Source organism: Anas acuta, chromosome 7 (genome assembly GCF_963932015.1).
Source record: "Anas acuta chromosome 7, bAnaAcu1.1, whole genome shotgun sequence".
Lineage (NCBI taxonomy): Eukaryota > Metazoa > Chordata > Aves > Anseriformes > Anatidae > Anas > Anas acuta.
In genome coordinates this window covers 10,713,525-10,846,426 of record NC_088985.1, presented here as the reverse complement: position 1 = coordinate 10,846,426, position 132,902 = coordinate 10,713,525, and the positions used below count along the sequence as shown (strand labels likewise).

General features: G+C 43.4%; 5 protein-coding genes across 8 annotated transcripts in view; 3 read left to right on the top strand and 2 right to left on the bottom strand.

The window, feature by feature from the left end:
• Window positions 1-4,801, top strand: part of GPR15LG (G protein-coupled receptor 15 ligand) — a 6,615-nt gene extending 1,814 nt beyond the window's left edge. The window contains exons 2-3 of the mRNA XM_068687991.1: window positions 633-695; window positions 2,244-4,801. Coding sequence (XP_068544092.1) covers window positions 633-695; window positions 2,244-2,347 — 167 coding nt within the window. The 3' untranslated portion in view covers window positions 2,348-4,801. The remainder of the gene's footprint in view (window positions 1-632; window positions 696-2,243) is intronic.
• A 9,488-nt stretch (window positions 4,802-14,289) lies between these two features.
• On the top strand, window positions 14,290-61,590 carry CDHR1 (cadherin related family member 1). Of its 3 annotated transcripts, none has more exons than XM_068687984.1 (17): window positions 14,290-15,153; window positions 15,900-15,995; window positions 24,042-24,187; window positions 25,045-25,095; window positions 26,434-26,523; window positions 26,929-27,015; window positions 28,673-28,789; window positions 30,444-30,587; window positions 33,112-33,190; window positions 36,006-36,106; window positions 38,630-38,833; window positions 41,727-41,879; window positions 45,082-45,246; window positions 47,380-47,447; window positions 50,061-50,289; window positions 51,225-51,479; window positions 56,865-57,785. In XM_068687984.1, the coding sequence occupies exons 1-17, from the start codon at window positions 15,093-15,095 to the stop codon at window positions 57,075-57,077; spliced, it is 2,259 nt and encodes a 752-aa protein (XP_068544085.1). In that variant the 5' UTR covers window positions 14,290-15,092; the 3' UTR covers window positions 57,078-57,785. The 3 variants fall into 3 exon arrangements, with proteins under 3 accessions (XP_068544085.1, XP_068544084.1, XP_068544083.1); XM_068687982.1 differs by lacking the exon at window positions 56,865-57,785 and adding an exon at window positions 57,792-61,589 and having other exon boundaries at window positions 14,294-15,153; XM_068687983.1 differs by lacking the exons at window positions 26,929-27,015; window positions 56,865-57,785 and adding an exon at window positions 57,792-61,590 and having other exon boundaries at window positions 14,293-15,153.
• A 160-nt stretch (window positions 61,591-61,750) lies between these two features.
• LRIT2 (leucine rich repeat, Ig-like and transmembrane domains 2) lies at window positions 61,751-69,150 on the bottom strand. The gene is made up of 3 exons (XM_068687985.1): window positions 68,714-69,150; window positions 67,606-68,387; window positions 61,751-65,584 (listed from the first exon to the last, which is right to left on the bottom strand). Exons 1-3 carry the CDS (start codon window positions 68,959-68,961, stop codon window positions 64,767-64,769), a joined length of 1,848 nt encoding a protein of 615 aa, XP_068544086.1. The 5' UTR covers window positions 68,962-69,150; the 3' UTR covers window positions 61,751-64,766.
• Window positions 69,151-76,717: 7,567 nt separating this feature from the next.
• LRIT1 (leucine rich repeat, Ig-like and transmembrane domains 1) lies at window positions 76,718-131,586 on the bottom strand. 2 transcript variants are annotated; one of them, XM_068689079.1, is made up of 4 exons: window positions 131,416-131,586; window positions 88,496-88,962; window positions 84,926-85,231; window positions 76,718-79,598 (listed from the first exon to the last, which is right to left on the bottom strand). In XM_068689079.1, exons 1-4 carry the CDS (start codon window positions 131,487-131,489, stop codon window positions 78,613-78,615), a joined length of 1,833 nt encoding a protein of 610 aa, XP_068545180.1. In that variant the 5' UTR covers window positions 131,490-131,586; the 3' UTR covers window positions 76,718-78,612. The 2 variants fall into 2 exon arrangements, with proteins under 2 accessions (XP_068545180.1, XP_068545181.1); XM_068689080.1 differs by lacking the exon at window positions 131,416-131,586 and adding an exon at window positions 91,479-91,684.
• RGR (retinal G protein coupled receptor) lies at window positions 106,279-125,364 on the top strand. The gene is made up of 7 exons (XM_068689330.1): window positions 106,279-106,484; window positions 109,523-109,679; window positions 111,139-111,260; window positions 118,512-118,665; window positions 119,172-119,289; window positions 120,809-120,922; window positions 121,841-125,364. Exons 1-7 carry the CDS (start codon window positions 106,406-106,408, stop codon window positions 121,982-121,984), a joined length of 888 nt encoding a protein of 295 aa, XP_068545431.1. The 5' UTR covers window positions 106,279-106,405; the 3' UTR covers window positions 121,985-125,364.
• Window positions 131,587-132,902: the final 1,316 nt, after the last annotated feature.

The window sequence follows — 132,902 nt, the reverse complement described above, 5'->3', positions numbered from 1 at the left end:
GAGATTTTGTTGAGAATTCAACAGCCTCTGTTCTTCCTGCTCTACCTCTGCTCCAAGCTCACTGCAGTGTCATCTTTGTTCTCCCTATAACGTATCCAGCACTCTGTACCAAGCATTCACGTGTTGAATACAGCAGCTCATGTATTTAGGTCTAGTAGGCAGGGAGTGACTACACGGCTTTGCCTGTCCAAAGCAATTTGTTCTACACTTCTGTGTACCCATATGGATACAGAGATGCTCTTTTTGTTCTCTTGGTAATCTTTTATACTTTCATTAAGCAACATAACTGTAAAAACAGTGCAAAATCTGTTTGTTATGTTAAGACAGCTGGAATTTGCTGCTTATATTGCCAGCTAACATGTAACATTTCAAAGTCTTCACAATGCATCTGGCATATTGTGTCTACTAGTAATGATAGAAGAGAACAAATTAATTCATGTTCTATGCTAGGAACAAGGCTACACATGGGTGTAAAAATTAGTCATGATGATGTTTTCTTTCACAGATCTTTCTGTTCAAGGATTTCAATGGTAAATACAGTAACCAAAATGTCTGGACTCTTAAGCCATTTGGCATGCATGTGTGTTGCATCCTCTGTCTCCATTGGTAATGTATAATTTTTTCACCCTTAGGTCGGAAGGTTAAAAAAGTCTGCTGTTCAAAACTAGCCAAAGTCAACAAAAAGGCAACTAAAGGTAACAATATCTACATTTTAATTGTAGTAATTAAATAATCATTATAGATAAAAATTCCTGTGATGTAACTGATTTTTCTGTACACGTGAGTATGGGAATCTGAAATGCCGCCTTCTGCTGCAAACCCAGTAATACCTCCCTTTACTTGTCCCCTGTTAGACTGTCCTTAGTTCGCTGAGCTCTCAAGCCTGCTTACTGTAACTGCCTCCTGTCCCAAGCTGCAGCCAAACCTTTTTTAGGTCAAGGAATGATGTTTGTTTCCATACAGTGTCCACCTGTCTGTTGCATGCAATTGCTTGTCTGTTACAGATCTGCTTATATGATAATGCTTGATCTGAGTGTGTTTTGATTCTTACTGAGACACAAACATAAAAGCTTAAGCCTAACACAGCAGCTGCCCAAAGTTAAAGGTAGCAGAGTTTTCTTTCATATTCAGTTCTGGACTGGAAATGCACAATGTTGACTTAGTTTGGTATTATTATAGTTACTTCTTCCTCATTGCGGTCTACAGCTTCCTCCCAAGGGGCATGGAGGGGCAGGTGCCGATTTCTTCTCTTTAGTGACCAGTGATAGGACCCACAGGAATGGTCAGGAAGAAGTTCTTCACTGGGAGGGTGGTCACATACTGGAACAGGCTCCCCAGTGTCATGGCAAAGTAGTCACGGCACCAAGCCTGTCGGAGTTTAAGAAGCATTTGGACTGTGCACTTAGTCACATGGTCTGAATTTTTGGGTAGATCAGTGTGGTGCCAGGAGTTGAACTTGATGATCCTTGTGGGTCCCTTTCAATTCAGGATATTCTATGATTATTATTATTAATTATCAGGAGATTTCTGGGTCACTTGTGCTTTCACATTGCTTTCTTTTCTAGGGGAATATGACTTGCTTTACACAGTCTGTAGTCAAGCACACTACCTGCTTTTCAGCATTACTTCACTCTGCTGTCTGTGCTAGGCATATGCCTAGGGGAAGTTGCAAAGCCACTCAAAGGCTGTGTGTGACCGAAGGAAGGGGAATAATTTAACCCTACTGGCTACTTATCTTTGAGGCAACCTCCCTGCTTTCCTAGATCTATGCCCTTCTACCATAAAGAATCACTGTCCCAATAAGCAAATGTTTCAAGCCAGCATTGGCTTGTGGCTTCTCAGGAAAGCAGGTAAGTGTGATGATAGTAAGGGGACAACAGTGTAATACAACTCGGTGTGCAATGTGTTGGCCGTGGGACTTGAGCTCTGGAGTAGTACTGTCTGAAGACATCTGCTTTGTGGAAGCTTCCTGCAAAAGCAGCAGGATTCATACTTCCAGTGATTGTGCTCCCTGTAGAGGAAAAAAAAGGGCTGCAAGTAATGGGTGGTCTCCAGCAATGTAATGAAGAAAAAATATTGCTGTTACATGCCCCACTCCCCTTTTTTCTGCCCCCTCCAGACTGCTGATAATCTAAGCCTGGCCATATATATGGTTCAGCTTCTGGTACTAATGTTTTGTACCATTCTACATACTTCCAATTAAACATCTCTTCCCATTTTCTCTTTCCATCTTTGTTTTACAGGTGTGCCTCCCAAGTTGGCTCCAGTGCAAATAAGGAAACACTGCAAGCCTTGTGCTCAGCCAGACCCTCTGCGGATTCCTGGACCCCTTCCGCGGTTAAAATAAGACTGAGCAGGGTGAAGAAGAGCATCTGCCTGCCAGCACGTCTCACAGTGCTTCACTTGGTTGAGGGTCTTCCTTTTACAGATAGGGCCTGAATGTATGCTATTCTTTTTTTAGCTGGGAGGGGCTTCAGTCAATAATGCTTACTCAGTCCCTCAGGCTCCTTCATCTTGTTAACATTAACCTGCCATCTAAAGAGACAGGTAAAGCTGTCTGGCTGCTACTGGATTTTTTCAGTTGCATGTTCCTCTGTACCAAACAGGGATTTAGCTCCCCAAACAAGATAGATGAGAGCTGGCTGTATCGCTTTGGACTGCATTTTCAGATGGGGAAGGGCTGAAGTTACTGTCTCTAGTTATCAGTATATATATATTTAACCTTTTATATGAATAACTTCTTTTATATAGACAAATGGATTTTCTTTGTAGCTAGGCACATGATGAATTTGTTCCTGCAACATTTGCTCTCAGTGCTTAAAATCCACTTGGAAGTGGATTTCTATCAAGTGAGAATGAACTTATGATTTAGAAAGGGTTGAGAAACTAGATTCCAATAGTTGGGAAGGACCAGAGGACCAGATTCAAGTACAGTGGCAAGCATTTTAATGTCTGGAGTAGGGGAGGGAAAAACATCTGTTCTTTAACTTCCCAGAAGAATGTCATCAGCTGGTTATTAAAAGGCATTCTGGAAAGGTGTAAGGCTAGTCAGATTATTTTTTTTCCTCCTGAAGCCAGAAGGCAATTGTTCTTTCAAGGCACTTGAGTTGTGTGATCATGGCGATAAACAAAATTCACTGGAGTATGAAATTAAACAAATGTTAAGAATAATACCAAAGGGCTGAATAAAAGAGAAAGAGAAATGCTCCCTGCTAATACAATTAGCAGTCACTGGGGTCTTTTCTCAGGTATCTCCTGTCCTTTTCCTGGCTGTCTCCTGCATATGCTGCTATTTCTATGCCCAGGGTGAGTCCTTAAGCCAGAATTAATTGGAGGTTTATGAATTTGGCTTTCCTTCTAATGAATGTGACAAGGTGTGGAAAGCTTTTTCTGCTCTTGGGCAAACAGCACTTTGAAAATAGTAATTTTACTCTCAATACTCAGAGTAATGCTATTTCCCTAAGGTAATTTCCTGTATGATAAAGATGGTCTCAGTGCCCTTTAGTAATCTGGGGGAGTTGAATGGGTATGGTCATATGCCTGTTGTAACCACCTTCAGGTAAATGTGTTACCTGTGGGTCAAATTAATGGGTACTTACTTATGGGCTGTGCTTTCTCATGGTCAGTGTTTCTATTGTACTGAACAATTGAAGCAATTTCTTGGACTCCTACATGCTTGTTATTATTTTATTTTCTTAGTGCTCTTGTGATTAGGTAGATCTGACCCTCATCTTCCTAGTTTTGAGCTGACCATGCACAGCATTTTCATATCAAGACTAAAAAAGATCCTCCAATCCTCACAAGATCTGAGCCAAGAGGTTGGTGAATAAGCTGTTTGATAATTCTGCTGCCGATCTCTGGGCAAACTTTATTTTTGTCTTTTGTAGCTCACAGAAAGTATCTCAGGAACACGAACGATGAGCAGATGTGAAAAGTATTTTGGCTATTAAATGTTTGCATCAGGAGTTTACACAGAGCTGTAAACACACGGCCATATCTTACAAAGCATTACTAAGAGGTACGAGGATTCTGTTCTCTAACATGAGCTTAAGCCCATTTGTTTCATATTTAAAAAATGCTATAAGATTATCTTGGCCCCACATCCTCCAAACAGTCTGCTCCACACTCCGATCCTCCTTCAAGCAAAATGTTCTGACAGCAAAAGCATAAAGTCCCAAAGACCATCAACACTATTACAGAAATACTTTGTCTTTAGAGGGATGCAGGGACATCATCCTATGTACTGGAATATTTTTACTCACCTAGTTTCTCAAACTAGCCTCAAGGTAAGGTTGAGGGCTATTCAAGCTCAAAAGTAAGTTACTTCTGTGAGGTCCTAGTCCTGACTGAACAAACTAAAGCAGGATTCCTCAAGCTATTTCACCACTCATTGTGACTGTTGCCCAAACGGGCTCTTTGCGTGGCCTACAAGTATCGGGAGGTCATGCATCAGCCTCCTGCAGGTGCTTCCTCAGCAAAGTTGGACTTTTATTTCCTGAACCTTTTTCCCTGTGTGGTAGAACAGAGCTACCATCTGATCATGGCTTTGTTTACAGGCCCCTGTTCTTCATCTTGCTTTTCTTTCACTACTATGTATATTTGTTTGGCATTACCAGACGAGAAACATATTACTCAGTGGCTTTTCAAAGTACACAGGCTGTATGCTTACATCAAGTAGTAAATTCAGCTTGCCCAAGCTGACAAATGCATTTGTCTGTATCTTGTGGTTTTCTGTGTTTGTTTGGCTGTCAAGCATGAAAATTGCACAGCCTTCAAGTTCCAATAAAGATATTTTGACATATCTCTGTGCCTGCCAGAATAGATGTTGGATCCTGGTCTGACCTTGTCAACTAAGTGAGCCAGGTGGCCCCTCGCTTTGTTTTGAGATTAATACCCTCAGCTGACACCAAATCAGTCTGTCTTGTATAGTACTGTGACTCTGAATTGTCAGGGCACAGGAGAAATGATCACCCGTGACAGGGGGAATGTGGGGCCGCAGGCAGTTTGTGGGTTTTTCCTTCAAAGTGCATATTAGAAGGTGTAATTTGTACAAATAACATAAAATTTTATGACCCTCAAAAGTGTAATGGGACTATTGCTGTTGGCTCTTCAGCCCTCTAGACTGTCTGGCCCACAACTGCTATAAGGGTCCGGGTGTAGCTGAATTCAGGATTTTAGCTCTGAAGAATTTCTGTTAATCTGAAGTATGGGACACTCACAACTTTTTGTGATTGCATCTGCTAAGGAAAACCAAAATCCTGTATGGACAATGTCACTGCGGATAATAAAGTCATCTGACACATGAAAACAGAGGGATAAACTTTTGCTCTTGCGGGTTTGCATACGCTTATGAAGAAACGCTTGACAGAGCTGAGTGGAAGACTCCTGGTGATTTAAGTGTTCATTGAATGAAATCTGAAAATCTGTTGCTTGATTCAGTTTTGTCCAGCAACTGCGACCTCCAAGGCAGATCTAGCAGTGTTGCCAGATGGTGAATGTAGATTGGATTCTACCTACTTTTGACTGAATTTTACTTAAAGAAGAGTTGGGCTTAAGTTTAGCCATGACTTTCTTCTTCTCAGTTAAGGTGAGAGGAAGACTTTCTTACACATCAGTCTTTTTTTTTCTTTTGCATCAAATGAGCTTTTCCTCATTAGATCTGAGCAGTTGTCTCTGTCACTAACTTCTCTGCAGGACTTGAGCATTTATTTGTTTAAATGCTGGTAGGGAACACAGAGCCCTACTTCAAAATACATTAAATGACATGCACAAGAGTGTTGATTCCAATCAATGTGTGTCTTTGGTTCCCAGTAGCCATTTAGCATGGTAAGACTTATGTTGGGCATTGGGTGGTTGTCTGAGTTGCTTTCAAGTCCACTACAGTCATCATACTTTCCTTTAATCTTAGAGCAGGCCATGAAGAAATTCACCAAAATTGTTTCTGTTCCGAGTCTCTGCTAGAAATAGTGTCTTGGTGTGGTTTGCCATCATTCAGCCCTTCAGTTACTCCTTGTTTATCTGTGTTTCAGAGACGTGGCTATGAATATTTTCAGGTGTTGGGGATTTAATTCCATATTTTCAGGTTGATGGTCCACAAGGGAATGACTAAGGCCAGAGATCTGCTGTAGGATAAGCACCTTACTGTCTCAGTGCCATCTGGTCAGTCTCTGAAAGCGTAATCAGAGAAATCAGGTCACTTCATGCCTGCGAGAGATCCTGAACTGAACATGACTTGTCTGTCTTGTGCAGCCTGGCACACCCACAAAAATCCCTGTAATTACAAGACACTGACAAACCAACAGTTCGGTTTGGCGACAGTCAGACTAACTGCATCGGGCACGCTAAGTTCAAGAGCTGTTTAGTTGCAGCTGGCAGTACAGCACAGATGCTCGCAGGACAGAATTTAGACCTCACAGGAGGCATTTATTATCATACGTATGGAAGTCTATGTGCAGAAAAATGCCTGCTCAACAGATGATTGTGATCAACTGTCTACTACAGGGCACATGTACAACCTTCTAACTATGTTATCACATTTGTGATAAGTGTAGCACGCTCAAAGCAACTAACAGATCTTGGTTAATAAGATCAAACAATAATCCAAATGCTAAACAGCAGTAGGGTTTCCCTCAGCTGACGGACAAGATGACATTTAAGATCTGTCAGTGGCAGAAGAGTGCTTTTCTGCTGATTTCTATGATGTTTGGTCATCAGCACTGATCCCAACCTTAGGATCAAATCCTAGATGCTCTTAGAATCAGACCATCGGCATTCTAAGCTGGAGTGCACTGGAAAATATTGTCTTCGCTAGGCAGGTTGTCAAGACAAAGCTTCCCATTTGTCTTGTTGCAGAGCCCCATGTCATATGGCTAGCTGTGTGGCATGTTCACCGAGTAATGCTAAAACCCATTTGTATCCCAGAATTTTGTCTAAGAGATAGATAGACCTGGGAATAATTTTTTCATGAAAAAATTAAAAGTGAAGTCCATCTGTTTACAGATGCTATCAGAGAAACACAACAGCATGCAGCAGTGTCTGCAAGTCCCTCATTAAAGCATTCCCTTTGTTTTTACTAACTTCAGTTATCAACTTTTCATTACTTGAGAAAAAAAAATGATGACAGTTGTCACTTGCCTCTTATCTTGAAGTTGTTTGAATACACCAAGATTAAACACTTAAGCATCTTCCTTTGTCTTAGTAAGCAGTACTAGTGTATATTTAACTTTTTTCTGTAAAAATCATCAGATGATTGGATGATGAAAGAAAAAATATTTGAGTTGAAGTTATATCTAGCAAAGAAGGATATGTGGTTGATATTAGCCTTTTTTCTGTTCCCAGACATGAGTTTACAGTTTCTGATACCAGGACTTCTTCACTGACTGACCTCAACAACTGGAAAAGCCATCTTTTGTCTCTTTGGGCTGATAGTCACCCACCCGTTCTTTATTTATGTGGGATCTTACTTCAGAATGGTTTTGCTGTCTGAATTTCCTCAAGTTTTTTTCCTCGTGCTGAACTATTATAATTTGACACCGTTAATTTCTGTCCACAAGACCAAAGAACTGCATGTTATCAATAAGATAATATAAAATGGTGCAGCATTGCATTGACTATTTCCAGGCATCATTTTTTGTACCAAAAACAGCTTCTGTTACAGGACTTGAGCATCTCTGTTTCAAGACACCATATGATTGTCTCAAAGTCATGGGATGAGTAGGGATTTTTCTATTATTTAATTTATATTTCAGCCTTCACTGCAATAACTTTGGATCAATGTAATCTCAGTTATCAGATGTGGAAATCTGTTCCCAGATATATTATTTATTCCTCAAATTAACATCTGTTGTTGAGATTGTTGCTATATAGTTCTATTGATTTTACTAATAGGTTGTAAAAAAAAAAAAAAAAAGTGATAACCACAGTGCTTTGAGATAAAGTACTTGAAGGTGTGGGAGGAAAAGGTGAGAGCACAGGGCTTTTAGGTAGAGCTAGTAAGTACGAAGAACCAACCTCTGGCCTCTTGCCAGGGGTAACTGCTTGCTTTGAAAACTCTGAGAACCAATACACTTAGAGGACTACTGACTGTCTAAAATGTCTCCAGCCAAAGGCTAGATAATTACTATAAAGTGTACGTGGAAATGGAGTGATAGTTACGTGAGGTTTTGAGGTAAGGTATATTGCTTCAAAGTTGAGCATTTAGGCCTCTTCTGAAACACACCTTGTTTTCTAATCTTTCAGGTTAAGGACAAGCACAGCTTTGATGCAAGACTCTGGTTGCTCAGATTACTTCTTCTTAGCAATGGCAGGTGAAGGCTGCGGTGCCCCCTGGCCAGCTGGATCTCCCAGACCCTAACAAGGTAGGTACCTCAGCACATGGTACATTTCAAGGGTTGCTGAGTGGTGGGATTCCCCACTGAGTTCAGCGAAGGCACATACCAATGTTCCCACCAGCTGGTCACAGGCAGACCTGTCTACAACCGTGGTGCCACACACTTACCTGAGTAAGATCCAAGCACTGTCCTAGCTGCTGTAGCTGAGGTGCTCTTGCGGTCTAGAAATGTTTCCTAGCCGGGGCTGTAGTTCAGCTGTGGTCTTTGTGTTTGTGCATTTCCTATAGTAAGCAGCAGACTTTGGTTATGCGTGACAATGAAAGAAATATATTTAACTTTCATAAATCCTCTGATTCAGCTAGTCATAGCACTGCCTTGTAAGCAGGGCATCCATACAGCGATGTCCTTGGCATGCACACCAGTCAGAAGATTTATGGAGCAAACATAAGCATTTCCTTGTTCTGCCTTGACAAGTTTTGTTATTTTTCTCAGCCACACTGAGTAAACTATAAAATCTTGATTCATTCATTATTCACACACTAACTGCACAAACTCGGATGTATCTACATTTTTTATAAGCAAAACAATGAACAATTGTAGTTTTTCCACAAATAACTTGGACTGTCTGCTGCTAAATGGCATCCTTCACACAGATCTGTCATGCTCCTTGGCACCATATCTATCAGTGATCGTGCTGCTGAAGTGAATATAGGCTATCTAAATACACCTGGATATTCTAGGGCCTAATTGTTCTTTTTTTATCCTTGTCAAAACAAAATGAGGAGAGTGATAGGAGAGGAAAGGATCATGGTTACTGAATAGTAAATGGATTTTTCAGTGCTCTTTAAGAGCCTCTAAGCTACTAAAATGGCTTAGCAGGAACTTTAGCCATGACAATTGTTCTCCTTTCCCAGTTATCTACAGTGACATTTTTGCAAACATACAAACACCCCTTGGCAGACTGCAGCCAGGAGGAGCCGTATCTGAGATGAAGCTCTGGGAGTGTTGCTTCCTCTTCCTAGGAATTTGCACCCAGTCAATGCCTATAATTCGTGATAAGTTATGCAGGCAAGTGTCTGTGAGATTTTTTCCTAGGGGATGAAAATACAGTCTCCTTATGCCTGCATTTACCTATCCAGGGAGGGGAGAAAGAAGCATTTTGATACCTGTTTGAAAGTCACTGTGGAAATGCTAACACTGCTGGATGTTTTGGTGACTGTTGCTCCCTCTGTTTTCATTCCATTGTATGAAACTGTAGCATGGAATTAACTGCTTGTGATATGCAAAACAGGAGGACTGTCTGATCACACAGAATAGCATTACTGTTTTTAAGACCACTTTGTCCTACGGAGCCCTGGGTACTGCCTGTCCCTAAACCAGTATCTCCTACCTTGGTGTGTTTGCCCAGCTACCTGGTTACCTTTTGTTGGTTCCTGATGCAGTAGAGTGAGTTCTCAAACTTTCTAAAGTTTGTGCCAAGCAGAAATGCTATCAGATGTCCAGTAAGTCCAGAGAATGTTCTATTTAGATGTATGTATAGAGGTTGGCATTTAAAACAGCCCCCCAGAAAGAAAAGATTCTGTTCTGACTCAACGTTATCAGTCAATTTGAGGAGACAGGCAAATCTGTCCTTATTTATAGCTTCTGAAATACTGACCATACAGAACCTCCATAACCTGATCTTGGTCTGTGCGTGCTTGGACAGCACAAGTATTTCCTCCTCCAGGTTCTGGCTTGTAACCTCATTAAGAACACATTGCTGTCAGTTACTGGAACAAGACTTCAAGCTTCCTCCTTCTACCTTTACAGTAGCAGTGAACACAAATAAATGGTTTTACTGCAAGTAGACTTCCAGCTTTGGTTCCTTATAAATACATTTATAGAAAAAAAGCTCTCGCCCTCAGATTAGGTCAGGATTATAAAGTCATTTTCACAGGTGTTAGATTGTGTACCCGCGCTCTTAGACTTGCTGTCCATTTGGAAAATGTGGGAAGTTTCTTGCTATATTTATTACTTTATATGTCAAATGTATATGGGATGTATCAAAATAACCTGAACTTCTTACGGGAAGTGGCTAATTTGTTCTGGCAGCAGGGAGGATTGGATTTTGGTGATCACAGCCAAGCTCTCAAATTACCATGGTCTAAAGCATGTATCTGATTAGATTTAACTACCATAAAGGCAGCACTGCTTGTCTTTTGTTATTCTTACTATGAAACGCTAGTGTGAGTGGCTCAGGTTCCTTTGCTGCAAGATCCCTGTGCGCTTCCCATGGTTTCTTTCAGCAGCCAGACAGAAAACTTGATGCTGTGGCAGGAGAATGCAAAGCTGGTTAATGTGAACTTCTCTGCTGCTGAAAACAGTCATCAGAAATAGTTACCAACTCTTGTTCCTGGATTTCCAGCACCGTCACTTGTACTCTGTAGTAATGCATGTTGGTGAAGAGTGGTGATGCCCCAGTCTAAATTATCTCTGTCCTTTGGGGGTGGATTTTGAGGGGGAGAAACAATGTGGTTTCAACCAAGCAAGACTTTTTAATGTTGTTTTGTGTGTAGTGGGAGCTGCATGTTTAACTTTCTCAGCTACCTGCTTATGAGTTCTCAACCATCCACTATCAGCTCTGCTGAAAGAAAGAGCCCTCACACTACTTGCTCAGGTTCCAGCCAGAGAGAAAAGATCCAAGCAACTCTTACACTTACTTCTCCTTAGCAGTTCTGCTGCTGTTAATACATTTTGAGAACAGCTTGAACAACTCTCGCTCACAGTGCGCTGTGGGACTTGCTAGTGAACTGAGCCTCCAGCGTGCAAGAAATGGCCCAGCTGTGGTTACAGCTGTGTCAAACTCAGGGCTGTTAGGGTGTCAGCATCACCTGTTGTGTGTGTCATAGGCCCACCCTTCTCCACTTCCTTTGCTTTCATAGCTAAGAACCCTCCTATCACATCTGAAGATGTGAAAATAGGGAGAATTTTAAGAAAGGTTTTGAAAATGACTTAGGCTCCATTTGTCTTCTTCACATCTATTTCATCAAGCAATTCTAAGTGAATCACTCTCTGTAAAATGCCTCTAGAAATCACTGATAACTCCCACAGCTCCTTATCGCATCTGATTTAGGGACTGGAAGCCAGAGTGTAATTTGGACTCTTTCTGCACATAATGAAGTTTGTATGAAGTGCGCAGTGCTTTTGTGTTGAATTTATTTACACACATGCACAAAATGCAACATATTCCTTTCCAGGATAACCCGTAATGTTGTATGCAGCCAGCATAGGAGGACAAGCGTAGGAAAAAGAGTAGCTGGAGCATGACTTACATAAAACGTGGACTTCATTACTTAGCAAAACTGTCCAGAGTTTATAACGGGGGTTAACTCAAATGGAGGCAGGCATAAAATCTGAAGACTGTACATAGTTCATATAAAGCAAAGTGAGGCAGCAGATTATAATTTAATCTTTTTTTTTTTAATTTTATTTTATTTTTCTCTCATTCTTAAATTCTGTACGTATGTAAGCATCCAAAAACTGACTGAAAGGCAACTCAGTGAAAACCACACATTGATATGCCAAGCAGGTGCTCCCAGGTTGGCAGCAGTGAGATGATTGCTCTGAGGTGGAAGGGCCACCCACAATACAGAAAGCGTAATTTATCTCCATGCCTGCTCGGTCTTTGCCCTCTGCTCAGGCTGCCAGCACAGGTGGCAGTGATTGCCAGCTGGGTGCTTCTGACCGAGAGATGCACTTGCTCTTTGCCAGCTGCGCGCTGGCCACCTCCTGCACCCAGAGGTCCCACTGAGCTCAGCATTGGTATTGCTGTGTAGTGTGAGGGGTTGTGGTCCTGTGCTGTTTCTTTCCAAGTGAAGGCCATTGGAAGCAGCTGTCCCCAGTGTCCTCAACTGTCTCTTCCCCTGGTCTTCCACACTGGCACCCATGGAGGGCACAACTGTACCCTCCTCTTGTACACTGGATTCTTGAAAGCTCAGAAAGTTAAGAGTGCAGGAGCAGACAGGGGCTTGTATGTGGTTAGTTTTTTTCCTGGATGATTTTAGTAAAAATTCAGGTAGTCCAACAAGTACTTGTAGATACTGATGATCAGTGACCCAAACCCAGAACTTGGGTTCTGAAAATTTTGAACCTTTCTAGATTTATTTGCCTACTGAGAAGTAAACAAACACAACAGCTTGGGAACAGACTGGTTCAGATCAGAGGGGTGCATTTCATTCTTCTGTTTTGATTTTTGCTACTATATGAAATTGAAGGTTTATTCTACATAGAGTGGGATCCTGCCATTCCTACAAACATTATTCTCCTGAAACTCCTTCTGGCACCCTTTCTTCCCAAAGCATAAATTCATCAATATCAGCCTGGTTCCTTGTGCTAGCTTAAAGCGAGAATATTTTCTGACAAGAAAAAAAAAAATATTATCTGATTGTTGCTACCCAACTGTATTATCTGTATGTGTATAAAAACATATTAGCTGAGTTTTCAAATTCAACAGGATTTAAGAGCTCAAACTCATTGAAATTCAGGAGGAACAAGACATTTTGCTTCCTTAGATACAGGCCCTAGAGATTTAGATCCCATGGGGATGCAGCCAGGGGAACGGACAGCTACTAACTTTGGCAAGGGCTCACCATCACTTTTCCTATGAAAATATTGCAGTAAAAGGTGTGTTATCAATTCCAGAATGAGGTGGCAGCTGAGAGGAAGTTTAAGAGATATTTATGTTTCTTTGGGGGCACTGTGCAAGTGTGTTGTTTTTTTATTTTTATCAGTGGTTCAGTATTACTGTTCACAGTGGTGCAGCATGGTTAAATCTGTAACAGGCTTAGATTTGTGTCTTCTTTATGTGTACCCCTTCCCACACGGTTTTCAGCTTTGGGTCACCATATTGTGAATTTAAATACACTGATAATACACATTTGTTTTTCTTAGCTGCCTGCTGCAGGTTGCACTGAGCTTTGCAAACCACTGGTAAAGTCACACATTGGTTTGATGTGGAGATCTTGCAAATGCTGCTGTGTAAGAGTAGCCATACAGAGTCACACAACAGGTCTGATCTTGTAAGAGGGAGTTAGGAAAGGAGCAAGATGACAAAGGCAGAGCAACTGTGGTTTTTTTTTTTGTTGTTTTTTTCCCCACTGGTTTAACTTTCAAGCTTCTGGCAGGCAGCGATTTAGTGCTGTGCTGAGCCAGGATTTGTATCTGGATTGTCGTGGTTGAAGCTCACCGATGTACCTAGCCGCCATCAATCTGTCTAAAATATTCTAGAGCCTTTCTAGGCTTTTGCTCTTTGTGCCATTCTCTGTCAAGTTCAACCATGGATGGTGAGTTCTGTTAATATTTTTCATGAAACTTTAAATTCTGCCTTTCTGGGAGCCTTACAGTTGACATGTTTGGCCAGCACCATAGTTGCACAGAGTTACGTAGGGCACACACAGTCGACATGGCCAAGGGGCTCTGCAGGCATAGGGTTGGCCTCTGACCATCAGAAGGCCCTGGGGGGTCAGCAGCACCATCAGATCCTCCTGCAGTACTCTGCAACAGCAGTGGCTCTGCTGCAGCCCTCCCTGTGGGTACAGGGCTGCCCGGCCACTGGAGCCGGCACCCATCAGGTCAGCAGTTCTCCTGGGTGCAGCCAGCACCAGTGTAAATCCTTCTGATGTGCCAGGAAGAAAGGGTAACTCCTATTACATTGAACAGGACTCCAGTGGAGCACTCTGGTTCATTTCTCAAGTGTTTCTTTCATGAACGCTGTCAATTAAACAAAAAACAAAAAAAAAAAAAAACAGAACCAATCACTCCGATAATGCAGCATTAAAAGGCAAGTGCTTTTCCTCAGGTCAGCAGCTAAACCGCTGTGTAAAGATCCCCCTGCCTGGAGGTATTACCACTGATCGAGTTCCTTTTAAGCAGCCCAAAGCTTTTGCTGTGAACAACTTCCTAGGCTGCGTGTTTCTTTAGCTCTCTAATTTATTGGATGATAAATATGTTTTAAATTAGTGGAGACACCTTTTATGTGCAGAAAACCAAAACAAGGTGGTGCAGAAAAGCTATTGCATGAAGTTTTTTCTGTGAGATGTTTTTGGTGTGTTGGTTAAAAATTGTTTAATGAATATAATAGATATTTTCAGAAACACATGCATTTTGATGAGGCCAGCTTGCAAAAGGAACATTTGACTTCTGCATTTTTAGTATGCAATTTTGTCTGTTTTGTATCTTAAAAAACAGATTAGCTATCATAAATGTGGTTATTTCCTTTAAAATGGTTACAAAGGTGTTTACTCTTTGCTGCTAGTGTTATATTTTCTTTTTCTGTGGTTTCTCACTATTACCAAATCTAAGGTAAAGAGAACCTCTTCTAGCTCTCATAAATAGAAGACTGGCTTAGAGCATTAAAGATAGAGTTCAGAAAGGAAACAACTTTCAGATTTACTTTCTCTCTGACTTTCGCATTTGGACAGCATAAATACAGAGCTAACAGCAGAACCTGTGAGAGTTACACTGATTCCTCCAAATCTTGTCTTAGAAATGAGTCCCACAGCTCCCTGCAAAGTAATTGGTCTAATTAGGTGGTAGGAAGGAGCTTCTTTAAATTCCTCAGAAATTAAGACGTGTCATCCGCTTAACATCTTAGCATCTGTTACTGCCTCTTGCAACATTTCTCCACTACAACAGTCTGAAGGACACTTTCCTGGACCTTTGAGAGAAAAAATAAATAAATAAACCCCTTGAAACAGAGAAGAAATTAGCCCTTTCTTCGGTGGGATGAAGCATGTAAGGCATTTCACCCCCTCCTTATTCCTCAATTTGGTGCACGTGTGCCTGGGTGAGTACAATAATCGCTTTAAATAAAAATATAGGAGGATACGGGCATAACCTTAAATCCTGTAGTGATCCTTACTGATGTGGTCATGTTGTCCTGAAATATTTTCCATGGCAGCTGCTGACCCCTGTGAATTGATACCCTCTGTGCTTATATATTTGTACTTTTATTTCAAACGGGCTGTTTTGAATCTCTTACAGTCAGTCAGTAGACAGACAACTAACATGCTTTTTGTTTTGTTTTGTTTTAAACTTTGCTGTTGTCTGGCAGCAAGTAAGTAACAATTTAATTATGGCTAATTGCTCCTGCAGTAGGCATAATATTAAGGCAGAATGTGTTTAGAATACTGTGTGAAGTACCAAGGCACTGGGAAAGTTTCATGTGTGTAGCATAGGGGAGAGGCATACAGTCATTGCAAGCTGAAAAGGTTAATTTTGCAATGAAATGTCTGGATCTGATTGAGATTTCTTAGAGATCCTGCTACTTGATGTGTTTCTGGTAGTGTTTTTTTATATGCTCTCCTTCTCTTTTTGCTGCTGTGTGAATTTTGGCACAGTAGCATGCAGAAGTCACTTTATGTGAAATATCTGTACAGATCCAATTCAGAAAGTCCACTGCAGCAACTGGATATCGTGTGTGCTCATAGTATTCCCAAAACAGTTCTTGTTTACTGAGAGTCAGTTAACAAAGCTAGATAACTGCCACCAATGAAATGCTTCTCTTTGGCTTCTGTTTTGTTTTGATTGCAGTTCAGGCAAATTATGCCCCCTATTTCTTTGACAATGGAGCCAGAAGCACAAATGGGAACATGGCACTTCTCAGCCTTTCGGAGGACACACCTGTTGGTCAGTATTAAATGAATATGGTTATATTGTGAAACTGGAGCTGTTTGCTCTTTTGATTAGCAAAATACGTTTTGTTGCAGGCACTGTTGTATACTGTGGGTTTGCATATTTTTTTCTCAAGCGTTTAATTGGTCTTAATTTAAAATGATATGTTTGAATTGTAGCTGTAATTTAAAGCATGAAATTTAGCTTCCCTTTTCTTGGTCCATGAATCTATTCACAGCATCAGAGCACAGACCTTTGGGATCTTCTCATCAATTCTGTGAATGTTTATAAGAAAGCATAGTTGCTAATAATTTTATCAGCCTTGATAAAAGCAAACTATACTTTGAAAAGTATCAGAAGCATTATTTTCTTTAAAGTTATCACATTTTTCAGGATTACAGTACAAATGGTAGAAAATGTTTCTACGTGGAGTGAAAATTGCTTTGTCTAAATCTGTTTTTTTAAAAATCACTTATATAGTTTTGTTTTACTGAAAATTAGAAAACTGGTACATTTTTCAACTTTGAATATTTTAAAGCAGGTGTATTTATGCTTTTGTAACAAAAAAAAAAAAAAAAAAAGAAAAAGATGATTTATAATCAACATTTTCCTTGGGGAAAGAACAATTTCCTAACATCTAAAAAAATTTAATATAAAATATATCACAGTGATGAAGACCACCTTTTTTCCAAATGTAGTGCTGAGGTTTTGTGTAGTATTTTCCATGGGTTGTCTGTAGCTGTTGCAGGTAGAGAAAAGTATTTAGCTATTGCAAATTGAGCACCAAAGCACCCATTTATTATCAGCCTTGTGCAAAGAGGAGAGAAATACAGGGAGGGGTGTACCCCCAAACCTCCCCTCCCAGGTCTCAGGCAGGGTGGTGGGGGTGAGGGCCGGATCCAGAGGGCACAGTCTCCCCTGGAAGTCCAACACCAGTGCCTTCGTCATCCTAAACATGACCATGGCACTCATCACTTTGAGAAGTGGCTGCTTGAGGTTTGCTCTAGACCTCTGTTTTGGACCAAGTGGTGTAAATGCCAGCCACAATCCATGCTGGGCATGTTGGGGGGTGAGGAGGGGATGGTTGTGAGGCAGTGACTTCTTTCGCTGTTCAGCCAGAGAGGAGGAGGGGGAGAAAGCAGCACACAGCGTAGAAATGACGCATCTAGGGGCTTAACTTGAGGCGAGCTTGCTTATGATGCAGCAGGGCTTTGCTATAAGCTCAGTCAAGCTCAAGTGGAAACCTAGGCTGAAGGCCGACAGTGTTGTAGTGGCACCTGCAAAAGCCAGAGGCAGACCGAGAGGCTGTGATTAGCGCCCTACCTTTGCCCGGATTCATCCGGAAGCCACACTTGCTCTATCTTAGCAATGAGGACAGCTCTGCTGGGTGCTGGAGCAAGGATGGCCCATGGAATTGCCTGTCTGTTAGTGTAGATAAGGCTGGTAAGGCTGGATACGTGCTGAAACAAAATGGGACCCCTGATCCGGTTTGTTTGGGGTGACGTTTGCCATTGCTGCCCCTCAAACCGCGGGCAGTAGTTTGAGTCACTTGCCTTTTGCCTGCCATCCCCTGGTGTGGTGCCAGCTCGCAGGCACCTACAGAGCATCAGCCTCGCCCTGCCGCTGCTGGGGCCTCCAGCCAGCTGTGTGGAGGTGGGGAGCTGAAGATGGCACAGAGCTGCGGCACAGCCAGAGATGTCCCTCCTAGCAGGTCTGCAGTGCCACAGTCCTGCTCAGGTGACAGCACTCCCCACAGCAGTGGATTGTGTCGGTCATTTTCTAGTGCTGGGACACCGTGCAGCTGGTCCGGGGCTGCAGGTGGGCAAAAGAGGAGCGTGTGCGTGCCTAGATGGCAGAACAGCAGCGTGTTAGTATACGTGCAGCTAGCCTGAGCGGGGTAGGCAAATACACACTGGGCTGCTACCTGTGCTGTGGTAACACAGCAACCAGGCGAGGTGCACAGAGCTCCCCGGGGTGTTTCTGCTTTGGTTGCAGCTGTGGTAAAGCTCAAGCTGCTCCATGTGTCATGCTGCTGGTTCTCATGCTCGCTGGCTTTGGCCAGAGTGTATTTACATTGGCTAGCCTGTACTTCTGGTCTGCTTTATAAATGTACTTTAAAAGACAAGAGAAGCAACTTGTGGATTAAATCTCCAAAGGTGCTACCAGAAGTGTTTTGCTGAGGTGAAGGATCAGGAGTTGCTGAGTTCACACTTTTGCAAAGGACCTAGAGAAGCCTTTGCCAAAGGAAGAAAAGAGCTTGCTTTTGAGGAGTCCCTGTGTGCTGGCTTTGCCGTGCAGCTGCAAGTATCTTTTTTGGCCTGTAGTTCTCAGGGCACCTTGCCTAAAAGCTCTGAGTACTGCAGGATCCTCTCTGCTGAAAGTACTTGGGGAAATGCCCTTGGGACACAGCTACTTGGGGCTTGCTCAACACAAACTGCTGCTACCGGCAGCCCACGTCAGCACAGGCAGTCCTCAGGGATGGTTTGGCAGGGGGCTCCCAGAGCACGGCATGAAGAGTGCTGGCACTTCAGTGCTCTGGTGCCTGCTGGGATTTAGCTTTGCTCCTTGAGAGGGATCTCACGCTGTTGCTCTTCGTCCCTCTGCCTTGTTCTTTCTCTGGAAGGAGGAGAAGGATTCTGGTCTCCCATGTCTGTGCACAGTCCCAAGCATCCGTGCTCCAGCAGTCGTTTTTGAGTCCCGAGCAGGACGATCGGTGACAAAGCAGGGGCATTAAAACCTTTGTAGGTTTGGTTCTGAATGGCTTCACTCAGCATTGGTTTGGGTGCTGCAAAACAGGGTGGGATGGTGTTTGGTCTTCTCTGTGCTTACCTAGAAGCTGGAGCATAGGCAGAAAAAGCTTTCTTGGCTGTGCCTCAGCAGCAGCCAGTGTCTGATGTGAGCAATGCCATCAACAGCGGCTTTAATAAGCCTCCAGGAATTTTATAGGCTGGCGCTGCTGAGATGACAAGCAGTTGGCGGTGCTGTGTGTTAGTTAAGATCCCCAGCATCTGTAGGCAGGGGGCATGCGGTGTTTCAGAGTACCAAAAGGAGATGATGGTTTCTCTGTGTGACTGTAGAAAGAGAAATTGAAGTGATACTGCTGCAAGAACACAGCGAATTCAAGAAAAACACATTTTCATGCTCAAACCATCTTTTACTTGACCTTCATTTCCCCTGTGGTGTTTTGCCTACTTGCACGTAGTTGTGGTCTATCAGGTTACATACATTATGGCATAAGTTATCATAAAGAAAGCAATTGCTGTTTCTGTGTGAAAGCCTGGAATTGCCTGTGCATTTCCAGATCCCATTTAAAGCTGCAGAGCGTGAGACAATGTAAGGAGGGCCGGAACAGCAGCCCCTTCCTGCGGCACATGGAAGAATGGGAGAAGTTAGGATCTGAGGTAGCAGTTGTGGTCTGTGGGACTGTCCCACAGGGCAGGTGGGGTTGTTCAGTGATGAGCTCTTTGCAAAGAGCTCTCTTTGTACATATAAAATGCCGCTAATCGTGGTCTTACAGCATGTGTGAGATGTTATTTCAGGTTGTTTTCCTCATCTTACCTCGTTAATCCTGTAAGCCCTCACAGTGGGACATTGACGAGACTTGCAAAGCAAGGGATTGAAGCATACTCGTAAGGCCTAAGTTCATTACTTTCTCAAAGCCCAAGCATCACGCCTGGAGATTTCTGCATGCCTTTCATGCTTGAATTTCTTTCTGTCTTCCCCCATGCCCCACGTATGCACTCCCTCCCCGTTAAAAGCCGATGTGCAGTGGCACTTTGTGATCAAAGCCCCCGGCTGCCTGCCACCTGACTGACCACCTCATGTTCCTCTGTCCTTCAAGCCTCCCAAGTTGTTCCTGCAGGCTTCTGATCTGGTTTCTTCCATCACTCATGGCTGGCGGTGGAGGCCTGTCTTGTCCTCTCTGGAATCCATCATTCCTCCTTCCAGCTGATGGTTCCCAACCTGGCAAGAGTTCCTGCTATTGCTCCCAAGACTTCTTTCAATGCTCAGAAATCGCCCCCTGGCACTGTGCTGTCTGTGGTTTTGTACTTTGTCCACCACAAACATAGTAGCTGAACCCTGCCCACAATTTATTTCCTGCCCCTGTCACAAAAAAATCTCTGAGTGATAGAATTATCATGCTTCTCTTTTCAGTAACAGTTCTTTGCTGACTACGCAGACATGGACAAATTAGCCCAAGTTGTGTCTTGACATCTAGAGACCCATCATGGCCTCACATTCAGATTACTCCAAAAAGGGTGAATTGCCTGAAGGTGCAAAAATATTCAACTTTTTGAAAAACTAAACCCCACAAATTTTCATTAAGAAAATTAGGAGCTCCCAGAACAAATTTGTTAAATGCAGCCAGCCTCCTACATCACTGTAGCAGAGGTAACTCTACACAAAGTGGCGTGCTTGCTGCTGTACTCCGGTCTCCTCACCACAGGGTCTCAGCTGTGGGGATTCATCTGCTCCCTCCTGGGTTTGTCTCTGTTTTGCCAGCCACCGCAGTGTGCTGGGGACAGGAGGGAGCAGGAGTGGCTGGTAGCAAGTGGGTATGGAGCAGGTTTTTGGGTAGTCTTTGTATTGGTCCATGTCATCCGGGAGCTCTGCTTTCCTTGGGGTGACCTCGCAGTCTGAAACAGGCGTCTGTGGGCTCTGTGGGCTGGTCGTTGCCTCCTCTAGCAGGGAGATAGATGGGCTTTTGGCTGAGATGGGTGGAGAACAGGCGAATAACCCCAGGTGAGATGGTATTCGCCGTGACACTGGGAGCACACGTGTCCTGTCCTGGGAGCATGGCCATGTACATCCCTCCCAGCATCTGTTTAACAGATGTCAGCTGTGGTGGCAAAGGAAGACGGGGAGTGAGCACGAGTCCAAAATGTGCCTGGCCCATTTAACTTGGCAGGGAGGGGATTTGTTTGCAGAGCATTGCATAGTGGAGAGGGAGCGTGTGTCTTCAGTAAGAGGGCAGAAGCAGCCCCAGAGCACACGGACAGAGGCTGGCCATGAATAAATTTGCTAGAAATTAAGGAAAGTGGAGAAATAACGTCAGGGGACAGACATTCATCTTGAGCAGCAGAAGCAGAGAGCAAATCGCTTGTAAGATGGACTAGAAAAATAGGGTGAAAGTCTGGCGTGGCGCCTGGCAAGCAGCTGTAGCAGGGAGCAGCATGCAGCTCCCCGGGACATCCCCGACCCAGCCTGCTGTGCCATTCCCAGGTGCTCAGGGCGTGCAGCACATCCGTGGGGCCCTTACTGCACTCGCCGTGTCCCTGGCTGAAGATTCTTCCATTCCCTTATCTTTCTGACAGGGAACGGCTGTTTACTTGGTGCTCCCTGATAAGATTTTGGCTCGGTGTTTCATTTATTTTCTTTTCAGCAAGTGGAGGCAGCACGCTGAGAGGAGATTTTTAATTGGCTTTAACACTGTGCTGAGAAGCATTCCCGGGGTGTTAATGATATAGAGAGCATTGTGCAGTGAAATTGCAGTTCAGACAAAATTAGGAACTGTAATGAGGTAGAAGAGAAATTTTGATCCACAATCCAATTTGAAAGGCACACAAGTACCCTGTGTTATGAAAAATGAAATATCAGTTTTAGCTAGGAAGCAAACTTGCTCAGAAACCTCAGTAATCTCAGTCTGGATCAATAGCGATGTTTCTCCTCACTTCTAGCAACAGGAAAATTCCTGTTTTTCTCAGAGGAAAATTCCTAGATGGTGCTGGAGAGAAAATTATAAGATTAGAAGAACAAGTCCAGGTTCAGGTGTGTTCACCTGAACTTTCACAGTCCTGCTCTTCTCTAACACGTGCCTGGCCATCTCTGAGGAGCGCTTGGCAGCGGTGGTGGCACGGGGCAGCCCCAGTCCCAGCACTGCACCGTGTGCCTGGTTGTCACCCACAAGCTGTGAACGCCCCCAGCCATGGGTTGTGGTGTCCATCCTGCTTCTCCGCTGGACAGGCAGTGCTGCTCAGCAGCTGCAGGCACCTCCATGTGCTGGAAGCAGGCAGGACAAGTGAAAAAGCAGAGCACAGAAGCAATTAAGAAGTAAAAACTTCTAGTGGCAGAAAAAGGATGAAAAAGGGTTGGTCTGAAAACAGTTGATGCCTGAATTCTTCATTTGGCCCTAGCTGTGGTACTGAGAGAGCTTTTGAAAAACAAGAACAAATGCAATCAATGCTGGGGCTATATCAAGACGTGGGTGTCCTCTTAGGACACTGTTTGAAAACAATCCCAGTTTGTTCCTCTCCTTACCTTTCTTTTTATGTATATAGTTCAGGTGTTACGGTAAGAGAAGTCTCATCATACTGCTCATTGTCTTTCCCTAAAAACAACACCGATGTCCTGTAATTTCCTTCTCTGTTCTGTGGGATAAGTCCACCAAGATCGTGGTAATCATTTTTGCAGTTTTGTAAACCTGTTTTGCAAATCCTGAATATTTGTTGGCTGGCTGAGCCAGCTCATAATAGAGTCTGTTGTATGTGTTCTGCATGCTCGTTGTTTTTTGAACTTCTTTCTCTGTACAAAGTTGCCCAGGTAATTGCCTTAATAATCACCATAAGAGGGGTCACTTGCAAGTGAGCACAGATCCAGCGTGGCTTGGCACAATCTCTTGCTGTGCAGACAACAACAGCTATCTTTTCTAAGTATCAGTGCTGATGTCTGGATCTTGTGTGTCCATTAAGCTTGCCAGTTTGCTGCTTCACGTTTTTCATGTCAAGCAATAAGCAAATGAGGTTGCATTACAAAACTAAAGAAACCTTCAAGAAGCTTGCCTGTCTGCGCATTGGCAGGACTGCAGCCAAAGCTCTAGAGTTAAACATATATGGGGCTGGTCAGTGAAAAACTCCACTGCCACTGCAGTGAGGATATGTGAAAAAGGTTATAACTTCTGCCCATAGAGTTAAAAATCCATCAAACTTAGGGTCAGAGTAGTTAAAACTGGAATCTTCTGGGCTCCCCTTGACAGTGTTCTGCCCTAACTTTGTTAGCTTAGTTAGCAGTGGTCATTCCATCATACTTCTGTGTCCTGTGCAAGAGCAAAAGACAGCACCAACCAGTCATTCACAGTATTTCCAATTTAAAGAACTTTGTTAGAAGCTTGTTAGAACTTTGTTAGCTTGTGTTCTGAACCTCTACAACTTGGATAACTCAGATAAGTTATCCACATTGCGTCAGACTGCTAGGAGGAAAAAGCAAACGACTGTTTTATATATCAGGCTCAGTTAACTGATAATTGTGAAGTGCTTGAAGTTACTTGGGTGAGGATACTAATGCACATTAGAATGACAAACATCTGAGTTTAAAAAAAAATAATGCTAATAAACCCTCAGCATGTTTTGAAAATGTGGGCGTTATAACTCCCCCAGAAAATATCACTTCTGATAAACAAAGTCGCTTTACTGCGAAAACTGGCACCAGCTTCTCAAATACTTAAAAATAGAAATAACATTCTCTCTTTCCCCAGCTTGTGAAGGAAATACATTGATGAATTTAGAGAATTTATTCATTGTTATGTGCATGAGTGGATGTGTTAAGTAGAGAATCTAATGAGAGGGAGCTAATGAGGGGGAGCTAAGCAGGAAGGAAGACTTTTGCATCTAGTTCTGAAAGTGGAAAAGTCAGCAAATGTCCTTGTGTCTCCAGAGCCTGGGCCCTGTTCTGCGTGAGTGCTGCCTTCAGCTCCTGGCTTCCATACCTGCTAGTTTGCAACTTCATTGTTTCCATAGAAAAAGGCGTGTGAGGGCGCTACAACAGCATCACTTCAGGCTATCCTGTGGTGATAGTTAGTCAAGAACTTATCTGTGTCATCACTGTGATGCAGTTGTGCAGGAAAGGGTCCTAACTGAGAAAAACCATCACTGATGAATTCAGTTTAACCATGAGGCTAAAAAGTGGCCGTCAGGACTATTAAACAGTCTATGCACTTGTATTTCCCAGTAAGTGGCTTTGATGCACAGAAGCTTTGCAGGAGGGCTGAGTTCCTAGGGAGCAAATCAACAAAACATTCACTGACTGAACGTTTCCCTGTGGTTACATCACTGATCAATTTTTCAGGTACCCATGTGTATACCCTGAATGGAACCGATCCTGAAGGAGATCCTGTGACATATGGCCTGACCTATGAAGCCGGATCAAGACGCTACTTCTCTGTTGACAGAAATCTTGGAAATGTTACGCTAATTGAGGAACTTGACAGAGAGGTAGAGTACAGCAAGACGTCACCACTTTGTGTATGCGTGGATTTTCCTTATGTTTCCATTGATCAATGGCTGTGAGGGGCAACATCAATTTGCGTCATATGAAACATGTAATTTACTTCGTAATTCTGAGACACGATAATTCACCCATCAGGTTGTTTTCCAGTTGATTTGCACCACTAACACTGCTATCTAACTTGTTGGCAGCTGTGGGCTTTTTTCAGCTTTTGCCAAAAGAGAAGTTTATATTTTATAGTTTATATTTATCTTCCCTCACCCGCACCCCATCGCGTACAGTTCTATAATCCTCAGACAGAATCTGTATTTCTTTAGGACTCTCCTGTCATTAGGAGAAAGTACAGATTTATGAAAGCAGTGTTCCGGGGCGGTTTTCTAGTTACATATAGCCCTTTGGCCCATAACCATGTGGGTTAAAGATGTTCCTAGCAGCAGTAGCCTAAAGGCAACCTTATTCCAGGAACACAGGCATAACCAGCATGTATGCTTTGCAGTGAAGAGTATGCAATACTTAGCAAACCCTTCAAAATACTGCATACTAAGAAGAATTTTAACAAATAATGTTGTTTTAGGTAGTGTTTCTTCAAAAATGACTGATTTTTCACAAGCACTTTATAGAACAATATGAATTCCCAGAGCACCTGTCTCTTGACAGTAGCTCCAGAAAGTCCAAGAAGCCCTTTAGGTGAAGCCCCTGAGGGGTCTCTTTAGTCCCTCTTGTGATGGTTTTGTGGTATCAGTTGTTATTTTCATGTACCTGCTGAGATATGTTTAAATCTGCAGTTCATTTTCCAATAAGGGCAAAACCTTCTCTCTAACAAATGAATTTTATTGGTTTACAGAAAGAAGATGAGATTGAAGTTATTGTCAGTATTTCAGATGGCCTGAGTACAGTAAGTATTTAATTATACTCTAACTTGTCAAACTGTCCGCCCTGCAGTTGTACCTCCTCCCATTAAATTACCTTACAGGGACTATCTCATTTTATCAGAAAACATAATCTCATTAGAGTTTTACCTCCTGTTTCAAGAGCCACTGAACTGCCAGTAACTCGGGTCTCACTCCAGCTCCTTACTCAGCTGTTTGAGGATAATTACAGCGTAGTGTGAGCTGAAAGCTTGACTTAGTGGCCTGCAGAATAACAGCAGCTTCCTACGAAGTTTCACTGTCAGCTCAGTGGGATTCATAACTAAGAAGGAGCTGAAGGCTTTTTGGAGAAATATGTGACATTACAGCAACCTAGTGTTAGACACATGAGAGCTGCCTGTCCCTCCACCCCCACAATGTTTCTCTAGTGTGGCATTAAGAAGATTTGCCTAGGCTAGCTAAGGTGGTGAGGGTTTTCGTCTGCTGCTGAATAAAGCTTTGATCATGTCTAATCATTAAGGGCTTAACTGAGGCATTGCACAAGCATCCAGTCCTAGTTCTACAAATTTCCTTGGCATTTCCAGTTTACAGACATGCTCTAACAGTCAGTATGTTAGTCTGCTGGTAAGAGGACTTGGGCTTCATCGCTAGAGGAGCAACAAAAGTGGGACCCTCTTACTATCCACAGAACTGGATAACTCTAGAGCTTTTTCTCATCTCAATCAAATGAAGTGAGATTACCGCATGCTTGGGAGACACCCACGTCCTACAGGCACAACTACCCCCACAATCTCCGTAAATAGCTAGTAATGGGATCACATCCACCTGCCTGCTTTGTAGACAACTGGGAAGTTCATCAAATATATTTGTGTCCATATTTTTAGAAAAAGAATATGCATTTTCTTCAAGGTAGATTGTTAAATATTAAAAACATGCATTTGTTACATCCAAATTATGCATGCTATTAACCTAATATGATACAAATGAGGCAGTAATTGAATGCCCTGTGCTGTCAGTACCAACCTTATACTGTCTTTTATGTATTCCCATAAAAGTTATCATGGTATCTTGAATGCCATAAAGAAGAAGACTTAAGAAAATCAGCCCTGATCTATAACTTTATGAAGTACTCTAAGACTCCTTATTTAATTTAGAGATATCTGCATGCTCTCCACACAGATATCCACAAAATTCTTCTGGATTTTGTGGTTTTCTGTTTTCTCTTTTATATACTTAGTTTTGGTAGTGCAAAGGCATCCTATTACGAATTTTTCATTGCCTTTGGCTACACTTTAGTAGACAAATGAACAGATTTTGTTGTAAATCAGCTTGACATATAACATGTTCTTCATATTCTACTCCAGGTTTCGGAAAAAGTTAGGATCCTTGTAACAGATGCTAATGATGAGAGCCCGGAGTTCATCAATACACCTTACATAGTCCAAGTCCCAGAGGTTGGTGAAGTTTCTTTGCATACTATATTTCAATAGATTGGAAAGAGGAGCTAGTTTGTTTTCAGTCAAGTAACAAGATCAGCAGGACTAATTGGCATTGTTTTGTTTTGGGATTTGGGCAGGGATTTAGTATTTACTGCAAACTTAGGGAACAAGTTAGCAGATTTCCTGACACCCTTATTACAGAAAGTTTTTCTTGTTTCTTGGTCTTCTCCAGTTTCTTCCATTTTAATCTCTTCCCTCTTTTCTTTCTGCTCTTTGGTTCCTTCATTCATTTATATTCTTTCTACTAGCTCCCTTTTTCTGCCTCTTTGCATGCTCACTTTTCTTTTTTTTTTTTTTTTTTTTTGTAACTCCCCTGATTTTTCACTTCTGTCTGAGTCTGGTGCCTCTTTCTGCTCACAGAACACTCCCTCTGGCAGCAGTATCTTTAAGATCGAGGCAGTGGACAGAGACACTGGTTCTGGGGGAAGTATCACCTACTTCTTGCAGGTAAGGTATTGCCTGTACCTTCAGAAACCATCTCTCTCCTAAGATGCAGAGGATTGAACTGCTAGTAGTGTCTATAGGACCAATTTTGTACTGTGCACCAGAAAACAAGCTTTAACAAATTCGATATTGTCTGGTGAGCAGCCAAGTGCAGTCCAACTGGCAGGGGTTGGTGCTGGGGTTGCCACTGTCACTCTTGTGCTTGCCAGTGGGAATCCTTGCAGCATGGCTCCTGTTTGCCCCTTTGGAGTGACGGGGATAGCAAGTCTAATTTGTAGTCTTGTGTGCACATGGGATTTCAAAAGTATGGAATAGCTTTCTTTGGAAAGCAAAATGCATTGGAAACCCAAATCTGCACTCGGATGTAGCAGACTGGTGCATCACTGTAAAATATTGGGTACTAAGTCTTCTCCCTGAAAAAGCCCAGTGCCTGCTTGAAAGCAGCCTTTCAGGTATCGCCCACTGGTGAGGAACAAAAAGGGCTCTGTATGTAAAGCTGAACTTCTGTGTTACAGACCCCTTGCATGCCAAAATACAACATCTCGCATGATGTTCTTCAACTTCCTTCTTCCTTTAAGCAGCTTCTTCCAGACGAGCTGCAGTTCCCCTTATTCAAGAGACAATAAAATAAAAACCAAAACATAAAACGATTTGTTGCCATGTTTACCTTGGGTACAATACAGAAACGAGTTGGAATATATTTGCATAGCACTAAAGCTGATGTTGTTAAGACCTTGGACCTACTGTGGAAGAACACCTTGTTGAAATCTAGTTTTGATTTCACTGATTATGATCCAATTAAAATGCAATATGTGCAGGATTCAGTTTTACCCAGGGCTTTTTCCAGAAAGCTGATAGACTCTGAAGCCAAGGAACAGCTATTTTAAACTTCTGTGTCTACCTAATATATTTGTATACCAAAAAGCTGGCTAAATATGTGTATTTGTTGAAAAAATGCAGCTATAACTTTTGGCACAATTTATGGGAATTCTCAAGTTGTGCAGAAAAACAAATTCTTCGAAAGTCTGGTGTGGGCAGGTGGTGACGTCCATCAAAAATACAAAGATTATCCAGCAGTAGCAATTGTGTACGGAAACCCAAACGGAGCTGTGTTACTGGATTGTTCCAGTCAGGCAGAAGGAAGGGTGACATTTTTAGTCTCTTTTGGAAATCTGATGTCTTTTAGGTGTTTCTTTTGGAAAATCACTTAAACATTAATCTAAAAGTCCTTGACAATAATCTATGTATGCAACATGCCTGCTTCTCTGAAGCCAGTAGAACTTTGAAATGCAAAGGGATAACACCATTTTTCTTTTTCCTTTTTTTCCCCACATTGTCTCCCCCAACCCACCCTGGTTAGGCCTCTCTACCTCATTGTGTGCAATGAACTGGTAGCCAATTCAAGATTTCACAATGAAATACTAAAAGATTTTTTAAATCTACATTGAAGCTAACTGATTTATTCTGAATAATGAGAGACTCATGGTTGGTTCATGAATTGTTCATAAACACACAGAGGTGAAATTCATCAAATACATTATTCACCCAAACCATATCATTATTCTGGTCTTTTCCCTTAGAAGATGAAATAGAAGATTAATCCCTATGGCAATCTTATTTCCATACCTGTAATCTTCCACTGTTTCTCCTTTTCTTCTAGAACATCCATGCTAATAAGTTTACAATAGACCGTCACAGTGGTGTCCTGCGCATCAAAACAGGGGTCACCCTGGACTATGAGAAATCAAGAACACATTTTGTCATCGTCGTAGCCAAGGTATGAAACTTTTTTCAAAACTAGAGGAGATGAAGGGTTGCATTTGAGAAGGGCAGCTTAGGTCAAATAGAGGGATGGCTTAAACAGTCTCTGAAATAACCGTAACACTGAGGCAGCAGAGTCACTCCATCTGTCACATCTGGCAGTATGATGGGTAACGTGGAGAAGTGAGGGAGGAAAGGTGACCAGCTGAGTAACATCTGGAGACATTTGGTGGTGGGTTTCCCACATTTAGATCAGGCTTCAATGCCAGGGCAATAAGTCCAGCTGCAGAAAGTCACCTGTGTACTTTGAGAGTCACCTAGAAGCAAAAGAGTTGGTGTTTCAGCCCCAGCTTTGAGAAGTCAGCCTCTGTGGGCAAGTGCCTGTGCTTGGACTCCCTCCTATTGTCCAGCACACAGCCCTGCCACAATAAAGGGGCAAACCCCTGGCAGGCAGGCAGTGTGGATCGCTGTCATTAGCCACAGGAAGACAGAGGAGACAGCTGGACCCAGGGCAGCACACAAGTGACTTCTATAGAAATGTCTGTGGATGCTTTTCTTTCACCTCTCTGCTGCCTTGTGGCAGGATCTTATTCGAATCCTGCAAATATTGCTGCACATCCCTTCTTTCCACTATCATTCTCAGCAGTGCTGTGCCTGTGGCACAGCTGAGGATTCATAACAGGCATTAAAAGTTTATGGGATTCTGAAGTAAAGTCTCTCAGGATCCTGTGCAGAGCTGTCACACAGGCAGAGTCACACTGGCGGAAAGAAAATGATTCTGCTGCTACTTACAGTGACTTTGAGTTTCTCATGTTTTATGAAAAATATGGATCATGTTATTTATTTAGGCAAGGTTCATTTGAAGAGAAATAACAAAAATTTGGTCTAAATGCTGCCTTTGGGGCAATGAGGAGGAAAAAAAACTGTCTCTCCCCCAAAAAGTGGAAGTTGCAAAACAGACACAGCAGACATGCTAAACAATTCATACAAGCATGAGTACTGACATCCAGCCAATACTCTGAGATTGTTAAAAGCTTCTGAAACTGTGAGGAATTTTTCTAATTGGCTCTGCTGTATCGATAGCACAGAGTTGATTGCAGTAAAGTCCCCAGACACTTTATACACCGTGGCTCTCTAACAGTTTCTGACTTTGTGCTCCTCCATCCTTTCACTTTAGACTCACACGTAGGAGTCCCTAGGAGACTTTGATCACCTGCATTGTTTAATTTTTCCCTGGAAATGCACTACTTTGCTACCTCACATTGTCTTGAATTTATGGCAAGACTATATGTGGGATGAAAAGCTGTAGATCTTGGTTGCTATTTTTTTGCATCTGTTTCTAGCTGTCCCCTTTCTCTCTCTCTCAAAAAAAGCTGAATTCCTTATCCCATCTGTTGTTGACAACAGATTGTATATAACTGCATATATTGGCACAACCACCTTAATAAAAGAAACTACTTCTGAGACGTTGCAAGATGTCTACTTAATCAGAGAGGAAGCAGGACAAATGGAAAAGAGAAGGGAATAGGAAAGCAGAGATGAGTCTGTGCGTTAAGAGAGAGAAGGGATTCCTGGGACTGTGCTTTTGAAGGCTCGTGAGGAGTGTACAGTGCCATAAACAGATTTGCAGGCATATTCCAGCAGATGTTTGATGATGACATCTCTTCTAGGATGGTGGTGGGAAGCTCAGGGGAGACAACAAAGTGTTTTCAGCCACAACAACGGTTACTGTCAATGTGGAGGATGTTCAGGACACACCTCCCATGTTCATCGGGACTCCCTACTATGGATATGTCTATGAGGATACACTCGCAGTAAGTGCTGGTTTTCACCTGTAGGAGAAGTGAAGTCTTTCACATCTCAGTCAAGGCAGACCCATGCTCTAGGCTGTTTGTACTGTCCCCTTGATGACAGGCAATCCTGACATCCCCATAATGCAGAATACTTTCTGCTCAGTGGTGGCAAAATAGGCAGAAGGGGCCAGGAAGTCCTCCCAGGCCTAAAATCCACCAGATTATGAAGCAAGCAGGGACATACTTAACAGAACCACTTAGGAGATCTCCTAAGACTGCATTTGTTGGCACATATCTGCTGCTGAAGATACTACTTCATATATGCCACAGACAAACCAAGGAGTACAGTGAGCTCCTGCCTGTGTCATCACCTCACCTAATGGCAGGCTTGCTTAAAGGAGAGTATAGAGCTTAGAGTTAATTCATTGTATCCACCATGGTGCCTTCAGCTGTATATTATTGTTGGTGTTGATGATACTTCCAGCTATATATTATTCCAGAAGCTGCAAACTAATGAATTGTCCCTATATCTAAGCAATGGCATGACACTGTATATGGATCAGTTTTTACCCTGATACGTAAGTTTTGATTAAATTTTTTTTTGTACGTAGGATGAGAAGTGGTATCTGCTTGTGAAAATACCCAACCTTAGACTATTGTTGGTGTCTTAGCACCCTGTTCACCTGATCTTCCCTTGAATTTCAGGAAAGATTGTGTCTTTACTTTCTGTCCAGAACTCTGATGTACACTTCAGCCCTTCCATGACTGTTTATTGCAGTTCAGTTCGTAGGCTGTTACATTTCAGCAGCGTAGAGGAGTATTGCTTGTGTATTTTCAAGAAATTCAGAATGAATGATATTATGTATATTGATTTATTCTATGTAGTTGCATATAGATCTTGAAATAACTATCAGGTACATACACGGGAGTTAGTGTTTACCATGGAAACAGGAGTCAATAAATGTTAATTACATCCAGCCTGAGCTCATAATTTACACCATTATGATGTTATAATGACGGAAGCACAAACAGGTCCTTCCCAGTGTGAATTTTGCTATTAGAATGAAATCCACAGAGAGATAAGCTAGCAGATTCCAGTGTTGTTTACACATTTGATGTTAATTTTGTAAACTTGCTGCTTTGCTCCTTGGTGGAGTTGTCAGGATTTACAAGTACTATGTCACTTTCAAAGGGACTGCACTGCATTTTGCCCTATAGGCAGATTTTATTGCAGCTTCCAGCATGAATGATAATAAGTACAGTTTTGTATTTCCAATTGCTCTAACAGAACCTCGCTCTCATCTGAAAAATTCACTCAAGGGTTGTCATCAAAATGTTCCCTGTTGCCATTTGCGATTAACTAACAGTTTCTTCAGTGTTCCTGTTTTTGCAGTCTAAAACAGTAGCACTTGAATTCAGAGGCCTAAATTGTGCAATTCATTGTCAGTTGGGTGAGCACTGCAGCGCTGGCAGTCATCATCCTTTGCAGTTGATAGGAGCAGTCACATGAGCAAATGGTCTCCAGCGTACAAGCTCTGTACGTATGGCCCACGGCCATGTTACTCGCGCAGACAGACAGCGAGGCTTTTAAGGACAGTTAAATCATCATAATTTTCATCACAATTTTATGCCCTAAATGTTCCATGAGGCAAGTTGCTTTGTGATGCCTTGGTTTGCTTTTGCTGCCTGTCTGAACTTGATCGGGTAGTACAAAAATGATCTGATGACTCCTCAGTGGCTGCCTGGGTCTCTGCATGCCATGGGGCGCACAGCAACACCAGGAGCATGTCCAGCAGCTACCAGAGGGCGTCTTGGTAGTGAACCAAAATAAATCTCAGGTCTAAGGTGGGTTACTCCAAATCCTTTGCCCAAGCTTGTGGCTGTGCGGGGTCTGCAGCTGCTGCACACCCATGCCACCAGCACTGCCCCAGCGGTGGGCAGGGGCAGCCCATGGGGAGTGGCACAGTGTGCCTGCCGGTCCTCTGGTGCTCACCTAAAGGGGAACTGGAAAAAGGACAAGAGACTGGATGCAGGGAAACAGGCACGGTATCTTGGCAAGTACATGGCATGCCCTGAGACTGCAGCAAGCCCTGGCCTCCCCGGGGCAGCTGGGACCCGTGTGCTGAAGCTGGATACTCCGCTGTTGGTGCACGCAGTGGCATGGTGCTGGCAGCAAGCTGGAGAGGGCAGGTGGCACAGGGGCTCCACAGGGAACAAGTGGTGGCAGGGTCATCCCCACTTTGTGTGAGGTACCATGTATGGGCTGTAACATCACTGGGAACAAATAAAATCATCAGTGTAGGAATGACACAGAGTTGGTCCAAGGAGTGGCATCCTTCCTGCTCGGCTAAGCGAAGCACTGACTTTTCTAGTTGGGAGCCAGTGGTCCTTGGTGTGTTCCCCGTGCAGCATGAGCAAAAGTACCCACTCTTCCTTCCACACCTTGCTGCATAAAAACTTGCTGAAGTTCGGTTTATTAATACACAGTTGCAATTTCATTGCTTTTTGATCTCAGCACACAAAGTAATTTCCCATTTCTCCCCAGGGCTCTGAGGTCCTCACTGTTGTTGCTCTTGATGGAGACAGAGGAAAGCCTAACAGTATTCGTTACTGCCTCGTGAATGGTGAGTAGACTTGGCTTGTAAGAAATCTGAAGAGGAGTCAAAACTAGATGTGACATTAAATTAGAGGGGGATTGCTAGAGCTTAATAAAGCTGAGACAGACTCATGAAATAGTGTCAGGTATCTCAAACAACTCCAGGGCCCTGTCTACCAGAAAACAAGCTACGATTCACTGAGTTTTAGTACCGGCTTCACGGAACTACGCATGGAGTTGTTAGCATGGCTGATTTGTTAGGCACCAGTAGCCTCCTTGCTGCTTCAAAAAAATGTAAAGGGAGATGCATTCACTGCCACTGAGTATCACCATCATTTAATCTGGGAGACAAGAAAATGCATTGGGAGACCCAGACATGGTATTTAGAGGTATATTTTTATTAATATTGTCATTTAAGTGGCTAAACATTCAAATGTCTGGTTTCTTGGAAGAAATTGTATTTACTAGTGAAGAGAGACTGGCTGACCAGGGCACTAGAAGTAGGTATTATCAAAAGATTAATGCTTTTCATCAGCAATTCGGAGAGTGTCCATAGCATGTCTTTTAATAGCATAAAAAACAGACTTAGCTGAATTGATGACTGGTGAAGTCAACAACTTAGATCAACTAAACTGCAAGCTACAATTTTAATTTTGTTTGGTTCTCTCTTCCTCCAAAGCAGGACTTGCATGACAGCTGGGCACCCTGACTCACAGAAGTGAGAAACCAAAATTTAATGAAAGAAATTTGAGGTTTAATTGAGAGCTATGCAGAAACTTCTTCATTGTGTTATGTGATTTAAAAAGCAAGGTAGAGCGGATGGAGAGGGGTGCAGTTCAGGTTTTTTCTTGATGTAGGAAGGGACCCATGCTAAGGTTCCTTCTCCCCTGATACAAGGAGAAAAGAAAGGCAGAAACACTGAGACAAAAGGTAACAGAAGAGAAAAACAGATGGAAAGCAAGAAAGTAAAAAAGGTGGACAATGAGGAGTAAAAACAAAGAAATGGGACAAAAAGAAGCTAGACAAGGGAGGAAACTGAGGAAGGGAGAGTAAGTGGAGGCAGGTGAACCAGGCAGTGTATGAAAGGAAAATAAGACTATTGAGAAGAAATACTATATTTCCAAAGAAAGTAGAGGACCACCTGCTATGGGAGAAAATAGAATAAAAAGGGTAAGCGATTAGGCAAGAGTGGCAAATGAAGATGGAAGGGGATGACAGACTAGTAGTATGAAATGGAAAAGAGGAAGGGAATATGCTTTTAGTGCATAGAAAGTTATGAAATAGAAAAGAAGAGATTACAGCAGGTGCCTGCCCTTCCACCTCAGACCCTGACCTGAGTCATGACAAGCCATTATTACAATAACTGCAGGCTGACTAACGCCAAATGGGAAATTATTTATTCTTTACAAGCTTTTTTTTTTTTTATCCAAGGAGGGTGAAACCACTTTAGAAAGCACTCTAATCCTCTGAATGTGCTATATGGAGGAACACATAGTGCTACATACTCTTGAGTTACCAATTTCCCTGTGGTACCTAGACAATAACACAAGGTATTGTGGCTTGAAACCACTATTGACTTCAGCTTCTTCTCAGTCAGAATGTTCTTTCCAGGCCAATGTATCTTAATAATTGACCAGAGCATGATTCAATAGCTGTTCATTGTTGTGCCTAGTATACTGTAATGAAGTTGCAGTTATTGCAGGTATTAGCAAAATGGGACACTGTCAGATGGTTTAAAAATTAGCACTGAAATTGAGTTAAAGAAAAAGAAAAATGGCTTGGCTTTCAGATTATTATCCTTTATTTCTGAGCCTCAATCTCCTTTATTTTAAAGGTTTTTCTTTTTCTCCTTTCAATGGTATGCTGTGCCACATTGGCCATTAAGACTAATACCATGAGTAAGGTAGCATGCAAGGGTGCCCGTAGCCCTGTGGCAGAGCAGGGCAGGGCCCCCAAAGCTGGTCGGCCGGTCCCCTTCCTGGGCAACTCCCTGTTTTTGGCTGTGACAGTGAAGTGGGCGCAGACATTGTGATGAGTTGCTGCTGCCTCTTTGCAAGTTCACATTTGCTTCGGTACAAATTCACCAGGTCTAAAGGGATCACAGCCTTGTTCACATTCTTTTCAGAAAGATGAAAATTAGGTTGCAGGGGCCAAAGTCAGCCCACAGCCCTGTTCTGTCTGTGGATCAGACTCAGGCTCAGTGAAAAAAGCCTGAGCTCTACCTGAGGTTCTCCAAAATCCCTTTTAGTTCAGGCCAGCCTTGCAGAAGGCTGAGAGGTGTTTTTTATTATTATCAGCTGAGCATCTAAGGGCAGATGTTTCTCAAGAGACACTGTTTGCAGAAAGAGTGACTGTTTCAGATTGTCAAACTTCTCACCTTAGCTGATATTACTGAGAGAAATATTCTTGTTTCTCAGACTTAACTATGTATGAATTTGCTAATTAAAATGAGGACTGTCTATTTTTGTCTAAACCAGCATATGAAGAAGACAGCCTAACAGAAATGATTACCAAATTTGCATGCCAGGCTGCTGAATCTAGAAGGGAACCAGACCAGGGTGGGCGAAAGGAGAATGAGGGCAGCTGTCCATATGGGTAGGGCTCTGCCAAGCCATTCCTAGGGGAGGAATCCCTTGTTGGCCTCCATCTGTGTTTTCACCACACCATGACCAGGCATCAAAATACTTCATTTTTGAAAGGCAGAGGCAGAGCTACTGATAGGGATGGGGGATGGATACACATGCAAACAAAGGTACGCTTAATGAAGTATATGGCTGATTGATTGTGCTTGTTCAGAAAACAGGAAGAATGGCCTGTAACTAGAGCATCTTGGTTTATTGCAGGAAGCGAAGGTTCCTTTGAGATCAGCAACACAACTGGAGCCATTTCTGTTATAAAAAGCCCAAATCAGCTCAAGAAAGAAGTGTATGAACTAAAAGTTCAGGTATGCTCTGTGGTCACTTGAAGACTGTTGGTCTTAAATGCCCTAAGTAGTCATGATTGTCTAAAATAGCTCAATTTATAGCCCACTTTACCTGTTTTAGGAGCTATATTTGAGCAGACTGCTAGACACTGTAAAACAGAACAAACTGCTTTTGTTCCATAAGATATTTGGTGTCATAAATATCTTCTTTCAAGTGAAGTCGTCTTGTCCTAGTTTCATGTCTGAGCCTAGAGAATCAAAATCCTTTGCGATATGCAAATAACTGTTCTCTGTATTTTCAAATGTTATTGCTGGACTGGGAATTGACGTCTTGTAACTGCTATGTGAAGAGATAGGTAACTGCAAAGTCTGCGATTAGTAATAGGATTGGGGTAGATCACACTGTGTTGTGTCAATAACCACTCCTGAAGCACTGATCAACCATGTACTACTAAATAAGTGCTAACACCCTGATGAGCTGGTGTCAGTGTGACAGTCTTCATTATTTAAGCAGTTTCTAAAGAGCAAAGATTTAAAAATGTAGAGTTAGATTGTGAAGACTCTATCAGTTTTCCTCAAGCAAATGTGTATTAAAATCATGAGAGTTCACCAAGGTAAGGACAATATTGTCTGAAGACAGTTTTAAATATAGCGTGTCCAAGGGCACTTTGCTGGTGGGCTTGAGCAGCTGGCTAACCGTGCAAGATTGTAGGGTTCCTCTCATTGAAGTTACACTGATCCACCACTTCTTCTCCTAATCCCTCTGTTTTACTGAAGTCTGCTGGCACTTCTCAGATTCAGGATTTGTCAGGCCCTTTCAAGCTCTTCCAACCTCCTAATTGTAGCTGTGGCAACCTGGAGCTGGTGCAGGCTATAAAACCTGCCTGTGGGACTGAAAGGATGTTGTATAACCCCGTGGAGGTAGTGACGTGTGCTTCTATTACAAGACTAGCACCCTCGGGTTGCCTATAAAATCACTGAGAAGGGTCAGCTTCTTTAGAAGTCAAGACACGTCAAACCTTGACTCAGACTTCAAAATGCTCCTAGAGAAGCCTTCAATAACCTTGGGAAAATGTGTCTCCTAAGCAAAGTGCCAAATGTTAAAGCAGAGATAAAAATACCTGGCTGGGTAGCAAGCACGAGCCTCTGTTTTGGCTGCATTCAGCAAAATTGCTTGTTTCTCAGCAGTACCTCCAGATTGGTTTGCACACCAGAGAGGATGAGTGGGAGCAGCTGTTATGGAAGGAGAGCAATGGCTGTGTGCCAGGAGGGCAAATTTTGTGGTCACTGAATGAAGCCTGCTGGATCTGCCTGGGCCTGGCTCACCCTGCTACCACCCCTTCCTGGCAGACCCATTTACAGGGATGTTCTCCACTTGCTGTTGGTGCAGTTTCTTGTTCTGACCAGATGCGTAGCAATACAGTCAGCAATACATATGGGAATTTAGGCATAATTTACAAATAAATTTCCCCTAACATCTAGTCAAAGTCGTGTTGCACCTTGGCTATTGCTGTCAGTTCTAACTGCATCTATTTCAAGTTGAGGATCTTCTTCCCTAGCCTCAGAAAGTGGTACAACAATCTTTCAGGTAAATTCAATCTTAGTTGCATGTTGCAGAACTGTAATATCAAATCAGTGAGGATGCTGTTTGTTCATAAATGGGACAACAAATTATGTGATGGAATTTAGCACCACTCTACATATGACATGCTTTAAACAATTGAATTTTACTTCTTCAGAGCAGTTTAGCAGTCTAGCGCCTTTGTTTTTGAGCCCTTTGAATGCAAAAATGTCTGTTAGAGATACCTGCTTTGTTACAAAAACACCAGTCAGAGTTTCTGTGCTGACAGAAGAAATATCTTAGGTTCAACCCAGTGAATTAGACTGTGTGTTGGAATTGTTTAATTTTGATTTCATCGTTCAGTTCAGAAAAATGCTAGCTAAATTTGCTCATCTGTACAAACTCTATCCAACTTAAACTAAGCTCACCTAGGCAGAAAAGCAGAATTGTAAATCAGAGAATAAATCTCAAAAAAAAAAAAAAGTCTGTCATTCTGCTTTTTCAAATTTCCAGCTGCCTAAATGCAGCAAGTACAGTTTTTCCTGTAGTGTTTCAAAGCTGCTGTCCTTCCAGCAATGCAACAATCAAATACCTGTAATGCCCCAGCAAATTTAAAGTTCACCTTCCCTTTCTATTCTGTCAGCACTTCAGGCAAGCAATTATCTTGTCTTTATTAGATTATCTGTCTTTAGAGAGCTGTTTTCATCTAGGGTGAGGTACAGAGCTCACAAAATGAGGAGATTTTTTTCATCAGGATTTTGTTGAGACTGGTATATTACCATAACCTTCTAATCATCATAAACTTCCGTGTGAAATGGACTGAGGTTTCTAGAGAAATGTAAGCCTGTGAATCTGTGCACAAAATCAGTGTGTGTTGGGGTGATTTCTGCATGCAGAACAATATCTGAACGTGGAGCTGAGGAAAACCAGCTGCAGCTAAGAAGGGAATATTCCCTCATCTTTTTTCTCTCTACCTTCTGTAGGCATCCGAAGTCAGTCCAGAAGGTGACATCTCTGTGTATGCTTTTGCCATGGTGACTATAAGGGTGGTTGACCTCAACAATCATCCTCCAACGTTTTACGGAGAAAACGGTCCCCAGAACAGATTTGAACTGACCATGTATGAGCATCCCCCAGAGGGTGAAATCTTGAGGGGACTGAAGATTACAGTCAACGATTCAGACCAGGTAAGCGGAAACTACGTGGTTTTTGAGTTTTCCTGCCCTATTTCCCAAAGACAAGTCAGGGCTGACAGGATTGGCAAATGTCTGGCCCCTTTTTTTGATTTTTAGGACCTCAGCTGTTTCACCTGCATTCCCAGAAAGTTCAGGGTAGACAAAGTATTTTTGGGGTCCGTTACCATAGAGTTTGGAGCCAGAAGCATATTCAGTCTTTCATATCCCATTATGGCAAGGAGCAGGGTGGTCCTAAAGCTGCAGTCCAGCTCTTGGGGCCACTGAAGTTGGGCAGTCCTTATTTTCCTCTGTTGGTTCTGTTCAGCTGTTGTCAGTGTAATGTCCAAGAACATTCCCTGTAGAGATTTACTTAGGGCTCCCAACCACTTTAGTAACTTTAAGTGCAGTTGCTGTCTGTGTCTTCTCTAGCCCCTCTGGAAACAACATGGTCTGTACCCTTACACTGTTTTTATTACAGCATATTATCCTTCTGGCCCTTTTGCTACAACCAGAGTCTGCAGTGCGTACTTTGATAAATCATTCCCACTGGAGTGATATTTTTAGGTAATCTGAAAAATTATGCCAGAGCCAAACTAACTAACCAGATCAAAGGAAAGAAAAGAAGGCTCCATTCATCTCCGCCAGATATCTAGCTGACCTCTGATACCCATAGGTACTATGGTGATGGTTGCTATAGGGATCCCTAAGCTAAATACTGTATGAATGGCATCCATCTGAGTTAGCCTCAGGTTAGGCAGTGACAAGAGAAAGCTTAATGCATCTGAGAACTGTATTGCTATTGGAAAGAGTGCTCTTATATAACTGTGCTCAGTACTGTGCTGTTTTGACTGTATTGTACTCTATCAAACCCACTAGCTTCTTCCCCCTCCCTCCTGCTGCTCTGCAGCAAGCAGATAAATGACTGCTTTCAAAGCAGTGCTACGTCTATCCTGCTATTGTCACAGAGGATGTTGCTGCAGAAGAAAAGAAACAAAACCCATCTCTTCTATTTAGAGACAAAACATATATTTATCATATGTAGGCTGACAAAATATTCAGGGCTGCAAGTTAGGCTACAAAATAAGCAGAAAACATTGCTAAGTACACTATAGATTTCTCAAGAAGCTTCCTAGTACAGTGTAAGACATCACTCCAGCGGGATTGGTTAGCTTTTGTTTTAAGGCATAGAAGGCAATGTTTCTCTTCCGCACAGGAGTTCTATATAGGGAAGAAAATCCAAATCATAATCAGTTTGTCACAGCCACTGTTGCCCCTTTAGGAGGATGGGTTGCGTAGGTGAGAAGGAAGTTATGGGCATAGCCTGTTTCATGCCGAAAGTTCAGTGGAAATGCCATCTTGCAAGAACATCATACAGAAATTTCTCCCTCTACTCTCCTCATCTGACAGACGCAGCTAAGGGCTCGCTGTGTTGTCCCTTCAGTCATTCCCGTGTCCCGCGGCTGTCTGCTATGAGACAGGCAGAGTGGCTTGCTCTGAGCTGATCTGGGGTCAGTGCACATCACTGTCAGAAATCACACAGCTGTTGGAGGGAGGCAGTTCTCTCCCCACCACTGCCACCATCCCAAGTACAGAGGACTTCTTGTGGTCAGATATTCAACTTTCCCCATAGTCCAGCTGTTGTGGCTTTTTTTGCATGCCCGGCTTTACTGCCCAGAAGAGAGCCTGTTGTCCCCTGTGTGGCTGGGGGGGGTTGTGTAGCCAAACCATGCAAACTGCTGTGCTAAGGCACACCGCTGAGCTTAGATCCAAGATCACTCCGGTTTCCTTGTGGGTCCACCACTGAATACTTTTCCTCTTGACATGGTTGCAGCAAGAACTGCTCATAACAAGCCCCTTGGGAATACAGCTGCAAGTTTTCCTGTTTGAAAGTTACTATTAGAAATTCTTCACCTCAAGATTCATGCTAGGGGCAAAACGTGGCACAGCCAGGCACTGAATGTGGCTGGTTGTCACAATGTAATCATGACATTGTTGGAGAAATTGGTGAAGTCAGAGAGCTTGGTACATGGCCTCAGCTCATTTTCCTTCTTCCCCTGTAAGACAGAGATGTGAGAATCCCCACTTCATCTTTTTTCTTCCATGCTCCAGTTAATTTTAAAGAGTTGGGCTGGCACTAGGGCTCCCTGGTCCCAGCTCACACACCAGTAGTGGTAACCTTCTAGATTTTGCTGCTTCCCATTTCCTCTCTGGCTGGGTTTATCTATGTGATGGGATTTGTCTTCTCACCTCACCTGGAGCTATCAGATGTTTGCCACATTTTATTCTGCACAAGCGGGGCTCATTTCTGCTCCCAAGTGCACCAACCTCCAGTAGGTTTGGTGGCTGTAACTCTGGGCTGGCTTTACCCAGTCAGTGCAAACTGTCAGGTACCACCTCTGTTTGGAAATTGCACATCTTCATGGCTCTGCATCATCCCAAGAATGAGTTATTAAAGGTAACAGGTTGGGTTTTTGAGAACTGTCCTGACTCAAGCAGCACAGTTGTCTTTCCTTGGCAGGAACCAGGAGAAGGCAGAGCTTCCTTGCACGTGGTGGTGTCCTGCTCACCTGCACTAGCTGGCAACACGCAGTACAAAGCCCAAGGCTCCTTGCCAAAAAAGTGCCTCTTGTAGCCAGTTCTACTGGAGGGTTTTTCCATTATGACTGGAAGAATAACCAAGCCTGTCAATCTACTTACAGAAAAGCTACGTCTGTTTTGTGACCAGGGCTGGAGGGATTATATAACTAAGCTTCTTAGTGGTCTCTTTCTCAGGGGATGGAGAACAGAGGTCTCTAAGCAGTAAGACTGATGCTAATTTTATACAGCCTGAAGAAACAGAACTAATATAAGCTGTAAGAAATGAATTGTTCACCAAAAACAATGCAGTATCTGCTTTTATTCACAGGGAGCAAATGCTAAATTCAACCTCCGTCTTGTTGGACCTGGTGGCATCTTCCGAGTCGTTCCCCAAACTGTCCTGAATGAGGCTCAGGTTACAATAATAGTGGAAAATTCTGCTGCTATTGACTATGAAAAATTCAAGGTGTTAACCTTCAAGGTACTTCTGCTTTATGTGTCTTCTCTGCCTGTGTATCTGATACGTGTATGATGGCTTACATATCTGATGGGATTTGTCTTCTCAGTCCACCTGGAGCTGTCTGATGCTTTGTCAGTGACATTATATTCCATGTAAAGGACACCCATTTTCCACCCTTGGTTCATCAACTTCCAAAAGGTTTAATGGATGCATCTGGATGCAATTTAGTCCAGTCAGTGCAAACTGTTGACTATTATCTCTGTGAAAATTGTACATGTTGCTGGCTCTGAGTCATTCTAGGCAGAACCCTGAGGGTGTTATTTCTTCTCTTACAATGATAAATTCACAGGGTGAAATCCTAATTTCTCTGGAGCCAGAAATTCACCTGCTTAGTTCTAAGCAATTTTGTTCATGATCATGCTTTTCAATATTGGCTGGCTGAAGGTCCCAGCTGACTGGAAAATTATTTCCCAAAATTGCTCACTCTCTTTGTCAGAGCATATCTATATATATGGCCTTTTGCAGACTGATCTGGGGCTATTGCACCCATGCTCCAAGCCAGCCATACAAGAACCAGCATTCATCTGAAGGCTGGAAACTTGTATTATCACCTTCCCTAATGGATTCATCAGTTCATCAATGAGATAATTAAGTAGTATGGTTTGTGTCAGCTGCCTCTGAACATGAGTATAGATGTTGGGTTCTGTCTGCATCAAATGGTGTAGGCAATCTCTGTAGTCATAAACAAAAAAAGTCAAAACTGTATAGCTGAGTATAAACATGCCAATTTTCATTTTGTACACAAAAAAGGTGTTTTTAGCACAGTTCAGAAGTCAGACTTCCTGGGTTTTGTTCTCACCCTTACCACATAGTTTGTTTTGTGTCCTTACCAAGTCACAGAATCACAGAATATCCCGAGTTGGAAGGGACCCACAAGGAACCCTGTGTCCAACTCTTGGCCCTGCACAGAACCACCCAAAAGTCCTTTCACTGCAGAATGCTTCATGTCTCTTCTTGTAAAGTTGGTTTCTCAGTTTGAACTTCATAGCTTATAGATGCTACAAAAATATGATGCATCATTATCGTATCAAAATGAAAGATTCAGAACGGGCTATAAAATGCTACTGAAACTAATTATAATAAGCACACATTTATTCAGGTTAAACTGCCAAAAGACCAGTAAAGAAGCTACACACGGCCTCCTCATGAATACTAATAGAAATGGAAGTAGTTAATGTGATTGGCCTGAACACTGAAAGAATTAATTACTAGGAAAAAGAATATACATCTTTTTAACTTGAGTAGTTATTGTTTTTTTGGGGGTGGGAAGGGAGGGTGAAATTCCTTCTACAGAAGAAGGACTGTACAGCTTTGCTAAAAATGCAGAGCATTTGTCTAGATTCCAAATGGAGAAGGTGCAGCTGAATGATACGGTAATAATGTATGACAGCAAATACTTTATAGAGACTTCATTGCCTTCTCCATTTCCCTGAAAAGTTCAAATCACTTCCTACCCAGTTTTAGTTGCTAAAATAGTCATTCTAGTTAAACTTTGGGGTGAAACAGGTTCTTATTTCTATTTAACACATATCCTACAGCAACTTTGAGAAGCTATTGTCATTTTTTTTTCCCCTGTAAACAATGGTCCAGCTCCTCTGGTTCATTATTTAACAGTAAAATGTCAGAGAGGGATTAAAGCTGATATGACTGGGAGGTGCCCTAAAGAACTACCTGAGGCAAAGGCTACTTGAGAAAATCTGTCTTCTGTTTAGGGCTGGCTTTTAAATACATTTGGTCAGCATGACCTTCTTCATTTTCAGCTGTCCAAGAGCCAGAGGGGGTTTCCCAAGTTTTGGCAGCTGTGATAATTTGTACCTCTGTGCCCTCCAACCTGGCCCTTTAAAGCTCAAGCCCCTCTGCCAGAGAGGCCAAGTGTTACTGTCCCACTATGCTGGGACTTGTAGCCACAGGCTGACCTGCTCTGGAAGCCAAACCACCTCCCTCCTCCTCCATCAGCACACAGTACGTCCCTCCTCGACAAGGGCCTGGACCTGCTCCTCGCCTTCTTCACTCACATCTCCTGCAGACTGGGACTAGATGAGGCTGCAGTTATTTTCAGTTGCCAAAACCAGATCTATTTTAACGAATCACCTGCCACTTCTAAGATTATACCTGTCTGCTTTTCTGGCAGTTGTATTAATTGTTGCTGTGTAGTCCTCTGAAGAAATAGTTTTCCCCTATTTTTTTCTTTTCTCTGTTTATAATGAACTATATACAGCTGCATAATACATTGCAGAGAAGTAATCTGACAAAAATCCCCCCCCCCCCCCGAGGGAAGGAAGATGTTGTCAGTATGTTGACATAGCTGGACTGTGACTGCTGAAAGGAGAGGGAATTAAAATGAATGTAGAAAACAAAGTGAAAATACTAAGCCCTTGTAAGATACTTTAGCAGGGGTTGATACCAGCAGCAAAGATTTCGCTGTGGATGCTATAGTTTAGTTACAGGTCCACGTGCATGATAAGCAGTCGGACTTTATCTGTGTGCTGTTTTAGAGCTGAGATTGCTCACGAGCAGGTTTGGTGATGTCTGTATGACTAACTTCAAAAATGTAATTTGGTGAAACACCACCCGAAAGTAATTTGGTGAAACACCACCCCGAGACTCCCAAGCACACAAGTTAGCACAGAGATGCAGTAACAAACTCCTCTTTCAGAACAGATGTGATCTGTAGTGATTCCAAGCAATCCTTTGGGCTGAATTCTTCAAGAACTCTGTCACTTTGTGTTTTCAACTGGTATAACCGTAAGGTAGGAAGAGCTCCAGAAGATGGTACTGAGATAGCCTTTTCGCTGCCTACTTAAACTGTTCCCCTCCAAACCCTGTCACCTGTAGGTGACACGAATTTCTCCCAGTCCAGCAGGGAGACTTGAACACAGCATGTGCCTCTCAGCCAGTCAGTGGTGCCACCGCTGGCAGACCTCACACACCACCTGCCTCAGTGGGGAACTGTAACACGGCAGGCAAAGGCTGAGTGCCCTGCGAGTGAGTGGCACAGGATGGGCTCCAACAGCCTTTGTCTCAGGTGCTGCATGAAGCAAGCAGGAGACACCATGGCAGCCCTTCTCTACCATCTGAAGCTCAAGGCTTCCACTCTGAAACTCCTTTAAGAAGTAGTAGTATCAGCTTTGTAGTAATTTTCTGGTTTTGTTTTTCTTCTTAGCTTCTTGCAATAGAGGTGAACACACCAGAGAGATTCAGCTCAACAGCTGACGTAGTGATACGCTTACTGGATACCAATGACAATGTCCCGAAATTCTCCTCTGACTACTACATTGCCAGGATCCCTGAGAACTCCCCAGGAGGCTCAAATGTAGTTGCTATAACTGTAAGTTTATTTATCTGTTAAGAAAATGCTCTCTTTTCTAGCTATTTATGGAGATAGCTCAAATACCTTAAAAACAGTAGACAATGGCACCTCACAAATCTTACCATTCATCTCCAGTTCCTTTCTAGAATAAACAAAACATGTTCCAATAAAATAAAATTGTAGGCAAGCATTCTTCAGAACAACAAATTTTCTTTTTTTTTTCTTTTTTTAATTAAAGGCCATCTGCTTTTAAGACAGATCACATGGTCTGTGAGTACTAAGAAAGCCCCAGTCAAATCAATGTCCAGCAGAAAGCTTCGGTTCTGGCTAAGTGGAATTGGATTTACTGGATTTGCTTGCTTAAGTACGAGTAAAAAGAAAACAAGATGCCTGCTTAGTTAGGTATAAGTCTCCTCCTCCTGGGAGGAATCTGGCTGCTAAATGCATAATTAGACAGTTAATGAAGGCAAGAATATAACACTAAAATGCTTAGAGCTGGGAAAGAAAGATCCCTGTTGAAGTATCTTCTCACTGTGGGAAGAATACGCTTACAGATTTTCCTCTGCTCACATTTCCATAGAAAGAAGCTCAGGGAAAATCAGAGTGTTGCATGGGTCCTGTGCTGGAGAAGCGTTCCCAGCCATTAGATGCAAGCTGTACCCCGTTAGTGCAGCTGCTGGGACTGGAAACATGTCTCATGTCACAAAGCTCCTGGCTACATGGGGATCAGAGGGTGATGCAAGTCACCTTGCAGAGAGAGGCCTTGGAGGTAAGGGTGATGGAGGCAGGTTGCCAGAGATCTCCAGCACAGGCTGTCTGCAAAACACAAAGGAAATGAAATTATCATAATAAAGTGCAAAAGGCAAATATTAGAGCTGGAAGAATGAAAGAAGAAAAGGAACATAAACATTACAAAAATGGTTGTTAGAGGAAACTAATAGGAATGCTGTAGAGAACAGACTCCAAACATCACTGTCTTCACAAGAAGGTGAATTAAAAAATTTCTATGAGGTGGACAGAAAAAAAAAAAAAGAAAGAAATTTACAAAAAGTTTGTAAAAAGCAGTGAAACTAACCATTCTAAGCCAAGGTATATATAGCGTAGCTGAAGTTTCCATGTAAAATTTACTTTCATGTGATAACAACTCAGTGTTTGACCCAGATTCACAAATATACTTCACAAACTGAGATTCTCCGAGTACCCAGAACTACTATTGTGGCAGAAATCCCAGGTGTACAGAATGTTTCGGGAAAAGTTAGGCAGTCCCAACGTAGACTGTGGTCAAAATTATGGGGTGAGAGAAACTTAAAACACTTATCAGCAAGGTTGATAGCCATGCAGGAATCAAAGACATTGTCTTAGTTTTCAAAAGAAGTAACAAATGTTTAATCAGAAAGATGAGTGAGCTAACCACGACCACCAGGAATTTAGATGGCCAGATACAATGGTACAGTATAGCATCTCAGAGCTATCAAAGGAACGGGTTTATGGGAATTACTGTCACCAAATCAGTAGCTTTCCAAATCCTGAGCTAAGACTGGAAGCCAACAAGAATCCTGAACAAAGATATCAACAGTTGTAGCATCTGCATTACTAAAAGTCACACAGGAACAAGAGTGATTATCTTATAAGCAAAGCTAAAATATTATGGATAGTTTTCAGTATTTGTTACATGTTACTTTAAACGGAATTGATTAAAACAGCAGAATATTAAAAAAAAAAAAATCCTCTATGTACAGTAAGTAATTTTGGCCAGGGAATATACAGTAATACTAAACTGATAATTAGGAAGGCTTGAGAGTGGGCAGTTTGTGTCATTGGCATTGGCTCCTTTTCTTTTAAAGGAAAGATGTGTTAAATGTCAATGAATAGAGCCATCTAGTGGCTTTCTCCCTGCTAGAGCCTCTGGGCACCAGCCTGGCCAGGAGACTGGCAACGTCTTAGCAGCTTAATTGGGACACCCAGTGACATTTCTGTGTGTTAGATTTTGCTGTTTTCTAGGTGCATAATTGTCTGTGTGGTTTCCCCCTAAAAATGTTCTGACAAAAGGAGGGAGCTTGGGTTTTTAAGTGACTTGTTTTTCAAAGAAAAACGGCCACACATCTTTTTGCCATTTAGTAAAGGATGACTCTCTTATTTTCTTTTCTTAAGGCTACAGATCCAGATTCAGGACTTTGGGGAGAAGTCAAGTACTCTATCTATGGAACAGGAGCAGATCTGTGAGTAAAAAATAAAATTAAATAACCTTTAAGCAGAGTATTAAAAAGAATTTAAAAGAACAGGCTTGCTCTTGATCTGCTCATTTCCAAGGACGTTTATGCCATGTTCTTTGAGCTTTGTGGGGGAAAAAAAAAAAAAAAAAGAACAAAATAGAAAAAATGTTGATCATTAAACATCTGCTTCATCAACCCATGGAATTTTACCCACAAGCCCCCAAAGAGATATAAGGCAGCTGAAGTACCAGTACACAGGATCTGTTCAATCACCATCTGAAAAATGCTTCTAAGCGAAATGGGAGATTTTGGTCTAGCTGTCAAAAGTCAATTCTGGGAGAAAAAAAATTTCCTTGCTCTTTCACCTACCATTCTATACAGTTGTACAAATAGTTTGGTTTGAACTCTTGCCAAAATAAATCAAAGTCAAGACTTCCAAAGATATAAACTTTAGTTTTCAAGGCCAGTTGCACTGGATGTTCAAAGCATCATATATATGTAAAACTTGCAGCCCTACATCAGGGAAGAAGGGAATCCATTGCTTGTTTGATTTTGTAACAATGCCTGGCTTCTCCTTGCCTTGGGAACAGTGTGGGGGTAAGAAGGTCCCGGTATGTTGTTTTTGCCTACACTGCTTCCATCCCAGCAGTTGCTGCGGTCCATCAGCTGGGGCTCCCAGCCATGCCTAGCACCAGCCATCACAGACATTGCTGCTGGCAGCTGCATCTCCTGGACGTGATGGGGCTGCAGGGCAGAAGTTGGAAATGAATAAGCTGTTCAGGCACTCAGCTCCAGAATCTATTTTTCTCTTTACATTATCCCCTGGAGTTAAAGCTGAACTCCTCTTGTTAGGGTGAAAGCCATTTAGGAGGCACAATCAAAGTCCAAAATCCAAGATGTTAAGGGTGAATTTCTTCTGTAGCCAGAAGGGTACACATAGGGGAGCATTTCCAGGATGGATTATTCTGAGCTGCTCAGTAAGTCTTTAAGCTATCTGCAGACTGCATAGAGGCAAGCAGGCAAAGGTCATGTCATAGAGGCAGACCTCTCTGATTTAAAGTGTAGCTGCTGGTGCAAAGATGCTTGTGAAGGTTGTTGACAAAGGATTAAAGAAGAAAGAAAAAAAAAAGTAGGTGCAACTTTTTTCTGATTGGAGTTGTGAGGATGTTCAGGCTCACTCTTCTTATGCTACTGAATAAGGAAATAAGGGTGCAAAGGCACTTTTCCCCTTCTTAAATACATTTTTTTTTTCTTTTGCTTGTGCCAGGTTGGCATGGCGCTCCAAGGCTGGATTGATTTCTTAAGCATTGAACCTCCAGATATGCTGAACATAGATTTGAGATTTTCAATTAGGAGCATGTTTTTTCATCACAGGGTTGCATCAGTGGAAATGCAGTTGCATTGGCAGAAAGATGAGTTTTACCTGAGTAAGAGGAATAGTGTTAGCTGTTGAAGACACAGCCATTACGTCAGTAATTCTCTATCCAAAGTGACACTGGGAGTGGGGTGCACTGCTACAGTCTCTTCACATCTCACTGCTTCTGTTCTTCCACTAAAATGGCAATGATGAGAGTTCTGTCTGTGTGGTGAGACTGGGTTGGGCACTAAAGAGGCACTCAGCACAGGCACCATCTCCTACCAAGAGTTTGCACAGCTCTTTCCACCTCCAGGTCCTGGCTTTCATCCAGACTTGTATTTGTATTTAACAGAGTAATGCTAACAATTGATGATTCTGGATTACTAAGTGCATGTTTTATAATCACTCTCAATTACGCTCACAGTTGAGATACAGAAAATATTTTGTCATCCTTTAAACTAATTAAAGGAGATATACAAAACCTTTCATTTGTTAAAAACCCTACTGTTTGGAGCCTATGTTGGTAGTCCATTAACAAAAGACACTGCGTTGGTATCTTTGTAAATCTGAGCTTTCGCATGTCACTTTTGATAGTGTCTCAGTAATTACAAATGTGTAGAAGTGAACTTGCTACAGATAAATCTGAACACCCTCTCCATCCCAGTGCCAGTCTGTGGAAAAGTGATTAGTTTTGGAGGACATAATGTGCCCTGCACTTCTGGGGATTTGAGAGCAGCCATTTTTCTTACCCATTCTGAGAAGCAAAGAGTTTAAACATGATATTCAGCAACCTTCCTTTAGCTGTTGAGGAGATATCAATCATTTTTAATTTATTCAGGACATTATCAAATACGTTGTACTTATAAACTGAACAAATAGGCAGTTCCTTAATTTTTTAACATGAAGAAATTATTCTGGAGGAAGGCCATCGAGCTGAGCATTTATTTAGGACAAAGCCTTTAACAGAAAATGCAGCTAAAATGGCTAGTGCACAATGAATAGAAAAACACCAGACGCTGTGGTGTTCACATCACATCTGTGGTTTTCAAGCCTAAAGGAACAAACCAAAGATAGGTAGAGTGAATGATTCAGAAACATCAGCCTGACAGAAGGAAGGTGAAGAATACCAGTCTTTGATCTTTGAGCACAGTATTTCAGTGTTTAGAACCCACCTTTGCCCCAGGCTATTATAAACATATGTTAGGTTACCAAAAAAAAATAATAAATAAACCTCAAAATCTCTCTGTGCTTCTTTTTTTCAGGTTCCTAATCCACCCATCAACAGGTATAATTTACACCCAGCCCTGGGCTGTATTAGATGCTGAAGTGAACTCTAAGTATAATTTCTATGTGAAAGCAGAGGACACAGATGGGAAGTACAGCCTGGCTGAAGTGTTCATCACTGTGCTAGATGTCAATGATCACTCTCCAGAGTTCAATGAAAACATCCAGGAAAAGACGATGATCATCGGGTCACCGGTGAAGATAGAGGTGAGAAACAACACAGCGTGTCACAAAGCAGAGTGCTTTGGAAAAGCCCCAGCTATGCAGTTTATTGCTCAGGGAACACGATGAATGCCTGAAAGTTGGCTTTTCCTGAGGCTTTATTCTGCACATCCATTTGTACGTAAAAAATGGATTAAAGCATGGAATAGTAGTATTTACAGACTGCTGAGAAAGAGAAATAAATTCTATAGGCAGAAGATAAAGTTCCGTTACAGTATTTGAACCATTAGCTGGTGGAGGATTCTGGATTATACAGTGATCATAAGAAGCCCAAGCACGATGAATGAATGAAAGTACAGGGTTTTGAATGCTTAACCTTCCTGCCATGCCATTGTGCTCAACCACAAAACTTCATTCCCTTCACTTTGTAGAACTATATATAGTGATCCAGTGCAGAACAGGAGGTTAAAAAACGTTGCAATAGCAATTTGCAGGCAAAGGAGCAGAACATCCGATGTTACACATATTTGAATGCATATTGTCAAGCCTGATTATGCAACACCCAACACTAGCAGAATAAATACCACAGCAAAAAACTTAAGGCAGCTATAGCTTAGTTAGTGTGGAGCTAATCCCATTGTTCTCTATTAATTTCAACATTTGTCCCCGCTGTTGTGGGAGAAAGTCCCTAGTGATAGGCCGTTTACGGTCTCCAGATAGGTTATGATTCTGCTTTTCATCTTCTTCCCTTTAATCTTGAATAGAAATCATTTATACAAAAAGAACTCTAGCCCTGCTATTTGTCATTAGAAAATGGTGCATAGCTGGTACTAGGAAAGGGGAGTTTGTTTCCAAGACTAAACAAAAACAGTCAGTAAAAATTACCACATGGATGTTGTCAGAAGTGAATGCTCAGAAACTTTTAGTTTTGTCTTCAGGCAAAGCAATAACATCTTTGTTCTTTACGTTTCCCCAACCAGGCTATAGATCAAGATGCAGAAGAACCCAACAACATTGTTGATTATTCCATCATGCAAGCAGACCCAGCCAACGTGTTTGATATAGACCAAAGCACTGGGGAAATCAAGCTGAAATCCTATATCCGTTCTCTGGACATCATCCACAACATTACAAAGAACAAGGACTGTATATGGTCAGTGGTGGTGCAGGCCAAAGACCGAGGCTCCCCTTCCTTCAGTACCACAGCAGTTCTGAAGATCGATATCACAGAGGAGGTAAGCAAATATTTTAGAAAAATCCTAAACAGTGCTGGGATGATTCTTGATCAAGAACAACTATCAGAGTACTTTGGGGCTGACCCAATGTTAAACTCTATCATTAAAAGCATTATCAAAATGCATCTTAAACACACCCACAGGGCATCAACCACCTCTCTAGGAAACCTGTTCCCACATCCAACTGCCCTCTTGGTAAACAAGTTTTTCTAAATGTCTAGTCTGAACCTCTGCTACGCAGCCTTGAGCCATTCACTTGCATCTTCCCAGTAGATACCAGGTAGAAAAGATGAGCACCTCCCTCTCCCCACTTCCCCTCTTCAGGAAGTTATAGAGAGCAATGAGGTCACCCCTCGACCTTCTCTTCTCTAAGTTTAACAAACCCAGTGTCCTCAGCTGCTCCTCGCAGGACATGCCTTGCAGACCTTTAATGATGAGTTTCTTGCATTTTATTGTTGGAGACAGATATGAATTAAGGACTATAGGCTCCCGAGAGTAGAGGTAAATCTCTGATCTTTTGTTTACATTCAGGAGAAAACAATCTTTTTTTTCCCCCTTGCCAAAATTTAATAGAAAGTAACTGGGGCCAGAGTGAACTATATTAGACCTTTTTTTGCAAGTCAAATGAGTGACATAGGAAAAGTGAGCAAACTTTATCAAAGTGCTTTAAGTAAATAGAAATTTGGATGTGAGTTTAATAATTGCAGTATTATTAGCAGACAAAAGACCACCCTAAAAGATAGCAAACATATGTTGAGAGTGTCCTGGTAGTCCAACTTCTTCATCCACCAAAGGACAGGCAGCAATTTACGAGCAGAGCATGCTTGTGTGATTTTTATTTATCGTAACTGCCATGCTATGCCTTTAAGTAGGTACCAGCAGGAAGGAAATGGCCTTTAATGTAGATGAGAAACACATCATTAGCGTGACGGTCTCTGGACCAGATGCGTACTGGGCAAAGATGCAAATCTCTTCCTGCAGACAGCAGCTGGCTTTCTCTCTTTTTTTCTCTTTCTCTCTCTTTTTTTTTTTTTGTTCTTTTTTTTTCTCTTTCTCCAATGGAAACCATAAGTCTTGGTGGGTTTTATGCAACAAATAAGAATCTCTACTCGCAGCCAACAGCAGGAAAGCCCACCCTCACTGCCTGCCTTCCAGGCTCGCCCTGCACCATAAGTGGCTCACAAGGGGCACCAGGTGGCCTCAGGCACTATCCCCAGCTGTTGGCCCCAGAGTGCAGGTGAGATGGAAATGGAGGTTCCCCGTATCCCCCAGCTCTCCCTCCCCTCTCCGGGGTACACAGACGAGCTGTTTACCAATCTGTTAGTGTGTGGGGCTAGGGCTGAGGGGTGTCAAGGAGAGTGGGAGTACCCACACTTCCTCTGCTGGGGGAGTTATGTCCCTGAACCGGGGCTTCCTCCTTCTATGCGGGCTGATGAAGGATATCTAGAAGAAAAAAAAAAAGAGCACCTGGTGCATTGGGATGAAGAGTTTCTTGGATTTCCTTCTAGTGTGTGAAGTAACATAAGCACATGATGAAAAGAAGTTGTCTTCTCCATCTCTCTGCTCCTTTTTGTCCTGGGTGTGCATGAAGTGAGGGAGCTCCTCCTTAATAAAGTGTAAAGGGGAAACAGAAAGGGCTCTGAAGACCTGGATTCTTCTCAGACACAGCTATTCCTTCTTCCCATGCTCTTCTCCCTGCCAAGTCCTAGCACGTATGCTGAAATAGCAAAAGCATCCTCTCTGCACTTGAGTATGTCTCTTCAGCAGGACCTGCAGCACTAATCTCACGTCACGTCCTCTGTAAGCTTCTGCACAATTCTCCACTACTTCTTTCATTGCTTGTAATGATTTGCGTTGTGGTTTTTTTTGTTTGTTTGTTTTACCCAAGAGCATCACACCTCCTTGAAAAAGCACTCAGGTTCCAGCTTCAGTGTGGGTGAGTTACCGTGGTGGTGCAGGAAGCTCTTGCTTGTTCCCAGTGTCCCAGGCACAACAGCCACTGCTAGCAGTCTGTGCAGGAAGCAGTCTCTTGGTAGAGGCACGTTGTGTGCGCTCTTTTTCCCTCCCTCTCTCTGACTGTTAGGAATCTACATGTCATCCTTCGTGCTCCAGCTGCACAAAGTCTCTCTTAGTTAGCTGTTTGGTGGGTATTTATGTATTACTGATTTTGGATAAGGAAGGTATTTTTGAATGCATCCTCCAGAGGTTTCCTGCAGTGTTAATCACACCAAGTAATTAAACAGGCATATTTTCTGATTAACATTTACCACTGCAATTAGCGCGAGGCTGTGCCCTTCGAGATAGATGCCTTGTGGCTAAGTTCAGCAGTATTGCACATCAAAAGGACCTTTTGCTGTTGGAACAATACAGCAATAAAAAATTCCAGAGGCCTTTTAATTTAACCGAGTCTGTTTTTATGGAAATTGGTATTGAATGGCATCTGTTAATCTCCTATCCTTTCTCAACAGAGTAAGAAGCATATGCTGAAAAAGCCATGCTTTTTGCACCCTAATGTCACTCAAAAAATCTATTCCTGCTGCCCGCAATTTTCACTGGTAGCTGATCCCCCAGTCCTGATCCTGAGGGTTGGCCTGATGGGGGATCCCCCTGCCTCCTCGTGACTCCGCTGAGGTCCTGCTAGGATACGGGGGCGTTTATTTACAGCTCTTCACAGCCCAGAGCTTTAGTCCACATTTAGAGAGTATAATCTGTGACACCTTTGGTTCTTAATAGCTTTGGCCACTGATTTAGACTTCTAAATATACCTGATGAGTACATTCCCCTGATTTAAAGGTTCAACAAACTCACAGAAGGTGTATTTCCTTCTCTCTTTTACACACTCTGCAACCATCCCTGCAACAAGGCTAGGTCTAATCTGAGGCAAAACCCAAGAAATGCTAAAAACGTGGAAGTGGGCTCGTCACAACCAGTGGTTCGTTTTACAGATGCACTTGCTGAAGTTGACACAACCTGATTTGTCTATAATCCGTGATAGCTTGGGCTCTTAACAGCTTCGCCTGCTTACTGAGACTTCTAAATATAGCTGAGGAGCCTTAGCTGCTCCCATGCTTAAACAGCTCAGCCACACACTCCTGTTGGGTCCAACTTCGGGACGATGCACTGCCCACTCGTTCTGCATGCTGCAGCCCACGCGCTATGAAAGGCTCTTGAGAAGCTGCCAGGAGGTGTGGATGTCTGCACGCTGCAGGCTGTTGTGGCAGAAGAGTAAAAAGTGAAGGAAGGAAGTCACCCTTTCAGTAGCAAAAGGAGACACGAGCATCTTCTTTGGTAAACTTGGGGTTTTGAGGAGAAAGCCACTGTGGAGGAAGGATGGTGAGAATAAGACCCATGTCACAGAGTCATACCTGTCCTGAAGCTGCACAGTGCTGAGTCCATGAAACCAGCTTCAAAGGCACGTGTCAGTGTTGGAGACCGGCCCCTCAAAAGCTGGCAAGTCCCAGGGGTGCAGAGCCGGGCACCTCGGCACGCTGAGGGACGCTGGCTGAGGAGCTTCCCTGCAGGGGACAGATGGCTGCAAGGCTTCTGCATGAGAAGCCCAGGACCATGCGTGTGTTAAATGATGAATAGCTCATGGTGTGTTTTATTCCAAATGGTTGCTTTAATCTCTTTAATTGCATTCTTGTCCCAGGATTGGACATCCCCTTTCTCAAAGCTGATACACAGCTTAGCTACTTCCAAACTTCTGCCACAGTTCTGAACTGTCTGCCAACCTTTCACTGGTTCTCATTATAGCTGTGAAATCGCAGCAGAAGAACCATCAGAACATTATCTGTTGTGAGCAGTGGTATTTTTAACTCCTCTGATGGCTGTTGTGAAACAGAGCATTTCCTCCGTGTTTAGGCCCAGAAATATGACAGTGTTTCCCATTACAGCTTTAATTTCATTGTGCATCTGCCATTGTTTAATCTGTTCAAGAAAAATCAGCACTTTCCAAAATGCAACGTCCCTCCTAGGGAAAAAATACTGGCTACATAAATTACCAAGCAGCGCTATTTGATGGCCCAGTTCTGACGCACTGCTGGTAACGGTGCAGTGCCTTGGAGGTGCGTTGGTTGTGCAGGGAAGTGCTCAGAGACGAGGTACTTAAACTTCAGTGTCCAAATGCTCCCACACTTTGACTGTAAGAGGGTGCTCAAACCTCTCTCAGACCTGGACTCTGCGTTACCTGACTGGGTCACGGGGATGACACAGGATATCGAAGCTTTTTGGTGACAAATGCACTTACCATAAGCCTGTCTGCAGGACAGCTAAGATGATGACGTTCCAGGCTTGTTTTGCAAATCACTCTTCCCATTTATCCTGCGAATGTCATGCCCACAACAAACAGCAATTTTACCACTGTATGCTTACAAAATGCCGCATGTTTTTATGCAAACATCACTGAGCAGTTCTCATTCAAGGCTTATTCTAGGCCACACTTGTATAGTAGCATCCCAGTAATTAGAACATAGGCTGAACCAGCTAACTATTAATGGGTTTAGCTTCAGTATTAATCATCTCTTCATACCTGGAAGCTCTGAACAAGTGTCAAACTTAGTGAGATGAAGGGCAGTTGAATGAAACTGTGTTCTGAAACTCACCGTATGATCTTCATCAGTTCTCGAACCTGGAACCGTTGTACACTGACAACATGGGACACGTACTTCTGTCTAATCTCATTTATTCAAGATTTGCAAATAGCTAGTCAAATAATTATTACTGATCTATATAGCATCATCTTAAGTATATGTCATCTTTCTCATGTCAGTTCTATATTATGTAGCCGTCTGTGGCACGCTACAGAATAGATCTCGACAACACTCATAAGTGGACTCATTTCAGGTCATGTACTACTTAGCAGGGTTTGTCTGACACTTAATTCATCAGATTTTCACATGAAGTTAAGGTAAGCTAGGATAGAATTTCTGCCATCTGACGGAATTTAAGTACACAATATCTATGTAATGCACAACAGCAAAGCTGATGTTGAATCCAAGCTCTGACAGTCGTGGGCTGCTTTGCTTTTTCTAGCTCAGGTCTGTTGCTCATTGAATAATGGGAAAACTTTGCACAACAACAACAAAAAAGAAAATTGGTCCCTACTGGTAAGGTAAAGTGGTCCATGACTTCCAATAGCATGTATTTGCCCATTTGTCTTTGCCAATAGGAAACATTCAGATTATGGGAACAACGGTCTTGGATAATGTGCCTGAGGTAGGTTGTGAAAATACAGAAGTGAAGACACTCAGCTCCCTTTATTTTCCATGCTATCTGTTCCATAAGCGTCTCACCCTAGCTCCCTAGTTGTATATATAACAGATACTCACCTCTTTCAAATACAACCATGCATGGGTTGACCGTTTCTCTTATTTTTGACATTTCCAGATCAAGTCCAGGGTAAAATCCTATATTTTAGGCCTCAAGAAGCGTCCATGGACGATATTTGGAATTTGCATGAGTGGCGTCCTTTCCACCATTTCTGTAACAATGGTGATCTCCACCATCATATACTGGAAAAGTGTGAAAAGATCCAAGCTCCACCCGCAGGGCAAAATCCGCAAAATTATACGGGGACCTCCGAGACGCACAGTGTGCTAAGCTGCAAAGTGAACTGGTCATTCATTTGTCCTTAATATGCCATATGTAGCTTACGTCACTGCTTATTTTTCTTATTTCTGAAAACAAAGCTCTTTAGCTCTAATCATGTCCCTTACCTCAAAGAGTTTTGTTATGTCTGTAAAAGAGTACTTGAAAACAGAATGCAGCACGTACCTGCTAACTACTCATTTGTACACTGTAATTTTATAAAGCGTAGTTTTCTCATAATCTTTTAAATGCCATTTTCACTAATGGTCCTATAAACTGCATCACCGTATCACCTGCGGCTGTTTTCAAAAGATCATTTTCTACTCATAAACTTCTGTTTGGGTTCAACGCTATTATTCCTAGGAAATTATTTCTGACATATAGTACAACAATACAGCTGCAGATCCCAGAGCCAATTATTTTCTTGCTCAGTTCTTGCAAGTTAAACAAACACTGTGGTGATAAGCAGGAATCTGCCCTAATTTGGCAGTAATACTCCTGTAAGCTTTTGTGTTTGACCACCATCCTTCTCTCAACACTGCAGCGCTTGCCCAGTCTCCTGCTCCAAATTGTGCAAAGCTGGACTGGCTCTTTGACTCTCACTTTTCTTTAGAGACAACTTCCAGTAGTGGCCCCTGCTTGTCACATATTTTGGACAAATGAAATTTCTAGGTCACTGTCTGTCCCACAGAGTAAGTCATGTGTTTTCTTTGTACTCTTTTACAGACTCTTCACAAAGGGCCTATGGCCGCCTTTTTGATGCAAACTAAAGATAACCCCATGAAAGCCTTAGGAGTGCTAGCTGGTGTCATGGGCATCATGGTGCTGATAACTATCATGATCTCTACTGCCATGTTCTGGCGCAATAAGCGCTCCAACAAAATCATGCCGGTAAGAAGGATCATAAAAAAGAGGCAGCCCCAGCCGTCCCGCACGGTCAGGATGGAGTGGCTGAAGTTCAAGAGGCCCAGCAATGCCGCGGAGAAGTTTGTCGTCGAGGATGATGCACAGAGCCTGCAGAACGAGAACAGCAACAACAACGTCCAGGTTGCCCCCGTGCCACCAGCCGCCCCTGTGCCCCCGCCACCTCCTGCCCTGGCTTCCAGCGGGGACGCCCCAGGGTGGCGGGTGCCAACCGTGTCCGGCTCCCTCACCCCCAAGTTCATCAACAAACAGCTGAAGAAGCGAGGTCACAGCAGTGCCCACAACGCCCTGGTGTCAGAGCTCAAAATGAGGTTTGAGAAGAGGAATGCGGCTATCGGTGAGCCCCACATCTAGGCGCTCTCGGCAGCCCCAGAGACTGCGCCTTGTGGCTGTGCGTGGATATATTACGTGCCGTGGTCCTCCCTGTGTCTGTCAGCACCCTGTGAACTGAGAGCAGCTTCTTGCTCCGATAGTCCCCCTCACCTCCTGAAAGTATTACATGCTACGAAGTTGCCCCACCTGTACCAAACGCTGTGGTCCATGCCCAGCTAGGACTGCACTTCCTTTGTGTCGTGTCCCAGTGCTGGTTCCACCCTGCAGCTGTCTGATGGGTGCTCAGTACTATGCCCCTGCGCTAGGCAGTCTCCCCAAGCGACCAGCAGCTCAGCTTGCCCCAGTTTGGGAAGCCCTTAGCTGGAGTCCTGCTCTGCATCAAGGTGCTCTGCAGCCGAGGCGCTGGCAGATGCCACTTCTCGTCTGGTCCAGCACGGGGGTCTGAGGTGTCCGAAAACCCCCCTCAATTCCCAGGCCCAGTGTTGAAGATGCTGGTCTGGCTGTGGCACTAGGGTTGGTGTGCGGGGCTCCTGGAGCAGCGGCACGGCACGCTGGGAGGGAGCTGCATGTAGCTGGTGCCTGCTGCCCTTGGGGCGCGAAGTGCAGGGTAGCAGCTGGCAGAACGATGTGCTGACGGCCTTGGTACCCCTCATCCTGCAGGTAAGCGGGCAGGCTTGGAGAAGTTCTTCATTTTCCTGCCGTTTATGCTGGATTCTGCCGGAGCACATTGGCATGATGCTGCGCTTCGCTTCCACCCTGGACTTGCCTGCTAATCAGGGGAAGGGAGGACCAGCCAGGCCAGGATGCAAGCACAGAAATTCAGTAGCAGCACTCACTCAATACTGCCTCCTTCCGACTCTGCATCCCCTAATGAGAGGCAGGCCAGCAGGAGGACTTGATTAAAGCAGCAGGGAAGATAAGGTAAAGGCGAGAGAAAAATGATAAGTGAAAAATAGAGACAAGTGCTGGAAAGTCACATATGTCGGTCAGGAATGTGTCTGGAAAGATTACTTGTTTTTTTTTTTATGCTGCTAGCAGGAGGTGTCGGGGAATGTATTTCATCACCTCTCCTGGCTTGCTCCAGGGACTGGTGAGTGCAAAAGGAAGTTTCCATAAAATATTCTGGCTTGTCCTAGTAGCATTTTTGACTGAATTATGCAACAGCTAACTGGAAAGGGTGTGGGGAGGATGACAATTTTTTCCTGTTAGGTGACAGTAAAAAGGCACTGAAGGCAGAGCAGATTTTTTTACTGGCCCTCCCCACAGTTTCTCTCTCGTGTTTGTTTCTGAGGAGCTGTTTTTCAGCTGGGCCTGGCTGTTTCCTGTCACCTGGGGAGAAGGCAGCATGCACTGGCCTAGCTGGGGAGCAGCGCCCTATGCCCAAGCCCTGACCCCGTAAGGCAGCTGTGCTGGCTGCCGTGGGTTTGCTGTTGTGGATGGACACCATGAGCATCAGGATGGGGAGCAAACCCTAAGTGACAGGCTGCTGTGTTCATTCGAGGCTGCTTTTTGTCATTTCAGCTGGACCAGCGGACCTGCTCCTCTGGGGCTCCTCTTCCTTCACCCCATTAGCTGGTCTTATTCCCTTCAGCCAGACCAGGGTTTCATCACCTTAGCAGATAGCTGGTTCAATGAGCCATCACCAACAGAGAGAAAAATCCTCTATTTTTTAACTTCCATTTACTCCACCCAGCAGCCAGAGGGTGACCGTGGTTCTTGTCACCCACGGGCTGAGCCAGGAGCTGCAGCTGAGAGGGGCCGCAGGGCCTGGTGCTGCCCCGAGTTTGCTGCATAAGCTGGCACCAGCCCTGGTGGTGCCGGGCTTCGGGCCATGCCCGTGCGCTGGGTCTCCTCGCAGCGCGAGCCACCGGGCCCAGCTCTCCAGGCACGCAGTGCGTCAGGACTCAGCCCCCTCTCTGCGCAGGTCAGGGACTGCGGGCTGCAGAGCAGCAAGGAGCAGCAGTCTGCTGGGTGTGGGGAGCAACACACATAAAATGCACACTTGAACGTTTCTCTGAGGTGGCCCCTTGGTATGGGACTGCACGAGGAGCTGCATGAGGGGCCGTGCAGCTGTAGAGCTGTTGGTAAGGACAGCGCAGTCTGAGGGCCGTGCCCTGAACCAGGCAGAGGCTTCACAGGGAGCAGAGGCAGTGGCAGGGGGGTGATGAGTGCCCAGCATGGAGGGGCGTGGCAGCATGGCAGCCCTTGTTGGTGCCGATGGCTCCTTTTCCACCAGGTCTTTCATTTTCTACACCCTTTTCTCGCCTTCCCTCAGGGCCCGTTGCTTACCCCTGCTGCTGGCTCCCAGGCCGTTGCATTGTGCACTGCGTCCACCTCATCCTCTGGCCCTGAGCCATTTGGAGGGAGGGGACACGCAGCCCTGTCACCGCCGTTCAGCCTCGGTCCCACTCCCACGGCCCCACAGGCTCCTTTCACTGGCTGTGTCTCCTGCAGGCTCTGCAATGTTTCATGGGGCACCAAAGGCTTGTGATCTATTCCCCATACTACTGTTTTCCTGATGTCGTGTTGAAGCCAGTATTCAGTGGTCATTCTCAGATGAGGAAAGCCTGTAAAGACCATTCAATTAAGTGAGATTTAGCAGGAATTACAGGCTTAGTGTTAGAGATTATATTTAAGAGGGAATAAAGTTGTTTTATTACTATGTTGTGAGACTTTTCCAGTTACTTTGTACTTCAACTTCAGAGGGTTTTTTTTATAAATTAAAAAAAAAATTACAAATGATTCTTCTCGTGGTGTATTTTTGCTGGCAGAGATGCCTTTTTGATTGCTTGCTGTGTGACCACTGCCAGGACGGCAGAAATGCCCAGCACCCGACTGTGGCACAGCCCTGGGGCAGGCACGCTACTCACCCAGCAGCAGGTTTTGGTTCGATGCCAGCACTCACCGGACATGCAATAGAGTACTCACATCCTGCGCGTGGTCATCAGAGGTTTTGTTCTTCCCTGGCCATGTCCTCGCTGTGATTCAGCCTCCTTGCTTCTCCCTCCCTGTCGTGTGCAGCCCCGGTCTGCCCCCAGACCATCCCCGCAGCAGCCGCGGTTCCTTGCCGCCTCCGACCGGCTCAGGAAGCTGGAGTGCCCTCCTTCCTGCAGGGCACTGTGAAACGATTCATCATCTGAACCAGGGGCTGAGAAATCAGGCTGCAGTGGTGGGAAATAATCAGCCTGCCTCATTTTTGACTTTCCATGTCTCACTCTTGTTTAGATAGGGAGCCCCACTCATTTACGGTGAGCTTGTGTTAGGACGGTTGTTAGGAAGGTTTTATTTGACTTCTTGTCTTCATTTGCGTAGCAAATGCAAGGTCACGAAGTCAGGTTTTATTTTAAAGTTCTATATTTGTGCATGAAGAGGAAAGGAAGTCTTACCTTGGGGGGGGGGGGGGGGGTTCGACTGCATCAAGCAGAAGTCCCCTCAGCAGCATTGCCAACGCTGGAGCAGCACTTTCAGTGCCTCAGCACCTTGGCTTTAATCACCAGAGTGAGCTTGGCCCCTGAGCTGAAGGCTTCCAGCACGGCAGCGCCGTGTGCCACCACGCCGAGTGCTGGATGAGGAGCGGAGGCACCAGCTCGTCCCGCTGGGTGCTCTCCATCCCCGCAGGGGTTTCTCCAGGCCATGGCTGTCACCCCACTGGGCTGGCTGCTTCTGAAGGGCCACGGGGGCCCTCACTGGGGGAGCACAGGTAAGGAGGGCCTGGAGCTGCCCTTCCCTGCAGTGGTGCCCATTGCTCCTCAGCACTCAGGTTTTTTTGCAAATTCTAACAGTAAAAGAACAAAAATGAAGCAGAGGACATTGCACATTGTGAAAATTGGTTGTGTTTGTTGTGTCACATTAACACTAACACACTAACAAGCCTCTTTACATATAACATCAAAAACATCAACAAAACATGTTTTTTAAAAGCCACGCAGTAAGTTGCAGCAGTTGGAGGTGCTGGGGAAGGAAACAAGGGGGCCTGAGGCTGTGCAGCATGGAAAACACACAACAAAGCATAGCTTTTGTCGCCAAAACACAACTAAAAAGGCAAACTGCCACACAGTAAAGGTTGCGGTAGTCATTATCTCTGGCTATAGCCAAGGTTTCTACTCTGGTTTGGTATTTTTGACAAGGTCTCTAACAACACACATGACAAGGGCTGTGGGTCTGTCAGCCATGTGCTTTGTGCTGAAAAGAACAAGGCCAAAAAGAAAGGGAAAAAAAAAAAAAAAGTATGTTGATCCCCCAAAAGGTAGCTGCTCTACAGTTGCTCTCCTATGCATGTTTGTTGTTTTTTTCTGCCTCTGGCAAGGTGGCGAGCCTTGATGTTGAAGCAGCAGGCTGTGCAGGCAGTGTGCCTGTGTCTGGGGTTAGCGCCTGGCTGGTGGCTCCTCAGCTCCCAAACCCTGGCCCCTGCCCCAGGGATGTGCCCGCTCAGTGCAGCAGCCACTTGTCCCAGTGGCGGGGGTTAGGCTCAGCGTCATGGAATCACAGGATCACTCCAGTTGGGAAAGCCCTCCAAGATCATCTGGTCCAACCATGTCCCTACCACCAGTGTGATGCACTAAACCATGTCCCCAGGCACCACGTCCCACCTTTCCTTGAACACCCCCCAGGGACGGTGACTCCACCACCTCCCTGGGCAACCCGTCCCAGTACCTGACTGCTCTTTCTGAGCAGAAATGTCTCCTCATTGCCAGCCTGAACCTCCCCTGGCACAACTTGAGGCCATTCCCTCTGGTCCTGTCACTGGTTCCCTGTGAGAGGAGGCTGACCCCAAGCGCCCCAGCACCTTACAGGTTCCCTAGGCCTCCAATCTTAGATGGTGGTCATGCGGGGTGTACTTGGTGTGCTGCCTCTGAGAGGAACAATACAGAGTGTGGAGTGGAGTGGGGACACTGTGGCCAGGCTCTGTGACAAGATGGGAACTTGATTGTTCTTGTGCACACTGGAACTGATAAGCTGCACATTTGTTACCCTGGACTAATGGCCTATGTTTTTGACAAAATGCTGTCCTTTTGGTGAATATTGCCCATTATAATACCAAAACACACCTCCATCCCAAAACCTACCTGCCTCCAAGGTGTAACCATGCCTCACATGTTTGCACTTTAAAATTTTCCTAGTCTATAATTTTAAAGCAGAGAGAACATTTTGCACCAATTGTAACCAAGATATGCATGACTAGAGTCACTCAAGCTCCACCTAAAAGATAGAAAATGATATAAATTAGCTTAAGGGAGAGAGAATGTTAGGGAAGATACCATCATGAAGGATACCTTCTGACTTCTGGGATCGGTTGACAGGCTGAGCCTCTCTTCCCCTCCCACCACTGGGATGCCTTTGGGTAAGAGTTGAACACTTGGTTACACCAAAAGTGCCTCCCTGGGAAACTCAGACATCTCTGTAGAGTTGCTTTATACCTTTTAACGCATTTACGGCCAGCCTGAGTTACTTGAACTTTGGTATTTGTATGTGCTTTGCAGACACTGAATTTATCACTGGCAATCCAAAGAACCTGTGTACCTGTTGCTTAATAAATTACACTACTCATTAAATCTAGCTGTGGTAGTTCTCACTGAGCACACGCAAACTCTTGAAGTGTGGCCACGGTAGTTCATGGAACGCAACTAGACTGGGGGTGTCTTACGTTACTCGTGCATCTGACATAGTGATATTCCAGTACCCTGACTGCAACCAGACTTATGATGACTAATTGAGCATCGCTCCCAATTACTTTAACCTTGAACACAACACGTGGCTATGTGGTAAACTAAATTGGTCATCTAAGCTACATATTTTGGACACAGGTAAAAGTCCCTTCCCTCCCTATTACAAAACACATTCCTATCAAAAAACAAATCCACAAAAAACTAACCCATGAAACCCTCCACTGCTGTGACATTACACATCCACATGGCAGCCAACAGAAGTCCAGCACTGCAAACACACCTCCCCATCAACCACATTCCTGGCTGGGAAAGCTAAATAAATATTGTTTTAAAATAAGATGCACATGTACAGGCAGCAGGAAGCACTGACCTTTTGCTGCACATTTCTAATTTGGTTGTTGGGTTTGTTACTTTTGTTAATGCTTGTTTCCTTTCATTTCAGATCGAAGCCATCAAGTAGTGGCTCTAAAACATTTCCTACTACAAAGCAACTACTACAAAGCATTTTGGTGATGTTGTTCTTCAGGTCGATCGAGGGCACCTCAACGTGTGTGTACTGCTCCATGGCAGTGCTGAGGGTGCTGGGGTGCAGCCGCACACCCCAAGGCCCCCAGGCCTGGGGCTTTGGGAGCCCACTGGGTATGCTGGCCGTGCACCCCACCATGCCCCAGGTCTATGACACACGGGGAGTTTCACTGCTCCTTCTCAAAAAAGCCAGCAGGATGGAGACTGTGGATGGAGGCCACGTGCCCGCAGTTGCAGGCAGGCACAGGCCGAGCTAGTAGAGGTCAGCGCTGTTCCTGTGGGGCGGCCGGGCCTTACCAGGCCGCTCGGGCTCCTCGCGGGCTGGGGGCCGCCGGGTGCCGCGGGCACCCTCGGGATGGCAGAGCCCGTCCTGGCTGCCGGCAGGCAGGCTGTCCAGCGTGCTCTCCTTGCTGCCTGCAGCCGGCGGCTGGCCCCCACGGCGGCGGCGGGGCCAGGCAGCAGGGCAGCGTGTCAGGCAGCCAGGACGGGCCTCGGCGGTGCAGGCATACATGCCGGCAGGCACGGCCAGCACCATGGCGCAGACAATGACGACGATGTGGATGAGCTTCTCGCGCTGCTCCAGCTGGCTGACGTCGTTGCCCGTGACAAAGACAACGCACTGGCCCTTGCGAGGCGCCTGGTTGCGGACAGCCACGCAGACCTCGTACTTGGTGGCAGGCAGCAGGTCGGTCACCGAGTAGGTGTTGACGCCAGGGCCAATGTAGATGGCGTCCTTCTGGGCGGTGTCATAGCGGCCCACCAGCAGCGTGTACCAGGTCTCCCCTGGCTCTGCCACCGCTGCTGCCGCGAACCACTCCAGGGTGATGCCGTAGACCGTCTGCTTGGCGATGCGCACCTCCACGTGGGCGCCTGGCTCTGCGGGGGCAGCAGGGGCCCAGCCCGGGATGGGGGCGGAGGCTGGCGGGGTGCCTACGTGGAGGGTGATAGCCACCGAGGCGTTGCCCAAGAAGTTGGCGGCAGTGCAGGTGTAGTTGCCAGCATCTGCTGGCCCTGCTGCTGGGATCAGCAGCTCGGAGCGGACGGTCTCCTCGCTGATGGGCTGGGTGGACACTGTGGGGGAGAGGGGAGCTGAATCAGCGGGCAAGGTGGTCACATTGCAGCCCCAAGACTGTCCCAGAAAGGGGTGAAGGTGAGGGGGCTGAGCAGCATCTGCCTGTCCTGGGGAAAAGGGAGTTGGGGTGTAGGCATGCACCAAGCCCCACAGAGCTCATGGGTGAAGTGTTACCCAGGCCAAGAGGCAATAAAGTAGGTTCATGGACTATACTAAACTAGGAGGAGCCATCGATTCCCTAGAGACGAGAGGCCTTACAGAGTGCTCGATAGCTCGGAGTGCTGGGCAATGACCAACTCTATGAAATTTAACAAAAGCAATTGCCAGATTCTGCACCTGGATCAGTGTCAACCTGGATGTACATACGGTCTGGGGACACAAGTGACTGGCTCAAGGCTGCATCTGGGGAAGGTCAGCTGTTAGGGAAAAGTGCTCCACTGAGGGGATGGTCAAGCCCAGGGAAGTGCTCATGGCCCCAAGCCTGCCAGCGTTCAAGAAGCATTTTGACTATGCCCTTAGATATCTGGTTCAACTCTTAGGTTGCCCTGTGTGGAGTCAGGCAGTAGACTCAATGATCTTCATGGATCCCTTCCAACTCAGGACATTCTATGACTCTAACCTGGAGTGACATTCGCTTTACCTCATAGCTCCTAAATGCCTGGAGACACCCAAATACCTGCCTGGAGGCAGGGCAGGGAGAGAGCCACCCAGGTGCCATCTGCTGTTGGCACATTCAGGCTGTGAGAAAGCAGGGAGAGCCCCTGAGGCACTGAGGTATTTTGGACATATGCTCCAGCCTCTATTGGGCTGGATATTGAAAATTTTCATTCTCAAGAAGCTCTGGAGGAAAAAAAAAAAAAGAAAAAAAAAAAAAAAAGGCACATGGCTGTCAGGAAGTGGGCTGGAAGCAAAATGTAATTTTAATAACCTTATGAAATAGCCAATAACCTTATGAATCTACCCAAGCAGGGCCATGAAAAGGAAAAGCCTGGGCATGCCACGGCCAGAGAAAGATGCACCAGTGCTGCTAAAATGTCGAAATGCAGACCAAGATTAGCAGGCAATGCTATCTTATTTAGATAGCAGGCTTATTAGGAACACACATAATCTGTGTAGTGTCTGTATGTCTTCTTAGCTTTGAATTTACAAAAATAGCAACTTGCCCTGTTGATAGGAGGAAGGGAAAAGTCCTTCTATTATGAGGTCCTCTGTAATGCAGACAAATTACAAATTAACGTGTTGTATGGAGAAAAATGTCATCTAGTTTGCTTATAGAATGTGAGTGGGCATGGACAGGCAATGTAGCTTCAGGGTTTTGTGGTTTGCATGGATATTTCTCAAGAAAACATATGGGAATAGGCTAGAAGAGTGTGTGTGTGCACGCATGTGCATGCATGTGCACATGTCGTGTGTGTGTCCGTTGTTCTTGTCTATCTTGTGTGTGTGTGTCTGTGTCAGTGTGTTGTGTGTCTGTCTGTGTCCGTGTGTGTGTGTGTGTCTGAAAAAATATATAGTATGTATATTTAGCATGTATATAGAGTGTATATGCCTGTCTATATCACACACATATATAAGCAGTGTGCATACATACATAGTATATACTATATATTCTCTATATATGCATGTCTAGATAACTACACATATATACGTGTCTAGATAACTATATATTTAGTATGTGTATGGCTGTGACACTACTGATAGTTCTTACATCACGTATCATGATGAAAGAGCTACTAATAAAAATCCACATATCACAAAATAATTGCATGAAAACGAGGACTTGCTCCCTTCATCTTTGACAGATTTCCTGCATGAAGCAGCTCTTCTCGTGCTGGTCAGACATGCTTAGACACAGTAGGATGATTAAGATTATTTGGATTATTGCAACCACATTGACTGTGATGTTCCAAAGGGGCTGAGAACTGATGTGGTGACTAGATGGCCTGAAGACCTATGTTAGTTGAATAGCAAAATGCAAATTAAGGGAAAAAAAAAAAAAAAAAAAAAAAGCATTGCTTACCATTAAATGCTCTTAAAAGTTTGAGTGCATAGGTCCACCAGACGGCTGGGGAAGGGCTGGCTTGCACAAAGCAGGTCAGGGTGACGTTCAGCCCCACAGGGACTGTCAGGTTGGTGTCAAGGGCTGAGGTTTGTGGCTTCATGCAGCTGTTGAGCTCCACTTCATGGAAAAATTTCCCTGCCCTGAATTTCGGACTTGAACAAGTTAAATAAGAATTCATCAGAATAATAGGTGGGCCAACTGACTTGATAAACTGGACAAATCCCCGCAGGCGACAGTCACAAATCCATGGGTTGCCATGAAGGGCCAGGACAACATTGGAAATAGCTTCTACCTGCCCCTCCGCCCTCTGGCTTCTCTGGTAGATAGGCCAGCTATAGAAGACATCCCTGGATATGACAGTAAGCTGATTTGAGGATAGATCTAAATAGGTCAGGTTGGGCAGATAGCGGAGCGCATGTTCTGGAAGGACGTCCAGCCGGTTGTGCTTCAGATCCAGGATTTTCAAGGCTGGGGTGTCTTGAAATGCTGTCCATGGCACTGAACTTAATTTGTTCCCTTGCAAGCGCAGCTCCTTCAGAGCCGGCAGGTATTCCAGGCTCTTGATATGCATCACTGTGATGTTGTTAAAATTGAGCCAGAGATACTCCAAGGCACTAACGTTTGCAAATGACCTGCGAGGCAATTCTGTTAGGTGAGAATTTTCTATTCTAATTTTTCGTATGTCTTGAGGGATGTTTTCAGGGATCTTCCTCAGCAGTGCAGACATGCAGAGTAAACTCCTAAAGAGGAAAACACAATTCTCCAGGTCACATACCATGTGTATGGCTCACATAAGCAATACATCAATCCTTCAGTTTGGTTTTACACCCATTTTTCCCACAAATACAATTAAGTAAGTATTAAAAATTGCTACATATGCAACTATATATCCCAGGATAATAAAAGAGATCTCATTATATGTTCAAGCTAGTAATATGCAAGTATTAGCAGCAGAATATCATGCGGCCGTCTGTTTGGTTTTGGTCCTCACCACAGCAGCAAATATATATTGGGAATCTCCAAGCTGCTTCATTGATGCTACAGCTAGGGTAACTAGCTTTCTTACCTTCCGAAACTGTCTTGAGAACAAGAGCATCCTGTGACACAAGATGAAAATGAAGTGCTTATCTTGTGGAAGGCCAGAAGAAGAAGAAAAATGTGGCGAATAATAGGGTCCATATTCTCCTTTAAGAAAGCACTGTGCAGGGTTTGCACCAAACATGCCAACAGCCTCCAAGAAGCAAATCCTATTAGCTGTAATCTTCCTTGACGCAGAAATAAATCCTGCTGGGGACCCGACCCTAAAGAAGACATGTAGTATGGTTCACTGTCTGTGTCGAAGTGCTAAAAATCACCCCTGGGACCACTCCTGGCATTTACTGCTCAGCACTGGGGGTTTTGACAGATGCATTTAGTTGTATGTTAATATGAATGAATCTCAACAGGGTCCTGAAGCCAAAACCACTTCTGATTCCAAGTCCACACAAGCAGACTCTTTTTTTTTTTTTTTTTTTACAAAGTCTCACTCAATCTCCTATATTTTAATGGCATTCATCAAGACAGAAAACCACATTAAGGGCCAGACTTCACAGTTGTAATTTGGCAGTGCTTAGTGCTTTATTGTACAATCTGTCAGGCCCCAAAACCTGCCCACAGTTCTTTGCAGGGTTTACTATTAGACATGATGGGTAAGAAACCTACACAACATTAGTCATTCTGTCATGGAAACGTTGCACTAATTTTCCACTGAAACAAATTTTATTTTTTCTCTCTCTTTTTTTTTTTCCCCCCACTGGTATCTCCATTCTTACATGTTAGTAATGAAAACAGCAACCTAGCTATAGCCAGTCTGTGGGCTTCTCTTAGGAATGACTATTTATGACATTCATCTTTATTGTGTAAGTATAAAAACAGTGCTGTTTCAATGTTCTTAGTTCTCAGGGTTCCCTTGTAAGATGTATGCCAATTGCCCTTCAGTAACCCTGAAAAACTCAGTCTAAATAATTTCTTAAGAAGGAATTTAGCGTAACCAGATATATATATATATATATATATATATATATATATATATATATATATATATATATATATATATATATATATATTTTTTTTTTTTTTTTAAATTCGAAAATAGCAGTTTTCCGGTAGAATTTCCAAGCATCACTGTGTTCTCCTGGGGCCATCTAGTGTGCACGGGCTGCATCACAACCCACAAAAGGCAGAGGCCAGTTGTGGAAAAGGGCTTAACCTCAGTGCCAATACCTGTGAAGCTGGGTCACAAGTCAAGATTAGCCTGAACCTACTTAACCTCTAACCTATGGGACCAGGATAGAAAAATATTTATAGCACAACAGCTTAGATCCATACATGGCTTTCAGGGAACATGCACTAGTGCAGCTGCTGTAAGCCTAAAGAAGATATAGGATTGATTCTGCAGCTTTCAAATGAGCAGGCACTTTGAATTCAAGGATAAAAGTGCACAAAATGAACCAGTATAGAAACTGCTGAGGACCGTTGCAGCACTTTTTGGTGGCTTCCAGTTTACAAGTGGTGGGCCATGATTAGTGGGCCTGTTGGGCTGCCATTGCTACCTATGCCTAGCATCTAACCACAAGGCTTATTATTTTTAGTGTGGTGGCTTCTGGGGACATCCCTGAGAGTCTTGGTGAAGCAGCAGCTCTTGCAGTTTGGCACCAGCACAGCTCCCACGTGCATTCCACGGCAGGCAGTACTTACCCCCTTTCAGTGTATCTTAAGCAGCAAAGCGGGATGGAGCTGGCTGGCTAAACTGGGAATGCTCCAGGAGTGACACCAGCAGCAGCGATGAGAGGATCCTATGATTCTATGGCTCTGTAATCTGTCGTTCCCAGCCAGCCCTCAGCCATGGGAGCAGAAGGCCTCAAGGATCCCTGTGTGGGCATGGGCCTCTGGGCAGACAAACTGCACGCACACCTGTGCTTTCAGGCCTCTTCTGTAGTCTTCCATGAAAATATTCCCTAACAGAACAATATTATTATTTTATAATAACAATTTTGTAATTTTACACATTATTATAACTGCTGATAACATTTTAGTAATGACAGCAGTAAAGAAAATACATAGAAAAGAGCTGGGCATCAGGAGCAAACCTAGGGTTTGCCTTTTCTTGTGCCATGAGAGAAAAACTTTCAGATGAAGTACAAGAAAACCAATGTCTTGATGGCATTCAGCACTAGAGGTGATGGGACACCTGCCCATGGTGGGAGAAATGAATGAAGTCTACCCAGGTCGTTGGCTTGTCCAGTCACATTCTCTGGGTGTTTGTGAGGCAATGGAGGTGCTCATTAGTGGGGCTTGTGAGGAAATTGTTCTAAAAAATGCCCATTTCATAATCTACACAAGCACCACCCCTAAGGCAGCTGGGCTGGGGATGGTTTGGTTGTCCTTGATGAGCCATCACCATGTGGTTCAGCTGGAGGGAATCACCACTTGTAAGGCCCAACCTTGCAAAAGCTTTCACTCACAGGGAAGGTCCCTGCTTTGCCACCATCACACTCCTCTGCAGCCTGCAGAGAGGGGCCTGAAGTACATGACAGCCTAGCCATGTCTTCAAAAAAAAAAGTCTTTTATGAAAGAGCAGAGTATTGGTATTTATACACAGAGTAAAAACTATTAGAGGTTTTCTTCCCTATATACATATTTGGCCATAGCACAGGTGCATGGTACTGCCTGATGTCCTGGAATGCAGCAAGTAAAATTTAATCCAGGCTTCTCTGTTAGCAAGAAACACATTAATTTAAATGAGTTTATTAACAGTAAATAACAGGTAACAATTGCAGTTGTTTTCTTGGCCCCATTTTTCCCACAAGAGCTCTATTCCCAGTCCCATCTATCTTCTACAGGGCTGAAAAATGGCCTTTCAAAGAGCGGTGTCTGTCAGTGCCATGGGCCAATGCTCCGGCTGTTTTCTAGCTCATATTTGTTTGCTACTTGAGAGGCTATTTCTCTAAATATTCCCAGACTCCAAGTGTACTTAGAAGATTCAGCATTAAACTGAGAAACTAGTGGTAAATTATATATCAAAATCAGATGTATTGGTGGGTAGAGTACATACTTTCTAGGGCAGAGGGGGGAAGGAAGGGAATATACATATATACGGATATATATGTGTATGTATTCACTCCAAACTGTGTTAGCTGCAGCCTGTATGTTTTATGTTCCCTGCTGGAATGGGATTATGTTGCCTCTTCAATTCAGCCGAGTTTATGTCTGCCTGTAAATTTAATGGTCACTTTTGTGACAGCAGATGTCCACTCAGTTCAGCTGCTTTTTAATATCATGTGGCATCGTGATCGAAGCCAAAATGCAGAACAAGCTGTCTAAAACCCAAGCTGTCAAAATAAATTTCCATAGAGAGATTGTCTGCTAATCTATGGGAAGTAGAGTTTAGGAGACCACACATTGCCAAAGTAAATGCTGAAGGGAAGCCCATTGCATGCTCCCAGCAATGGCAAGGGATTCAAACGCTGTCTTGAAATGGTGGGCACACAGGTCTGTAAGGAATCTAGTCCAGGCTGATGCTTTAGAGTTATAGCCCCTCTGCCAGGGTTATCACAGCTAGAAATTCCTGCTAGGGAGGACATACGAGGTGAAGGCTGCAGTTGGGTATTTCAGATATGGTGCATGTTACTCCAAATGGTAAAGGACTGAAAAAGCAGCTTTCAAAAAGAGGTGAGTGACGTGAAAAGGAAGAGGTAAATAAGACTTTTCCTCCATGATCCTTCAACAGCAACAGCAGCTGTACAAACCTGCAGCTCTTTCCCCAATATTTTCAGTAACCCAACGTCCCCATAAGGGTCCCTCTAGAGCCCCCAGCACATCCCTGACCCTCTCAGGTCCCGCAGACAGCTGGCAATGCAGGCCACCCACCCCCTCACCCTCTGAGGGGAAGGCAGGGCCCAAGCTCTGTCTCAGGGCAGGATCTGAACCAGGGAGCTTAGAGCCAACGCTGTCTTGCAGGGTGCCACCACAGCCTGCAGCCACCCCTCAATGCTGCCAGCCCTGGCCCCTGGGGATACATGGGTGCTGCTCCATGCTCAACCCCTGGTCCCTCTCTCTAGGGTGTACACATTTATTGCTCAGTTCAAACCTTTGTTGGCAGTTTCTAAATTCCCTCTTTTTTAATTTAGACTAATAGGAAAGTAAATTGGGGGAAACCGTTTTGCTCTTTTTTGGGTAACAGTTTGCATCTCCTACTCAGGGACTTAAAAACTGGTGAAGCTCCTGCTAAGCCACATTACTGTAGCCATGAATAAAGATTGACATCCTGAAACTATTTGCAGAATACTTCTGACATAGGGAGACTTTGATGTCACATTTGTCAGGACCTTTTAACCTTTAGATTTTGTTTTATCAATGGAATACTTTCAAAGTCATTTTTCAATGTCAATTCTTTTTTGAAAATATCTTTTAAAATGTTTTTCTGTCCTTGACATTTTGAGATTCTTCTCTATTTTCTACAAGTTTGTAAGTATGCACATGCATGCTTCTATGTATGTATGTCCTAGATTTTTTAATCATTTAAAGACCATTTAGTCTATTTTTTTCTGGGCACACAAAACTAAACATCTAAGTGACCACAGTTAACACACTTACAGGCCTTCCAACATGCTTAAATCATGTTATGGAAATAAGGTATTTGTCAACCTGGACATTATTCTGCATTTGTGGAATTTTTACACATATGTTTCATTCAAAATATTTGCAGAGACTTTATAATTCAGAGCATACCTTATCCTTTTGGCTGGACCTACTCACCAGATAACCTGAACACTTCTGAAGATGTTTTGGAAACTATTTTTAAAAGCCTTAACATCGTTTTTTTTTTACACTTCTTCATGCGCTTCAACTGCTTGCTGTACTCCTTTAAAATCACTTTTGGCACATTATTTTATTTATATTCTGATCACATCCTTTCATTTTGATAGTTGCTTTTCTCAAGATCCTTTTAATAAAAAGAAATAATAATTATTTTTCCAGAACAGTTCAGAGCTATTTGGATCCATTTTTTAAAACACTATTACCTTCTTTTGACACCTTATCTTTTTTTTGTTTGTTTGTTTTTAATTTTACACCAATCTGATTTACAAATTAAGTATCAAAAGAGAAAGAGGAGCTTGTGTCACACAAAATGCCCACAGAGGAGTGTCTCGTACTGCTCTCCAAAGCACTCATCCCAGGCCCTGGCAGCGGCAGCAGACAGCCAGCACAACCTCCTGTTTAGTGCAGGTGTGTCACGTTAAAGGGGTGTAGCTGATTAACCGTTACGGGCCCGGTTGGATTCAGAGTACTGAACCAGTCGGACATTCACCAAAACTGGGGGTCCGTTCGGACATTCACCAAAAACGCAGTAACCACCTGGGGGTCCGCTCAGACATTCACCAAAAACGTATTAACCACCTGGGGGTCCGTTCAGACATTCACCAACAATGCATTAACCGTCTGGGGGTCTGGTTAGATTCAGAACACTGAACTATCACGGATAACCACCCTCACCCTAGTTGCATTAATGAGAGCTATCACAATGCAATCAAGTATGGTTTATTACAGCAACAGATAATCAGGTTCTTTTGGATTGCCGGTGATAGTGACTATCTGCAAAAGCAAGCTAGTATGCATGAAATACACAGGTGTTACAGGTGTTCTAGGTGTGTGTTCTAGGTGTGTGTTCTAGGTGTGGGTTCTAGGTGTGTGTTCTACGTGTGGGTTCTAGGTGCGTGTTCTAGGTGTGGGTTCTAGGTGTGGGTTCTAGGTGCGTGTTCTAGGTGTGGGTTCTAGGTGTGGGTTCTAGGTGTGGGTTCTAGGTGTGGGTTCTAGGTGTGGGTTCTAGGTAGGTGTTACAGGTGTTACAGGTGTTACAGGTGTTACAGGTGCGCAGCCTAGAAATAAACGCGTTAAAAGGATCAAAGACTCTATAGAGATTTATAAGCAAATATTCAGATCTCACCCAAAGGCGTCCCAATGGGGGGGGAAGAGAGGCTCAGCCCGTCGACTGATCCCAGGAGTCAGGAGGTCCTAAGGATGTTGTATGTCCTTGGGATGGTATCTCCCCTGACGATGGTATCTTCCCTAACATCCCCTCTCTCTTGGGCCAATTTATATTATTTTCTGTCTTCTAGGTAGAGCTTGAGTGGCTCTAGTCAAGCATATCTTAGTTATGATTGGTGTAAAGTTTTCCCGTTTCCGTTTAAAGTAATAGGCTCCGAGAAATTCAGAGCGCATGCTCAGTGAGGAGTGGTCGCACCTTGGAGGCGGGTAGCTTTTGGGATGGAGGTGTGTTTTGGTATTATAATGATATTATAATGAGCAAAAAGTACACTAGGGTACAGCATTTGTCAAAACATGACAGGTCTTTGGCTTAGGGTGGCAAAAAGTGCAGCTTTGTGCACAAGAACAATCGAGGCCCCACCTGATTACAGAGCCTAGCCGTGGTGTCTCCACTCCACTCTACGCTCCGTGGTGTTCCTTAGAGCTAGCACACCAAGTTTCCCCAGCGCGATAGCATCTAAGGTTGGGAGCCTAGGGAATGCTCAGATAATGCAGTTATGCCCTACCCTGAAAGCCTCTTCAATGCTGTACCTTTTCCTTAAAAGTGTGAATGTTAGTTTTATTTTCCTAGTTACTTCAGGCATTTACACCACAAGGTGGACAGCAACTTTATTCCTAAGTATTAATGAAGTGGTCCAAAACTAACCCAAAAAGATATTTTAAAATGGTTTAATAGTAAAAGTAGTGAATATTGAACTCCAAGACATTCCTGAATACATTGTTTGTCTTAGTGCCAAAACATTTCAAAAATACCCCAAAAGGCAACAAACAGTTCAAAAGCTGACACAAAGAGATTATTAACAGAGGAAACATTTTCCAAGGAGAAAGAAAACATAACGAAGTGTTAAAAACATATATATATATACACATACATATATCAGTTCTTACAGCACTTCTGTCCAAGGACTGACTTTAACCAAGTGAGAAACTGTTCCCAGGGATGAGTGTTTTCCTTGCTTCAATTCTGAGCCAGCTCCATGCACATCATGACCAGAGCGCGAAGCTTGCCTGCACTAACCCTGCTGACAGGAGGTGCCTAACACCCTGTAGGTTAAAACAACAACAAAATGCAGTGAGGTTTTTATCTGCAATGTTACATGCCTCATACCACTGCAAATCTGGCCCAAAGCTTCAAAATTTGCATTCCATTCATTCAGCAGAAAATCAATTTACCTATAATGGTTTGAAATTTCACATGCAGTTTAGCAAGTATAGGGTTTCTCTTCTGACGGACACCACGGAACACAGGTTTTATACAAACCTATTTCAACCTATTGCCTATCCTGTGTGACTCACCAGTCTGGTACAGAAGGCTTGTTTTGGAGCAGCAGCAGCAGCAGTTGAGCTGTTAAAATATTTTGCCTCACCTTTGAGACACTGAGAATCACCATATGAAATAGAAAAGGAAAATCACATTTATTCTACTTGGGATTGCTATTTTTTCAAAGTGCAAAAAATATCCAGTAGAGTCTAAAACTTAACCCATCCACGGTGAACATCACAGGAAGACCTAGTCTTCCTCCCCTTCCCACAAGCAAAGAGTGGCAGCGCTGACCCAGCCAGTGCCTTTCCCATCGCTGACTTTCAGGCCGTTCTAGAGCAGGTGGGTGCTGCTCCTCGCCAGGACTGGATGTGGCAAATTGACCAGCTTATGCCTCCAGGCAGCTGAAGGGTACATTTCGCTCCCCGTGGGCTCCTGCAAACTTCACTTATGTGGAAGTCCTTGGACAGCAGCTCCACTCCATTCACTGCATGAGAGCTTTAGGACAGCCTTGATTCTTCATTGCTAAATTTTCCATCCAGGCCCACGTCAGGCTGGGCACCTTTTGCTGACTTCTGCACAGCCCAGAGTGCTACTGCTGTGCGTGAGGGCAGGAATCAGGTTCAGTAAAACAACAGTCCTTTCAACTCATACCAAAAACTCCTACTGGAAGAAAATTTTCATTCCACCTTGGGAAGAGAAACTAAAAGCAATCCTAGGAAACACAAATGTATAAATAAATATATGTATGTAAATAAATGTATAAATAGATCTATTACAGACTACCTATTTCATCAGTTAATCTGTTGTGTTAAAATACATCATTTTGCAAAATGCTATTTGTAATCCTAACAATTTCTGCAGTCCAGTGAGAGGAGTAGCATTAATTATTATATACAGGGATTGAAAAAATCTCCCAATACAAGAGAATTTCCTTATCATGAATGTAAGGAGGACAGAGAGAACCAGAAACTATTGTACTGTACTCCCTGTTGCTAGTAGTTATGTTGAGATCAAACAACTTGTTTTTTCCTTCAGGCCAAGTAATCTGACATAACAGATATCATACAGAGTGCCGTTCCAAGTAGTGGATTTTGCTAGTCCGCATTGTATGTACACATGAATGTGAGTGGAGAACCTTCCAACACATTTACAGACATTTCAAAACAATTCAAAAAGACTGAGGCTTTATCAGTTATCATTTCAACTTGGCTGGATCCCTCTTTTTCAACATTTGGCGGAACATCCATCATTTTTTTCATGAGGAATATTTATTATATATAGAAAACCACTATATACGGTATTAAAACCTAAGGGACTGGAGTGGAAAATTATACAGCTGGGAAGTGCTTTGTGATAAGCACACAGATCAAAATTCCTGTATAGTTGCAGAACCTAAAGAACTGATTAGTTCACCCTGGTTAGAAAAGTACATTTAGATAAATATTAGTTTGTGGGTTTGTTTGTTTGTTTCCCAAGGTTCTCAAACATGCAAAAGGCTTGAAACCCAAACATTAGCAGTGAGGCTATGTCGCTGCTGGAAGTACTGCCAAAGTGTGCCCAGCCAGCAGTGCTACCACCCCATCCCACACCCCTGCCCTGTACAGAGCAAGGTATTTTCATAACCAAACCGCAAGTGCCTGGCTGAGCCCTTTGGTCTTCACTGCCAGTTGTGCACAGCCAGTTGTGCACAGCCAACAGCAATGACAGGGCTGCTCTGGGAGCTTTCTGCAGAACCATCTGAAGTAGGTTTTTCAATATGGTTACAAAGCACACAGTTTTTGGGGTAGGCTATTGTATGATTTTTAAGAACTTGGTTTAGTGGGTGATATTGGTGGTGGGGGGATGGTTGGACCAGATGACCTTGGAGATCTTTTCCAACCTTCATGGTTCTATGATTCTATGATACAAAGCATACCAATTGCACTACTAATTGCAACACTGCTAGAAAATGACAGCTAGGCCTGATACTGAAAAACCTGTGTGGTCCTGTTCAAGCACATAATAATAATAATTAGGGCCAAAATGCCATCCCCAAACTTATTCTTGAGTCATATCTCTTTGCACATTTCTCTGAACTGAGAGCATAAAGCTGTTGTTATGGACATACTATAAACGGTTGCTATACACCCACATTTAGCTAATAAGCATCAGATTGCAAAAGGTAAGACTCTCAATCTTAACATTCCTAGATATTTATATTAAAAATATTGAATGCTCTCCTGTTTGTAAACCAAAAGAACCTCAAAAGAGATGAGATTAAAACACTTAACAAATTGCAGAGCAGGTACTATACAAAACCGAGCAGAGTGCGCTCAGCATTGTTGCTTAATGTCCTCACACTCAGTGTGCATGTGTCATTTTATGAAAATAAGAGTGGTTCAGGAGAATGAGTCCATTAGTGCAGAAGCTTTTGATTGAGTACAAAACAGCAAACCCCAAGTGGGGCAAACAACACATTCCTGTAAAGCTTGGGCACCATCTACGTTCTCGCATCCTCCTCTGGAGCATGTCAGAGACACACACATTGACACAACAGCTTGCAGTGTTGGAGCAGAGAGTCATATATAGAGCCACATACTTTCCATCTATCGAGACAATGACCAGCCTAGTTACTGTCAACAAAAGTATTCATTAGGTTGCCCCTCTATCTTTGGTATTGCTTCAGAGTCCACACTGGATCGGGCAGACAGCAGCCTGTTAGATTCATCAGGGGTATGTCTAGTCAAGTATTCTCCTTCCACTCCTTTTGCCTTGGCTCCAGGAGAAAGACTTTCAAAGGTGACATAGGACTCTTGAATTTCCTTGGGTTTCCTCACAAGGCATTTTTTGCAGCGTCTTTTCAGTGCTCCACAGCAGACCACTAGTGTCAGGGGAACGGCAATGACGCACGCCACACTGATGACGACCACATTGATGAGCTTCTGGGTCCCTCCTGCACTAGCAACTTCATCTGTGGAAAATATGATGCATTGCTCCTTCCTGGGGATCAGCCCTTTCACGCAGACACACACAATGTATTTGGTCTTTGGCAGCAGCCCATAAATGGTGACCTTGGTCTTCCCTGGTTCCACATTGATCCGCCGCATGTCTCTCTCTCCAAAGACTGCATAGAGGACACTGAACACTGTTGTGTTCCTTGCCAGAGGTGCCTTCCACACCAGGGTGACACTCTGGTCAGTGTCTCCTATCACTCTGACGGACCTCACAATTCGCTCCGGCTCCTGCTGACCAGTAGGTGGGCTCACCAGCAGGTTTTGGGGGTTGCTATCTTGTGCCCCATCTGGGATGAGGAGGCCCTCTCCAGTGCCTGCTCCATCTCCCAGAGTAGGCATGGTGGAGGTGGTGATAACGTACCTTGCTACAAGCTTGTCGTTGTAGGCAGCTGCCTCCATCCCACTCACCTTCCCACTCCATGCGCCTTTGGCACCAGAGTTGGGGTCGTCCGTGCTTTCTGAGTCTGTGATGATGAGGGATATGAATGCCTCTGTTGCCCCCAGGAAGTTCTTTGCTTTACAGATGTACTCTCCAGAGTCAAGGTAAGAGACTACAGGTAGGCCCAGGATAGACCAGCTCATCCCATCGCTAGAGATCTCTTGGTGCACTGCAAGGAAGGAAAAATGTAAAATAAATAGATGATCGTTAATAGAACTACCAACATGTTTTGTGAAATATTAAGATTCAATTAGCTGAATGTCTGCTTGATCCAGCAGAATCATCATTTATTTTGGCCACCAAATACATTACAAAATCAAGTAATTCCAAGAAAATGACATTAACGCTAAAATTAGTTTATGTCAGGATTTACACTGCTTCAGAGCAAATGGATATGAAGCATTTCATTCTATTTCCTTCCAACTGATGTGTAACTTGAAAACTGAACTGTGAAGTTTCTTATATTAAAAAGTGTTTAAAAGCTCTTATGCAGGTACAATATTTAAAAGAGTGAAGGGAGTGGGCTGTAACATGACCTAAATGCACTCCTCTTGAGTCACAGAAAGTAAAAGCAGTATAGATTTTCTTCTACGATCATATATGGACTAGCCTAGAATATATGAAGCAAAGTCGCTGAAAAATAATATCCCTTTTACAGTAAAATTAGGACAGGTTTTTATATCAAGGCAAACACAAGGAAGTCTCATCACCAAAGTAGACAGCTCCAGTGAGCAATATGTACACAGATGAGTGTTGATTTTCTCATCTGGTTTACCAGGAGGCTAAAACTAAGCATTTTTTTTGCTTTTTTCTATTTATGCAGAAAAAAAAGAGCTAGGAACATGCAGAAGGGTAAAGCACATTCTCCATCATTTAACCGGCCTCCTTAGGATGAGCACGTACTACCTGTCCTTTCCCACTGAAAGGTAAACAAGGGAGATGTCTGAAAGCGACAGGTAAGACAGGACAAAAACCTCTCCCAAGCCCGTGTGGGTCAGGTCCCAGTCTGGCGACCGGGGCATGTTTCAACGGCAATGTAATACAATAACAGCAAAAAGTTACCTTTTCCATTTAATTATTCAGTGTTTGGGAATACTAAAAACCATAAAGCTATTGGTCTTCCTATGGCACTTCCTCACATATGTAGGCTGTGGGCTGTGTCTCACTCCCCTCTATTCAGACCACCACCATTTCAGTGATACTCTAACACTGGCACAGAAGCTGCCATTGCTGAGAAATAATGCATATTTTCAGCCAGCTTTTTACCGAAAGGTGCTACAGTGGCTTAATGGGGCACAAAATACATCATTCTCAGCTGTACCTCAAAGTAAACTCAACATATGCTTTCAGAAAAGCATTCTCTGTTTTGCTTTTTGTTGTGGCTGTCTTTCAAGTGTAGGAAGGATGTTTGCAGCATGATGGGTAGACGTTGTAATTATGAGGAGAGAATCATAGAATCATAGAATATCCTGAGTTGGAAGGGACCCTTAAGGATCATCAAGTCCAACTCTTGACACCGCACAGGTCTACCCAAGTTCAGACCATGTGACTAAGTGCACAGTCCAATCTCTTCTTAAATTCAGTCAGGCTCGGTGCAGTGACCACTTCCCTGGGGAGCCTGTTCCAGTGTGCAACCACTCTCTCTGTGAAGAACTTCCTCCTGATGTCAAGCCTAAACTTCCCCTGCCTCAGCTTAACCCCGTTCCCGCGGGTCCTGTCGCTGATGTTAAGGGAGAAAAGGTCTCCTGCCTCTCGACACCCCCTTACGAGGAAGTTGTAGACTGCGATGAGGTCTCCCCTCAGCCTCCTCTTCTCCAGGCTGAACAGGCCCAGTGCCCTCAGCCGTTCCTCGTACATCTTCCCCTCCAGGCCTTTCACCATCTTCGTAGCCCTCCTCTGGACACTCTCCAACAGTTTCATGTCCTTTTTATACTGTGGTGCCCAGAACTGCACACAGTACTCGAGGTGAGGCCGCACCAGCGCAGAGTAGAGCGGGACAATCACCTCCCTCGACCTACTAGCGATGCCGTGCTTGATGCACCCCAGGACACGGTTGGCCCTCCTGGCTGCCAGGGCACACTGCTGGCTCATATTCAACTTGCTGTCTACCACTACCCCCAGATCCCTCTCTTCTAGGCTGCTCTCCAGCGTCTCATCGCCCAGTCTGTACGTGCAGCCAGGGTTTCCCCGTCGCAGGTGCAGGACCCGGCACTTGCTCTTATTGAACTTCATGCGGTTAGCGATCGCCCAGCTCTCCAGCCTATCCAGATCCCTCTGCAAGGCCTTTCCACCCTCATTCGAGTCCACAACTCCTCCAAGTTTGGTGTCATCGGCAAACTTGCTCAAAATACCTTCTATTCCTACATCCAGATCGTTTATAAAAATATTGAAAAGTACCGGCCCTAAAATGGAGCCTTGAGTGACCCCACTAGTGACCGCCCGCCAGCCTGACGCAGCCCCATTCACCATAACCCTTTGGGCCCTGCCCATTAGCCAATTGCTCACCCATCGTATGATGTTTTTATTTAGCTGTATGGTGGACATTTTGTCCAGTAGGATCCTATGGGAAACCGTGTCAAAAGCCTTGCTGAAGTCCAAAAAAATCACATCAGCTGGTTTCCCTTGGTCCACCATACGGGTGATCTTATCACAAAAGGAAATCAGGTTAGTTAGGCAGGACCTGCCCTTCACAAACCCATGCTGGCTGGGACCAATGACTGCTTTGTCCCCCAGGTGCGCCTCAATACGTTCGAGAACCATCTTCTCCATGATTTTACCAGGCACTGACGTGAGACTGACAGGCCTGTAATTGCTAGGGTCTTCTTCCTGACCCTTCTTGAAAATCGGCACAACATTTGCCAGCTTCCAGTCTACCGGGACCTCTCCAGACTCCCAGGATCGTTGAAAAATAATTGAGAGAGGTTCCGCGATGACGTCCGCCAGCTCTTTCAGCACCCGGGGATGAATCCCATCCGGACCCATGGACTTGTAGGGATCCAGGTGGAGTAGCAAATCCCGCACACGTTCAGGGGCGGTTGGGAGTTTGTCATCCCCACCGTCCCGGTCCTCCAGCTCAGGGCACGCTGGGTCCCGAAGCCCATCATCGGCATTGAAGACAGAGGCAAAGAAGGCGTTAAGCGTCTCTGCTTTGCCTATGTCATCGTCTGTGAGAAGACCTTCCCTATCAAGGAGCGGCCCTATGTATTCTTTAGTTCTCCTTTTTCCATTCACATATCTAAAAAAAACCTTTTTATTTTCTCTCACAGACACAGCCAGCTTCAACTCTAGGTGTGCTTTAGCTACACGAATTTTCTTCCTACAAACACGAACAGCATCCCTGTATTCTTTCCATGTCACCTGGCCCTCCTTCCAGTAGCGAAACACTCTCTGTTTCCGCCTAATCTCCATAAGAATGTTCCTGGTCAGCCACGCCGGCTTCCTGCCGCGCCTGCCTGACTTGCGGTATTTAGGAATTGCCTGGTCTTGTGCTGCTAGGAGGCATCGCTTAAAGAGTGACCAGCACTGGTGGACATCAAGGCCTTCAAGAGCAGCTTCCCAGGGGACCTTGCTGACTAGTTCCCCGAGCAGCCTGAAGTCCGCCTTCCCCATATCTAGGGATGAGGTTTTGGTGGCACTTTTCCTTCTGTCACCGTAAATTTTGAACTCAACCACTTCATGGTCGCTATGACCGAGGCGGCCACCAATCACCACATCTCCCACCAGACCCTCTCTGTTTTCCAGCAACAGGTCAAGGAGGGCGCCTTTCCTAGTTGGCTCCGTTAGCACCTGCACCAAGAAGTTATCATCTAGGTGCTTCATGAACCTCCTGGACTTGCTCGTGTCAGCCGTGTGGCACTCCCAGTTAACGTCAGGCAGGTTGAAGTCCCCCATAAGGACAAGGGGAGTTAATCTCGAGGCCTCTCTTAGTTCTGTAAAGAATAATTTATCGGCGCTATCGTCCTGTCCAGGCGGTCTGTAATAGACTCCCACAACGAGATCCCCTTTATTCGTTCGTCCCTTGATCCTTACCCAGAGGCTCTCAACTTTGCCATCGCCGACCTGAAGTTCCACACAGTCCAGCCCCTGCTTCACATACATCGCCACCCCACCACCTCGCCTACCCTGCCTGTCCCTCCTGAAGAGCCTGTAACCATCTATCGCAACACCCCAGTCACAGGACTCATCCCACCAGGTTTCGCTTATGCCGATGATGTCGTATCAGACATCGTATCAGAGAGGCTCTGATACATCCTGCACATCATGCACAAGAGCAATGACTTGTGAAGATTCCCCCCAAAAAGAATATTTATTACAGGTGGTTCCACTGCTGTGAAAGAAAAATGCTCTCTTCCCTGTTTCTGCTGCAACAAGGAGTCCAGTAGCCTTTTGACATTGAAACCCCACAGTTCCCAATCAGGCCCAGGTGACAGTAGCATTTGGGGGGGATTAGAAGGATAAGGGTTCATGACCTGAGCTAAGACCTCAAAAAGCTAAGGACAACTCCCTTGAATGTAGCAAAAATTTCTTCCCTGAATTCCCCACACTCTAACAGATCAACTCACTTTGCAATTTTGGGTCCAACCATTCTTGTGAATGAAAATCACAGAATCACAGAATTGTAGGGGTGGGAAGGGACCTCAGGAGATCATTGCGTCCTTCAAGAGATCATTGGGTCCAACCCCCAAAATGAAAAAATGAAAATGTGGCTCACAAAGGCAGTAGTTATCCAAAGACTCCCCCCACAAGCAGGGTAAGCACATAAGAGGAAGCTGGTCAGTGTTTCTCTTACAGAACATCTTCCCAAGAGACCTTGTCAATCCATCAGAAATTAATCACTTCTTAGAAGCATGACATTTTTACTGGTGCTGTGTCCTTCAGCAGTTCAGTGGTGTTTTTGTTTTTAATATATCTATGCCTTAATGTTGCTTGTTTGCTACCTTCTTTCTTTGCCACAGAAGATTTGAATCCCTGCTGAATTCATGTCAAATATCTCTCCTCCAGAGATGTTTGCCAACTGATTAATAGTAGCTCATCATTACTCTCAAAAACCCATGAAAGAAGTCAGTGAGAATTCTTTTCAGTGACTGAATAACTAACTAACTTAGGACAGCTTCTTATTACAGCTGGACATATTTCATTTCTTCAGGTCTGACAGATTTGCAGAAAAGCCTCTGAGTAATCTCACCACCTCAATTGTGAAGAAAAACAAACAACAACAACAAAAACTGACATCTAATGCAATAGCATATATTTATCTGATAAGATTTACATCAACATGAAAAATGTTATAGTCTATAGAAAATCACAATGCTATAGTGAATTACACACGTTACTATAGTGAATCTTAATGCTGAACTAATTTATTTTTCAGGTCTTTTATCAGCAGGAAGGAGCTGCTGTCACAGAAGCTTCCATTTGCTGTGCAGCCTGTAGATAAGAAAGGTGCAGGTCTATGTCACTCAATCCACATGGGAGAAAAGCTTAAGCCAAACATACCTGTGCCATTTAGTTGTGCCCCATCAGCCCGCCTCCAGCTGAGCTCAGGAATGGGCACTCCTGTTGTCCCACATCGCAGCAGCACGGTGCTGCCCAGGATGGTCTTTACTTTGGCTACAGATGTATGTACAACAGGGCTTTGACACTTCCTTAGCTCGACTTGGCTGAAGAAGATTCCTGCAAGGCTGCGGGGGGTGAAGCATTTCAGCCTGGGCTCGATGAATGCTATGTTAGGAGACTGGAAATTTAGGAAATGAACCATTTCATACAGACTGCAGTCACACACCCAAGGATTGTCTTGCAAACCTGTCAAAAGAAACCAGAGCACTAAGTCACTCCAACAGCACTTTTTGTTTCTGTTTTTCAGCAGGACAAACCGCGATAGGCTCCTGGTGTGCCCCTTGCACAGCCTGCTTGTGGGAATGCAGGGAGGGTCATACAATAGCTCCCCGTTGCTGTTGGCCAAGGTTGATGCACCCCAGTAGCTGGTCAGTACGGGGTAGAAAATATGGCTTGTCAAGGTATCTCAAAATCTGGAGTCATGGGGATGGGTTCGTTTGGTTTGGTTCCCAGGAAGATACTACGCAATCTCTTCCTTACACAGTTTAGAAAATCCCTCTCACCAGGTATTTTTAAAGTATTAGCCAAATATAGTCAGGCCAAATGTCAGGCCTACAATAGGTGTATAGACACTTATTAGACAATACCTATATTAAGAATATACACATAGGAAGGGGTGGGTGTATTAAAGAACATACTCTTGTTTCAGAGTCTCACAATGTTTCTCTTTTTTGTGCTCTTTCAGTGTGTGCATATTGAACTCAAATTCTAAAATAAAAATAAACCTGTGAAGAATGGTACTGGAAAAGCGAGACTGGAGCTTGGAGCAATGCATATCCACAAAGAGAAGCTGCTGCATTCTGATTAAATCTGTGCGTCAACCTACTTACAAATATTTGCATTTGCCAGTCTCGTGGACAGTTTCTGGCCTCTAATGACTTTAGCTAGCAGCACTGGCACTAGGGATTTTAGACTGCCTGACGCCAGGTATGTGCTTGAAGCCTAAGACAGGAGCACAGTGTCCAGGCCTCCCTCCAAGGGGGCTTCACGCCCTCTTTTCTGCAGGCAGCCCAAGGACAGGGCTGGCAACTGCCTGCAAGTGAGGAGCACTGCTATCTATGTATCCCCTCGATTCCCAGCAAGCAGAAACATCTGCCCACACTACAGAGCCCACTTCTGCTGGCCCCTGGAGCAAAGCAGCAGTAGCCACACAAGCTCTGGCTTTTCAGAAAGACACAAGTTTTGACAAAAGCACAGTGGGTGCAGCACAAGGCTCCAAGAGCACTGAGACTCTGCTTGAATTTGCTAGTCAACAGAAACACTGGGTAGATAAAAACCCCTGACACCTCAAATAGTTTTAAAGATTCTGCTGACAAAAATCTCTTCCTGAGGCCATTGCACACCATCCTCCCCTGGCTTAGAAGGCAGTCTGAAAGTGGTGGGCCTTAGCAGGAGCACACTACTTATAAATGAATAAATTTACATATTAAGGGGATTAAAAAAAAAAAAAAAAAAAAAAGAATTAAAAAGAAGAGTTTGGCTTTGTTATTTTATGGCATTTTTGCTAGCTGTTTACTTCTGACTTCGTGCACTAGATAACAATTTACTCCAGATATTCTGGTGAAATAATTGTTTTAACTTTCTTTGCTGCCACTTTAGTTACTGTGCAGAACTCATCATGGATTAAATAATCAGGAGAGCCATCCATCACAACACTTTACATTATTAACTCTGAGATCTACTTTTCCTCTTTCATAGGCGGCTCACATGGGCAATTCTCACACACAAAACCTTGCAGTCTTGGCACAGACTATCAGCCAGCAAGCTACTGCTGAAACTGCTTTCTCTTGAAGCAGTCTACAAGCAGTCCCTGAAGAGGATTCACAATGATGCAATTTAGATGAAGGAAGGGACTAAGCTGACTCTTTATTATTCATGGATTTTTTTATGCCTCCATGAGAAACAGTCATAAGCAGATCAAAGTGGAAACAGGCAGCTGTGGCCTCCCAATCCAATCCTGCAAAGGACATGTGTTTCATATGGTCCCTGTGGGTGTCAGCTGGATGGGACCTAGGAGGTGCCATGTCTATACATTATCGTACAAAGCTTAGCATTAAACTCATTTGCCCACATGAAATTTTTAGGATTCTGGAACAGGCAACCTGTATGCAGCTGGCTGTGCAAACACTCAGGTTGGCCATGAACATCAAATCATGATCTGTGCTTCCTAACAAAATACTCTTGTCATCCATATTGAATGGAATAATGCTTTTACATGTAACTTGACTCTGAAAAATGAACAAAGAAAAGACTATGATCTAGGCAGTGTCTTGATATGCCACAGATGAAAATGGGCAATCTCAAACAGCCAGCTTTGGCTTAAAGATCTTGATACCACACCTGGCACAACAAAACGGGGAAACACCTGCTTCTTTCCTGACACTAGTCAAATCTTAAACAACATCTGTTCAGGACACTAAAAGATTATTTTTTTTAAGTCCTGTATCTCTTTCCACTGCAGTCTAGTTTTAAAAACTGCACCTCCCCGAAATCTATCCAGAGAACATGATCAGTGGGTACTTTTGGAATGAGAGAAAACGTTTCTGATGAGCTTATCAGCAAGTGCCTGAACTCAGATCCATAGTTGTAGAGGCAGTTCCTGCAGCTGCACACACCCCATGGATCATATGCAGTCAGTGGAACTGGGTCAGCTCATGGCAAATGAAGACAGCAGATGGCAACGACTCTGAACCATCATCATCAACCCGACATGGATTTGAAATAGCATACTATGGCTAAAAGGCTGAGCAGTAATCCCCTGAACTAGTAAATGTACTAAAAACCTCATCTGGGGATACTGCAACTCAGAGGATTCAAGGCAGTCGCCTGTATTACCCTCTGACACAAAAATGCACTATTGCCCTGGAGCCATACTTCTGAGGAGCCCAAAATTGCCACCAAAGAGTGGATTCTTGTTATTTTATACCTGTATTCGGAGGCAGCGCTACATTGGTGGTTTTGGGGAGACTTGGGTTTAATTCTGTGTGAAGAGAGAAAAGAGACTGGAAGGAAGCACACGCTAGGGCAAACTGGCAGTCCTGACCCAGATTTTATGCTCAGCAGTATTCCTTTTTAATTTGGACTTAATAAGCATCCATCTTTTTATTTAATGCTGCATAAAACTGATCAACTCCATACTAGCTGTTACTAGAAAACAGCACATGAATGATGTGGAGCTCTAATCACATTTGTATGCCTGCCAAAAAAAGGCAGTGTTGATAAATAAAAAGTCTTGACAAAGGGTCAGTGGTTTTGTGTTAGAAAGACTCAAGCCAGTAATAAAGTTTAGGGTGTAATAAAGTGACTTTGTTAATGTGTAAATGCATTTTCACACTTTATATAGAGCATTAAATTAGCAGTGTATATGCTGCAGTAACCACAGCAGGTAAAAACGCTATGGTAAGATGTGGAGCTCTTATCATTTTGCTTCCTGCAAAATCAGTCACTTACCTAAGATGATCTTGGAGTTATCGTTGGGGAAGTAAGGAACAGCCTGCAGGTTGGCCCAGGTAGAAATGAGAGCCTGAGGAAGAGTCATCAGTTTATTGCTAGACAGGTCCAGGTATGTAATATTCTTCACATAACGAGCAGCGTCTGGGGGTATTGAGGTAAGTTCATTGTTGTGTAAATCCAGAAGCCTTAGCTGTGGCATGTCAGCCAGGGTTTCCCAGGGGAATGATATTAAGTTATTCCCATCTAGCCTCAGCTCCTGCAAGCGACGGAGACCCTTGAAGGTGATCCTGCTGAGACTGGCCAGGGAGTTATAGGGCATCCAGAGGTACTCCAGGTTGTGGAGCCCATGGAAAGCCTCCCCCGGCACCCTGCGGATGGCTGTCTTTTCTATTCGAAGCTTGGACGTATCTACAGGGATGTTCACGGGGGTGAGAGTCATCTCTGGGTCATTACACAGCACTGTCCTGGTGGGGAAAGAAACACAGATGCATCTTTCTTGTATTTTGAGACATTTGTGAAAGTTTATTACAATACAAGACTTTATCTGCCTTTTTTTTTTCACAAGCTTTATTCTTGTAATTTCTTACTTGCTGCTGATCTCTAAGCCATCGCCACAAGTACATCAGCTTGCAGTAATTCATATGTACACACAGCTTTTGACTGCAGAGATTGCAGCACTCTCCTGGAGTGCTGTGAATCTGATTCTGGCCCATGTAGTGTTCCTGCTTTTTTCTCTTTCCGTTTTTCAAGGGTCCTTATGATAGACAGCAGTGTCAACAGTCATGCACAACAGAGGATGCTAATGTATCTTAAAATACAAGGATCCATAAATTGAACATTAAAAGACATATGAAAAGAAGCCTTCACTGGTGCATAAAGTACGGGATAGGAGGAAGTAACATAGTCTAAATACAGCATAGGATCTCTGCTCATGAAGCGAGGATAAGAAAGTCAACTCACTGGTAATATACTACAGCAAGTTCTGCTTTACTGTGAAACTGGGAGATTTGTAGGGATGGCAAGAGTCACTTCACTGCAAGCATGTACAGTTTATGAGACTGAAATCACAGAAAATTAACTCTTTGGAAAATACTATACTAAAAGCAAGACAGCTTCACGGGTCGTAATCATTCCTTCCCATTTCACATCTCTAGAATGTCCCTGAAAACCCCATTGCAGTCTTCAAAGAAAAAATTGTGACTTTGACTTTGCTAAGATATGGGATTGTGAATAACCATGAGAAATGAAAGGAGACAAAATAGGTGTCTCAGACTGCACTTTAATATGCCTACCAGCAAAAAGAGTAAGGCAAGTTCTTAACAAAACACAAAACCACCTCACAAAAGGTAATAGGTTAGACAGGCATGTCTCACTCCACATGCTAAACAAAATACTTCAAGAAATGTAATGTGATCAGTCAAGTACCATTTTCTTATCACACTGCTTGGCTGATAAATAGAATTTTACAAAGCTGCCAAAACCTGATTGGTTTTGGCTGAAAGTAATTATTCCTCTACTATCAGCAAAAATAAATAACATCCCAGAGTTAAATGGTATTTGAGCCACCAGTTAGAATTATTAATTTATAATCAAAATATCATTGTCATCCAGCACTTTTATTGTGGCATTAAATCCTGCCCAGCCTCAGCTGAAAGCTGAGATTTTGAGAAAGAAAAAAAGACATCCAATAAGAAAAAGCCAGAAATTTTCTTTCAGTAAAATATTGTGTAGGCATGACACGAAGTATTTGATATCAGAGCCACTGTCACAGTATAACGGTGTGCTCTGATGATTCTCAGTGTTCCCAAACTATGTCAGTGAGCACTAAACAATTAATCTATAGGATAATCTCCTTTTATCAGTGAGAAATAGGAATCTTAATTAACAAAAACAAAAAACAAACAAAACAAAAAAGTGACATTATGCTCCTTAAGGGACTAATGAGCATTTGTGTTGTTATGTATCTTACCAAAACACACTGTAGGTTTTTCCAGTCACTGAAAGGAAATTCCATAGGGAACTGTGACATTTACAGAGCAATAATAGTCTCTCCTGCTATCATACTCCCTTTTAACAATCGTAGACTATTTGCGTCTCTACCACGCTTCTTACTGGGAAAGTTTCTGGCATTGAATCTATAACACCATAAAAGAGATAAAAAAGCACATCCATTTCATAGGGATCCAAAATAAAGGGGACAGCCTTTCATTCCTGTACTGTTGTCTTGCCTAGAAAAAATATTTCTTCCAAAGGAGTTATCAAATACTCTGCCACAAAACCTTCTCTACTGTGAACCACACCTTATAAAAATGTAGCCTGTGTTTCATTAAGTCAGATCATTGCTTCATGATTACACTTCAGAAAGATTTTTTAATTACACTCCTCCAGTGAAATCTCTGTATAATGGCGCTGCATTCCAAGCAGGTGCCCTTCTGGTCTTATCTTTTTAACTGAAAGTTTCCGATCTGAGAACAGTCTTATTTTATTTTTATAACTATTATCTACCTTTTGTGTTCACTGTCATCTAGACTTGATCACTTTTCCTAAAATCTTCAACCAAAGGATTTTTAAGTAAATGGAAAGGATTGCAGTTGTTGGTACCCAATATAAACCAAATCTGGTTATACTTTAGAAACAGACCAGCAGAGCAGAATAAAGCCTTACCCAGCATATTCAACATACGGGCAAAAAAAATAAAACGTTGCTTAAATTTTATTTCTTTTTGCTGTTGCACCAGCAGTAATTATGTCGCTTCTGTTCTCACAGAGGAGATGCCCAAACGCTTTCTCTGAAATCAGCTTACTGCGTTTTCAGAAGCTAATCCTCTGCAAATAAAGCTAGAGCGCAAAGCAACTGGAAAAATAATGGACACGAAGTCTGGACACAATATTTTCTTCTCTAAGCATCCTTGCAGAGAAGAAATAAAACCCCCAACAGTCAGAAAGACAGCGGCAACCCCCTGGGGAGAATATTGGCATACCTGGCTTTCGTCCCCTCGCTGAGGCTGTGGAAGGCGCAGCTGCACTGTGATGGGCACGAGCCACCCGCCCGCGGCAGCCCTCCGAGCATTAAGCAGCAGAGCAAACTCACCGCGATCCACATGGCTACCTGTGCATGGGAAGGACACCTGGGCACTAGGCAATGTGCAGGGTTTCGCCTATGGTATCCATTGACTGCTCACATCTTGTTAACTCCCTTTCGTTTTCAGCCGCGCTGTGATCTTCCAGCCCTCGCTGAGTCCATCAGATAAAAAAGGATAGGCAGGGATTAAGGATGGGGACTTGAGTTATTTTCATGAAGGTGCTTATTGCTTCCTGGAACTGTACTGACAGCATTGCTTCCCTCAGGAAGCCCCATCAAACCACACTCCTCAGGAAATCTGTGGCTCTTGCTTGAGAAAAAAGCGAACATAGTTTTTGGGGACCTGCAGAAGTGGTAAGATAACTGCTATCTGACCAGGAATTAGGAATAATGTACTTCCCCACAGTGACTTTGGGAATATTTAAGAACAGTTTCTTGTGCTTATGGAATATAAGCCTCGCATAGAAGAATATTGAAAATATTCTGCAGTGATACTATTCAAAACTTTTATTTTATTTTAAAAAATCTGAGTTTGACCAAACAATTATTGAGCTGTTGGCAACGTGCCTGATGTTAATAAACAATGAATAACCCACATAATTCAGTTCCTATTAGGCCTGCAGGGCTGAGCACAGTGCTCTGACATGCTGACACAGCAACGCCTGGATGAGGGACCATTTTGGGGAATGCCACCCAATGCAGAGCCATGGCACAGCTTCTGGAATAGGAAGATAAACTCAGCACTATCTTAATGACAACCCAGGGTCTGGATATCAAACTACTTTGTCCTGATGGAGATGACCCATGTTTTCAGCAGTCTTCATCTGACTCCAAAAAACCCACTACGTGTGAGAAAAATGGAGCCTAAATATGCAAAAATGTAAAGCTTAAGAGGCTGCTATTTGAGGTAGGAACAGAATTCATCCTAGCAAGGACATCTCACGCTTACAAGGGCTATTATTTTCTGATGAGTGTGAACGTATGTAAATCACTCACACCACAAATGCACAACACTCCCTTAAAAGTAAAAACCTCTGGAGAAACTAATAGCTGATTACTTTCAACCGGATCAGATCACTACTCCCCCTCTTCCCAGTCAGACTGCATAACAGCTTTGGCAGAAAAACTGACCCCTATGTCAGGCACAAAACAGAAAGCACAGGTTAAAAACATAACAGAAGTGAGGAGTGATTAAATGGAGCTGAACAGCTAGCAATAAAGCACTAACCAGACACAGCTCTTTAGAGATGCTTTAGGAAAATGTTTCACTTATAGTTCTGGAGTGCAGGAAAGCCACAGTGCGCAGCGCCATTCCAGGGGAGAGCCCCAGATGCCTCATTCCAGCACAGAACAAGAGCAACTCGACCAAAATCCTGGACCCCATTAAATCAATAGGAGCTCTGCTATCAGATTCTCCCAAAGAAATGGGGGGGTGAGATCAAATGTAGCTGGCTAAGGCAGAAACCACCTGGCAACCCATTGGCCTTTCAGCACCAGCCACTTCCTGCTTTCCCTCCTCTTCTTCACCTAAGGTCAGAGGAGAAAGGGAAAGAAATTACAACCACAAAGATTTTCCCTAAAGATTAGGCTTTCTTGGATCTTAATTATAGTCAAATTGATCAGAAAAAGTGCCCATCACAGATTCTTCTGCCCTCCTAATATAGGTGACTATCTAAATTCAGATTTCCCAGGGCAAGAACTACAGCTCTGCACTTTTTCAAAAGTCTGGTTGTACATACAGCTGCCCTTCTGCAGAGATGCATGGAAGAATCAAATCGCATGAACTGCCAAAAAAACAGGGAGGAAATAGGAACAATCTATCTCAAAATACATTTTATAAGAAGGGAGGGAGGGAGGGAGGGAGGGAGGGAGGGAGGGAGGGAGGGAGAAATTTCAACTGGTAAAGCTTCCACCTGAGAGTGCTATGAGAGACAGATGTGTTTTGAAGATCTGCTGTGGGTGTTACTCCTCAAAACTCAAATCTCCTTGCCAACCACGCAGATCTCTGTGTAGATTTTTTCTAGTCTTCCTAACTTGCAGTCCCACGGAGGAAAAGTAAGGCATTCATGCAACCCAACCTTGTGCAGCCATCTGAGATCCCTAACTAGGCTGACTGGTCCTAGGTAGCTGTAAAGATGGTCAGGATCTTTCAGAGCAAGTGCAACATGGACAACCTGAGCTGCCTGTTGCCGAAGTTGGTCTCTGTTCCCACTGGAAACATAAAATTGAAAGAGCCCGGTTCTTTGGCTAAACTGGCTGCAGAAGGCTACGTGGTATAACTACCCTCAAGTCTCTGCCGCTTCCCCACCGCCACCTGCTCTCCTGCCTGGGCTAAGGATCCGCCTGTGCATGGAGGATAAACTAGCTGAGGTAGCTCCAGCTTGAGAGTTCACCTCCCACATGTCCTTTCCAACGCTGTTCCCTGTTGAAGACCTGTTGATTTGATTTTCCTTTCAAATACAGGAACAGAAGTTACCAGTCAGAAGTGCAGCAACCTGCACATACCTGTTCCAACGTACAAACTGCCCAAAAGTTAACGAGTATGTGAGTGTTACAGCAGCAGAATAAGGCATTGGTCCTAACAGAGATTGCTTACTATGATTTTTGTCGTATTGTTGTTATGCAGAATTCATCCCGTGTTTTTCATTAGAATGAAATTACACTGGCAATTTTTCAATAATTCTGGGTAATGAACTCTCAGAGTTTCAAGGTAATCTAGATGTGGTTTGGGGCTAAATATTAAACAGACATTTTATGGTGCCATAGTTTCACATAAGCTTGTTTCACAAGTAACTCCAATAATTAATTAAGGCTTGTAGAAATCATTTACTAAGAGGATGGCCCAAAAGATTATTTGTCTCCATACTATTTTCACATTCTACATTTATTGTTCTTCAAAGAGATATTCAAGTGTCCCATTATTTATTTCTGAAGAGATAGGAATGTGATGCAGTGCTGCTCTTTAAATACCCATAGTTGTTTTCTCATCAACTTCCATTAGGTCCCATTTCTAGATTTAATGATTTCTCAGTTCCCCTAATGTTCTCCAAGCTCAGACCAAGCTCATTGGTTTTTTTAGTGCACTCATTGGTCAGTGTGCCTTGCTGCCCAGGACTGCCTCAGCTCAATATTTGCAGCATTGACTGAAACATCTCTCTTCCCACTGAAGTTAAATTCTACTTGAAAAAGCAATACCACATAATTAACCTTCTGCCTCTAGTGTCTTCGATGCATCTGACAAAGTGGTTTCCCTCCACTGCAGCTCTGGAATAACAACCTTGTAGATAGTAACCAGTGACTGTATGGTTAAGATTTGATTTCATTAGCCTTAATTTTGCCTCACAAATGAAACACCTTAAATTACAACGAGATACTGGGAGCAGAAGTAAACTTAATTTATAATAAACAAGAGCAAGCAAGAAAGCATGCATTAGCAACTGCTAATGCCATGTACTTTGTCAAGAAAGCTGCTATTTAGGTAACACAACCGACTTGCCTCTGAACAAGAAAGAGAAAGACCTGGTGGTAGGCTGAAAGATTAGTAAAACAAGATAAATAAAAGTGATAATATTAGCATGTTTCTCTCACCTTGGAGTGTATGTGCAGGTATGTCACAGACATGTAGAAAAGGGAGAGAAGAGGACCAGTCAACTAACAACATAGTTCTGTTTTATCACACTTAAGGTCTTCCTCTCCATTTGCTACATTCCCCTATATTCCTTCACTGGCACATGACCACTATGCAAATGATGGGTTACACTTCAAGCCATGGATACAACCTCGTTAGCCTTGATCTGAGTGGTCAAGAGAGTAGGATGGGCCTCACCACAAGGAAACTACAGAAGTTAATCAGGTGAGGCGATGGCTGTTCACTTCCATGGACATGGTTATGCTCTCCAATTGACAGAAATAGTTGTCCTTGCTGCTACTTAGGAAGTAAAGAGTTTCCTCTCTGCTTCAAGCTAAAAATATGGTTTAGAAAAAAAAATGTTCTAAGAAGCAACAGATGTCATTCTGCAAAGGTTTAAGAATTTGTTTTGCATTCACCAGAGAATGGCCAGATCCCCTGCTTAAATTTGTGGTGTCAGTAAATTCAGAGCAAATGGGGTCAAAACCTACTGCCAGTAACAGTCAGAGAAGTTCAGCACATGGCAATCCTTCCTGTCTTTCAAAACTGTATGGGGTGTAATTTAGAGAATAGTTTTGGTTTTGTTCTTAGTAAAATTAATTACCTGATATTACAGTTTACACTTTTTCTCCCCATATAGATTTTCTGAAACCAGAAATGTTTTACCAGTTGATTTTGCTCAGGAGCTCAAGAGCAACACTCAAGTGACAAGCTCAGCATGCTCTACTGAGTTATTCTTTTTTAATATGGCCACTGGACAGAATTTATTTCTTTCCTCCATATACTCAGAGAAAGATAGCATAAAGCAAATAAAACAGCATATTTTATCATAAATGAAAGCCATAAAATACCTTATTATCATGATTTTGTCTGAAAGGTTTTATTAGCAGGCAACACAGGCCAGATGCTAAATCAATTTCATTAGGTAAATGCATCTCCAAGAAGCTTCTGGCAGGGCATATCTTGTAAAGTGGAAAATCCTCCCCACTGATGCAAGTCAAGAGCATGTTAATGCATTACGTCATTCTAAATTGGATCTTGCACTTAATGCCAATGAAGGCAGCTTCTCCAGACGTATAGGACTGAAGTCATTAATAGATCCCTAGGCTTGCTGAAGAAATAAAAGAAACCTAAACGGTTTCCAGCATTGGGCAATAAAAGTCTTCTGATGGTGTTTCTTTTGTGTATGTTTGCCTTGGGTGTTATGGCCAGTACAGAGCAGCAGAAGTGAGCACAGACCTCAAACCCAAGGGGGACATAAACATAGGGGGGGACCTCCCTCATGAAGGCAGCATTTGACCCGTTTCTGTCTGTGCAGAAGCCGCTTCACAAGGCCACATCGCAACCAGCAATGCTCAGTGAAGTGAACTCCAGCAGAAGATGGAGGGACTCACCAAGAAACCTTGCATCTCCCCTTCACTTTGCATCCCCCCTTCACTTTGGGCTCGCACACCTAGGTAGGTCTTGTCATGACATAGATTTACTGTGGTGGGTGCCCCCGTCCCTGTCACACACATTATCTCTGGGAACAGGAAATTGATTCCTTCAAGCCCTCAGTTGCCCGCAAGGCGAGCTTGGCCCTGTGTGGAGGAGGTGATACCTTAAGGGAGGAGAGGGCCAGCCGCCACAGCCATGGCTCTTCTACTCCTCTTCTCCAAAGGCTCCACAGGCACAGGCAAATGCTTCTTGCTTCAGGCATACAGGACCCCAGAGCAAAATTCTCAGGGACAAACTCTCTGTGAACTCATTCGCTGAGGGAGAACTCCAGATGAACTAAATATTTCTTTCTTAAAAGCCCTCTGCAAGGCTGTCTTCAAAGCTACTAGTCTGAGAGCTGATGAGAGAGTGAATGTATTGTCTTGTCCACTAGATGGAAGCTGGAAGATGTTTCCACCCACAAACAAACAGCCAGAAAGTATGTATAATTCTGTATCAGTAAAAGCTTTAGCTACTATAACACACACCCACCTACTGTCAAAAACAACAAACAGAAAAACACCAAATGTGACAACACAACTGAGTTGCACAGTGTGAATCTTTCTGGGGATAGCAGTGTTTCTGATTAGTTTGTTAAGCTCACAGGAAGACCTATGTGTCTCAAAATGAGCATACATGCTATAGGCATCTATTGGCTTTCTGCTATGCCAGCCTTCTTGACTTTACACCTAGCAGCAGGGGAGAGAGAAAAACAGGCAAAGAGAAGTATTGCAGCAAATTCTCCCTCCTGGAATTTATGGTTTACAAAGTGCTGACTCTTTCACATTTATACTGAAACAATGCCCGGGAGCTCCAGCGAGGTGTAGGCACTCTAAGACCAGTATCTGTACTTCTGGTGAAACACGTGACACCAAAATTAAGGAAAGAAAGATACAAACAAATCAAGTATATCATTGTCTGATTGCATGTATATATATAGATATATTTGTATGTATATATGCATACACACAAAAGTATAAACATCTAGACTTAAATCTTCTTTCTAGTTATCATGAACAGAAAAAGCAATAGAAATGCTCTATATAGAATAACCAAAACATAAACCTAGAATGGCATAAGTGTGATGTCTAGCAGCATTATTCTCCCTCACAAAAACCCTACTATTCCTCTTTGAGCTGCAGCAGCCACGTATCATTCCACATTAGTGTGTTTTGATGGCTGGACATACCATAATTGTATTTGACATATGTATCTAAAATAAGTAAATTTTTTTAGGTTTATGTTCCTGGTCCCTCTTCTTTAGCTTGTACATGCATTCCCTAAAATCCAGTAAGGTTCCTGAAGTTTAACAAAATCATCTAACTTTGGACTTCGTATCCTTAGCTGCATGACAGAGGGGGTCATGCAGTAATGTCGCTGACTGCAACAACCTTTTCTGATTTGGATCTTAATAGCATTAGTCTAAGCCCTGCAGAGTCACCTCTGCTTAGGAAACAGTGCCTGTTTTATTTTGCTTCCTCAGGCATGCAAAAAGAATTAAACTTCCTGCACTTTTTATCTGGCTTCTGAATGCAGATGGAGCATAATATGTTTTACACAGCAACCTTCTGCCCTCTTTCCAGTCTGATAAACACCAGCTTTCCTACCCTGATTTACCTGCCTACAGTCTCGAGATTTCACAGGCCAAGTACATGCCCTTGTGGCAGTTCTGGTAAATTTCTTGGAAGCTGCAAGTTGAGTCTTCCACACAAGGACCAAGAAAAATAGAAGAGAAAACAAAAAAAGGAAGAAGAAAACAGAAGAAGGGAAAAAAGGTAGGAGGAAAGGGAAAATAAAAGCTTCTGCCCTGGAGTATTTTATTTTCTTCACATTATTTCTCTCAGAGCAATAAGCTCCACTCAGTCTACTCAATGATGCAAGGTATTTATATATACGCATTTGGTGGGATCGTAACAGGAGAATTTCTCATGTAATTACAGTACAGTACAGATCATTCTTGGACTAAATACTTCATTATATACATTTTTTTTTCAAATACAATCATTTAACTACTTACTACAGCTGTATGAAATAAGAGTGGGAGTCTTTGGATAATAACAGCAGAAAATGAGAGCATGCCCCAGGTAGTGCCTCACTCCCACAACTGTCCCACTGACCCACAGGGGGAGGTACCAGCTCAGAAGGAAAAACACCGCACTTTGGTCTTTCTGATTTCTGTTATGACCCATCCTTCATTTGTTTAAACCCTTGACAATATACAACTGGCCTAATTGTGCTGACCTATCCTTACCAAAACAAGACTGAGAAAGAAAGCTCAGAGATGAGGAAAGCCTACAATGATCAGGAGCTTCCTCTAAGCATTGACTTTCTCAGCCTGACACCAATCACAGATGCAGTACTATTAAATCTGTGCAGATCTGTCTTCAGAAAAAAACTCATTTTACTCTCAAGGATCTTTGCTTGGGCAATTGTCCCTACAGTTGCACTCAGACCAGAAGAAACATGGGGAAGGCTGATGCTCCAAGGACAACAGCAGAAGGTAGTAGTAGTGTGTCAGACTGCAGAAAATACACGATGAGATGAAATTTTAGTTAGGGCTTTCCCTAAGAAATTCGCACAAGAGTGAAGGTACGTGCAAGGTCTTTGAAAGGACCCTGTCCTCCGGGGGCAGTTTAATCATCTGTAATAATGGACATTAAGCTTTTATACCAATATATAGGGGAAAAGATACAAAGTGCCTCTTCCGGTCTTCTTGGTGGTTTACTCCTCAGAGCCTGTATGTTAATATCAACAATTCCAGGCAATTCTACACTATTAAGTAAACACATCCATTAAAGTATTAAAATCAACATTTATGTTTGCTTTAATGCCTTATATAAAGTGTTTGGCAGGTTATTTCATTCTGCTGGAGGCATATAAGCAAAACAATTTGTTCCCATTCTCTCTTGCTCCAACTTGATAGATTACCTGTAAGACACCTATGTTTTTTTTTTTTTTATTTCTCCTGTCTGAAAAGTAATTTCCCAATCAAGGTTTCCTCTTCATGGAGAGATTCAGCCTACTAAAGATTCAGTTCAGGAATTGATTGTCTTTTCCCATAAAAAGATGGAGTAAAAAATCAGGAGTAAAGCAACCAAAAGCTGAATACGAGGGCCTGGAACTATCATTCTGAAATGGCACATTTCAACCAAAAAACAATTCAGCAATGTTCTCACATTAGAGATGACAACAAGAGCACAAATGATCCTGTAAAGGCTATGTCCTCATCATGATTAATGCAGTTTTGTGAGATAATGTAATGTAGTTTTTACATGTCTTGTTCCACTCTATTATAAAAGAGAACTCAACTTGAAGAAATTGCTTATTGGACTGAGCTCAAAGGATTGGATAACAGAAAGTAAAACAATCAGGCAATCTTTTTTTTTTTTTTTATAACATTTATTTTAGGGAAATGTAGTAGAAAACAAGTGTGGTTTACAAATAATTCTATTGATCATCCCTAATGTGCACTAAAAAGTGCACTTAGATAACACAAAAGGCCTTGATACATCCATCATATTTGGTCAGGTTTCTGTAGGAACCTCCAGGAGAAGAAAGAAGCCTAAAGAAGACAGAAGCTGGCAATGACTGAAGTTAACCTCAGGCTTCAAAAGAAGTGGAAAGCCCCAAATCTCTTATGGTTTGGTACAAATGATTGGACTTCTCCTTAAAATAACCTCCTGAAAAGTAGGCACCGATCTGAACCAGCCCTTGGGCCCTCTCAACAGTTAGTGAAGAGGAAGATGTGTCTCCAGAGCACATCTTGTCCTGCCCTGAGACTGGTGATGCTGGGAGCTGCCCATTGCCTTTGGTAACAGTAGAGGAAGCCTAGTTTAGACTAGATGATATGCAGATTCCTCTTTTTTTTTTTTTCTTATGTGGAAGAATTCAGATATGATGAATCCCTCTCATTGTAAAAAGGTCTTATAGAGAAGTCAAGGAAAGCTGTGCAGAATTCAGGCTTAATCTGGGAGAGAATCACAGAATTGTAGGGGTTGGAAGGGACCTCAAGAGATCATCAGGTCCAACTCCCCCCCCCCCCCCCCCCCCCCCCCCCCGCCAAAGCATGTTCCCTAGAAGAATTTAGAAGAATTAGCAGAAATTCTTGGGACATCCCTACAGAGACACGCTGGTAGAAGACTGATAACACAGGCAAGATATACAAGACCACAGTGACAGGAAAAATGAGGTGGTTTTGCCATACATGGCCTAGAAATCCACTTACATACCTGGTCAGTAGCATAAACTCATTGAGGAATGATCCAGACAGATCGTTGTTTTTCCTTTACAAGAGCAACAGTATGCAGGAGGAGAGCTGGTGTGCAAATCCTCTCAATACAACTAAAGCCCTTCTTGAAAGCCGAATTTCTTCTGAGAACTGGGCAGTGATCTTTGAGCTATAATTCCTGAAAGAGTTATTATTCTGCATGCTGCGGGAAGGCCTGAGATCTGCAGGGCAAGCTTAAAAGACGGTGTTAGGTATATCCTATACTGTGTAGGACTGCTTCCTCCTTCAAAGCCCTGAAGTTTGCCACTATTCGGCATGCAGCGATAGTGTATTTCATTATATTGTGAATATGCATATGACCCTAAAATTAGCACACTAACTGAAAACAAAATATATCATTTCTTGGTGCCTAAAATGCGTTTTGAAAGATGGCCAACAGATCAAGGCAACAATTACATATATTTGGTAAGGATCATGATTGTTGTATCCAGCAAAGATTCATAAAGATAGGATGTGATTAACATTTTTGTAACATTATTTTCTAGCCTAAGTGAATACATACATGTATGTTTATCAAATATGTATTCAATTTGCTATGAATTAAGCTACCCATCTCTAGAGAGACAACACAAACCGCAGGAAAGAACGGTGATGCTTTGCAACTCTTCACCAAGGGTGGAAAGGCCTTGCAGAGGGATCTGGATAGGTTGGAGAGCTGGGCGATCGCCAACCGCATGAAGTTCAATAAGAGCAAGTGCCGGGTCCTGCACCTGCGACGGGGAAACCCTGGCTGCACGTACAGACTGGGCGATGAGACGCTGGAGAGCAGCCTAGAAGAGAGGGATCTGGGGGTCGTGGTAGACAACAAGTTGAATATGAGCCGGCAGTGTGCCCTGGCAGCCAGGAGGGCCAACCGTGTCCTGGGGTGCATCAAGCACGGCATCGCTAGTAGGTCAAGGGAGGTGATTGTCCCGCTCTACTCTGCGCTGGTGCGGCCTCACCTCGAGTACTGTGTGCAGTTCTGGGCACCACAGTATAAAAAGGACATGAAACTGTTGGAGAGTGTCCAGAGGAGGGCTACGAAGATGGTGAAAGGCCTGGAGGGGAAGACGTACGAGGAACGGCTGAGGGCACTGGGCCTGTTCAGCCTGGAGAAGAGGAGGCTAAGGGGAGACCTCATCGCAGTCTACAACTTCCTCGTAAGGGGGTGTCGAGAGGCAGGAGACCTTTTCTCCATTAACACCAGTGACAGGACCCGCGGGAATGGAGTTAAGCTGAGGCAGGGGAAGTTTAGGCTTGACATCAGGAGGGGGTTCTTCACAGAGAGAGTGGTTGCACACTGGAACAGGCTCCCCAGGGAAGTGGTCACTGCACCGAGCCTGACTGAATTTAAGAAGAGATTGGACCGTGCACTTAGTCACATGGTCTGAACTTGGGTAGACCTGTGCGGTGTCAAGAGTTGGACTTGATGATCCTTAAGGGTCCCTTCCAACTCAGGATATTCTATGATTCTATGATTCTATGAACTTTCATCCTTCTAATGCCTGAAGTGCAGCAGCGTGCAGGCTCCAGCCACAGCCTGGTCCCAAGAATGGTGCAGAGACCAGGCCATGGCATGGTGCGGTGCACCACATCGCACCACCCAGGGAGCATTGCACCCTTGACATAAGGGAGCTGTATGTTCTTGAATGGATCTTGTCTCAGCACCATGCTGGCTTTCCCCACCGACCCTGGCGCTGCCACAAGCATGGCCACTGTCTCCTGCCTCCACCCCAAGCCTCCTTGGTCATCCCCAGGCTTTCATCACCGCTTCTTTCTCCAAACTGTGCTGCCAAGAAAATTAGATTCTGGGGCATGTTTGTGGGACTGTGTTTGGGAAAAAGGTTGGTACATTGCTGCAGGCAAAGGGCTAACACCTGTAAGCAAACTGCTCTGTGGGCTTATCCCCTGCATCATGCCTCCTGTGGCCAGCACCAAGTGCCTATTTACAGTCTGGGATGTATTCCCAGTCACTGCTTCCAGATCAAAACAAATGTGCAGCAGTTCAACTAGAAGGTCTCCAGACAGCATCCTTTCTGGTTTCCTTCACTTGCTGAGGAGTATTTCCAGTGAGAACCAAGGTTACCCACAACTCTGTGATGCTGAACTGGAGCCCCGTGTGGTGATACTCCGAGCCTGCTTATGCTGAAATGATATATTTATTTAAAATGTGTTTTTCAATATAAGAAGTCAAAGATGATTTGGGTAAACCTGAATCAGAAGAAAGGATTAGGAAGGCAAAGGAATAATAATATGTCAATTTAGTGAAGTTCTTGCTGTGAATATAAAAAAGTATGTCAGTAATCTGCATTGATTGCTTGGAGAAAATTCAGAGTGCATGAGTGCTGTTTTATCTTTGCACTGCACCTTTTTTGTTGTGCTTGTACCAATGCATATTTTACAAAGATTAATATGCTCCTACCAAATCCATAGAGTCTTATGAAATCCATAGGGACATCTGGCAAGAATACATCAGATCTGTTTCTATGTGTTCCTTGCAAAGAGATTAGTAACTAGTGAATTATTCTTAAATGAGAAGGTATAATGAAATGGATGTTTTATTGATGGAGAGAGGAGATTGCTGGGAATTCAAAATGTGAGGCTGTAAGATAACATCGAATTGAATGAAAGACCTTTCCCTGGATTTTGAAACAGCAAGTAGCTATTGAAACAGTGCATAAAATAGAAAGGGATCGTTAAACAACTTCATAATTTAAGGAGCTAATAAATGCCTTTGATAAACCTCATATCTTTTGCATGCTTTCACTGACTTTACTGGAATACATGATGTGAGGTCGTGTCTTACATAAGAAAGAGGGAAAGGAAGTGAATACAGCTTTGTTTAATTCTACTAAACTTATTACATTATTCCCCATTTTCACCTCCTCTTTGCTTGAAGAGAACTGTTTATCGCTAACTGAACTTAGCAGCCATACATCACCCCATACTATCCCAGTGAACTATTAGAAAGGCAGCTTAACTCAACATCAAAATGGCTATTGAGGGTCCGATGCATAAGATTCCTATTTATACCAATTGCACCTGAGTCAGATGCTGAACCACCGCTGGAAAGCTTGCCTGTGACTGATTTGCACTATCTGATTCATCACTGATGAAGTGAACAAAGTTAGTTGTGGAGAATATTTAAGGCACTTAAAGAAAAGCAGCCAACATGTTCACAATACTCACTCTAATAAAGGCCTGCTAAATGCAGAGGGGTTCAGGTAGGAACCTACTTTACTGGAGAAAATAATTTTGTCATGAGCAACAATATACCACAGACTTGAATACACAGCACACAAAGTACCAGCAGCATATCACATTTGCTTGGCAGAGAGGGTGAGGTACAGTGGCAAGCAACCGAAAGCACCTGACAGCCCTCATGAAGGCAGTTCAAACAACACCCGTGTCCTTTATCCCTAGTCTGGAAGAGCTGTGCAGCTTTATGTTGACAACCATTATAATGAGCCATCTATTTTCAAAACCATCACACTAAAAAGATTTACAGCACATTCACAAGATCTAGCACTAATTTTTTGCAAGAATGCACAATGGATCACTATTAAAAACACGGGCTTAAATCAGTCATTTGCCATGCTAGGAAGCAGGGCTGTCACCTTCTTTTTCATCAAGACATGTAGGTGAGTGAAAGACAAACATAACGATGGATTTATGTGGTGCAATGCAATTTTACTCTATTTAAGCCAAACATCTGAATAGCCTAACAAATATCTTGCCCTCCTGAATGCTACTTCAAAATCCAAGAGCATATCCATCAAGGCAATTACGTCCACCAAAAATAGCTGTACGTTGAATAACAGAGATCACAAAACACAGCAAAATGGTTTCATAACCGTCTTGAAGCTCTGATTGCTTCAGATTTTTTGCAGGAAAACTGCAAAAAAATCACTGTACCACTGGCTTCAGCCAAGACCCCTGATTGTAAGCGCACCTCCACTGTGTAGTCAAGAGATCTTTAAAGAAGCCCTGGCCACATCTGGAGCAAATTCTCTCTGCCTGATGTTTCAACCATCCATGAGCCAGGTCAGCACAGTGCAGAACCTGAGCTGGGGAAAGCCACCATCCCTTGTGCCTCAGCTCCCTTTTTGTTCCCATTTCGCAGAAGGATTATGACGATGAAGAAAGTTATGCATCAAAATAGAAACTATCATGCTTGTTAGTCAGGGAGATGGGTAAGTCTGTGGAAAAGCACCAGTTGTTCTGCAGTGAAGAATGAGTGAAGAAAATTAAAGAAGAAAAAGAAAGAATAGAAAGAAGAAACAAATGCACTAAAAAGAATGGAGTAAAGTAACTTTAAATTAATATATATATATATTCAACAGTTATAGTTTTTGCTACTCAAAATGTAGGTTAAAATTTGAGAAGAACAAGTTGCTCACTTTAAATGGACAGGCACTGAAAACGACACAAAGAGTTGTGTCATTTGTTGTGTCATGGTAAAGAAAAAATCCATCTGTTTCACTTAGACTCTGAAAGCAGCTGACTTCCACTCTGCAGTATACAAGCATGCAAATTCCCCAAGAGTTAATCGATCAGTACGACAAGAAACAAAAGGAAAATTGTTGACGCTGCTGGGATATGGTAAAGGCCTGTGCTCCCCACAGATCAGTTGTGTGGGTTGCTTGGGGCAGGGGGACAAGTGTGCTGGCAGGTAAGGACATGGAGTCTGGACAAGCTGCACACACTCCAGAGCCTGCCTACACCAGGGTGCCGATCCTCAAACATCTCCAAAAGGCCAGTAAGGTAATTTCTTCGAGCACTCACCACTGGGCAACTCACACATGTCCTTGTATGTCTGTGACCCAAAAGCAGTCAGTGTTTGCCTTTAGTCAGGCTGTGCCAGTGTTCACCTTAATTTGAGCCTCAGCTACTAAGAGAAGAGATGTTAATGTACAGAATAGTCATTGCCAGAAAAATACGCTGCCCATTTTCTAAAAAAAAGGGGTGAGAGGTCACCTATATGCCTCAGAAATTCACAGTTCATACTTTTCCCCTAATTACCAATTCAATGAGTGCCCCTTTGTTTTTCAGGTCACTCCCCAATTATATATTACATGTTTCTTTCGTTCCACAACCTTTAATTCTTTTTCAGTGTTGCAGAATTAACTGGACAGGCTTCTTAATCTTGTCTCTACAAAGAGCTTGTTGTAATTGCAATGAATGCTTTCATTTTGCTGGTGTCTGAAATACGATTTGCAGGGGAAGGAGGGGTATGGGTTGATGCTAGTCCCATCATTAATGACATTCTTGCAGGGATTGTACTGGTGGGAGTAAAAACCCCAAAGCTTTTATATAATAATGAGCATGTGTCTGCACGTGAGCTACTCCTTTAAGAAGCCTTGGGCTAGTGGAAGAAGAGGGATCCAGGGAAAAGGCAGCCCCACGGCTGTAACAGAGGGCAGAGGTTAAATCTGCTGGCATTTTTATCTCAAGTATGGTCACTGCATACCCTCTCCCTGAAGGCTTCACTGAACTAGAAGTGTTTGCCATCGGCACTGCCCTACTGGTAGAAGGTAAGCTTGGTTTAGGACCTCAGCTAAAAAAAAAAAAGGATTTTTGCCTCTACTATTCCTGGTGTGGCAGCAGTGGGGGGGGGAATTGAAGCAAGCAGCAGCATTTGTGGTATGCTGACCCAGACCTTTGGTGGTTACTGCGGCTACAGCACCAGTTCCTCTGGTGGGCTGCGAGCTGTTGGCAGTGAAGATCTGCTCCGCATCCGGAGCTGCCCTGTGGCAGGGAAGGACTTGCTACTTAGCTTTCTTATAGAGAATTTGGGATGCGAGAATTTGCTGACGACTTTTAAAGGCAATTTCAGCTTCCCCAGGGAAGGATGTTGAAATGACTCATGATCCTTCAATAAAACCAGGCTGCTTGTTTTGTTGGCTGTGATGGCCATTTTATAATCAAAGATGATAGATCCAAAATAGCTTGTTAACTGTTAGCATACATCCAAATTGCATTGCTAGCACTGAAATTAATGGCTGCTGGGTAAAAGTAACAAACAGAAGTACAGGCGCATGAGGTTCAAAAGCTTTCACAGCATTAAGAAATAAAATTTGAGGTAGGAGACAGTATTCATTTAATTTAGCCAGCACAGGCTTTTCTTAATAAGTGCCACTTTGTTGTGAGACAAACAAAATTGGGAATTTGTATGTACTGCGCTAGGGAAGGACATGCTTGTAGCCTGGAATACATCGGTGTCAGTCACTGGCCTCCCTTCTGAGCTGCATCCCAGTCGGGGCCTGGGCCTCATCCCTGTATCCCTGCGCTGCCCAGCTGGGGTGCAGGGATCATGGGGCTGAACAGCAGAGGATTAGGAGCAAGAAGCACTAGCAGAAGGGGGTAAATGCTCACCAGCTCACCCCATGGATTTGGAGCACAGGAGAAGGAAGGATGCTCGCCCTCTCCTTGCAGACGAGCTCAGCTGGGACGCAGCATCACATCTGCCTGCAAAGGAAACCTGCAACAGCTGTGCCAGAAACTCTTCCTTAGAAGAGGGAGAGAGAAGAAGAAGCTTCTACTCCTGGCCCAGGGGCCAGCTGCTGCCTAAACAGAGAGCTCAGGGCTAAACCTGGCCAGCAGCCATCAAGCCATCTGCAGGGCCTGGCGGTTCCCAGTGTGAACTTGCCCTTCAGTACTGAGGAGTGGGAAGCAGCAGAACAAGGACTCTGGCATGTGCTGGTGGAGGCACGCAGCTGGGCTCCTGCTGGGGAACGGCCGGTGCTGGTCCCACAGCCCTGCCGGCCCTCACCTGCCCACCCACGGGCTGGAGGCCCACACCCATTGAAGCCCAGGCACAGTATCTGCTGGCAAGCTTCACTTACAGCTAGGAATGGCCCAGCACATTTACATTTTACTAAGCACTAGGGGCAATCTGACTGCTCGGTATTTTCTGTAGGGTTTTAGGCTGAACATGCCCGGTGGATTGCCACTAATACTTTATCTTTGCTATCTGACTTAGAAGATCAAACCAGATAATTAAAGATTAATTCACCTTCTCAGAGACTCTGAGAGAAAAGCAATGAAGGTCTCCTTTTTTTTTTTTTTTTTTTTTTTTTTCCCCTGCAGCTTGAGTGCAGTTTGCAAAAAAGTGCTGGGGAAGAGGAAAACTTTGCATTCACTTTTACTGACTATAAAAGTGTCAAACATTGGCTGTTTTAAAATTAAAATTCAAAGCTATAAGTTAGTAAGTTCTCTATTTGTACACTCCTGCTAGCCTTTAAGAAAGCAGAGTGTGCTAAAGCCTGAAACTTCAAAAAGAGGGGAAAAGAGAGAAAAAATTAATATAGTAATAACTTTTCAGCTTTACTCTAAATATGGCCACAACATACCTCTCCTAAAGGCCTGACAGCACTGGGGAGAGTTGGCAGCAGTTTTACCCTGCAGGTGGGAGGTAAGCTGGCAGGGAAGGGATGAGAACAGCTGACCTCAAATGGCTCCAAATATTTCTCCTGGAAATATTTTGTTATCTGTTGTGTAATGAAAGACACACATCAGCTGTTACTATGGTTATGCCATCAGCCATTAACGTAATTAAAGTAGGAGCAGAATTTCTGACTATACAAAATTATCCATCTTATGTAACTACAGAATTAAGACAATGAGAGCAAGTAACAACAGTGCTTTACAGAATTAGGGGATATGGATTTTTTCTGCACTACATCATTTCTCCTTCCAAGAAGACCACAAAGAAAAAGACATACTGCCTGTCATCGAACTGAGACTTAGAGATGGGATGTTGAGTCAGAGCCTCATCAGAGCCATAATAATTCAGGTCATCTTGAAAAGGACATCAAAGGACAAAGCTTGAGTTTAAAGCAGTGAAGGATGGGGTTCAGGGTGGCACAGCTCTGAGTGAATAGCTGGGGTTGCTTGAATGCTCCTCTCTGACAACTAGCATTAACTTATTTTTTTAAAATCTATCAGGGACTGCTTTTATAATTAGATTATTCCTTCCCTTTCCATGTATAGTCTATTGACGAAGGGCAGTAATAAGATTGAGCTGGTGTGATTCAAGCTCTGTCTAGGTTAACCTTAGGCAGAAGCCCAAAGGGAGGCAGGCTGACTGTAAGATGGCTGAGGGATTTCTGTGCTTAAACACAAAAGCGTGTTACAACCGATATTAAACACGACCCATTTCTCTCCCATAAACAGGCCCGCAGACATGTGTGCCAGCAGCGTGTGCTGGCTGTGGGTCCCCCTGAAGCTGCCTCTGCAGCTCCCTCGCTCTGACCCAGGGGTCCTTGAACGGAGCCTGGCAGTCAGGTTTCTCCATTAACACAAAATGCAGAAGTACAAATAAAATTAAACCATTTCTGCTCTGCATGAGTGGCCACATCCCTGATGCAGTTTGAAGCATTGGTTTCAGCTGGCACCTATGACTGCTCTCCTGAAAGTCTTCGTAACTTGCGTGCAGACTGTGAGCACCACAGCTATGTTTCCTGTGCATAAGTGTTCACGGTAATTATTGTTCTCATTAAAGAAAACAGCAGCAGCATTGTAGATATTTTCCATTTCCAGCTGAATCATGCCATACACTTTTGTTTTTCAGCCCTGCTTGGTTTCTGTCTGAATGGGTTGACAATTATTTCATTCCGTAAAATCAAAGAGCTCCGAACACCCAGCAATCTGCTGGTTCTCAGCATTGCCCTGGCTGACTGCGGGATTTGCATCAATGCATTCATCGCTGCCTTTTCCAGCTTCCTAAGGTATGCATTTTTTTTTTTTTTTTTCCTAAAGGATACTCAGAAGAACCACAGAAAAGTTTGCAGCTTAGCCATTTAACCAGAGCTTTACCAGTAGTTACAGTAGAAAGTAGTTGACTAATGCAGTAGTTGTACATTTACATGACTAAACCTCCAGACTGACCCCAAATTTATCTGCAAGCCTTTCAGGTTTTTTAATGAACTTTCCCATTAACGCTCTTATCTTAGAAGTTTGTGGAAAAGAAAAATGCAGATCTGTGTGCAGGGAGTTCAATTCAGTTATGACACATTTTATTTTCCACACTTTCTCACGTCAGTCATTTAATTAGAGGGCAGAACCAATATCAAGCATTTCAGTGCGTAATTACAACACACAAATCATAAGCAAACTATTAGAAACATACACCCTATAAACCAGATGATGAATAGTTCCACTTAACTAGCATATTTTTAAACTCTGGAAATACCTTTAATAGAGAACACAAAAACATTTCAAGAATTTTGACAATTTACTTGCCTTTTAATGGATATGAAAACATTTTTGCCAATTAACAAGTCAACAATACACTTCAGTGAGGCCTTATTCAAAGCTGGTTTACCGCGTGTACAGCTTGTTCTCCTTTCAGGCACTTAAGTCACTCTAAAGTTAGTGAAGATGCCTTTCCTGAACTGAAGCTGAAAAGCTGAGGTCAATACATCAAAGTGAGCTTGGTTTTAACCCTTCCAGGCCCTTTTTTAAAAAAATGGGAGCAGAAGTTTCCCAGTCTCCAAAGTCAGCTATCTCCTTTTCAAAGGGACTTGCAGAGGTAATCTCCAAACGAATTATTCCGGTGTTGTGAAGACGTGAGAAAAGAGATTGCTGAAGATTTCCAACTCACTGACAGCTTTATAAGCATAAGAGTCAGGTTAGATGAAGGCAGAGAGAAAAAAAGCTATGAGTGACCAGGATATTGAAGGTACACGCCAGAAGATGCCTGCTATGTGAGACCACCTCGTGTTCCTTTTCATTCTGTGTCTGCAAAAATATGTGGAAGCCTCAGACTTGCTATCTGGAGTGGTTTTAATTGTTGTGAGCTTTTCTTCTGTATCAAGCGGTGAGCACTTACCTTCACATGTTGACCAGTTGGCTACTCCCCCAGGGGCAAATTTTGCAGATATGGATAACTGGATAAAATGTAACTTTCAAATTTAAAACAAATAGCTTTCCAACACATAAATGCAGGGTCATAGTTTCTTCTCCACAGTCAGAGTAAAAATAGCTGTGGTAGTATATCAGGCACTGCAGAAAGATAAATATTGGCAGACACCTAAAACTGACCTCGGTAATGTCCTTCACAACGTTTCTCAGACTTGGAAAGCACGTGCACCAGCTATCAGTTTTCCCCTCTCCACTAACGCAATTTCCAAATATGCCTTTGTTCATTTCTGTAATTTTCTTAACAGGCTGCTTGTTTGTTGACAGGTACTGGCCCTACGGCTCTGACGGCTGTCAAATTCATGGATTCCAGGGCTTCTTGACAGCACTCGCCAGCATTAGCTCCAGTGCTGCCGTTGCCTGGGACCGGTATCATCACTACTGTACAAGTAAGGGTTATCATTTACCTAGCATCCTTACCCACAGCATGTTAGATAGCAGCTTGTTTCGATTTTAGAGAATCCAAACAAGCAGATATTTATTTTCTGTGTATCTTATATGTATGTTTACATTTGCTCTCTCTAGTGTCTAAGATAAATAAACCCTCTCTCCAAGGGACCCGTTCCCATACACGGGGCACTAACCAACCACCTTCAGGAGATACTTGCTCTTCTAGATCACATCCAAATCCTGCCCCTCTTGCCATGCTTTCACCTTTTCCATAAGTAATCAGTAGGGTATCCTAAACAAAATCCAGCATCTCATGCTGAAGGAAAATCTATGCACCTTGGGCCTCCATCCAACATCCTGCTGCGTACCAGCCAGAGCTCTGTGCCAACACATAAGTTACTAATCACAGATAATTTTGGTGTAGCCACAGAGCTGTCCCTGCAGATTCAGCAGCTGGAACAGAGCCCACAGCGAAGCACTTCTACAGAGGAACGAAGGGGCACCCAGAGCGCAGTAGCCCCACTGAGCAACACACAGGCACTTTGGGGCACGAGCTGTTCTGGGGGCTTTGCTATATTCCAGGCCCCCTTGCAGAGGCTGAAACTCAGTACATCCGTTCCTAAGCAAAGAACGAATTACCTGCAAGTTTCAATAACAGTGGCAGAGATATTTTTAAGTACTGATAACAGAAGGTAGATGTTATTTTTCTTCTGTTAGTGAAGGATGTTTTTTGTTTTTCTTAACAATTCAGTTGTTAACTAGCTCTGATGCCCTAGCTGCAGTTAATGGAAATCTAATATTACACTGTGAGGCTGACACAGGAAAATAAATTTGCCTTGTTTTGTGGACTTGTGAAAACATCATTTTGAGTTAGGTGAGAAATAGGGATTTACAGGAATGTCAAATATATGGATTTATGGAGATAGCCAGGCACTGTCTTGTGTCACAGAGCTACCTCCCAACTGTGGCAGTACTGGATTTGCGTAACTTTCATGTAACACAAGTGCAAATTTCTGCTGAATTAGGGTGCTGGGCTGCAACTGGCAGCTTTCACATTTTCTGCTACTGCTTGATCCTTTCCAGAGGACTGAGAAGCCTGGAGCACCCCACCTGACCACACCATTCCTGAAGCCATTGTGTTCCTTTGGCAGTGCTGAAACACAAATGCAGTTCTCCTTTTCTTGTGCTAGTGCACAAGATGCTCAGACTACTTCACAGAATATTTCCTAAATAAAAGTGTAAAAGTTGGCCAGGAAATAAGCTGCTGAGCTGCAGTGCTTCAATACCATTCACCTTTAGTATTCATGCAGCCTTTAAGGCATGGCCTCCATATTTGATTAAAGCAGTGAGTGGTAAAACACACCTAGAACTCACAGCAAACGTGTTTTATCTGATAATCGCAGAGGGCAGAGAGGTTGCCAACTTCTTGTTCTGCAATTTTTGTCAAGAATTCAGCTCAGACAAGGAAATGGCTTTTCTTCATGTCCAGACAAAGGCCCCAAATAACGCAGCCGGTAAACTACATCCATACCAACACCCTTTGGACACTGAAATATGTTTGGAGCTAGAAGAATAGCATCTGTATTGTATAAGAGAGCAAGCCTGAAAAATAAGCATGTCTTTGGAAAGACATTTTACTCTCTGCAACATTGCCTTTAATGCTTTTGTGTCACGCATTCCTCCAGCCAAGAGCAGAGTACATTAAGAGCACAGGCAGACACATCCTGAGGGCACAAACTTCTTCACTTTGCTCAAATTGTTATTTACTGCAGACCAAACATAGCTGCTATTACTGGATGATTTGAACAAAAAAGGCAAAACAAGAACAGGTGGTTTCAAATCTCATGCTCTGTGGCTATTCCAGTAAATCCATCCAGTTCCCAGTTCCAACCGGCACACGCTGGTTGTGAGAAAGATAAAATCACATTGCATAGATCTGATATACCAAGCCTGCAGGCTATACCATCTTCTCGATCCATACATGAAACTCTTGTTGACACTGGTGTGAGCAGCATGCCTGTACAGAAGACACAAAACCTCTTTTCCGGAAAAAACAAAGCTATCAATCTTTTATCTTCATTCTGGGAACTGTTTCTCTTCTCACACTCACTTACATCATCCCTAATGTTTTTATTATGTCCTAAGAGTTTCCAAGAAAGCCTCTGTTGTGGCATTCCTCAGCCTGACACTCAAATATCAAAAATCCGTATTTCTGAGGAAGAATGAGCTGATAAGAATGTGAGAGATTACTATGATGATGAGAAAAAAAAAAAAAAAAAAAAGGACTTTTCAACCATTCTGGATTCTTATAACATAAATCTGCTCACCAATGTCCAGAAATTTAAGCAAGTTTTTTTAATTTGGAAGGTGGTACAATTTGGTGCATTAATTTGGAAGTCAGTGACAGACCATGGGGTCTATAGATAACCACATGCTCATTCATCAGAAACCAGGTTGGTATCAATTGCAACATGGAAGAAAACAATATGACCATCAGATATGAGAGAGAAGTTAGAGTTTCGAGACATTTGGATATGTCCTCTCTCCTCCTAGGCAACAATGCTGGGCAACTCTCTTTGCATCCCCTAAAGGGGGCTTTGGTTTAAAAGGGCTATTTATTAAGTTAAAATATTAGATCCATATAACATATTAAGAAATCTTATTTTAATATCCAACCAGTACAGAGAAAACAGCTAAAAATTGGATGTAATCCCATTTGGGTTCTCTCACACCAAAGTATGTTCATAACCAGAACAGCAGCATCTGCATTTTATAAGACAGGTAGCCTGAAAGCAGGCCCGTCCTTTTTCCAAGTTACTGGTCAAGCAAATAATTTTCTTCTAAAGGACTATGAGATACTACTTTTACAGCAAGGAGGGCTACAAAAATCTCTGAAGATTTAATTAATGTAGGCAATTAAAGGGGAAAAGTCAGGGCAGTCTGAAGGGTTTGAACTTCAGTCATGTCTCTGGTGAAGCCATTTCAGTCCAGCACAGAGTTTGTTTGGCAAGAGAGCAGCAGCTGAGTCAGCAAGTTGGAGGGGGTGGGAAGGATCCCAGGCAGTTTCTTCCTTTCATTGCCACTGCAAATGGTTGCAGTTTTAAAAGGAAAGAAAAGGAAAAAAATCTTGACAATTTTTACATTTGCATTTCAGAATTAGGGGGAAATGGAAAAACTGAAGTGGTTTAAGTCAGTACTTTTTTCAATATTACAAAAGAAAAGACAAGAGGGATTTTGCAGCAGCATGCAATTACAAGAAGTAGGATTGCAGCAGGCTTTTATCTAATTCTGAACATCCAGAGAAATCTAGGTTGTGATAGCAAGTATTCAAAGATTAGCAAACTGTCATTTGCTTCAATTGCAGCTGTCAGCTCTGTTGGATTAGGAGCAAGCCCTTACCTCCTGTCACACTTGCTGCAGCCACCCTGTCACACTTTCTTCATCTAGACTTGCACCTGCATCAGTTTTGCCAGACAAAATGCCAATGTTTATACGGGTCTTGCATTTTCACTGAAGCAGAAGATAACTGCCAAGACTGCTTTATAGTCATGGAGAATCACAGCAAAAAAAAAAAAAAAAAAAAAAAATCCCTTTACTAAGTTATTTTAAAGAGCTTTTTCTAATAATATGCACAAAAGAAGCCATTATGCAGTGCAGCTTGCTTATTCCTACAACAAATGAATACTTGTGAGCAACAGTCCCTGGCGCTTTTTGCAGTGCAGATGAAGCAGATACTGACATCTGTCTCATTTATGACTGATAAATCTTTTCCTTCTAAGACTGTTTCAGATATTTTTGTCTGTGAGAAATTTGCCTGATTTTAAGTGATACATGCCATGCTTGAATTCTGGCACAAGCTGTATTGTTCTGGAATATTTCAGCTATTACAAGGGAATCATTTGCAAGAACAAAGAAAAGGTTTTTTCCCCTCCATCTTAGAAAATCCTGTTGACCTTTTGTTTGAGAAATTCCTTTTGAACATCAGTCTGAAATCTAGTTGAAAGGTAGCCACTGTATCAGAGATGTATTTTTTGCTCTTTCTGTGAAAATCAGCTTAATGTTTGGCCAATTTATAAATCTTCCAAAAATCTAAATTCATAAATGTCCCCACAGACTACAGATGGAGAAATAGTTCATGATTATATCACTAAAGACCGGGCAGAATAATCAAAAGTATTAAGGTTCGACGCTCTATCTAGCACTTTCTAAAATTTAAGCTTTTACCATTACAACTTTAGTAATCTTTTAACAATTCCATTTTGTTTATAAGAGCACTTTCTGTTCCAAAGCAATCTTACAGAAGACATTTAAAACCCCCTGTTAATATTTCTCTGCACGGAAAAGAGAAACTTTCCTCTTGCTTTTCAAGGAGAGAAAGCCAAAGCACAAGAGCGATTAGCCTTAATGGGACCAGACTGCTAGCACTGAGCCCTAATTAAGAATTATATCTTTAAGCATATGCTGAACTCCATATATACACATTTAACTGAATTAGGACCTACATGCCTATTATGCTAAATTTTATCAGGCCACAAAAGGCATTTAAGGTAAAGCAATGGCCTGCTCTGTACAAGAGCAACCAGACTGCTCTCGATGTGCTCTCGCTGCCGGCCCTCTCAGAGGCCATTTTTGCCATGTGAACAGAGTGCAGAAATTTCACCATTCTTGCTCTGAAAGTAGTAGTTCATGAGCTCCCAAGCAAAGCACACTCTAAAAACTTAAAACAATATTGAGGTTGTTTAATTGTATGTCCACACAGTTTTAGCTACCAAGACAGGACACAGCCAGCCAGAGTATGGGTATTTTAAAATATAGAAAAAATAAACACAGAAATCCTCTTTAAAGCCCCTCTTGATAGAAAATATTTAAAAGACATTTCAGAAAGAGACGTCACAACTTTCTTGTTGCCCACATGCACTCTGGCAGGGGGCACTTGGGGCCAGAAGAAAGACATGGCACCCAGAGACTGGGCACCACGACCGATGCCAGAGGTGGCAGGAGCTGGTGGAGCAAGAGCTTCCCCTGTGATTCTGTGCAAGGTGGCAGCGGGGAAGGTAAAATTTCCACCAGGTACCCAGCACACGCATGCATGCAGCAGGATCATTCACCATCTAGCGGTGTAGACACCCCCAAGCTGCCTTAAGTGCACCACCAACACTGTCCAAGCAGCCGAGGGCAAATTTTGTCAGTGCAAAGATCTTTTCCTTCAAAGCAGAGATCCCCAAGGTCCTGCCATGTGGTTAGAGCCCAGAGGCACTGCAGTGCCTCAGTCAGGGCCCATCATATTTTGAGACCTTTGTGATAGTCCACAAAATGAAAGGATGGGGTGCAGAGAGAGCAAAGTTTCTGCTGCAAGATACAATGAAAAATAATTGCCATTAACTTTTTTATAGGACTTCTTGAGGGAAAAAATAATAATAATGTTCTGTTGCTGGTTTTTAAAGAATACCAAGAAGGCCTACCATTTACAAAATCGTATTCCCAACACAATAAAGCTACTTTTGCAATGAACTTGGTTTAAAATAAACATGTTTTAGACCCAGGTTTCACTTTAGCTGCTCTTGATAATGCCTTTAAGAAAGTTGCTAGAACGTGTAAAGCACAAAACAAACCCGAGAGCTCATGTAATAAGCTGCATCCTGATTGAATTTCCAGTTACAACTGTGTAAAGCCAAGCTACGAGAACCATTATGTAGAACACAAATGGAAATGGAACTGAGATCAGTTACACTAGCATGCTTGTTTGAATATACACCTAAGAAGGATGTAGTTCTGAATGAATGCCACATAATGCTACATTGCTTTGTTGGACTGGGAGGTTAAGAATAATTACAAGTTTCTCAAAAGTTTGACTCAAATGTCTAGTCCCCTAAATCAGAAGCTGTTCCTTTTTTAAACGGACGTGATCTGTAATCACATTATGTCAATATTACAAACCATGATTTGACCTTTACAGCCAAAGTGTCTCATCTATGTAGGAATCAAAAGACAGGTATTAATTGTTATTAATCATCAAAAATAATTATAAAAATGCTTAAATGACTAAAAACATCAATAGATTTTTACTAACTACCACATCAAAACAAAGTATTTAATAAAAAGGATTTTATTTTTTTCCTTTCTATTTAAACTGCAACATGTACACCTTTCTTTCTCAGAACTAGTTTTGGAACACTTGCACCAATTTTTCCAAGCTGATCTTTAATGCCATTCAAACCCCTCTTTTCCTTCAAGAACCTCTGGAGTTTATAAGTAGGTTATCAGACCCACTTATATGAGTAAGAACAGAGGTAGAATCACCATTCCTATAAAGGGGCGTTTTCACTAAGACACCTACTTTATCATCCTTCCTTAAAACAAGCAAGGACAGCACAACCCAAAATAGCTGCTGTAGGGTTTGCAGTCCTTCCTGGGGCTGCCGCCTTATGAGGATCACCAGTCCTAAGCACGTGCAGCCCTCTCACCCACGTCCGATCAGGTGGCCGGGCTGATCCCCTGCTTCCGCCTTGCCTCCAGGCCCTCACCTTCCCGAGAAAGGTCAGAGCCGGTCTGAATCTTCCTGGCCTGCTGGCGTGATGCTGCTGTCAAGGGCAGAGAAGAAGATTGCTTCCCAGCCTCCGTGAAAATTGCATCATTACTTCTCTCTAATGGGAAACTTGATTAGAAAGGAGTAGTGGGCAAAGGCACTGTGCTCCTTGCTGGTACAGCTGGCGTCATGGGCTGTTCAACCCAGGCACAATGATGGACGTCAGCCCCGATAACAAAATTATCCGGGCCTTTCTGCATGCAGGCAGCGTGCCTAACAAAATGTCCTGCAGCAGCAGGGAAGCCTGCCTGCCTCCTCCATGAAGAAATACTTCCTGTGTCCAAAGCTTCCAATCTTTCATTTCGTTCATTGACCTATTCCAGTGGTACTTTATGGAACTAGACAAGATGGGCACAAGTGTTCATTTGTATTATGAAATTAGAAAAAAAATTACAGATGCTGAGCTTCTCATTTCCTGTTCCAGGCTAAGCAGTGATCTTAAGGGCAAAGTAATTTCACCAGCAGTATTTTTAGAACAGGATCTGTTGTCAGGTTGAGCATGTACATTCACATATATATCGACAAGCAGCGTTTTTAGAACAGAGTACATTTAATATTCCAGAGGCTGGGACTCTGCCCCGGCCGCACAGAGCCGGGCAGCTTCACCCGGTGCCTTTGTGCCAGGCATGCAGAGCCCCTTCCCAAGCCCTTTTCTCTCCCGCAGGAAGCAAGCTGCAGTGGAGCACGGCCATCTCCATGATGGTGTTCGCCTGGCTCTTTGCTGCCTTCTGGTCCATCATGCCCTTGCTGGGGTGGGGGGAGTATGACTACGAGCCCCTCCGGACCTGCTGCACTCTGGACTACAGCAAAGGGGACAGGTGAGGGCTGGGGCAGGGCCCCCAGGGGGTGGTTTCAGGGCACAGCAGAGCCCAGCTGCCACCCAGCGCCGTGCTGGGACAAGGTGGGCACAACCCGAAGCTGCCTCCTCTCACGTGGCAGCATGCAGGGATGGCCAAAGGCAGCTTCCTCTGTGGGAGAAGCTGGCACTCGGGTATTTGCTACTCCCTTCCTCCTTAGTCATCTATAACCTGCACCTTTGGGGGTTTAGGACTTGCAGCTCTTTTTATGCAGTCCAGCCCTGATGTCTGAGGAGGGGTGCTTGGGTTTGGAAATCAAGCACCTGCTGTGACTTTCTGCAATCCCGTCCATCCCACGTGCAACAGCATGGCCCACCTTCAGCAAATGCTGAACCTAAAGCGTGTTTATAAAATTGGTTTTGGCAATTTTAAAAATATAAGTGAATGAATAAGTAAACAGCAAGTTTATGGACATGCGTTAGGGAGGAATTAACAAAGTTTTTTTCTTCCCTTCTAACCCTCTCCAGAAACTATATCACGTTCCTTTTCGCTCTGTCCATTTTCAATTTCATAATCCCGGGCTTCATCATGCTGACAGCCTATCAGTCCATTCACCAGAAGTTCAAGAAAACTGGTCACCATAAGGTAAGAAAGCTTCCTCAGCCTCTGCAACTGCCTTACTAAAACAGAACTGCATCCAGAGGGGAGAAGGTCCTCAAAAACACAGCTTCATTCCCAGAGGCTTTGGCTCAGCTCCTTCTGGGCTATTTAACTCCTTAGTGGTACTTCGAGTTGGGGGGTAGCACAGTAGGGCATGGGGCCTCCCAGAAAGTTCAAGGAAACCCCATCCTTAGAGATTTCTAGATTTGGCGGGAGACAACCACATCTCTCCTGCCCCAGTGCTGAGAAGAGTCCCCCTTGGAGGAGGCAGTTGGAGTAGTGACCCCAAAGGTTCCCCTCCATCAACAACAGCCCTGTTCTGCTCACAAAATTAACACATGACATACAGAGTACGTGCTAATACCACGCCAATATCTAGAGAAACTCTGCTCAGAAAGGATCATTATTTCCACCTTTGCTACAGGCTCTTAGCTTACGGCTGAGGAAGCCATGCAGAAGGAAACATAGATATGCTTTGTGGGGAGAAGGGCCTTCCTAAACGTGCCACGTTTACACTTGGCTGAGGAAATTCTGAAATCTTTATGAGCTGGAAACAAAGGAACTGCTCTGGCGTGGCAGTTTTATGGGAATGTAATGTGGTGATTATATGAGTTGTTTCTTTAGGTGCAGTCTGGGGTGCTACGCATGGCTGATGGGCACAGCCCAACCCCTGTACTTAGTAAGGACTGTCAGTTCTCACTGGGGACATTATAACAGCAAAGAGACAGGCAGGCAGACTGGTTTGAAGTTGTCTGGAATATACACGTGCCCTCTACATATTTCTCCAACAAATGACAGTTTTCATTATTATAAGTTTATTACCTTTTTATGGGTGAGTTTTTGCAATGGTGTGATTTTTCTTATAATAATGCTGCAGTTGTGCGGCCTAATTACGAGGCAGAATAGTTACGATGCAGAAAATGTAAGGCTGAAAATATCACCTCCGTATTCATCAATATTTGCATGATACTTAGGAACAGCTGGCCAGTAACAGCATGGGTAAGGCCCTAGCATGAAGGGCACAGGAATCCTAATATGACACAGACTCCCTGACATCCATCTGGTGCGCGGTGGCAGTGGCTTCATGTTTGTGTGTCTGCAAGACCCTCTTAAGAAGTCAACAAAACATCATTCATTTTTATCTGTTTATCTGTAAATTTACATGCTGCCCTCCCCCCCCCAGCAGCAATAACTGCTTAGCACTACCCTGATTTAACTGAGCAACCATAAGGTGCTTTGTCACCTCGGCGCAGGAATGCCTAGCCTCCCCCAGTCCCCACCAGGGGCAGGGTTTGGGGGCTGGCTGCACAGACAGCCCTTGGCACGAGGGGACCTGTACTCACACACCTCCTACACTGGCAGCAAAGCAGCCACAATACCACGTGTCCTGCTGGTGATGCTCTCCTGCTGCTGGACACAAGCCCTAGTCTCACAGGGTCTGTCCCAGCCACTTGTTGCAGTGTGTGGTTGTGAAACAAAAGAATGTGTTGCTCTTGTTTTCCAGTTTAACACCGGTTTACCATTGAAGACGCTGGTCATTTGCTGGGGTCCCTATTGCCTTTTATGCTTCTATGCAGCAGTTGAAAATGTGATGTTCATTTCACCAAAGTACCGAATGGTATGTCTATGCCACCCGAGGGAATTCAAATGGCATTCTTCTCACTTTCTTCTCTCCACTCCCAGGAAGCAATACTAACTTGAACACTAATAGTTTCACTTGTTAAAACATGTTACAAGTAGATTGTTTGCACAAAGACTTCAATTAGTCTACCATTTCAAGGCAAAACAACTAAGCACAATGATATAATTGGCATTATGATTAGTGTTTTGATCAAACTACATTTTAGGAAGTTGTTTTTTTTTCCTTCATCAGTCAGAGAACTGTTGCCTACACTTCTTCATGATTTGTAGAAGCTTTTTGTGTTCTTCCCAGAGTCAAATATCAGCTTAAAATTTTTAGTTTTGAAGAGACTTTTTAAAATATAATTCTTTTCTCTCCTAAGGGAAGCTGCAACTGATCATTCTTAAGATTATGGTGCTTCCTTCCCCCCCCCCCCCCCTCCCCCTTTTGTTTCCTCCAAGTATTGACTCTGAGGCTGCCTCTGGGACTCACTAATATCACAAGGGACCTTTCAGCTTTCATTCATCAGTCCCGTTTCAGCTCACTAACCACATTGCTGTACTTCGAATCCCACATAAAACATATTAGCAATACTAGCCCATGTATCCGTCAGGTGTCTATGGCGTACCTTTTACTCCTCCTAAGCACACATGGGTATTCACTCTTGGCTGAAATCTCCTGGTTTCAGGCGATGCTGGCCTAACTTCTCTCTCCCAGAGACTGTCCTTTCCTGGGGCAATGTCCTTCCATTTAGGTTAAGGGGCTCAAATTACCAAAATTACTTTTACCTCTCATCCCTCCAGGGGCAGCATCAGAGAAAGGTATTTGTCTGACAGATGGAAACAGCCTGGGATGAAATCAGCCCATCGGCTCCCCAGTACATTCCCTGTTAATAAAGATCGTGTCTCCTAACAGATCCCTGCCGTTATTGCCAAGACGGTGCCAATGGTGGACGCCTTTGTATATGCCCTGGGCAACGAGAACTACAGAGGAGGAATATGGCAGTTCCTCACAGGACAGAAGATTGAGAAAGCAGAGGTTGATAACAAAGCTAAATAACCCATTACAGCACTAAGCCAAATTGATGCAGGTACATCGCTGAGAGCAACATGGTAGAGGAACCCACGTGCGTTCTGATATGTACATGCCAAGGTGGTTCCACATTGGAAATGCCGTGCATTGGCTACAGCAATGGAAGAAAGCCCCATGGATAACTGCCGAAACCATCACAAGCTGCTTGTCAAACAAGCTGCCTTAAGCCTGTGTTGGTTGCCATCAGTTCATTTTGTATGTCATTGCAAATAAACTGTATGCTGGAAAGCGCTTTTTTTTTCCCCTGATAGAACAGCATAAGAGCTCAGCAAATTAACTGAAGTAGGGTATTCATTTATCCAGTGAAGCCTCCCCAAATCAGTCTGTGCAGTTTGTCCGTATGGTAATGTCTGGATTACTAAAAGATTAAAGGAGTATCCAGAATTACACCACATCTGTTTAAATAGCTCATCCATGTGAACACTGCATTTTCAACGTACCCAAAATGGGTGTTCCCAAATTTCCACAACAAATCTGCCATCCTAATTCCATCAAAACACTTCAGTGGGTATTTTACCCCAATAAAAAATATTAGCTTGGCTCCCATTCAGGTGAATTAGTGTGTGACATTCAGCTTAGTCACACAATAAACTCCATCATATTTTGCAGCTGCTGCTTACCAGGACAATCAACAAGCTCACAGTCCATCATTGAAGCATTCATATTTTTATCAGTCACTGAACAAAAACTAAAGGGAGATCTGGTCTGAGATTCTGTTCTAAAAATGTTCTAGGAATAAAAATTAACGTCACATCTGCTATTAAATTCCCCTGGGCTCTATATGAGTGAGAGCAATCATTGAGTCAGTTGTGACAAAGGAGTCTAAACAATTAAAAAGCCATTTATTTTACAATGATCAGAATTAATATATATTTAAACTACCAATAACGTCCATTTTAAATGTTTGTATTTGCTCATGTTGCTCTCATTGCATACAGGAAGGAAAGCTGTCAGTTGGCATTGCCTGTTACTGCAAGATTTGTCTTAGAACAAACCACTTGCAAAGAATATGTGCATGACAAAATGAGAGATTGTGTATAAAAAAGCCACACCTAATCAATTCTTACATGGCTCATATGGTTCATTTCTGAATACCAACAGTGTAAAAGCTTTTAAAGCTAGCCAAAGAAAAAGCTGATCTGTCCCTGTCATGTTTTCCAACATTTTGGATGGAAAACCAGTTGTGTATGGGTTACAAAAGAGAAGGTGGTGCAATCCCAGACGCTAAAAATCAATGGATAGAAGAAATGTTCCCCTCTTAGCTAAAGATAGGAAATATATGTCATTTTGTTGCAAGTTACTAGCAGGATCCCATTCAGAGATGTGTTTTGGGACTTCTGAGGTTCTGTCTTGTCACAAACTACCTGACAGAGCAGAGAATAGTGTTGTGACAAAATTATTCAGAATAGTCACATCTTAAAATGCAAGTCTTAGCTGACAGCTTAAGCACACATAATATTAAGCAGAGGACAATATTTGTACTGATAAGTGCAAAATAATGCGTACAGGCACAGAAGTTATTTTTAAGTATGTATCTATAGCATCTACAGACAGACTCTGAATCTGTGATTCAGAAAGAAACCATGGGGATGGTTTGGAAAGAGACCTGTACAGGCCTTAAAATCATCAGTTCACTTGTCACTGTGACCCTATTGACAAATCCCAGCAGAACGCTAAGAACTGCCAAAAAGAAATAGGAAACAAAAGAGGACACATCCCCACACCACAGGAAAGCCACTATGCTCAGACTTATTGAATAGGATACAAGGTTTGGGGCATTTTGGTTCGCAGAGGGTATAGAAAAGCTAGAAAAGTGCCCTGGGGATGATCAAACATGAGGAGAAGCTTCTACCTGATGGGTGAGGTGGGGGAGAGGGCTGGCTTAGGAGATGTAGCTGGTGAGGAGCTGACTCCTACCAAAGAGTAGAAGAAAGGAGGTTGTTCACAGATCAGTTATCATATAGATAATCTGACCCTCTCTCACAAAATAAATAAATAAATAAATAAATAAATAAAATAAAATAAAATAAAGTTTCCAGGAACTGGGCACCAAGCCAAAAATCCTCTTCTAGCTCTAATTAGTTCTCAACATTAAAATACCAGCATTAAGCAGAACTGGCTGACAATCACTAACAAGTGCACCAACAAGTGTGGTGTGTTTCTTTCAGGAAAGCGTCTGACAGCAAGCATTGAGAAGCCCAATACATTTTCAGTTAATAATGCAGTTATCCCTACCACAGCCAGCCTTCACCACAGCAGCACTGGCCAGGTGCCCTCTGGCCCTGTGGTCACCCAGATCCTGCCAATAAGTAACCGCTGCCATCCCGAGAAAACCTGTCACAACAAAGTTCCACAGCTCAAGTACCGTGTGCTGATGCATACAAAAATCCCATCATGTTTTCACCAACTGGAGAGCCCCAGATGGCTAGACACAGGATTTATATTATCCTAACCAAAGTACAGCCCAGGGGTCATACAAACCATTCCCATACAAGTATCCAGCCGATCATCCAAAATAATAACAGAAGAACGAAAAAGAAAAGCATGACCCTTGGATGCATTCAGCAACTCAGTTTAAGCTAGAACAAGTAACTTGAATATTATTAATACCAGACCTGTCACTAAGAAATGAGAGTGGCCATAACCCACCCATTTTTAAAAAGAATTAGGTAGCACTTAGGTAGCTACTTAGGTAGCTACCACAGTCCTGTGTTGGGGATAGTTTGGAAATTTTTCCATGATCTCAACAAAAGAGGAAAGCATGCCTCTTCTTAGCATTCAATTATTTGGTTCAGTGTCCAACCACTCTTAACACAGTGGCCTGTAGCGTTACACCCAATATTACCAAACCACCCTTCTATCCCTATTACTGACAGTCTAATTCTGCTAATTTTTCTCCTTTGTGTCAGAGAAGTGAATGTTTTGATACACTAATCAGAAACAGACTTCTAAAGAAGAAACAGAAGGTATTTTTTCCTTCTTACTGCTAGACACAAAACCAGCATAAATTCTTCAGGTTTTCTTTCAGCACAGAAACGCCTCACACTTTAGACAGCATCTCTTGCAGTCCTGTTTTCAAGGCCATTAAACACCCACAACTCCAAATGAAGTAACCGTGTCCTCAACAACACTGCAAATCAAGGTCTTGCTGACTCCACTTTCCTGTGCTGCCCACGCCTACAAACACTCTACAAGTTAATAAAAGGGAGTTGAGGTTTTTGCAGTGCATGTTCTTCATGTGCTCTATATAGGTTCTGATGTGTATTTCCTAGCACCTCTCATACATCTGATTGAGGCATTACAAACAGGTTTAGGAATTGGGTCAGGTGAAGAATTTCCACTGTTCCCAGTCTACCATCATACTACTTTGAATTGCTTTAGCATGAAACAGCAAAGTGAGCTGGTTTTGTCATGTGGAAGAAAAAGCATTGCCAAATCCCTAAGTAGGGATTGAAGGCAGTAACAATTGGTTTGGTTTAACCAGTTGAGATGTGGAGACAAAACATGCAGTGTAAGATTCTTAGGATAAGATGATGGCAAGTGTTACTCACAAGTTTCTGCTCATGTTTCACCCATAGGGATGGCTGAGTGGAGGCTCACACCCCTGCATGTGATACTGAGTCTGCATTTTGGAGTTAAAATCCAAAAATAATTGGTACCATCAGCACTGTATTCATTCTCACAGCTCAAGATGATTCATCAAAAGTTTATAATTGAGGTTCTGTATGAGCTACCATAGACAGGATAACCATAAGTAATCATAAGGTGCTTTTTATTGAACTCAGTAAGAGACAAGTTTGAATGATTATGAATACAATTAAAATTGTACATGCAAGACAAGTTTGTTTTTTATTGTTGGTGTTGTGCTTGTTTTTAACACTTTAACAGCATTGAATTTCCACAGGGAGGATATTTTTTTCCCTGTGCGAGCCATGTATGAAATTTCTCAAAACAGGTTTGGTTCAGAATGTGACATCAGATTGTAGATCTGTCAGCAGAGGACAGCTGGGGCTGACTGAAAGCACTTTGCTTGGCTACAAAATTTCTTTATTTCAGAAGATGCAGGAGAGTTTTGGTTGGTTTTTTGTTTGTTTTAAATAAAAAAGGACTGAAGTAGTGAAAGCAATAGTTCACTTATACTTTAAAGCCAGCAGAGAAAATCATGTATTTGGAAGCAGAGGACAAAGCTTCAAGTCCTAACAGAAGGAGTGCTGTATTTTCAATGTGCTTTAGATCTTAATAGTGAAAACAAACCGTATTTTGGTAGATAACGGTTGGAGGCTCTAACTGCTGCAAAAGCCTGAATTTTCTTGGTGAACAGTGAGATAATTTTTTTCCTTCATGGTGTTCAGTGATTTGTGCCCACTTGCCCCAAGATTTGTACCACTGGACTACACAAGGAGGTGCTACAGCAGCTTTCTTGATTTCTCTCCCTAAAAGAGAGAATGAGCCATCATTCAAACACAGGCAGCTCCACGAGTAGATGAGAGGCTGTTGTGCTGAAGCATCTGCACAAGCATAAGTTTAAGGTTGCTATTAATTACAGATGGGAAAGGAAGTGTTGCTAAAAAAAAAAAAAAAAGAGGGAGATAAAAATCAATGCTTTGATGACAGTATTTGTCAACTCTCTCGCTATTTAGAGTCGGTTCTAACCACAAAGCTAACTGGCACACAATACTTAAGCTTCTGACCCAGCAACACGTTGAGTGGCAACATGTCCTAGATACCTCGTTATATGGCACACGCCAAGCACAGATCAAATGTTGTATTCCCCAGAGAGCAGCTTTCTTCTCATTGGGAAGGTCTCATCTCTCTTGAAATGGCTAACAAAAAATCTTACAGACAAGACAGTGAACCGATTAACTGAGTTATTTACAAAGAGACTCCATGTTGATACACTTGGCACAGATGTACAACACATCCAGTTCCTGGCAGATAGTCCACAGGACTACACATAAGCTTACCCCCAAAAGTGGCATCCACATATGAAGGAAAACTATCTTAGACTATAAAACTGAAAAGAGTATTTTTGCCTCATATCCTGCCTGTCCTTTGGCACCATATTGAGCCACTTCTCTGCGACTTGTTTTCAGTAAGGATTCAAAACCTGAAGTCTGTCTTCTCAGATAAGAAAGAAACCACTGCGATGACCAGAAGAGATAGTTTTATATGGTAACTCACGTGAGAGTGGAGGGATTCAAAACTGTTTGTCATTAGTCTGATGACAGTGAAACATATCTCTTCTAGAAGAGACATCAGGCTGTTATGAACCTCTTCCATTTGCCTACTGACACCATCCATATACACTTTGCAGGAAATAATGCAAGGCTTTGACAACTAGAGAGGTATTTAAAAAAAAAAAAAAAAAAAAGCACGAGCAGTCTGGGATGACGAGGATTTGCCTAGAAGGAAAAACATCTGGATCATGAGGATCATGATCTTTGCTTCCAGGATGAAAATGCAAAGGCTCCCGTGTGCTAACTGAACACTTTGATTTCTCCAAGATACTCGTGAGGATTAGTAAAAGATGAAACTTCTACCTCCTATGGAATCGGCACAGAACATTCTATGGACTAAAAAGTAAGCCACAGACAGATCTTAAAATGCAGTTGGTGGGAAGAGGCCACTGAATGGGCACTTTATTTTTTTTTTTTTTTAAAGCCAGAGAGATTTTTTCTTGATCTTGCTTCTCTATGGTACATGTCACAAGCATCTGTGATGTAGTAAACTAAGAAATTAGCAGGTTATCATCACAGGATGATCTGAGCCACCATAAGTGGTTGTAACCTGACATTGCATTTTCATAAGACCAAGTGTTTGAGATGCAAGAATGGCAGTCAGTTATATTTACACAATGGAAGTCTTCGCTTTGAAAAACAGAGCTCAGAAATGGATTTAGGGGTCATTATAGATAATCGCCTAAATGTAAGCTGTCTGGGCAATGTTGTAACAAAAAAGGACTAATGAGATTCTTGAGTATGGGGGTGGGGGAGTATGAAGCAGAAATAATGAAGGATTCCACCATATTTGAGTAGCACTGCCAACCCCCCTGCTAGGTTACTGAATCCTATCCTGGTGTCTGCATTTTAAAGAGGATTTGAAGACACCGGACAGAGTTCAAATGAGTGTCACAAGTGAATTCTCTGGCTTTAACAGAAAAACCCAAGAATTCTGACACGAGGGGCGAGGAGCGCCACATATGCAGTTCATTGAGGCAAAAGTATAGGTATACCTTGATCATACTGTCTAAGTGATTGCACTCTGGGAAGATGCATGAGGATCTTTCCAATCCTGCTGACAAAGATTCAATAAGTAAAAGTTGAAGCTAGACCAAGAAAAAAATTCTTTATACCTTCCTTGTTCTAACAGATGCATCTGGGTTGCCATACTGCAGTCCCAGAAGCATCAGGCATCCCATGACAATTTAAAACAAATTGACCTGCTAGACACAGGAGGTCAGACAATGATCTTTCAGCTCCTGGAGTTGTTTCTCTTTCCTCTGTTATTCCAAGCATGTGTTCTCTTCCTCTCACAAGTCACTGCGGCAGAAGTAAGAAAAGATGGAATAAAAAGTTGCTCATTTGGAATGAGGTTTTAATCTGGTGTCCCCTTGGAGTAGCTGAGTGAATGCAGCGACATCCAGGCTACATGACAGTAAGCAAGACAAGATGAAACCCTGTTAATTAAGTAAAACTGCTTGTCTGAGAATTCCAGCTTCTTTCCACTTATGCCCTGGCCTGACACAGGCAGTCAGCTCTGACAGTCAGCTAGGATTTTGATGGCAGGTGTTTGAGAGAGCATGATGCACTCCTAAGGTAGGGATAAGCAGTTGCCACAGCAGCAGGGTGGTCATTAGCAACTCTTTTCATTTTTTATGCCCATCTGCCAAAATAAGTCGTAATTTTGTATCTGGGACAGGATTTAAAACCAAAACCAAAACACACCAAGTGTAACGTTTTGTTCTGGCATAACAGCAGAGCGCTCAGCCCCTGAGAGGTCAAGAACTCTCCATCACAGGCAACCCCAAACTACCTTGAAATATTCCAGTACCACCTTCAAGCTCACCCAGAGAGCAGTTAGAAAGCAGAGCACAGCACAAACGTGGTTCAGTTCTGAACCCAACGCGACGGCCATGCTACTTGTTCAGGGGCAGGTCCCTGCAGAGCACCGCTCAGCCCAACCCCTGGGGCAGTGCCACCACACACTCTACGAGCCATGCTGCCACGGCCGTGCCTCCCACCAGCCACAGCAGCCTGCTCTTGGCACCACACAGCTACCCTGTGGGCTGCAGCAAGTCTGCAAGGGAGCTGCACGCTGGAGGACATTGCAGAGACACTCTCGGCCCCAAATCTACCACACAGCAGGCACCAGCATCTCCACCTCTATCACCTAAATACGGCATCTGAAATTCAAGAACATAGCAGCAACTTTTATAAGTGCAACACGTGATGCAGCAGGGAGTTTAGACCAGAAGCACCAGTGTGGAGCGGGGGGAAAAAAGCATTCGTGATTCCATTGAAAACCCAGTCAGCAGCTGAAATTAGAAACATTAATCCCATAGCAATGCCCATGGTAAAGCATCCATCTACAAGCAAACAGCTGTGTAACTACTGCTTTGTGAACCTCGGTGCTTTGGAAATGGGATTAAGATGAAAGCAGAGAGAAGCAAGCACTGCAAGTATCACTGGGACAAGCAGTCCATTAGCCTTCCTTGCATCACATCAACTACACTATGAAACTGGTCTATTAGTGTATTTTTGTTCTTTGAGAATTCATAGCCAAAAGAAACAAGAGTACTGCAAACAAAACAAAGGAATTCAGGACTAAAAGCATGTCAGCATCATACAACCAAGTGGTCTATGTTTAGCTCCTGCACTGAGCATTTATTAACTTACTTGTGCTAACACATTTCAGAAGCCCTGCACTTGCCACTGAAGTCCATTGACCTACCACTGTGAGAGAATACTCTGCCCCAGACAGCATATATAAATAATCATCCAAAGAGATGGTGATCTCTCCTTGGGTGACTTGAAACGATGCATATCATTTTTCTGGCTGAAAACTATTTGTAGATACAGACAAATGACAGGATAGCAACAAGAAAGAATCATCCTGGGGGGAAGGTGCCATATGGTACACAAATCCCATTAAGAGGGTTTAATTGTTATTTAAAAGCCTACAGACAAGCAGGAATAAAAGGGAGCCCGGTTCAGATATCCTCCAGATGCCCATTTTCCTCACATTTCGGTCACACTGAATGCAAGATCCATCCCTCCTCCTGCTGGCAGCCAATAGCTATGACTGAAAGAAGGTAGAGTAATTCCCAGTTACTGTAAGCAAACCCCAGCAAGCCAGCACTGTGCATTGCCCCCCGCCAGTGCTCCAGGCTCCTGCAGTGTTTGCCCTGCCCTGTCGGCAGCACTGACAGCTTCCCTCCGCAGGCTCATCTACACTGCAGTGATGGGGTTTTCCCACTTCAATATTTGTGTCTCTTTTTGAAGTAACCCACTCCCCTAACAGGGCTATAAGGCCAGGGCTGCCAACAGCATTGCTATTCACACCTTTTTCCCCCTCTTCCCCTCCCTCCAGGTGATGGAAGAGAAGCAAACCGGGAGGTCCATTCAGGTGAGCTGACTGTGCCATACACAGGGGCAGCGCTGAAGCTGCAGCCCGCATTTGCTTCACACATCCTGGGCTCTCGGCACTGTCCTGGTGGCAGGAACACAGAGGAGGAGCTGGTTAAGTACTGCCCCCAGCAAACAGAGTAATGGCACAGAGCGGGCTTGTCAAGCTTCAAGCAGTGGAGAAAATTGACCTCTGAAAATGCATCCTGGTTGTTCCATTAAGGGTAGGACCAAAGTGTCTGGTCTGATTTTACTAAATTGATGTATGGAAACTGGCATTGTTTAGAATCACAAGCTTTGTTAAAGCTTTGACTGCAAGGTTTTAAGCAGGTCTGAGGCCCAATTAAAAAATTAAGTACTCAAAAATGTAAGCCATCTTTACCTTTCTGCTTCAATGTGACTCATTAGCTCCCTAAAATTAGATTTTTAATCTCACATTGGCACCCCATTCTCTGTCACTCAAGTATCACAAACAGTGAGAAGATTATGGCCACTTATGCAGTATCTATTTTCTTACAATCTTTAGTGCCATAAATGCTAAATATAGCATCCAGTTTAAATTAGCTCTCACCTGAAGCTGACTCCAGTTAACTACACAGGAACTGTCATTTTAAGCAAGTTAGAAATATTCTTACACTTCAGAGGGTATTAAGCTGCTCAGTTCATGTAAACAGATCACCTTAGCAGTAGCAAATTCTCTAGCAGCCTTTTGGAAGCTCGGGACATGCAAACTGTTAGACTGTTATGCACGGGTAGGTTGGTTACAGTACTCACCCCACAAACAGCCATCCCAAATAGCGCAACAGCAAACTGGGACTGCTCATGCAGCTCCTTAATCCTGGCCACATTTGCAAGTGGCTTAAACTGAACAAAGCCTCCCTGTGAATCAAATTCGTGCTAGTTTTTTTTCCAGAACAGCCCTTGAGACCCTCACAAGGAGCTGACATGTCCCTTTGCAAGGGGAGGACCATTGTTAGATCACCTTAACCCAACTAAATGACTGTCAGGTGCAACACCCTTAAAGTTACAGGCTCGTGTCAAAAGCTGGGTTTAACAAGGCTGCAAGCTTCTCCCCATCTTACTCTGCTTTTTTCAGGCACCACATGGAGAGAAGAGAAGTCTGCCCTCAGCAAGTCTGGCATTTTCTCATACTTAGGAAGAAAATGATTGCCAAACCCTACTCTGGCCTGGGAAATGTCATAGAAATGCAAATTAAAATACATCTGATTGTGTCTGCCTGTCCATTTTGCTTCAGCTTGTGGTGAACAATTAAACAGATGCCTAAAGCTGAGCAGCAAAATGAGAACCCAGGAGCTCTTCCCACAGAGTTTTCCTCTTTCACTTGGAGAACTGCCACACACACAGATTGTGATATTCTCAAATGTTCATTACTGAGATACACTCATCTGTTAAACACAGATTGGAAGGCGAGCAGAGATAAGGCTGGTCAAAGGAGAAATAATGAATCCGAAAATGTTCTTGTGAACTGCTATGACCATTACTGTGAGCCTTCACAAGCTTCTGTTCAAAGAGCAATGACACCCCTGCAAAACAAGCACACTGAAATAAGTGGTCTTGGGGTTCTGCGTCAAAAGCAGAACCAAAGTGGCTGTACGCATGAAACCAAGAGCCCATAGTAATGAACACAACCCTCATGCTGCTTCCAGAATGTTTTTCCTTAAAGAAACATCAGATTTCTTTTGCCTTCTGGACAAGTTGCATAGTAGGAAAAAAACATTTTCAGCTTCTCTTGGATACAAAAGCAAGGAGGTATTAATCAAGACAGTTAATACTGGGGAAGTGTAAGCTTCAATTATTTGAGCCTCCTGAAGCTAGAGTGCGTGAGCAGCTCATGGACCCAGCAAGAATACAGCTACCTGAGGGGCACTCCGTTTTGCTCGAACACAAGGAAAGAAGCAGACACCATAGGAAGGAAGTTGATGGAAAGGTGAAGGACAAGGGCACAGTGGTAAGATCACATTCAGAAACTTCTTCAGATTCCCTATAATTGCATTTGGAAGCATATTCAGTTCTTGGTTCCAGCAGCCTCTTTGACTCAGATCAAGTCTCCTACAGCAGGTGACAGACAAACATCCCAGGTAGGTTACATGCTTCAGAAGAAGTCACCTGGGTTTCACAAACTAGGTCCTTTCAAATAAAAGGCTTGTTTACTTTCATTTCACAGGATTTTTAAAACTTGCACATTGATACCATTGAAGAGCTTAGCAAGTTAAGCAATTATCTACCATTTCCTCATGAAA

Bases quoted from the DNA above. Each gene is read 5' to 3' on its own strand.
- LRIT2 (XM_068687985.1), bottom strand. From the start codon at position 68,961: ATGTCTTCTTTAGGGTCGGGTCCCCAGCAGGATTTATTTCTGCGTCAA. The intron at 68,388-68,713 runs GTAAGAAAGCTA...TTTCCTCTTTAG, and splicing joins TCTCAAGACAGTTTCGGAAG to GAGTTTACTCTGCATGTCTG. The intron at 65,585-67,605 runs GTAAGCAATGCT...TCTCCCCCACAG, and splicing joins ACTTTTAAGAGCATTTAATG to TGTCCACCCAGCCCATCAGC.
- LRIT1 (XM_068689080.1), bottom strand. From the start codon at position 91,600: ATGTGGATCGCGGTGAGTTTGCTCTGCTGCTTAATGCTCGGAGGGCTG. The intron at 88,963-91,478 runs GTATGCCAATAT...TTTCCCCACCAG, and splicing joins AGCGAGGGGACGAAAGCCAG to GACAGTGCTGTGTAATGACC. The intron at 79,599-84,925 runs GTATGTTTGGCT...CCTTCCTTGCAG, and splicing joins GGCACAACTAAATGGCACAG to TGCACCAAGAGATCTCTAGC.
- RGR (XM_068689330.1), top strand. From the start codon at position 106,406: ATGGTCACTGCATACCCTCTCCCTGAAGGCTTCACTGAACTAGAAGTG. The intron at 109,680-111,138 runs GTATGCATTTTT...GTTTGTTGACAG, and splicing joins GCCTTTTCCAGCTTCCTAAG to GTACTGGCCCTACGGCTCTG. The intron at 119,290-120,808 runs GTAAGAAAGCTT...CTTGTTTTCCAG, and splicing joins AGAAAACTGGTCACCATAAG to TTTAACACCGGTTTACCATT.
- CDHR1 (XM_068687982.1), top strand. From the start codon at position 15,093: ATGAAGCATGTAAGGCATTTCACCCCCTCCTTATTCCTCAATTTGGTG. The intron at 38,834-41,726 runs GTAAGCGGAAAC...TTTTATTCACAG, and splicing joins CAGTCAACGATTCAGACCAG to GGAGCAAATGCTAAATTCAA. The intron at 45,247-47,379 runs GTAAGTTTATTT...TCTTTTCTTAAG, and splicing joins CAAATGTAGTTGCTATAACT to GCTACAGATCCAGATTCAGG.